The sequence below is a fragment of the Schistocerca nitens genome, chromosome 1 (assembly GCF_023898315.1).
Source record: "Schistocerca nitens isolate TAMUIC-IGC-003100 chromosome 1, iqSchNite1.1, whole genome shotgun sequence".
NCBI classification, from domain to species: Eukaryota; Metazoa; Arthropoda; class Insecta; order Orthoptera; family Acrididae; genus Schistocerca; species Schistocerca nitens.
The window spans coordinates 743,205,219-743,349,397 of record NC_064614.1 but is presented as its reverse complement, the minus strand read 5'-3'; the positions used below and the strand labels follow the sequence as shown (position 1 = coordinate 743,349,397).

Here is a 144,179-nt window from a genome sequence, read left to right as displayed (position 1 = left end):
TAAACAAATCATATACACATATATCAAAGGAATATAAACAAAGTAGGCCAGCAGCCTAATGTCTCTGTGCTTCCTAAAATACAGTAATTATTTGACCAATTTCTTCATGAATAGTATATACGGATATAAACAAAGACATAGATGAATAAATATATTTACAAGCATGCTGCTACCGTTTTTCGTGTAACTGTGGAGTACTTATGGCCTGACGCAATATCGGCCAGTTTGACCTCCAATAACTCATATACTGTTCAAGTTACATGCTTGTAATTCATACCAATTTTGGTTAACACTAATAGCTTTCTAAAGACATGTCTATTGACAAAATCGGATGAACCGTTTGGATTTTGGAAATTCGTTGCTGGGTGTTACTTGTATAATTTACAGTCAGGTACTAAACTTGAAACTAATAAAGATATTGAAAATCTGATTACACCATCAGACTCATCGTGCAAATAATGGTGATTTACATGTTTCTTTTTGAGGTATCATGATTTCTCTGGCTATTATTAATTTCTACATGAACTGTGAGATGTCTGCCACTATTGTTTCACAAAGTCCGCCATCTTTGGCACTCCCGGTATACAAATCTCCTTCATCGACACAACGCACAGTCCTCCACACAGCGTCAACATGGAATTCCCAGCCACGCGGTCGGCCTGGACCACGCGCTGGGGCTACCCCTGTTGCTCCGGCCAATGTCAGACACCACGCGGTTGTTGATGAGTCCTGGCCTGCCGAGCGGCCATGCCAAATCAGATTATTTTCAGGGTGCCACAACTCACCCGTTACCTGACAGCTTCAAGATGAAGAAATGCTTCAGGAATGTTCTGAGGCACAGTTTAATTGGACTCATATCTTCATTTGCAAGTTGTATTTCAGAATTCAGGTACAAATATTTCCTAAAGTTTATTAAGTATTGCTCTATTTTTTTCTGTAACTTGCGATAGTCCATACTTATGTAATGGACATAAGCTTTATTGCAGAATCAACTAAATTATAGAAAAAATAACATTTTTATTTATTAGGAAAAAATTATAATAAAGAAAATGTGATGTTTTTATCCTTGTAATATAAATAATAGGTGGAATAAAATTGGTCTAGTACCTCACCCAACATGTTATGCATATCTGGTAAAAATTTGGTCTTCAAATGTATAACATTGTGCTGCGCTAGTATTAGTCTTAGCCGTAGGAGAGGGCAATTTTGTTAAATTCAGTAAAGGCACGGCTGGGTAATGAAGTCTTGGGCTGCTGGCAGTGTGTGGTAATAGTCATCAGCCAGTAGGCCAGGAAGGGTAAACATGGTGCGGAGCTGCAGCGGCGTATCGCACGTACGATTTGTTTGGAGTGGAGCAACAGCGAGGCAGGAAACTGCAGCGTTGCTTTAAGTTATAGCGATGTATGAGGTGAGGAAGTACGCCAGAGCCGGGAGTGGTGATGTGTAAATGGCTGGTGTATGGGAATTTATCCCTACCATATTTTCTGTCTCTCTTTGATACTATGTCAGAAGCGAGGGGAAAAGCAGTATAAATAGTAAGGCACTTTTAGCTTGAGGGGCGTGCCAGGTCAGTCGAGGGTCGGGTCGGACCTGTGCTGGTCTACGCTTATAGGGTCCAGTCTGACAGCGACGTTGTAAATGTTCTGTTTAGACCTGTACTTTGTTTCTATGTACTTGTTTGTGCTGTATTCCGCCTCCGGGGACACAACACCGGGTTGGGGCGGAATGGCAGCCGGGTACTTCGAGATTGCATGGTCTGCCTGAAGGAGGGCAGTGACAGCGGCCTGTAGCAGGTCCAGGATGGATCACATTCGTTTCCCACCTGGCGTACCGGGGTCCGGGCGAGGTGTACGCTGTGGGAGGCATGGCAGCGCTGCAGCAGCGCGAAGATGGCAGCGGGTGTTGCCATCCGGCAAGCACCACTAGCAGCAAGTTGCAGCACAGCTTCCAGGAGGGCGCGGGTCCGAGTCCGATGGTCAGACAGAGCAGGCCAAATGGGGTGGAGGGCGGTGAGGACCAGGGTCTGCAGCAGTCTCTGGAATCGCGGGCACCTATGCAGCGCAAGACGCTACGCCTCGACAAGCAGCGACTGGGCGAGCGCGGCTGGCTTCCATCGAAGGGCGGTCTTGATGACCGCAGCAGCGGTGTCGGCAGTCAGGAGTGCTGAGATGGCTGGACTAGCAAACAGCACATGGGCGGCGCACCGACATTGCACTTTTGTAAACTAGCTGAATAAAGGAGTACTTCCGAATACCGCTGTAGCTGTATCACTCTGCACTGCCCCGTGACGCTACTGAACTTCTTCGCCTCCTGAGGAAATACGGTGCGGTGGATCCCAGCTTCAGCTCGGCCATCTGGTGTCCCGCATTCGACCACCGACGGTCCGCGACAGTGCTGTCAGAAGTGGTGCCGGTTACAATGGTGGTACCGGTTTTCCACTCCCACATCTTATGTCAAGTAAGTAGCGTTGAGGTGTGCCTGTGTAGAGAGGTAGTTGAGGTGTTTGGTTACGTTCATGATGGATGGTCGTACACTTCTTGTTACATCTTGTAGTTCGGGAAGTGTTCGTCCATACCAGTTTGGGGAGGAAAGCAGGACTGTCACCTGCACAAGAGCGCGATGGGCATGGGTGAGTGATGTTTGATTTATCGTTAATATGTCATTCTTCTGTGTTTTAACGGGTTAAGTGTCAATTAGAATGGACTTTTTCAAGGTGTCTTTTGTAAGGCTGCAGGAACCTGTAGATTTATCTGAATTCAGGAGAACTGGGGGACATGACGACATAGAGCCTAAGCGATGTAATTTTTGTAACCTGTCAGGTCACGGATTACCACGTACAAAGTGGGTGGCAAAGAGTTGTTTTATTTGTAACAGATTTGGACATTTGGCGTGCAATTGTTCATGATGTGAATGGGCGATGATTCGCCGCAAGAACTAAGTTTTAGGAATAGCAGAGTGGAATTAATACAAACAGTAAAGCAATAAGCAAGAATGGTGGAAACACGGCAAGCAGCGGAGGCTGCAGCAGTGACTACAATGGAAGCTGTAGCCGCTCTAACTGAGCAAATTCGGGTATTGTCGGAGGCAAGGATAAGGGATAAAGAAAAATATGAAGAATAAGCGGGCAGATTTGTGGCATTGCACGTAGGGGAAGGGACGTAGGGTGAAACTAAATTGCAGATCGGGGAGTGTCATAGACCGTTTGACCCGGCAATCGCGGCATGGATTAACCCCTTTTTGGGTAAAACAACGAAGGATGTGTCAGTATTCCTTAATGACATTATCACAATGGCTGAGACCAATGGGTGGTTGGATGTTGTAATGTTGAGAGTGGCGAAGTTACGCATGATAGGGGATGCCAAGTCGTATGCACTGTACCATGACACATTGAACAATGTGGGGACGTTTGCAGAGCTTGAGGCTGGGTTACGCCAGAGGTACCAAAAACAGAATAGTACCAGCTTTTTTCAGGAAAAATTAAGTGCGTTAGTCATGAGAAGAAATGAGACTATGGAGATTTTCTCAGACAGGATTCGAAAGCTGAATGCACAAACGTTCGAACTGTCACTGAATGGGGAGACGAATAGAATGCTGTTACAGGAGGCTGAGAACAGGGCGTTAGATGTGTTTTTGCATGGAGTACCGCCAGAGATGTCACGTCAGGTGAGAATGGAGAATCCCAGTGATCTTTCGGTGGCTCTAAGGATTGCCACATACTTAGAAGAGGTAGATTGTGTGAAGAAGCAAAGGGCAAAAGGGCAGAGCATGACGTTCTGGCAGCGGAAATTAAATGTTTTGGTTGTGGCCGGGTAGGGCATATTAGGAGACAGTGGCAGCGTCAGTTGCGGTGTTACTGATGTGCGAAAATGGGTCACGGGGAACCTCGACGACAGCAGCTGTTAAACAAGAACGGGACTGCTTCAACCGTCGGGGGGTGGTCCCAGTGAAATTAGGTAATGTGCTTGTAGGTGCACAGACTGAATGCTGCTTATTAGGCTTGATGAAAGGAAGGGAACAAAGGTTTCTGGTTGACACGGGGGCACACGTGTCTGTTATTAGTCTAGACACTGTTAGCAGGAGAAGGCTTGAGCCACCACGTTATAGGTTACTTGGGGTCGGGGATATTACAGTAGAGTCATTGGGTATGATAGTACTTCAGTTTGTGATCGCAGGAACTAAGTTTAGTGAGCAGGTAGAGGTGTTATTATGTGTGGGTGAGGGGTATTCGTGATTCTCGGACTCGACTTCCTAGTCAAACATTGTGCGAAGATAGATCTTTGGCAACAAACAGTGGAACTCAGTGAAACAATGTTATGCATGGGGGAAACGGTTGCAAATGGACGAATTTCACAAGGCGCATTTGACGTGAAGCTGACCCCAGTTAAACTGCGAACGGATTCATTAAAAGTCGATCAGCAGAATAACATACCAGCAGGTACAGGGAAGGTAGTCTGGGTTTTGATAAATATGGACTTACCAAAGGAGACGTTGTACATGGTGGAGCCTCTCCTGAGTAATGAGTTGGAAAATGCGCACTGATTTGTGCGGAGGAGTTTAGCTCATGCAAGTTATGTGGAAGGAGATTATAGAGTTCCTGTAAGTATAGATAACTTTCGCAGAGCGGATTTCAGCTTGTCGAAAGGGTTGTTCTACATCTACATCTACATTTATACTCCGCAAGCCACCCAACGGTGTGTGGCGGAGGGCACTTTACGTACCACTGTCATTACCTCCCTTTCCTGTTCCAGTCGCGTAGGGTTCGCGGGAAGAAAGACTGCCGGAAAGCCTCCGACCACGCTCGAATCTCTCTAGTTTTACATTCGTGATCTCCTCGGGAGGTATAACTAGGGGGAAGCAATATATTCGATACCTCATCCAGAAACGCACCCTCTCGAAACCTGGACAGCAAACTACACAGCGATGCAGAGCGCCTCTCTTGCAGAGTCTGCATCTTGAGTTTGCTAAACATCTCCGTAACGCTATCACGCTTACCAAATAACCCTGTGACGAAACGTGCCGCTCTTCTTTGGATCTTCTCTATCTCCTCCGGCAACCGGACCTGGAAAGGATCCCACACTGATGAGCAATACTCAAGTATAGGTTGAACGAGTGTTTTGTGGTGATCATTCCACTTCACGCATACTCCCAGATATTTTACAGAAGTAACTGCTACCAGTGTTTGTTCCGCTATCATATAATCATACAATAAAGGATCCTCCTTTCCATGTATTCGCAATACATTACATTTGTCTATGCTAAGGGTCAGTTGCCACTCCCTGCACCAAGTGCCTATCCGCTGCAGATCTTCCTGCATTTCGCTGCAATTTTCTAATGCTGCAACTTCTCTGTATACTACAGCATCATCCGCGAAAAGCCGCAAGGAACTTCCGACACTATCTACTAGGTCATTTATATACATTGTGAAAAGCAATGGTCCCATAACACTCCCTTGTGGCACGCCAGAGGTTACTTTAACGTCTGTAGACGTCTCTCCATTGAGAACAACATGCTGTATTCTGTTTGCTAAAAACTCTTCAATCCAGCCACACAGCTGGTCTGATATTCCTTAGGCTCTTACTTTGTTTATCAGGCGACAGTGCGGAACTGTATCGAACGCCTTCCGGAAGTCAAGGAAAATGGCATCTACCTGGGAGCCTGTATCTAATATTTTCTGGGTCTCATGAACAAATAAAGCGAGTTGGGTCTCACACGATCGCTGTTTCCGGAATCCATGTTGATTCCTACAGAGTAGATTCTGGGTTTCCAGAAATGACATGATACACGAGCAAAAAACATGTTCTAAAATTCTACAACAGATCGATGTCAGAGATCTACTAGGTCTATAGTTTTGCGCATCTGCTCGACGTCCCTTCTTGAAGACTGGGACTACCTGTGCTCTTTTCCAATCATCTGGAACCTTCCGTTCCTCTAGAGACTTGCGGTACACGGCTGTTAGAAGGTGGGGCAAGTTCTTTCGCGTACTCTGTGTAGAATCAAACTGGTATCCCGTCAGGTCCAGTGAACTTTCCACTGTTGAGTGATTTCAGTTGCTTTTCTATTCCTTGGACACTTATTTCGATGTCAGCCATTTTTTCGTTTGTGCGAGGATTTAGAGAAGGGTCTGCAGTGCGGTCTTCCTCTGTGCAACAGCTTTGGAAAAAGGTGTTTAGTATTTCAGTTTTACGCGTGTCATCCTCTGTTTCAATGCCATCATCATCATCCCAGAGTGTCTGGGTATGTTGTTTCGAGCCACTTACTGATTTAACGTAAGACCAGAACTTCCTAGGATTTTCTGTCAAGTCGGTACATATGAATTTTACTTTAGAATTCACTGAACGCTTCACGCATAGCCCTCCTTGCGCTAACTTTCACATTGTTTACCTTCTGTTTGTCTGAGAGGTTTGGGCTGTGTTTAAACTTGCACTGAAGCTCTCTTTGTTTTCGCAGTAGTTTGCTAACTTTTTTGTTGAACCATGGTGGGTTTTTCCCGTCCCTCACAGTTTTACTCGGCACGTACCTGTCTAGAACACATTTTATGATTGCCTTGAACTTTTTCCATAAACACTCAACATTGTCAGTGCCGGAACAGAAATTTTCGTTTTGATCTGTTAGGTAGTCTGAAATCTGCCTTCTATTACTCTTGCTAAACAGATAAACCTTCCTCCTTTTTTTTATATTCCTATGTACTTCCATATTCAGGGATGCTGCAACGGCCTTATGATCACTGATACCCTGTTCTGCGCTTACAGAGTCGAAAAGTTCGGGTCTGTTTGTTATCAGTAGGTCCAAGATGTTATCTCCACGAGTCGGTTCTCTGTTTAATTGCTCGAGGTAAATTTCGGATAGTGCATTCAGTATAATGTCACTCGATGCTCTGTCCCTACCACCCGACCTAAACATCTGAGTGTCCCAGTCTATATCTGGTAAATTGAAATCTCCACCTAAGACTATAACATACTGAGAAAATTTATGTGAAATGTATTCCAGATTTTCTCTCAGTTGTTCTGCCACTCGGTTGTTGAGTGTAACCTCCACCCATAATAATTCACAGGAACTATCCACTTCTACTTCACTACAGGATTAACTACTACTAACAGCGACAAACACGCCACCACCGGTTGCTTGCAATCTATCCTTTCTAAACACTGTCTGTGCCTTTGTAAAAATTTTGGCAGAGTTTATCTCTGGCTTCAGCCAGCTTTCCGTACCTATAACGATTTCAGCTTCGCTGCTTTCTATCAGCGCTTGAAGTTCCAGTACTTTACCAACGCAGCTTCGACAGTTTACAATTACAATACCGATTGCTACTTGGTCCCCACATGTCCTGACTTTGCCCCGCACCCTTTGAGGCTGTTGCCCTTTCTGTACTTGCCCGAGGCCATCTAACCTAAAAAACCGCTCAGTCCACGCCACACAACCCCTTCTACCCATGTAGTCGCCTGCTGTGTGTAGTGGACCCCTGACCTATCCAGCGGGACCCGAAACACCACCACCCTACGGCGCAAGTCGAGGAATCTGCAGCCCACATGGCCGCAGAACCGTCTCAGCCTCTGATTCAGACCCTCCACTCGGCTCTGTACCAAAGGTCCGCAGTCAGTCCTGTCGACGATGCTGCAGATGGTGAGCTCTGCTTTCATCCCACTAGCGAGACTGGCAGTCTTCACCAAGTCAGATAGCCGCTGGAAGCCAGAGAGGATTTCCTCCGATCCATAGCGACACACATCATTGGTGCCGACATGAGCGACCACCTGCAGATGGGTGCACCCTGTACCCTTCATGGCATCCGGAAGGACCCTTTCCACATCTGGAATGACTCCCCCCGGTATGCACACGGAGTGCACATTGGTTTTCTTCCCCTCTCTTGCTGCCACATCCCTAAGGCGCCCCATTACGCGCCTGACATTGGAGCTCCCAACTACCAGTAAGCCCACCCTCTGCGACCGCCTGGATCTTGCAGACTGAGGGGCAACCTCTGGAACAGGACAAGCAGCTATGTCCGGCTGAAGATCAGTATCAGCCGGAGACAGAGCCTGAAACCGGTTCGTCAGACAAACTGGAGAGACCTTCCGTTCAGCCCTCCGGAATGTCTTTCGCCCCCTTGCCACACCTCGAGACGACCTCCCACTCTACTCCAGGTGAGGGGTCAGCCTCAATGTGGGCAGTATCCCGGGCAGCCCCAGCCGTAGTCCGATCAGGGGATGCATGGGACGAGCTGGCCATCCCTGACAAACCCCCATCCGGACCCCCACATTGATGCGCATTGGCAACAACCTCAAGCTGTGTGACCGAAGCCAACATTGCCTGAAGCTGGGAGCGAAGGGATGCCAACTGAGCCCGCATCCGAACACACCAGTCACAGTCCCTATCCATGCTAAATACTGTTGTGCAAAGAACGTCTGAACTAATCTACAGAGAGCACAAAAAATTCGACTCAAAATTTAAACGGTTATTAAAATACAAGATTGCCTAGTAAATGCAGTAATGCTGCTACAGGGTGTTTCAAAAATGACCGGTATATTTGAAACGGCAATAAAAACTAAACGAGCAGCGATAGAAATACACCGTTTGTTGCAATATGCTTGGGACAACAGTACATTTTCAGGCAGACAAACTTTCGAAATTACAGTAGTTACAATTTTCAACAACAGATGGCGCTGCAAGTGATGTGAAAGATATAGAAGACAACGCAGTCTGTGGGTGCGCCATTCTGTATGTCGTCTTTCTGCTGTAAGCGTGTGCTGTTCACAACGTGCAAGTGTGCTGTAGACAACATGGTTTATTCCTTAGAACAGAGGATTTTTCTGGTGTTGGAATTCCACCGCCTAGAACACAGTGTTGTTGCAACAAGACGAAGTTTTCAACGGAGGTTTAATGTAACCAAAGGACCGAAAAGCGATACAATAAAGGATCTGTTTGGAAAATTTCAACGGACTGGGAACGTGACGGATGAACGTGCTGGAAAGGTAGGGCGACCGCGTACGGCAACCACAGAGGGCAACGCGCAGCTAGTGCAGCAGGTGATCCAACAGCGGCCTCGGGTTTCCGTTCGCCGTGTTGCAGCTGCGGTCCAAATGACGCCAACGTCCACGTATCGTCTCATGCGCCAGAGTTTACACCTCTATCCATACAAAATTCAAACGCGGCAACCCCTCAGCGCCGCTACCATTGCTGCACGAGACACATTCGCTAACGATATAGTGCACAGGATTGATGACGGCGATATGCATGTGGGCAGCATTTGGTTTACTGACGAAGCTTATTTTTACCTGGACGGCTTCGTCAATAAACAGAACTGGCGCATATGGGGAACCGAAAAGCCCCATGTTGCAGTCCCATCATCTCTGCATCCTCAAAAAGTACTGGTCTGGGCCGTCATTTCTTCCAAAGGAATCATTGGCCCATTTTTCAGATCTGAAACGATTACTGCATCACGCTATCTGGACATTCTTCGTGAATTTGTGGCGGTACAAACTGCCTTAGACGACACTGCGAACACCTCGTGGTTTATGCAGGATGGTGCCCGGCCACATCGCACGGCCGACGTCTTTAATTTCCTGAATGAATATTTCGATTATCGTGTGATTGCTTTGGGCTATCCGAAACATACAGGAGGCGGCGTGGATTGGCCTCCCTATTCGCCAGACATTAACCCCTGTGACTTCTTTCTGTGGGGACACTTGAAAGACCAGGTGTACCGCCAGAATCCAGAAACAACTGAACAGCTGAAGCAGTACATCTCATCTGCATGTGAAGCCATTCCTCCAGACACGTTGTCAAAGGTTTCGGGTAATTTCATTCAGAGACTACGCCATATTATTGCTATGCATGGTGGATATGTGGAAAATATCGTACTATAGAGTTTCCCAGACCGCAGCGCCATCTGTTGTTGAAAATTGTAACTACTGTAATTTCGAAAGTTTGTCTGCCTGAAAATGTACTGTTGTCCCAAGCATATTGCAACAAACGGTGTATTTCTATCGCTGCTCGTTTAGTTTTTATTGCCGTTTCAAATATACCGGTCATTTTTGAAACACCCTGTAGTTGCGCACTGCTGACACACTGTTCTGCGGCAGAAGGAGACTACGCGATTTTACACTATTCAGGTACTAAAACGCGATGCTACAACTCTCAGAAATTTATGAATTAAACAATGCAAGTACCCAAAAACTCGCAATTATTGGCCACATTGAGGGTTTTTGATGAAGATGACCTCGATAGGGAGGATTTAGAAGCGAGGCATAAGCAAACCGTCGATGCAGCGCAACTGAGGGGAAAATTGCAGCATTTACAGGGAGAAGACAGGGTCGCGTTGGAGGAATTGTTATTGACATTTTGTGATTTATTCGGAACAGACAGTAGGTTACCAGCAACACCGATTACGAAGCATCACATACCAACGGAGGATAATACACCAGTGTCTAGGAAACCATATGGGGTAACACGTCGTATGCAACTGCTACTAGAGGAGTTTATAGAACAACAGCTCTGGGATGGAATTATAGAGCATAGCGATAGTCCGTATTCAAGCAATGTAGCTCTCGTACCTAAGAAGTCGGTGGATGGTACAAGGAAATAGGTTTTGTTGTGACTATAGGTTTCTGAATGTGAAAACCATTTCAGACACATATCTGATTCCGAATATCACAGACACATTGGATAATCTGGGACAATTTAAGTATTTTTATTTATTAGGAAAAAATTATAATAAAGAAAATGTGATGTTTTTATCCTTGTAATATAAATAATAGGTGGAATAAAATTGGTCTAGTACCTCACCCAACATGTTATGCATATCTGGTAAAAATTTGGTCTTCAAATGTATAACATTGTGCTGCGCTAGTATTAGTCTTAGCCGTAGGAGAGGGCAATTTTGTTAAATTCAGTAAAGGCACGGCTGGGTAATGAAGTCTTGGGCTGCTGGCAGTGTGTGGTAATAGTCATCAGCCAGTAGGCCAGGAAGGGTAAACATGGTGCGGAGCTGCAGCGGCGTATCGCACGTACGATTTGTTTGGAGTGGAGCAACAGCGAGGCAGGAAACTGCAGCGTTGCTTTAAGTTATAGCGATGTATGAGGTGAGGAAGTACGCCAGAGCCGGGAGTGGTGATGTGTAAATGGCTGGTGTATGGGAATTTATCCCTACCATATTTTCTGTCTCTCTTTGATACTATGTCAGAAGCGAGGGGAAAAGCAGTATAAATAGTAAGGCACTTTTAGCTTGAGGGGCGTGCCAGGTCAGTCGAGGGTCGGGTCGGACCTGTGCTGGTCTACGCTTATAGGGTCCAGTCTGACAGCGACGTTGTAAATGTTCTGTTTAGACCTGTACTTTGTTTCTATGTACTTGTTTGTGCTGTATTCCGCCTCCGGGGACACAACACCGGGTTGGGGCGGAATGGCAGCCGGGTACTTCGAGATTGCATGGTCTGCCTGAAGGAGGGCAGTGACAGCGGCCTGTAGCAGGTCCAGGATGGATCACATTCGTTTCCCACCTGGCGTACCGGGGTCCGGGCGAGGTGTACGCTGTGGGAGGCATGGCAGCGCTGCAGCAGCGCGAAGATGGCAGCGGGTGTTGCCATCCGGCAAGCACCACTAGCAGCAAGTTGCAGCACAGCTTCCAGGAGGGCGCGGGTCCGAGTCCGATGGTCAGACAGAGCAGGCCAAATGGGGTGGAGGGCGGTGAGGACCAGGGTCTGCAGCAGTCTCTGGAATCGCGGGCACCTACGCAGCGCAAGACGCTACGCCTCGACAAGCAGCGACTGGGCGAGCGCGGCTGGCTTCCATCGAAGGGCGGTCTTGATGACCGCAGCAGCGGTGTCGGCAGTCAGGAGTGCTGAGATGGCTGGACTAGCAAACAGCACATGGGCGGCGCACCGACATTGCACTTTTGTAAACTAGCTGAATAAAGGAGTACTTCCGAATACCGCTGTAGCTGTATCACTCTGCACTGCCCCGTGACGCTACTGAACTTCTTCGCCTCCTGAGGAAATACGGTGCGGTGGATCCCAGCTTCAGCTCGGCCATCTGGTGTCCCGCATTCGACCACCGACGGTCCGCGACAGTGCTGTCAGAAGTGGTGCCGGTTACAATGGTGGTACCGGTTTTCCACTCCCACATCTTATGTCAAGTAAGTAGCGTTGAGGTGTGCCTGTGTAGAGAGGTAGTTGAGGTGTTTGGTTACGTTCATGATGGGTGGTCGTACACTTCTTGTTACATCTTGTAGTTCGGGAAGTGTTCGTCCATACCAGTTTGGGGAGGAAAGCAGGACTGTCACCTGCACAAGAGCGCGATGGGCATGGGTGAGTGATGTTTGATTTATCGTTAATATGTCATTCTTCTGTGTTTTAACGGGTTAAGTGTCAATTAGAATGGACTTTTTCAAGGTGTCTTTTGTAAGGCTGCAGGAACCTGTAGATTTATCTGAATTCAGGAGAACTGGGGGACATGACGACATAGAGCCTAAGCGATGTAATTTTTGTAACCTGTCAGGTCACGGATTACCACGTACAAAGTGGGTGGCAAAGAGTTGTTTTATTTGTAACAGATTTGGACATTTGGCGTGCAATTGTTCATGATGTGAATGGGCGATGATTCGCCGCAAGAACTAAGTTTTAGGAATAGCAGAGTGGAATTAATACAAACAGTAAAGCAATAAGCAAGAATGGTGGAAACACGGCAAGCAGCGGAGGCTGCAGCAGTGACTACAATGGAAGCTGTAGCCGCTCTAACTGAGCAAATTCGGGTATTGTCGGAGGCAAGGATAAGGGATAAAGAAAAATATGAAGAATAAGCGGGCAGATTTGTGGCATTGCACGTAGGGGAAGGGACGTAGGGTGAAACTAAATTGCAGATCGGGGAGTGTCATAGACCGTTTGACCCGGCAATCGCGGCATGGATTAACCCCTTTTTGGGTAAAACAACGAAGGATGTGTCAGTATTCCTTAATGACATTATCACAATGGCTGAGACCAATGGGTGGTTGGATGTTGTAATGTTGAGAGTGGCGAAGTTACGCATGATAGGGGATGCCAAGTCGTATGCACTGTACCATGACACATTGAACAATGTGGGGACGTTTGCAGAGCTTGAGGCTGGGTTACGCCAGAGGTACCAAAAACAGAATAGTACCAGCTTTTTTCAGGAAAAATTAAGTGCGTTAGTCATGAGAAGAAATGAGACTATGGAGATTTTCTCAGACAGGATTCGAAAGCTGAATGCACAAACGTTCGAACTGTCACTGAATGGGGAGACGAATAGAATGCTGTTACAGGAGGCTGAGAACAGGGCGTTAGATGTGTTTTTGCATGGAGTACCGCCAGAGATGTCACGTCAGGTGAGAATGGAGAATCCCAGTGATCTTTCGGTGGCTCTAAGGATTGCCACATACTTAGAAGAGGTAGATTGTGTGAAGAAGCAAAGGGCAAAAGGGCAGAGCATGACGTTCTGGCAGCGGAAATTAAATGTTTTGGTTGTGGCCGGGTAGGGCATATTAGGAGACAGTGGCAGCGTCAGTTGCGGTGTTACTGATGTGCGAAAATGGGTCACGGGGAACCTCGACGACAGCAGCTGTTAAACAAGAACGGGACTGCTTCAACCGTCGGGGGGTGGTCCCAGTGAAATTAGGTAATGTGCTTGTAGGTGCACAGACTGAATGCTGCTTATTAGGCTTGATGAAAGGAAGGGAACAAAGGTTTCTGGTTGACACGGGGGCACACGTGTCTGTTATTAGTCTAGACACTGTTAGCAGGAGAAGGCTTGAGCCACCACGTTATAGGTTACTTGGGGTCGGGGATATTACAGTAGAGTCATTGGGTATGATAGTACTTCAGTTTGTGATCGCAGGAACTAAGTTTAGTGAGCAGGTAGAGGTGTTATTATGTGTGGGTGAGGGGTATTCGTGATTCTCGGACTCGACTTCCTAGTCAAACATTGTGCGAAGATAGATCTTTGGCAACAAACAGTGGAACTCAGTGAAACAATGTTATGCATGGGGGAAACGGTTGCAAATGGACGAATTTCACAAGGCGCATTTGACGTGAAGCTGACCCCAGTTAAACTGCGAACGGATTCATTAAAAGTCGATCAGCAGAATAACATACCAGCAGGTACAGGGAAGGTAGTCTGGGTTTTGATAAATATGGACTTACCAAAGGAGACGTTGTACATGGTGGAGCCTCTCCTGAGTAATGAGTTGGAAAATGCGCACTGATTTGTGCGGAGGAGTTTAGCTCATGCAAGTTATGTGGAAGGAGATTATAGAGTTCCTGTAAGTATAGATAACTTTCGCAGAGCGGATTTCAGCTTGTCGAAAGGGTTGTTCTACATCTACATCTACATTTATACTCCGCAAGCCACCCAACGGTGTGTGGCGGAGGGCACTTTACGTACCACTGTCATTACCTCCCTTTCCTGTTCCAGTCGCGTAGGGTTCGCGGGAAGAAAGACTGCCGGAAAGCCTCCGACCACGCTCGAATCTCTCTAGTTTTACATTCGTGATCTCCTCGGGAGGTATAACTAGGGGGAAGCAATATATTCGATACCTCATCCAGAAACGCACCCTCTCGAAACCTGGACAGCAAACTACACAGCGATGCAGAGCGCCTCTCTTGCAGAGTCTGCATCTTGAGTTTGCTAAACATCTCCGTAACGCTATCACGCTTACCAAATAACCCTGTGACGAAACGTGCCGCTCTTCTTTGGATCTTCTCTATCTCCTCCGGCAACCGGACCTGGAAAGGATCCCACACTGATGAGCAATACTCAAGTATAGGTTGAACGAGTGTTTTGTGGTGATCATTCCACTTCACGCATACTCCCAGATATTTTACAGAAGTAACTGCTACCAGTGTTTGTTCCGCTATCATATAATCATACAATAAAGGATCCTCCTTTCCATGTATTCGCAATACATTACATTTGTCTATGCTAAGGGTCAGTTGCCACTCCCTGCACCAAGTGCCTATCCGCTGCAGATCTTCCTGCATTTCGCTGCAATTTTCTAATGCTGCAACTTCTCTGTATACTACAGCATCATCCGCGAAAAGCCGCAAGGAACTTCCGACACTATCTACTAGGTCATTTATATACATTGTGAAAAGCAATGGTCCCATAACACTCCCTTGTGGCACGCCAGAGGTTACTTTAACGTCTGTAGACGTCTCTCCATTGAGAACAACATGCTGTATTCTGTTTGCTAAAAACTCTTCAATCCAGCCACACAGCTGGTCTGATATTCCTTAGGCTCTTAATTTGTTTATCAGGCGACAGTGCGGAACTGTATCGAACGCCTTCCGGAAGTCAAGGAAAATGGCATCTACCTGGGAGCCTGTATCTAATATTTTCTGGGTCTCATGAACAAATAAAGCGAGTTGGGTCTCACACGATCGCTGTTTCCGGAATCCATGTTGATTCCTACAGAGTAGATTCTGGGTTTCCAGAAATGACATGATACACGAGCAAAAAACATGTTCTAAAATTCTACAACAGATCGATGTCAGAGATCTACTAGGTCTATAGTTTTGCGCATCTGCTCGACGTCCCTTCTTGAAGACTGGGACTACCTGTGCTCTTTTCCAATCATCTGGAACCTTCCGTTCCTCTAGAGACTTGCGGTACACGGCTGTTAGAAGGTGGGGCAAGTTCTTTCGCGTACTCTGTGTAGAATCAAACTGGTATCCCGTCAGGTCCAGTGAACTTTCCACTGTTGAGTGATTTCAGTTGCTTTTCTATTCCTTGGACACTTATTTCGATGTCAGCCATTTTTTCGTTTGTGCGAGGATTTAGAGAAGGGTCTGCAGTGCGGTCTTCCTCTGTGCAACAGCTTTGGAAAAAGGTGTTTAGTATTTCAGTTTTACGCGTGTCATCCTCTGTTTCAATGCCATCATCATCATCCCAGAGTGTCTGGGTATGTTGTTTCGAGCCACTTACTGATTTAACGTAAGACCAGAACTTCCTAGGATTTTCTGTCAAGTCGGTACATATGAATTTTACTTTAGAATTCACTGAACGCTTCACGCATAGCCCTCCTTGCGCTAACTTTCACATTGTTTACCTTCTGTTTGTCTGAGAGGTTTGGGCTGTGTTTAAACTTGCACTGAAGCTCTCTTTGTTTTCGCAGTAGTTTGCTAACTTTTTTGTTGAACCATGGTGGGTTTTTCCCGTCCCTCACAGTTTTACTCGGCACGTACCTGTCTAGAACACATTTTATGATTGCCTTGAACTTTTTCCATAAACACTCAACATTGTCAGTGCCGGAACAGAAATTTTCGTTTTGATCTGTTAGGTAGTCTGAAATCTGCCTTCTATTACTCTTGCTAAACAGATAAACCTTCCTCCTTTTTTTTATATTCCTATGTACTTCCATATTCAGGGATGCTGCAACGGCCTTATGATCACTGATACCCTGTTCTGCGCTTACAGAGTCGAAAAGTTCGGGTCTGTTTGTTATCAGTAGGTCCAAGATGTTATCTCCACGAGTCGGTTCTCTGTTTAATTGCTCGAGGTAAATTTCGGATAGTGCATTCAGTATAATGTCACTCGATGCTCTGTCCCTACCACCCGACCTAAACATCTGAGTGTCCCAGTCTATATCTGGTAAATTGAAATCTCCACCTAAGACTATAACATACTGAGAAAATTTATGTGAAATGTATTCCAGATTTTCTCTCAGTTGTTCTGCCACTCGGTTGTTGAGTGTAACCTCCACCCATAATAATTCACAGGAACTATCCACTTCTACTTCACTACAGGATTAACTACTACTAACAGCGACAAACACGCCACCACCGGTTGCTTGCAATCTATCCTTTCTAAACACTGTCTGTGCCTTTGTAAAAATTTTGGCAGAGTTTATCTCTGGCTTCAGCCAGCTTTCCGTACCTATAACGATTTCAGCTTCGCTGCTTTCTATCAGCGCTTGAAGTTCCAGTACTTTACCAACGCAGCTTCGACAGTTTACAATTACAATACCGATTGCTACTTGGTCCCCACATGTCCTGACTTTGCCCCGCACCCTTTGAGGCTGTTGCCCTTTCTGTACTTGCCCGAGGCCATCTAACCTAAAAAACCGCTCAGTCCACGCCACACAACCCCTTCTACCCATGTAGTCGCCTGCTGTGTGTAGTGGACCCCTGACCTATCCAGCGGGACCCGAAACACCACCACCCTACGGCGCAAGTCGAGGAATCTGCAGCCCACATGGCCGCAGAACCGTCTCAGCCTCTGATTCAGACCCTCCACTCGGCTCTGTACCAAAGGTCCGCAGTCAGTCCTGTCGACGATGCTGCAGATGGTGAGCTCTGCTTTCATCCCACTAGCGAGACTGGCAGTCTTCACCAAGTCAGATAGCCGCTGGAAGCCAGAGAGGATTTCCTCCGATCCATAGCGACACACATCATTGGTGCCGACATGAGCGACCACCTGCAGATGGGTGCACCCTGTACCCTTCATGGCATCCGGAAGGACCCTTTCCACATCTGGAATGACTCCCCCCGGTATGCACACGGAGTGCACATTGGTTTTCTTCCCCTCTCTTGCTGCCACATCCCTAAGGCGCCCCATTACGCGCCTGACATTGGAGCTCCCAACTACCAGTAAGCCCACCCTCTGCGACCGCCTGGATCTTGCAGACTGAGGGGCAACCTCTGGAACAGGACAAGCAGCTATGTCCGGCTGAAGATCAGTATCAGCCGGAGACAGAGCCTGAAACCGGTTCGTCAGACAAACTGGAGAGACCTTCCGTTCAGCCCTCCGGAATGTCTTTCGCCCCCTTGCCACACCTCGAGACGACCTCCCACTCTACTCCAGGTGAGGGGTCAGCCTCAATGTGGGCAGTATCCCGGGCAGCCCCAGCCGTAGTCCGATCAGGGGATGCATGGGACGAGCTGGCCATCCCTGACAAACCCCCATCCGGACCCCCACATTGATGCGCATTGGCAACAACCTCAAGCTGTGTGACCGAAGCCAACATTGCCTGAAGCTGGGAGCGAAGGGATGCCAACTGAGCCCGCATCCGAACACACCAGTCACAGTCCCTATCCATGCTAAATACTGTTGTGCAAAGAACGTCTGAACTAATCTACAGAGAGCACAAAAAATTCGACTCAAAATTTAAACGGTTATTAAAATACAAGATTGCCTAGTAAATGCAGTAATGCTGCTACAGGGTGTTTCAAAAATGACCGGTATATTTGAAACGGCAATAAAAACTAAACGAGCAGCGATAGAAATACACCGTTTGTTGCAATATGCTTGGGACAACAGTACATTTTCAGGCAGACAAACTTTCGAAATTACAGTAGTTACAATTTTCAACAACAGATGGCGCTGCAAGTGATGTGAAAGATATAGAAGACAACGCAGTCTGTGGGTGCGCCATTCTGTATGTCGTCTTTCTGCTGTAAGCGTGTGCTGTTCACAACGTGCAAGTGTGCTGTAGACAACATGGTTTATTCCTTAGAACAGAGGATTTTTCTGGTGTTGGAATTCCACCGCCTAGAACACAGTGTTGTTGCAACAAGACGAAGTTTTCAACGGAGGTTTAATGTAACCAAAGGACCGAAAAGCGATACAATAAAGGATCTGTTTGGAAAATTTCAACGGACTGGGAACGTGACGGATGAACGTGCTGGAAAGGTAGGGCGACCGCGTACGGCAACCACAGAGGGCAACGCGCAGCTAGTGCAGCAGGTGATCCAACAGCGGCCTCGGGTTTCCGTTCGCCGTGTTGCAGCTGCGGTCCAAATGACGCCAACGTCCACGTATCGTCTCATGCGCCAGAGTTTACACCTCTATCCATACAAAATTCAAACGCGGCAACCCCTCAGCGCCGCTACCATTGCTGCACGAGACACATTCGCTAACGATATAGTGCACAGGATTGATGACGGCGATATGCATGTGGGCAGCATTTGGTTTACTGACGAAGCTTATTTTTACCTGGACGGCTTCGTCAATAAACAGAACTGGCGCATATGGGGAACCGAAAAGCCCCATGTTGCAGTCCCATCATCTCTGCATCCTCAAAAAGTACTGGTCTGGGCCGTCATTTCTTCCAAAGGAATCATTGGCCCATTTTTCAGATCTGAAACGATTACTGCATCACGCTATCTGGACATTCTTCGTGAATTTGTGGCGGTACAAACTGCCTTAGACGACACTGCGAACACCTCGTGGTTTATGCAGGATGGTGCCCGGCCACATCGCACGGCCGACGTCTTTAATTTCCTGAATGAATATTTCGATTATCGTGTGATTGCTTTGGGCTATCCGAAACATACAGGAGGCGGCGTGGATTGGCCTCCCTATTCGCCAGACATTAACCCCTGTGACTTCTTTCTGTGGGGACACTTGAAAGACCAGGTGTACCGCCAGAATCCAGAAACAACTGAACAGCTGAAGCAGTACATCTCATCTGCATGTGAAGCCATTCCGCCAGACACGTTGTCAAAGGTTTCGGGTAATTTCATTCAGAGACTACGCCATATTATTGCTATGCATGGTGGATATGTGGAAAATATCGTACTATAGAGTTTCCCAGACCGCAGCGCCATCTGTTGTTGAAAATTGTAACTACTGTAATTTCGAAAGTTTGTCTGCCTGAAAATGTACTGTTGTCCCAAGCATATTGCAACAAACGGTGTATTTCTATCGCTGCTCGTTTAGTTTTTATTGCCGTTTCAAATATACCGGTCATTTTTGAAACACCCTGTAGTTGCGCACTGCTGACACACTGTTCTGCGGCAGAAGGAGACTACGCGATTTTACACTATTCAGGTACTAAAACGCGATGCTACAACTCTCAGAAATTTATGAATTAAACAATGCAAGTACCCAAAAACTCGCAATTATTGGCCACATTGAGGGTTTTTGATGAAGATGACCTCGATAGGGAGGATTTAGAAGCGAGGCATAAGCAAACCGTCGATGCAGCGCAACTGAGGGGAAAATTGCAGCATTTACAGGGAGAAGACAGGGTCGCGTTGGAGGAATTGTTATTGACATTTTGTGATTTATTCGGAACAGACAGTAGGTTACCAGCAACACCGATTACGAAGCATCACATACCAACGGAGGATAATACACCAGTGTCTAGGAAACCATATGGGGTAACACGTCGTATGCAACTGCTACTAGAGGAGTTTATAGAACAACAGCTCTGGGATGGAATTATAGAGCATAGCGATAGTCCGTATTCAAGCAATGTAGCTCTCGTACCTAAGAAGTCGGTGGATGGTACAAGGAAATAGGTTTTGTTGTGACTATAGGTTTCTGAATGTGAAAACCATTTCAGACACATATCTGATTCCGAATATCACAGACACATTGGATAATCTGGGACAATTTAAGTATTTTACGACGATGGATTTACGGAGTGGATACCACCAGTTGGAAGTAGCGCCAAAGGATAGGGCAAAGACAGCTTTTACTGCTCCCGGGGGCACTATCAGTATATATGTATGCCGTTTGGGTTGAAGAATGCACCGGCTACTTTTAAGCGATTATCAGATGGGATTTTAAGGGGATTGAAACCAAAGACATGTATGGTTTACCTAGATGACGTTATAGTATTTTGGAAGGACATACCAGAACATGTACTGCATTTAAGAGAAGTCCTTGAAAGATTGCGGTCGGCATGGTTAACATTAAGTTTGGAAAAATGTAATTTTGCGCAGACACAGGTCAACTATTTTGGTCATAAAATCAGTGAACAAGAGGTTCAAACCGATCCTCTGTTAACATAGGCAGTTCAAAATTTTCCGACACCATGTACAATGAAGCAGTTACAATTGTATTTTGGGTTATGTTCATATTATCGTAAATTTGTAAAGGATTTTGCTAAAATAGCCAAGCCGTTAACAAAGCTTTTAAAGAAAGGGGTTAAATTTCAATGGACAGAGGAATGCCAGCAAGCTTTCGATAAATTAAAAATTAGATTAGTTTCTGGTCCAATGTTGGTGTTTCCGAATTTTGAAGAAGACTTCATCTCATCGTGTGGCGCTTCAAATGGCGCAGTAGAATGTGTTCTGGGGCAAATGGTAAAGGGACAGGAGCATCCGGTGGCGTATGATTCCAGAATGTTAAATACGGCAGAGCAGAATTATTCCACAACGGAAATGGAGATGGAAGGAAGTTTAAGGTCGTGACAGATCATGCAGCGTTGAGATGGTTACTGGGACACAAGGAACCTTCTAGTCGGTTAACACATTAACACAGTGGGCTCTAAAATTAAGTACGTTTGACTTTGAAGTGATTCATAAGCCAGGGAAGAAACACGGGAATGCAGATGCATTAAGTGGCAAGTTAGACGCATTAGAAGAATGGGTAAGTGTGTTACGGAATGGCAAAGGGCACAAGCAGAGGATGAGGAGTGCCAGGGTTTTAGAACACAACCAAATTTCATTGTGGAGGGAAATTTGTTGTGTAGAGTTACCAGGTGTGGACCACGGGTAGTGGTACCAAAGAGTTTGAGAGACGAAGTCTTAAAGCAGGCCCATGATCATGTGCTTTCAGGGCATGGGGGTCGTCGAGCAACGGAAAGACGAGTAGCAGAACGATTTTGGTGGCGCACATTGAGAAGGGATTTGGAACAATACATAGCAAATTGTGTGCAGCGAGCGGCGCGCAAGAATTCCATTGCAACGGTTACCAGAGGCTTCGAAACCTTTCGAGTTTGTCAGGCTAAATGTCTGTGGGCCATATAACAAAACACCGCCAGAGAATCGTTACGTTTTAACTATAATTGATCACTTTTCGCGATTTCTAGTCATGGTCGCAATATCAGACCAACAGGCAAGTACGGTAGCACAAGCATTAGTCAGTAACTGGTTACTGAAGCTTGTAGTGCCTGATACCACAATTACGGATCAGGGAACGAACTTCATATCCGAATTAATGACAGTTGTGTCAGTTATTGAGAATTAAAAAATTACGGACCAGTCCATTTCATCCATAGGCGAATGGGAGAACAGAGCGAGTACACAAGACAATTTGAAAAATGCTAAGTTATTATGTGAATGGAAACCATGATAACTGGGACGTTTATCTTCGGTACGTGGTATCGAGTTGTAACACCAAAATGTCACCGTTCGAGGTGATCTATGGAAGAAAGATGCATCACCGTTTGACGTCCGAAATCGAGAGCTAAAGGGGACGCAGTGAGGAAATTTTCATGGACAAAACGGGAAGTCTGGAATAGGATACAGAAGGCCAATACGAAAACTCTGGAAGGGCAGGAAGACCATAATAAGCGGTTGGGACCTTTACCACAGTACAGGGTAGGTCAATGGGTACTGATCACGAATGCATATACAGCTACGGGAAAGACGAAAAATTGTTGACGAAGTACCACGGACCATATCAGGTCATGGAGATGGCTTCGCCTCTAAATGTTAAAGTGCAGCTGCCAACAAAAACATCCGTTATCCACGTAAGTAGAGTAAAGCCTTTTAAAGGAATGGTGGATAGATTACCTCAGTTACAAGGAAGTGACCCAATTGCACAGGCTAGGCAAAGCAAACAGGAGGAGGAGGTCGCAGTGGAGGGACAACAGCGGCCGCATAACGTTCCGTATGCATTACGGTCACGGAGGGAGTAAATTATCATATGTGTAATATTGTATGGCATGTTTACATTTTCTGCTTTTGTATCAAGGGATAATTCGGGTTTTTTTGTGTTTTGGTGGGTCAAGTTGCGTTTTTCTTATTTGTTGTTTTAGTTTTGTCATTGTATGGGTGAGACTATTTTCAGAGAATTCGATAGGGGCAGAGTGAACTATCGGAAATTTTTGAGGATGTCGTACGATGTTGTAGCAACTTGTAGTGGAAAGGGGTGGTACAGGCGTGTTTCGTTCCTTTTCTTCGCAGGGACGAGTGACGATTTGCCCTAAGCGACCAGTTTTTTCGGATAGTAGTACATGCGAAGTTGGATTGTTCCTGGGGGTTACGAATGGCTCAAATTGTGAGAAAGAGGTGTTATCAACACATTCCTACTTACAAAAGGTAGGGAGACATTGGTTATATTCGGTACTTACGCCGATATGGGTGATGGTCACTCTTTATACCAATCAGAGAGCGGATAAAATAAGGAGGTTGCAACTGCGGGAGAGTGGAATAATTATAAATGGTGCGGTTTGTGAAATTGTGGGGAAGGATTTCAGTCTTCCAGCCTCACGTACGGGTGAAACGGCTTGAACTTTGTCACAGGTAATGTTCTATCCGGAAGGGGTTCTGGAGATATTACCAATGCAGAATCTGGCATATTTAAACTCCACGTTAAATCCAGAGTTTTTGGAAACGTTGCATTCCTCTATTAACGCACAGGAAGGATCTATCACGTTTAATAAAGTATTGGAACACGTTCGAACGTTACAACAGCATCGCACCGACAGAATGATGACAGTGAGCATTTCTGTCAAGGGTGTGCCGTTTTTCTATTTTTCTTGAGTATAGCTTTGTGGAGAGAGTGGAAACGTGCACCAGTAGAGGAGGTGCCAACACATCAGTTGTCTATGGCATGGGTAACAAGTGTAAACAGTGTATAAGGGGGGGCGTTGATTTTTTATGTTCTGATTAATTTTAGTCTGTAGCATATAAGTTTTGTGAACAAAGTATGTTTACGCATCCACAGATAACAGCTGGTTATATTTCGATTCGGGACGAATCTTGTTGAGAGGAGGAAGGTGTGCTGCGCTACTATTAGTCTTAGTTGTTGGAAAGGGGAATTTTGTTAAAAATTAAGTAAAGGCGCGGCTGGGTGATGAAGTCTGGAGCTGCTGGCAGTGTGTGGTAATAGTCATCAGCCAGTAGGCCAGGAAGGGTAAACATGGTGCGGAGCTGCAGCGGCGTATCGCACGTACGATTTGTTTGGAGTGCAGCAACAGCGAGGCAGGAAACTGCAGCGTTGCTTTAAGTTATAGCGATGTATGAGGTGAGGAAGTACGCCAGAGCCGGGAGTGGTGATGTGTAAATGGCTGATGTATGGGAATTTATCCCTACCATAGTTTCTGTCTCTCTTTGATACTATGTCAGAAGCGAGGGGAAAAGCAGTATAAATAGTAAGGCACTTTTAGCTTGAGGGGTGTGCCAGGTCAGTCGAGGGTCGGGTCGGACCTGTGCTGGTCTACGCTTATAGGGTCCAGTCTGACAGCGATGTTGTAAATGTTCTGTTTAAACCTGTACTTTGTTTCTATGTACTTGTTTGTGCTGTATTCCGCCTCTGGGGATACAACACGGGGGTGGGGCGGAATGGCAGCCGGGTACTTGGAGATTGCATGGTCTGCCTGAAGGAGGGCAGTGACAGCGGTCAGCAGTGGGTCCAGGACGGGCCACATTTGCTTCCCACCTGGTGTACCGGGGTCCGGGAGAGGCATAGACTGCGGGAGGCGCGGCAGCGCTGCAGCAGCGCAGAGACGGCAGCGGGTGTTGCCATCCAGGAAGCACCACTAGCGGCACGTTGCGGCATGGAGTCCAGGAGGGCGCGGGTTCGAGTCCGGTGCTGTCCTGGGAGCAGCGACGGCCGAGGACCACGGGCGACCAGTACATCCACCTTTGTCCCATGGTCGGACAGAGCAGGCAAATGGGGCAGAGGGCAGTGAGGACCAGGGACTGTAGCAGTCTCCGGAATTGCGAGCAGCTACGCGGCACAAGACACTACGACTCGGCGAGCGGCAACCGGGCGAGTGCAGCTGACTTCTATCGTCGGGCGGCCTTGATGACCACAGCAGCGGTGTCGGCAGTCAGGAGCGCTGAGACGGCTGGACTAGTGGAACAGCACGCGGGCGGCGCACCGACATTAAGCTTCTGTAAACTAGCTGAATAAAGAAATACTTCCGAATACCTCTGTATCACTCTGCACTGCTCCTCGACACTATTGAACTTGCTTGGCCTCCTGTCGCGGTGGGTCCCGGCTTCAGCTCGGCCATCTGGAGTCCCGGGTTCGACCATCGACACCTCGCAACAATTGGATTTAATGGTACGTCAATTTGAGGAAGCATTTTGAAAAAAAAAATTCATCAATTTGTGTAATTTTTAATAACCCTAAGCAGGTTAAAAAATATTCAAAATACTAATTTGTTTAGAAAGTGTGCTGCATTACCTAGTATCAACAAAAAATCTGTAAAACATATACACTATAAACAGTGCCTGAAAGAAATAGGTGACTATTTTTAAATAATATTGAGCCGGGAAAGTATCCTGTATCCTTAAGCATACTATGGACACTGGTCGTGACTACTCCGAGTACAAGGCTGCTGTAGAAGAAAATAGGTGGTGAAAGATGAGACGCTGTCAGGGTACGGGTGATGCCAAAGCGTCATACTTCGGAAGACCCCATGTCCACTGGTGATTGTCAGTCTTACTTTCGCGAAAATATAAACTCTCATCAGGGTGTCCGCACGTCTTTACAACTAACTGCTCTCTCTGTAGAAACAGTAGAGCTCTACCGCCTGTACTCCGCGACGGACGAGAAGCAAGTCCTTCTCCCTCCCTTTTGTTCAAAACCTCCCGGAAAACAGCCGTTCCCCCCAATGTTCTCGAATAAACCTATCATGGCCCAACAGTGGTTAACTTGCCAATCATGTTTTCTAGCAAGGAGACCTGATCTTTCTCAACCAATCACCGCAGTGCAGTACACTTTCTGTTCTCCGAGAAAACAGCACACAGTGCCAGGAGATCCTGCAGCCAAACCCCCGGCGCATTTCACAAGGTGGGGGGAGTCTCCTAGTGAAAACAAGCGCCGTTTTGGCGGGATGCGGTCGCATCTAAGAAACGCGACATCCGGAGAAATTCGTCGTTTCCGTCTCACAAGGTACTCTATTCTTGTAATAAACAAATTAACTGGGCGCCAGCCCGACGCCACTTTACCTGGCGCCTCCAGTTTCTAAGGAAGTGTCATTTCGCGTTCAGCCACGGCGTTTCCACCCTCTTGGTTTGCTGCTAGGGGACCGAGGCCGGCCGCCAGAATGACAGACCATAAACCACTGCCCCGCCAGGCGCACGGCCCGTTTCAGTGGCTCCAAACGAATCCGCGAACTGGCTTGCTGCTCGGGGAAAGTTCTAAAGCTGCCCCTAATGCAATGCTCACGTCCAGCGTCCAAAAATCTGTCTCTAAAACCGAGTTTAATTCTAGTACTGCTACTCAAGTCATGTAGGTACTGTGAGATCAATCAGTGGTTTACACTAACCCTATTAGTCATCAGATTAATACCAATCAGGGAAAATTACGATATACAAAAGGCGAATAAAACTGTGTGATAAGACACCGAAACAAAATGAAAACGGACGTGCCTGACGGGTATTACCACAGTCGCTTCAAAATGGAGAAAATCAGAATGGAAAAGTGAATATATGAACAAAAAAAACTCATGGTGACTGCACTTTGACGCCAGGAGTTTGTTTTCATAAACTGATTACATTTAGACGGAATTCAATTCCAAGAGATTTACAAGCTTGTCCGGAAATCTAATTTTCTAAAGTCTGTAATTCCTAAAAACAAATTGCAAGTAAATAAAAGAACACTGTTCTTGAGGTAAGTTCTACTGACATTTCTTCGAAAATAAGGACGTAAGTAAGAGTTCCTTAGGGAAATTATTGTTACAGTGCATGAATTGAGCGTAAGATCCACCAACTGTATAGAAGACACATCCACTGAGTTCTGAAGAAGTGTCAAAGACGTACCGGTGGTTTTCGAAGAATACGATGGATATGTAGCACTTGTTGCGTCATAATAGCAATGTCGTTTGAGTTCCTGAGCTGGAGGAATGCGAGTTCCTAGGAGAGATGTCTCAGTTTGCAAAATCGCTTCAAACATTTTACCTCAGACGAAATATTGACTTGGTGGGATTCTTTTGCTGCTTTGTACATCGGCATGAAGAAATGGTAGAATGAGTCACTGGTAGATTTTGAATCTCCTAGCTTTTTCCTCTATTCGCTCTTTCAATTTGCCCTTTGTTCACGCTGCATAATAGAATGATGCATAAGCTTGGAAACAAAGTTTCTTCATTTTATTTGAGTGTTCCTTACAGCATGAGTGCTTGATTGATAAGGAAATGTCCAACTGTGCAAGACCCTCTGTTTGAGATATAGCCCATCTCGTAACCTCAGTATTTCCAATACCATCAACTTAGTTGTCTTTCTGAGACATCACCCAGCGGGAGCACGAGTGGCGCTCGCGTAATAACCTGTGTACCGGACTTAGCGCTGCGAAGGTGGAAGCAGGCACCATGCTGCCCTGGTGTCCTGTACACTGCACCCAGTGAAATCTACACCTAGAAAAGGTCGAGGAAGGGTCCACTAATCCCCCCATCCCAGCGGTGCAACTTGCGTGGCAGGTAGATGAGCCGAGGGCTCGCAAAGAGCACTAGAAATGCTCGAACAACAACTGTAAAGCCTGTATTTTCATAATCAGAAATTACAATATTTTTTGTTACACCCAGAAAACCGGATACCCTGGGCTGAAATTTTCAAGTTCCTCACTGATGTATGACACTACTGATTTTTATATAGTTTACTGAACATATATATCTTCCTGCTTAATTTAGTTGTACTTTAGTTGCCACACAGCACTGTGCTCACATACACCAGTTTTCGATGTAGACATCCTCAAACACGTCAGGTCTATTTGTTGCCACTGGATTCAATATATTTCCATTGTGACTGAGGTTCCGAACTATCTATGCTAGGTAGTTTTCAGAGAAGACATTTAGTAATGTTTCACAGGATGTCTTACCACACCCACCACTAACAAAACTAATTTTACCAATTGTTGGAGGATTAAAGTCACCACTTATTATTGCAGTATGATTGGGGAACTAACACAAGTGAAATAAGGTTTTTGGTTACATCAGGGGATGGATCTGGGAACAAATAGGAGGATCCAATTATTTTTAAGCCAAACCCCGATTTGAATCCACATCGGATTGGTTTCCCTTTTATGAATTGTTTGCACCCATGACTTCCAAAGTGTGGGCCATCAATTCATTGACACAATGGTGCTGCACATAAGGCACAACTTGTTCTATCACTCAACATACACAATAATGGGTGGATTTTTCCCAAAACTGTCTTATCTAAATTACCTTTTGTCACATACACGCACATTGAAAAAAATGCGAATTGACCTCTGGACATGACATTTGCTTTGAGGCCTTTGTCACAATCTTTATCTGATTGCCAGTCTATTTTTCTATAATCACAGTTACTTAACAAATTAGCAGAAGTACACAGGTGACCAAATTATTATGGTAAAGCTGCTTCAAAGTCTGTATTGAAAATTTAGGTAACTACATAAGAATGTAAGTTTACAAACATTTTGATACTTTGTTTGTATTCCTTTAGCTTTTAGCTGTATTTTTAGACATGCTTTCTACTAGGTTTTTTACAACTGTTTTAACTATCTGGGTCATAGAGTCATGTTTGTGTCAGCAATTCTATTAAACAATTCTTTGTTGTGTCCTGTGTTATCTCCTTAATTATTGCCCACAGATTTTTGATTGGGTTCATGTTAGGGCTATTCCCAGGCCATGCAAAAACAGTAACACTGTATTCATCCAAAAACTTTCGCACACTCTTCATCTTATGGCATGGTACTATATCTTGCAAGAGAACATGTTCTTCACTATTAATCCATAGCCTGTTCTGAGGCAAAAGTTTCTCTTTTAACAACAAGAATTGTCCTCGATTCAAAGAACCTTCAAAAATGTCCTCGATTCAAAAAACCTTCAAAAATGTCCTCGATTCAAAAAACCTTCAAAAATGTCCTCGATTCAAAAAACCTTCAAAAATGTCCTCGATTCAAAAAACCTTCAAAAATGTCCTCGATTCAAAAAACCTTCAAAAATGTCCTCGATTCAAAAAACCTTCAAAAATGTCCTCGATTCAAAAAACCTTCAAAAATGTCCTCGATTCAAAAAACCTTCAAAAATGTCCTCGATTCAAAGAACCTTCAAAAATGTCCTCGATTCAAAGAACCTTCAAAAATGTCCTCGATTCAAAGAACCTTCAAAAATGTACAGATTTCCTGTACCTTCCAGGAAAAACCACTCCAGAACTTAACTGAAGTGGAATGCTTTGTAGTACAGTACAGCACGAAGCTGTGTCGAAGAATGTATAATTAAGAGCAGATATAGATGCAGTTTTTATTGAGGTAAGAATTTTTGCTTGTTTTATTCAGAATACAGGGCCGAAGGTCAGCGCTGCTGTCCTTATAAAATTTACCAGATATCATTTCTGTTGGGAGTTTACATTTCGTTCATGGTTCATTATTTAATTAATATTATTGTGTGGGTTTATGGTCAATTTTCATCCCTTAATTTTTGTGTGGGGATTTTACACTTGGTTCCATTATCATTCCTTAATTTGTTGGGAGGTTACAAGGTGTAATGTTACATCCACACCTATATTTGGTATTACATCATTGTTTCTAAAAAGTCCAAAAGTTCCAACAATTTACATTTTTTTCTGTTGATATAAAATGACAACATATTACCCTGACATTCTTTCGGTGTAGAAAGATTCAAACCATCATTGAATTACAATCGACAAAAAACTTTCAACTTCAATATAATCCTATACATAATATCTTATATTCCTTTAAGATGTTATATTATCATTATCAGAATTATTGACAATATGGAAGAAAATATATACACCCATCAATAACAAGGTCAATTCATTCCTGGCAAAACTGGACTTCGTTTCAAAACAGTATCTCAATAACTGTAAACGACAGCATCAAAATGACTGTGGCAGTGTGTTCCTGACTTAGTAAACGTCATTTAAATATGCATCAAAGTCCTTTGCAACATTGCTTTATTCACAGAAATGAATTTCAACACTAATATTCTTCCAGAAGGACATCAGGGTTATCTGGGTTAGACAACAGTGTGGAATATCTTAAGTTTTTCTTACCGAAGGGTTCTTTTCCCCATAACATGTATCCTCTAATGCAAAATGTGATAATTTGAAACAAATGAAGTTGGACACTGCTGGATCCTTCGCTCAGACAGAAAAGGTACTGGAAGCCTCGTATCAGTTATTGCGACTTATTGCAAGATCAAGGAAAGTCATTATCGGAGAGACACTAGTCAAACCCTGTTTGTTGAAAGCTGCTGATAATATTCTTGGGTCAGAAAGTAAACAAAAACTTTCACAAATACCGCTTTCTGACAATACTGTGAAACGTTTGATTGATGATATGGCCGAAGATATACAAAATCAATTAGTTACGGCCGTCAAACAATCGCAGTTTTTCGTAATACAGTTACACGAGAGTACCGATGTTGCGAATTGTTGCCAACTGCTAGCTTTCGTTCGCTATATAGAAAATGAAGCAATTAAAGAAGAGTTGCTGTTTTCTACAGAGTTAAAGTCAACTTCAAAAGCAATTCATATAATGGCAGCCGTCTCTGAATTCTTTTGTAAAAATGAGTTATCATGGCAGAAACTGATAGACGTATGAACAGACGGCGCCCCATCAATGCTTGGATGTCGCTCAGGATTCGTGCAGATGGTCAGAGAAAAAACCCTGATGTTATTGCTATCCACTGTGTAATACACTGTCAAGCATTGGCAGCTAAGACACTTCCTAAGGAACTATGTCTCGAAACTGCGCATCAAAATCGTGAATCATATTAAAAAGAGTGGGTTGAATTCCAGGTTATTTACGGCTCTTTGTGAAGACTTGAGAGCAGAGTATAAAACACTTATTTCACACAAAAGTATGCTGGCTCTCAAAAGGAAATATGCTAGGAAGATTATTTGAACTTCGAGACAATTGATGCAGTTTTTGGAAAATAAACTGAATTGTATATGGAATTTAGAAAGCCCGGTGTTCATGTTGCATTGGCTTATCTGTCAGATATTTTCGAATCTTTAAAACACATTGAATTTGTAATTACAAGGTGGAGAGTCGAACAATTTTTCATCGGGATGTCATCAAAGCGTTTACTCTAAGTTGCAACTGTGGAAACGTAAAATTTTAGCCTGCAATTATTCCTGCTTTCCCAGATTGTTTGGAATGCTGAAGGAAGCCCGATTTCAAAACAATTTTAAGGATACTGATACTAAGAGTAAAATATCGAACCATTTGCAGCACCTCATTGATGAATTCGAACGATACTTCCATAACAGTTGTGATGATAAAATTTATTATAGGTTACCAACGGATCCATTTCACGTTGACGTGGATGTGTTGCCAGACAGACTACAAGAGGAAGTCTTAGAAATTAAAAATGATTCTGCAGCGAAGTATGACTGAGAAGATGGATAAGCCTTTATTTTGAGTGAAATATCTCACGGTGTATCCCAGCACAACAGAACAAGCACTGAAACTCTATTTACCATTTTCAAGCACTTATTTGTGCAAAAGAGCATTTTCAGAGATAGAGGCGATAAAAAATAAGCTTAGAAGCAAACTCAGTATTGCCAATGATTTACGTTTCGCAGTTTCTACTATTCAGCCCAGAATTCAAAATCTTGTAAAAACATATGCAAGCTCATCCTTCACATTGATTTATTTGTTTGTTTCTTGCCATGTGTGTGGAAATAATATTTTTATAATAAATACGTCACATAAGAACTTATTTTCCTCCTAACTATCCTTACATGTAGGTAATACTGTAAAATTACAAAAAAACTATTTCGAAGAAACAATATAAAATAAACATAGTGAATCTGATTTAAATATAAATACTGCGTGTGATCCTTGTGGATTCTGATGTTACGTGTGGTATGTTATTTCAACTAATAATAGTATTTCTTCTGGATGAAGACAAAGCGAAAGTTTGTCCTAAAATCGTATACTGGTGAAGAAATGGTGTGCAGCAAGGGAATGTAATCAAGGTAAGGAAGTTGTTGTATTCATATTTTTTAAAGTTCTGTGTAGTCTGCAAAATTATTTCGTAAAACTTTATTTTTTTGTCTGGTTCTTGGAACTGGGCCTTTGTCGCTGTTCGGTAACTGTCGTCGTTGACATAAATGCCAACCAATGCGCAATGGCAATGGGGAGCGCTATAGGCGTACAAATCAGTGATGTTCGTTAACACTGTGACTGAGTGACTATTTTTGATGAGTGAAAGTAATAAGTTACACTCAAAATAACGGTCCGCACCCACTAATCTGCAAAGGTCGCAACTATTTTTCCTTGTTTACCACGGACTTTCTTTGCTTTAGGAGTGGCTTATAATCACTAGACTAGACTCTTGACGTAATAACTGTGACTCGATACATTAACAGCCCACCATGTTACATGACGTCACCATCACAAATTTTTCAGTAGTTTCTTGATAATTAATAAAATCTCAATTTTTTTTTTGGGGGGGGGGGGGCACGGAAGTTTTCTTTTCGGCAGAAGGGGGGGCGTGACAAACAAAAGTTTGGGAACCTCTGCTCTAATGTGTATTGCATGTATTCTTTTGGTGAACTGATAAAGAGTGTGGCTAATACTGTTCACACTTAAGTATGGACTGTCATTCCCACAATGCCTAGCATTATTACGATTCATGTAGCATTCTGTAGTTCAGTGTTTGGTTGCAAAGTCTTCATTTCAAGACAATATCAAATCATATGGCCCTTAGAAAAGAAACAATAATATGTAGCTGCAAGGCAATTCCTACTTACCTGAATCCTCATGACCAAAAGATGTATATTCCAACCCTCGCCAAAACCAAGTGAAAAGTGTAATTTTTCTTACGGTGCTGTGCCAGTATACTAAGTCACAACACAGCTTTATTTTTTAATTTTACTAACAGACCCAGGGAAAAAGGTGACAGTGATTAACTACAAAGGACAGTTTCATCATCATTTAATTAAATCAACAACAATAAAAGAATGAACGTACAGTTAATGTTTGTGCACTAACACAACTAGCAACACGCTGGTTGGATCCAACAGTGGTTATGAACCTCTTAAAAATAGATTATCTGTCAGTGATCTCACCAGGAACTTAATTGGATCTGAAGTGATATTGCTGGACTGATGAAAACATTATGGAGAGAGGAAAAAAGACAAATGGCATTGTAAATAAATAATTGTGTCGGACTGGGTACAAATATATTCCTGCAATTATTTTGTAATAGTTTTAGTTACAACAAGTACCACTTTATGAAGAGTCATGGATATCCACATGTAACATTTATTAATCAATATTCAGTACCTGTAAGAGCTTTGCCCCAAAAATATTAGGGGTTCTAGATCCAAGACATTTCCCCGAAGGGAATTATAAGCTTGATCACTGACATTGTCATTCACACCTATAGATGTTTATTCATTGAGGCTCTTAATTTCAATTATTATTATTGCAAACCTTTCATTATCTACATATCTCAGCATTTACATAAGCATCCACTCAATTTCTTCTACTGGGACTGTGCCTCGCATCATGCATTTATAACGGAGACAATAATTCCAGATAAGGTATTACACACTATCCCATAAGAGGTGATGAGATATGGGAATTAAAGAAGAAATGAAGGACGACCATGTTTTATTGCCCCACCCATGATAAAGTTGTTAGAGATGGAGTAAATTCACTGATTTGGAGAAGGAAATCAGTTGCCTCCTTTTCAAAGGAACCATTAAGCAATTTATGGAAAGACAAAATACCTAAATGTCGAAGGCCAGACAGTGATTCGGAATGTTGGCCTTCTAAATGGTGCGCTGTTACTGTATCAACTAGGATGCAAAAATCTTTGGGGAGAAATATATGCACTAGGTGGTGTAGTGCTGACAATGAGTTTATTGAGATGTGCACATTTGCGTTTTCAAGTATGAATCAGAGGGTAGGTGCCAAAGGTCGAGCATGAAAGTGTAGGACGATGAGAAGTAGAAAGAATCTTAGTGAGACAATTTACACTGAATATTTTCACAAAGTAGTTTCTTTCTGTCCTCCCTACCCTAAAAAAAGGTTCTTTTCTGAACCCTATAACCACTGGTATTTTACCACTCACTCATGACAGTGCCTCCCCCTTTAACTTTCCTGCTATTTTCCCAGTCAATTTCCTCTTTCCCTTCCTGTTGAGGTGAAGGCCATGCCTAGTATAATCCCACCTATTGAGAGAATCAACAGGAACCACACCAATGTGTGACCCTGCACCCGACATAAGCAGCTGTTCCAGCTCCAAATTAACTCTTGACAGAAGAGTTCAAATGAGGTCAGTCATGGTGCCTCAGAACAGATACAAACTCAACACTAGTATGCTTCGATGCTGATGCAATCTCTGCCAAGTCACACTCTATACTGTACCCAGGATCTCCTTCAATACTGTTATCTGCCCCACCCACTATAACCACAGTGTCTTCCTTAGTGAAATCTTTGCAAAGTGATTCTAAATCCTCTGTCACCTGCTCCAGACGAGCACTAGGTTTAAAAAAATTGGTGACCTGGTATCCTGATCCTAGTTCATCCTGCAAAAGTTGGCGAACACCTCTTCCACAGGAACTACCTAACAACACTTTCTCTTTACTGATTTCCCTACATTCTTACTTTTCAATTTGCTGCTGAAAGTTTGTTGTGCCCTGTCTACACCTGCAACTGCTTGAGGCTCACCATCTTCTACTGAAGCAACAGGTCAAATCTATTTTCCACATTCACCACGAAGCTGTCAGGCAGTTCTAGGCCTGTTCCTCCTGTCGCCTGTTGCCACTTCCCACCTCTCTTTACTCTTCTCCCTCCTTAACCTGTCAAGATCTCCCCTGGCCGTGTCTAACTCAGCCTGAAGGGCGGCAATTTTCCCCTCCTGTTCTAGTATCTTCCTATCTCTACTACAAATCCAACAAAACCACTGATCAGTCTCATTTACTTGCCCTATTCCCACACCACTACAGTCGCCCATATGGAAACAAACTACAGCACCCATCACACCAAAGCCCCGACCTAACAATCCTACGGCAAGTCAAGCACTTTTCACTCATGATAAACGTAATAGTTTATTAAGAATAAGTTAGTTAAATTACAGATAAACATGAAAATATTGTTCCACAAATTTGGCCTACACGCAACTGTGTGTAAACAAAAACATCAGTACAAAGTTTCTGAAACAACAACTTAAACTTTACATTACTTTCCGGAAATGCTAGTTAAATATGTTCTCAGCTACACCCAGCCAGCGACTATGCACGACATCTGAGTAAACAAATCAATTTATCTATTAAAGACAAAACTACATATTTCCAGAGGTTTTTTTTTTCAAATTTCCCTGACATTTGAAATTCTCTGATTTCCAGAATTTGTGGCAACCCTGATATCAGAAGATTAACACTAATTCCACCTGGAGAGTGGAGAGAAAGACGATGTCTTCTCAAAGAGTCCAGCTTACTAGACAATGGTGTGAAAAAGCTATGACAGAGCACGTGTTCCACTGAGACTTTACGGACTCCCGAAGGTACACAAAGGAGTGCCTTTACACCCAATTCTCAGCAGCCAGACATACTCACACGCAAAATACCTGAAGGATATGCTTGCCCCTTACGTCAGAAAATGTGCACACCAGTAACTCAGTGGATTTTGTTAGGCATCTTGACAAGTTCAGACTTTGTGATTCAGACAGCCTTGAGAGTTTCGATGTTGTCTCTCTCTTCACGATGGTGCCTTTGCAGGAACCCTTTGAAGTTATTGGCCAGAAATTTGACAGAGACCAACCTTTTTGGCATATCCTGATGTCGACATACTTTCTCTTCTACAGTGGATACTACAATCAGACGGAAGGAGTAGCCATGGGGAGTCCATATTCACCAGTTGTCAGCAACTTGTACACAGAACATTTCGAGGAAGCAGCCATGGATTCAGCAAAGTGGAAACCTACCTGTTTCTTCCACTATGTTGACGACACCTTTGTCATATGGCCACATGGTTGAGACAAGCTGAACGGTATCCTCATACATCTCGATTCCATACACCAGAACATCAAGTTTACCATGGAAGTCAAAGTGGATGGAGTGCTCCAGTTTCTGGATGCCCTGGCTAAAAGAGCAGACGGCACATTGGGCCACAGCATGTACCCTAAGACGACACACTGACCTGTACTTACATACAAACAGTTGCCACCACCCAGCACAGAGGAACGGCATCCTCAAAACATTCGTTGACAGAGTCTGTACCCTGTCAGACAATGTGAACCTTAACCGAGAACTTTAACATCTGAGGTCGGTTTTCTGGAAAAACAGCTACACAAAGAAGCAAATTTGGGAAGCTCTACATACCACACCAACTGTACAACTGGAGGAAGCAGAAGAGGAACCTAATCAGGATGGGGCATAGCATTTATTCCATTCTGTGCCATTTTATCACGAAAGACAGGCTGAATTCTTCAAAAAATTCCTGTGAAGACTGTCTTTGCCCACCAATTAAGAGACAGGCACTGATTTGTAATTTCACAGTTGATGTAGGACTACAGAAATCTGGAGTCTACTAGATCCCCTGCAAATGTGACATGACTTAATGTAGGTCAAACATTGCACACTATCAAAGATCGTTGCCAAGAACATCAACGCACACTGGACTGCAGCAGCCTAATAAGTAGGTGATTGCTGAACGCTGCCTCTCAGAATTACACAGAATGACAACCAGACCTGGGTTCTGACACACATGTCCAAACAACAGGACTGTATCATTAAAGAATCTATCAAGATTAGAGTATGGGAACTGCTGATCAATCAAGATAGCAGTTACATCCTTAATAAGGCCTGGGAACCTGCTTTGAATCTGATTAAAGGGAGAAAGAAGACTTCCCACCATGAACTGACAGAGCAGGCAGAGAGATTAAGACGACGCCAGCAAGCGCCCCTAGCGTGGAACACAAACAGAACAGATGCTGGACGTTCCGCAACTGGGCACAGACCGCGTTCAGAACACCTGAAAAGGGGGGGGGGGAGGAGGAGATAAAAGCCTGGCACCAGTGCCTTGACAGTCAGTTCATCAGCCCACCTGATGGCGACTTAGTCACTTGCCGAAATATTGTGCCCGTTTGACAGTAACACCCGGCTGTTCATCCATGAACACTTTCCTCCTTGATACAGCTGCTTATCTTATCCCCAAAGGCCTCTAATTTTCTTGTTGGTGGTATCTACCCTTTCCCTGATGAAATAAGCTTTTAAATCCTTACATTTGTCCTCCAGCCATTTCTGCTTAGCCATTTTCACTGTCAAAGTATTGTTTAGATGTTTGTATTCCCTTTCTCCTGCTTCATTTTTATATTTTCTCCTTTCATCAAATTCAGCGTCTCCTGAGTTATCCTAGGCAGTGTCTTTTTACCCATTTCATACTCTGCTGCCTTCACTATTTCCTCTATATCTCCAAAGCCGAGTGATCATTACAGATTAATGCCATGTGAGGGGCCGAGGTTTGATTCCCAGCTGGGTCAGATTTTCTCTGCTTGGGGACTGGGTGTTAAGTTGTCTAGATCATAATTTCATCCCCACTGATACCCAAGTCACCAATGTGGTGTCAACTCTAAACACTTGCATCAGGCAACTGGACTTATCACAGGTCATGCTCCTGGCCTAGCTACTGACAATCATTTCTCTTCTCAAAGCTATCTGTTCATCTTCTGTATTCCTTTCCCCTGTTCTAATCAATCGCTGCCTAATGCTTCCTCTGAAACTCTCAAAAACCTATGGTTCTTTTAACTTAGCCAGATCCCATCTGCTAAATTTCATATCTTTTAGCAATTTCTTAAGTTTTAATCTGCAGTTCATAAACAACAAATTGTGGTCAGAGTCCACATCTGCCTCTGGAAATGTCTTGCAATTCAAAACCTGGTTCCAAAATATCTATTTTACCATTACATGATTAATCTGAAACCTCCCAGTGCCTCCATGCCGAATTACATATACTACCTTCTTCCATTATTCTTAAACCAAGTGTTATGGTCCATGCAAAATTCTACCATGCAGCTTCCTCTTTCAATCCTTCCCCAAACACACATCCACCTATTTTTCATTCTTTTACTTTTCCTAATACCTAACTCCAGCCACCCTTACAAATTTCCTCTCCCATAACTGGTGTAAATTCTTACATCTCATCAAATTTCTACAATCTCTTCTGTGGATCTATTTGGCACCAACTTTTACTACTGTGGCAGTTGCGGGCTTTATCTTTGCTACTATAATGTAGTCACTATGTTGTTTATAGTAGCTTACCCGCACTCCTATTTTCTTATTCATTATTAAACTTACTCCTGCATTATTCCTATCTGATTTTGTATTTATAACCTTGTACTCACCTGATCAAAAAACCTGTTAGTTCTACCACCAAACTCCAGTGAGTCCTATCTACTTCAACATGCATATTTCCATTTTTAAATTTTCTAAGCTGCCTGCTTGATTAAGGGATCGAACATTCCACACTGATCCACAGAACACCCATTTTGCTTCTCCAGATGACATCCTAAGTAGCCCCATCTGGCGATCCGAATGAGGGACTATTTTACCTCCAGAATATTTTACTCAAGAGGATGCAATCATTTAACTGTACAGTAGAGCTACAGCTGTAAGTTTTCCTGGTTATGTGAACTGTCATCCTATTGGCTACGTAAAACTGACGTATTGCCAACCTATGAGAAGCACAGAAACACCACGACTGCCGCTGGTCCTGATCTACACTTCAACTTATAGTTTCTAACATTATGCCACACCACGCAGTGCACTTCAGAGGATGCAGTTCACACACATTCACTGCATGCAAGTTTTTACTGCCTCAAAACTGACAATTTTGACTGTTAAAGTCATTAAGTGTAAAATGCACTTTGTCATTCAACAACTTGCAAACAAAATTTATTTCTGTAGCAAACTCTTGTTTTTAGAATTCATATGCATGTCTGACAGTAATCTGAGTTAATAGTTGCCCCAGTTGAATTTTGTAAAAGTACAGGTGCAGAGTTTCAGACTTCACCAGAGCCACGTCCTTCGTAACTAGTTTCCAAGAACATCTTTGTACTGAAGTTTCCACACACAAACAATCTTGCACACTTTGGATGTCATCCTCTGCACAGGTTGACCTTTATCTCCCACACCAAGGTAAAGGTAAACCTCACAATTAACCCTCTTGCTGGGTTGGGTTGACCTGGGGGAGAAGACTAAACAGCGAGGTCATCTGTCTCATCGTATTAGGGAGGAATGGCGTACGAAGTCTGCCATGCCCTGTCAAAGGAACCATCTGGCATTTGCCTGAAGTGATTTAGGGAAACCACAAAAACCTAAATCAGGATGGCTGTAACCCTCTTGTCTGCAGCACTGAAGAATCAAGCATCAGATCGTGGTTCCAATGGTTCAGCCCTGATGTTGAAATAGTGGCAATATCGTGTGTGTGTGTGTGTGTGTGTGTGTGTGTGTGTGTGTGTGTGTGTGTGTGTGTGTGTGTGTGTGTGTGTGTGTGTACGCATGCGCGGGCGCGCTTGGGAGGGGGGGGGTGCACTTGCGTGCGTGCGCACACACACCTCTGGTTTCTACAGTGAAGCTTCATAATTTTGATTTGTTAGGCAGTGCTGAATTTTTTCCATATTCGATCTCCTGCACTTCCATTGTCAGAATCTGAAACAAAAGAAAAGTGAAAAGAATAAAGTTATTCACAGCTGTAACAGCATTGTGACTTTTGCCCCCCCCCCCCCCCCCCAATATGTTGCATAAATTCACCATGAACAGAAGTTAACATCTTTTATTGGTCCAATTCAAAAGTCATTCAAGCCTGACAACATCAGAGTGGCAAAATATAATGTCATCAAAAGAATGCTTACATTCAAAAATATCCTGACGCATGTCTTACAAGTAATGCATTTGGAAATTCAAAACGCTTTCGCTTCTGTCTGACAAAGCAATAAATTTGCCACTATGTAAGTAAACTGTTGCAATTTTGGTGCTACCAGTATCATGCAGAGCTACTGCAGCCACTTCTGTTCCACTGCAATATAGAGCACATAATGTGCCACACGGCTACTGGAAAAATAAACAGTTGGTCCATACTTCTGTAATAGTAGCTGACAAAAAATACTTGAAATATAGTTCATGTGAATCCAAACTTCAATACATTTTAAGTCTGCCCAACTGGACACAAAATGACTTTAGTGGAATTCGGGGCAATATCACCCGTAACTCTGTATCATCACTTAAAAGAAAGTCAATCGGCTATATACACAAAGTAATAATTAATTCTAAAGTTCTACTGCAGGATTAAATGAGGTTCTGATTGTCAGCAAGAATATACATGTGTAGTTATCACTACTAACTACACACACCTGTTTTGCTGTCTTACTATTGGCCAGATACAAAACTGCATTATAACTAAACAGAATGAACTTCTGCCCAGTTACAAGTCTGGCCACACTTAAGAATTTTGTAAACAGTACCAAATTAAAAACAAACTATAGCTAAAATCTATACTTTAAATATCAGTGAGTTATTTTGGGTTTGGAAGGCTAATTTGACAATCTCTCTTTTACATACACCTGTTAAATACATGTTAAGAAGCTTTAAGTAATTAGTTCGTATCTTGTTTGAATAATAAACACTGAAAAAAAAACTGTACTACTGGGCTGCATAAGGATACTACTAAAAAATTTGAAGTGGAATTATGGAGAAAAAAAACTGCTACAGCTACATCTACATTTTACACACATGAATACCAGTATCTCAAGTGAAAACACTGAAGAATGGCGACCCCATTCAACTTACTTAAAATAACGGGAAACGCCCTAAATGCACACTGAAAGATAGTGAGTGCAAACTGAAACCATCTTGCAGATATAACCATTCTTGATGGTGCCATTTGGCAATCAAGAAGTCAATCTTTAGTCTAATGTGGGATTACTGAATGTTGTGATTTTGTAGTGCAGCTCTTCCTCATCCCTAAAACAAACTAACGGCCCCCGATAACCCTAGGTATTCACTGCAACCCCTGCTGAATAATCTTTAAACTATACACACTGATTTATCCTTAAATACTGAAAACCCCAACTACACAAATCTCTATCTGAAGAAAAACAACTAGGTAGCACAACCTGCACAACATATGCCTCTATTAAGCCAACCAAAAACTGTTCAGTATGTCTTCCCCACGCTAAAATTATCCTAGTACCCACACCCAGAAACAAGCCCACTCCATTGAGCCATGTTCCCACAGGAAGTAACTCCTCCCATTCTTAGCCTGATTCGTCAATTTCCACAACCACACCCATCTCCCAAGAAGCCATTATACAGGAACCACTCCTAATGGACCTCCCAACCTTGTTAAGACATCACCAAATGTAGAGGTCTGTGATTTGAGAAGTACGAACAATTAGATCCATACCTAGAAACAAATGGCAAGCAAAATTAAATTCAACAAACAAACATTTTATTCAAATTGTTAGACCGTGTCCCACATAAAAGTAACTCACTGGCAAGCCAACAACTTACAAAAAACAAGTACTGTGCAGCCAAAACTCCATTTCAAGATACCATCACTCACAATCTAATGAGAAAAATGTCCCACACCAGAGTGGGTCATTGCCATCCTCTATCAGGCCCTCTGCATACACAACCCATTGGGCCTAAATGTCTTCACCAAAGTTATGTCACAGGCACAACGGTAACAATAAGGAGAGCCCTCATGACATCAAAAACTAAACAGACATCCATCATCTTAGTTGCCCCAAAACACTTTCTTCATTTGTTTTGCTTGTTTAAAAAGTTGTTGGATCAAAAATGCCAGCTTTCGTCACAAGTTTACTATTTGTTCTGATCATAGTCCTTTGTTGGAACACATTTGATCATACGTATAAAACTAATTTCCATTCAGCCAGACTGCTTTCTTAATCAGATTTTTGGACTTCAAACATTCAAAACATTTCACCTGATGAAACTTGTCTGCTTTTCTCTTAGGTAGTTAATTTCAAGTCATATGTTGTTTTGCTTATCCAGTTTATATTAGAGTTGTATCTATCTTGTTTATCTGTAAATCAAGTTTAGAACAGTCTGCTCTATATTGTCACATACGGAACGTGTCATTCACAAGGTACTCAAAATTTGTGTTTTAGTCAATCACTAAAATCAGTTGTTACTTGTATAACACAGGATTTAAAAGATTTTTCCTCTTAATATAACTTTCAAATCTTATGTTGTTCTGTTAATTATGACCTTTTGCTATCGTGAATGCTCTAATGTGATTTGGGGCCTCTCATGACTACATGTTGATGCACTCCTGATACGGTTCCTTCTTTAGGTGTGTTTGGTATAGTTTTATGTTTTCCTCTGGTCTCCACATGTGCTTTCACTGTAGTAGCCAATGTCTTTTTAAGAGTAATGAAACATTTGTTGGTGATGCTATGCAATGCCAAAAATGCTGGTTGACATGATCAAAAGAACATCATGAATGTCATGCAGCTTCATCTAGACTTCTTTGGGCTTTTTCAGGTACTTACAATCATCACCTGTAACATGATATGCCCTATAATCTTTTAGAAGAATCAGAAATACAAGAACACTTTTCACTGAATTCTGCACAGGACTGGAATATTCACATCTGACATTTCTGGTGTCTTAATTCCACTTATGAAATAGCTTTGCATAATACCAGTAAACTTAAGGTGTTGTCCTGCTCAACTTACCAAGAAAAATGCCTTTTCCAGCCTACTATGGATGCACAATGTGGCACATTACTATATTAGTTTTTGATTTATTACTGAACATTGTAACAGCTCGAATTTCGTTTATAATGTAGGAGTGACTGGCAAGTATTGCTGATAAGCCAGTAACACGAAGCTACAGCATCATAAATTGAAACAAAAGGAGACTAAGTAGAAAATTAATCCTGGCCATTCTTCCTCAACATCACGTGGACCATCATTTGTTTCAAGCACAACAAATCATTAGCACAGATTTTCTACCACCTCTGCCATTTTTACGGAAAACAGACCCTGTTGTACGCCAGTTCCTCTATAAGATGACATTGTGAACTAAATTTTGATGGACCTTTATTACATGTACCCTTCATTTATACATAATGTTTCTTATTATCCACACTTATGTTCCTGACTATCTCTCAATACATTGTGCCAAATTTGATCTCCTGCATGATGAACAAATGAATAAACAAACAGTTTCAGGGCACCTTGATATTATTGGTTTATCATAAAGCTTGGTGTAACCTGATGTACTGTGAAAACCTCAAACAAAGTCAAAAGTAAAAATCAAGCACATTATTCCTGAAATATTAACAGAGGGGTCATGGCTAGAAATATTCTGGGAGATAAAGCAGATACACTTTTGTTAAAAAGATACACTAATTTAGTGTGAAAATGAAATACTTGCTATTAAGTCTTCATTAAAACCTGTTTACAAAGCATTTATTTGTTAGAGGTTGGGCTATCGAAAAATATCACGTACAGTGTTTGGGCTATTAAACCATTCCTTTTTTCACAATGCGGTCTTTTGCACTAACATAGGAGGTATCATTTTTAATGTTCATTATCAGAACTGCCATCTGGTGACATTTATTTGGCTTGCCAATTCCTGGAACACGCTTTCAAAAATTTCTTATCTTTTTTGTTATTGTATATACATTGAATGACCCATCGGTATGAGTTCAAAGAGAGAGGATGTGAAAACCACGATGATACTGATGCACTGACCTAATACAACTCAGTTCAGCATGGAGGTGTTCCTTCGACATTTCGGGTCAACAGAAAGGTCCGATCTTACTCGTCGGCTTTGACCCGTGACGTAAGCGTGTTGTGGTGTGTGACGTCATTACGGCGCGGAAAACCTAATACATGGTTTGATGTACTCTTGTTTCAAGAACATGTATACGTAATATGAAGCAATTTGATGAACATATTGATCTGTAGCGTAGCCCACTTGAGGTTAGGTTGGGAGTTTTTTTTTTTGGAATGCGGCCGCGGCCGCCTATGATTCGAAAATATTGATTTGACACTAATGAAGCCTGTGGGGGGATGGGGGGGCACTGCAGACTCCCCCCACCGCATAACGACATATTTAGTTTCTCCCCACCCAAAAACCCCCAATTTCGCACGCTTGTCCCGTTACAGTCATTAGGCTTTTTGTGAAACTTGTGTATTTCAGTGTTTACAATACGTATTCGATGTTTTTATATCCGCCATATTGGAATTGTTGTTTATGGTCGTTTCCGCGGTATTTGTGACGTCATGGGTCAAAGCCGACGGGTAAGATCGGACGCTTCTGTATTTCCGACATTTCCACAATCTTTCACTTGTTTACTTCCACAAGTTAAGCATGTCCTGCTTACTTTCACCATTTCACACATTTATGGGCTAAAGGACTGACATGGATTACGGAAGCATCCTTTCTACACCATACTTTTCTTGATCATTTTACATGTAGGCACCAAAACAACGTTACATTTACTAGGGTAAATGCGCAGCATTACTGGATCAAATAAGCATTTAACACCAGAAATAGGCTACTCTGAAAATGCCTTCCTCACACTTATTGGCGTAAACACTGTGATAATTACCATTTAAAATATCTGATGTGTGAACACGAGAGATTACGAAAAAAAAAAAAAAATACAATCTGAAAGTCTGCTAATGTATTGAGGTATCTAGCCTGATGGCACTGGCTCCAAAACAACAAACAGCCCGTAAGTCTGTAGCGCCCTCCCCGTTTATTCTTACGTTCATGGTCATGGTCAAGAGTCACAGCCGACCGTGGAATCTCCGCCATCAGCTGACCTGAAAGCCCTGCAAACAAAGCCACTGTGACGATACAATATCTGACTAGAAAATCTATGTAGCGGTAACCAATGAACTTTAAACACGAACACGTGCAGTTCCACTATGTCACATTTAATAATAAAAAATATTTCCAAAAACAACACCTTGCAAATGGTTAATCACAGGTACGAGTTCGATTTTACACATAGCACTGTTCACGCAATACCCTGTCCGGCAATGCGGTACAAAGGTGCTTTTTTCACTTCCATGATATAACACCTAACTCACCCACCTTTACTCAGTGGAGAAAAACGCAAAGATAACGGCAGAAGATAATCCTAAAAAAAGGGATATATATTTCTTATTTAGTAGTAAAAATAAACTATAATTCATTAAACTAAAAACATAAAAAGTTATCTCAATAAAACGGAAACTGTATGAATTAGCGTTGTGCGTATAGTCTCGTTGCATCGCAGGAGACTTCCATCATGTCAACAAGAACGCGCCACCCTCTTTCTATTATAGAAGAGGTAAAGAATTACGTGTTGAATTATGGAATAATGAAATTGGTTCCTCTTGCAAATTATGATCCTTGTGGATTATAATATTCAACTTACCTTCTACATAACACGCTAACAAACGTTCACCGGACAAGACACATTAATGCACCCCATACTTAGCATTCTACGTAGTACGAACGACAGCGCACAGACCAACAAGCAAGACACTGCGGAATACATATCACAGAACAAAAAGAACAGCTAAGGACTACTAAGTAGTGAGTACATACCTTCGAGTCTTCGACCATACTCATTAGTCATTACAGTGTAGCACACAAAGATCTTGCTATGCCAAAGATATGTACATATCATGCACACTTGCACAGTGAATTCAATAGATAGAGAAGCCTGTGGTATTGACGTCACAGACTGGTTACTGTGAAGTCTACTGTACATTTATAACAAATCGATTGCATGATTGCTTCTGTCATCCATATTATTACATTGTTCAAAATTCGTTACGACTTTACATCAAGTTTTAATTTTACAGCGTATTTTTTTATCTCTTTCCACGTTCGAACACTAAGTCATTTTAACTTCAACCATGATCTTTGAGACTTAATTGTTCAATGCATGGTGCATGTCGTGTGATATGTTTGGTAACGTAAAAGTTGTGTAAAATGAAGTTTAAAAAGCTGCAGTTAATAATTTTGGTTCAAAAACGAATGGTGATTTGATAACCGTCGCAATGGAGGTTCCCATTGTGCATGACACTCAAGTAAATGAAAATGACATAAATGATGTCTTCGAATCGCTGCTGCTAAGCGAAGAAAAATTAAGTGCAGAAGGTTTTCAGGAGGGTTTGAAGAAAGGTTCTGTAGATGGGTTATGCGAAGGTTTCCATTTGGGATATCACAGAGGTGCAGAAATAGGCGCAGAGATTGGTTTCTATAAAGGAGTTATTCAGGCCTGGCTTATCGGCAGAACGCCAGGAAATAATTTCAAGGGAGAGAAGGACTTACAAAAGTTTATGGAGTTGTGTCGATCTTTCCCAACGAGCAATTCAGAAAACGAGGACATCCAGGATCTCTTGAGTTCCATAAGAGCAAAGTATAGGAAACTGTGTGCTTTGTACAAATTTAATACTAGTATTACAACTTCGGCGAAACTATCATTCTGATAAACCTATATTTTTAAAATGGCGCTTCGAGCGAAATTAGGTGAAGTTATAGAGTTTTTTAATAGGTTCTCACAATTAGCAAACTGTCATTTGGTAAATTTCATCACTGAAGATCTTTGGGATACATGTGTACCAGAGGAATTAAAGAGTGAGATCGAGTATGTGGGTATGGACAGTGCATTGAGTTTGTTTTGGGACTCGAAAAGATACTCTGCATCAAACATGTTCCATCTCAGTAAATACTTGATGGAAGCCAACAAAATGTCCACTGATATTTTGGACGATATTTGCTTATCACCTTCTGATCTTAGGAGCAAGATTATATCTTGGGGAACTAGTTCTCATAGTATTCCACAGCTTAATCAGTTTATGTCCCCCAAAAAGGCACATGAAGTTGAAATAATGAGTGAACTGGTTGCTGCACTTTCAAAAGTGGCTGGTACAAGCCACATTGTTGATGTTGGTAGTGGGAAAGGCTACTTGACCTCTCTGCTTGCATTACACCACAGTCTGAAAGTGTTAGGAGTTGATTCTTCTTCAGTCAATACACATGGGGCAACTAAACGGACCCAGAAATTACAGGTATATCAATAACTGCCATTTGTGTGACAAAAAATTAAATGTGCATATCCCAATAATTGTGTTTGTATAAAAACTGTTTTATTTTAGGATGTACACAGATCTTTGATGTAGATATTGAGTGAAGTGAGACAATAGTTATCCTGTTATAAATAAATTTTGAAACTGCACTTCTCAAGTAATGTATTTGTCTAGTCACCCTGTTTTACTGGGAAAAATATTTTATATTAATTTAAATCAGTTCAGGCAAATGCCCAATACCAGTAACACCGAAAATGGTTCCTTACCAGTGTTCTTGTCCATCTTGGTATCAAGACAGTGTTATGATTTGACATAAACTTGCTAATTGCTTTTCTCATTGAGTATTGGAGAATTTTGTAGGGGGATATTATATACTGTTAAGTTGGTCTCCAGATCCATTTAAACACAGAGCACATCCTTGAAGATAAGTGTCTCGATCAACAGTATTTGCAATGTAAATGCTAGTGCACAAGCTCTAAAATAAATTTCCCATATAGCCAATTTCGCTAACTGAAACAGATTAAGCTGCTTTTGAATTGGCTGTTATGACATTTAATGCCATCGTATTATTATTTCCTTTTAGTTCTAGATCACACCTTTGGTAATGGATATTCTTATTTGTCTTGGTAAAATAGGGACGTGAAGGATTATCGTAGATGAATAGAATATGAAGCTATATAGTCTGCAATGATTTGCATTATACTGTGCTGAAAAATAACAATTTTCTCAACATACTGGGAACTACTCAGGTCTTTATTTATGTAATTACACAACTGCCCTCTGCCTCCATCTTTTCTTCTTGTGAAAAGTATTATTCGTAAAGTTTGCTGTGGCACCCTATGAACATCTGCTAAGTGGAATTGGAAGATACTTGCATTTGAAAGGAAGAAGAGAGAGGGGCGGGGCATCACTTATAGCCATCCTCAGAACAACTTAAAAAGGCAGATTTATGATGTTCTAAGGCTGCATTGCAAACAAACAAATGGGAAAAAAGTGATATCATGGCTTTTTTCCAATTTTTGTCATGAAAACTCACACTTGCAACTCCAAAAAGCAGAATCAGAAATTTCTCTAGACCTACTGGCAAACCACAAGTAAAAAAACCACAGGCTTCACACACCTATGTAATTCTATTAAAAGTGACCAAAACCCCAACAACTCAAACACAAAAGTAATAAAAAAAGGGAACAAACTAAACCAAAATCAATCATGCCATTAAAAAAACTGTTGATCCTCTCCAACAACCTCTAAACACTTCCTCAGACAAAACCTGCCCCATCATCAATCCTACAAATATCCACAACCTCTCCCCCCCCCCCTTCCAACACACTCAACTCACCACCCTCGGCCTACACATCCTCTCTACAGACCTCCCAAAAACAACCATACCACCCTCCTCAGGATATTCCTCAACAAGTCCACAGGTTCCCTCTTACTATAACTCTGAAAAATCACAATCGGAATACCCGCCGCACTGAAATAACAACCTCCACACCCGAGGACAACCTCTCCCATACTTGCTCTAACTGAAATGCAACTCTTCAGTTTCAGCGATGACCCCTGGCCCACCCAATTTCCTCCTATAGTTAACATAGTGTGAAAACACCTCGCAACAAAAAGAAAAACAGTTCCAGCACTCACATCAGAATCATGCACAAAAACTTAAAGATGACCTGTAACAAAAGTAATATGTTAGCAAAACATTCTCCCTAATGACCAATCTAGATTTCTCGAAAAAAGGTACTATGGCGTATCAAATGCTAGATGTCGTGCTGACAGTCATCACGTTTAGGTCCCGGGTCCGATACACTGGAACTATTGTCAACTTCACGCACAGTCCACAGGTATGGCACCTAACACATTCTGCTATTACTCCAAAACACCGCAGAAACATTATCGATAATGTATGATCATCCAAAGGAGCAAGTAATGAAAAGCTGGTAAACTTATCAGTCATATCCATACCTAACAAAAAAATTAAAAAGGTATTAAATTTCATTCCACATGAGAAACACAAAAACGCCCAAAGTGTAAACCACAAGGGAAAAAGAAATAAAACACTTCCTAATCCATGTTACAGCACTGACTACCCAGGCTCTAATAAACTTGTGTTATCACACTGATAACCAAGACTCAAATGAACCCAATACCACCCATTACACAGACAGCTCAACACGTTAACATCCACCACCAGAACATGACACCAAATACAACAACACGACATCTACAAACACAAACCAACTCAAAAACACTGTGCCACAGTGGCGTTGTACTCCACAACACTGTTATGTCAAGGGTCAAAGCTGACAAGTGAAATTGAGCACTTCCAGTGACCCCCTAACGATTTCTTTCACCAGTTTTGATCACAGTAACTCTAGCTGTGGCTAGTCATTTCTACACTTTTGGCCACAGCATTTTATAATAATTCTGGCGAGTTAAGTAATTGTAGAAGCAGTTTACTAGAAAGTAATTTGTTCATTATACAAGCACGTAAGGAAACAAATATCCTTGAAGTAGAGGAAAGTTACAGCAATTGAGTGGAGCAGAAAAAAATAACAAAAAGTGTTGTAATGACAGGCCTAGAAACAATCTACAATTAATTTCTCTTTGGGAGTGGGAAAAAAGATGTTTTATCCATGTTAACACCTCTATTAGGGTTACTAAACATATCATTTTCATACAAAATTGCAGCTACTTCCTGGAACCAATTAATGTTTGTCCCATGTAAAAGAACCTCTTACTCCCATTAACATTCAATATCTTTTTGTGACAAAAACTGGAAAAAACCATGATATCACTTTTTCCAGGTTGATTGTTTGCAATGCAGCCTCAGAACTTTACAAATCTGCCTTTTCTATAAATTTTTGCGTAGACACACAAAAATTTTCTTTATTAACTGAAAAGCTGATGATGGAACACTCCAGAACTAAGTTCATTCAACATCCCCCCCCCCCCCCCCCCAGTGCCGTCCCCAAGATGTAATGTGGACTACAGATCCCAATAGATTCTTGAGGGTTTAGACCAGAAATTTTGTTTCCTAATGTTCTTGGAGCATTGTACAACTTCCTTACAGTACCAACCTTCATTACCTCATCAGTAGCCTCCATTGCCTTTTCATCTTTACTGGGAGAATACTTAAATATACTTAAATTTATTATTTTTTGTTTGACTCAAAAACCTTGAATTAAATGATGATATGTTTTCTTAATTTCTATTGCATATTTTACTATGTTACAAGGATAGATTAATTAATATGAGATCCTTGGGCCAGACTATTAATTACATCTATTTGATATAAAAATACCAGAAATATTTCAAAGGAACTTACTTAAATAAAATTACCATAGCTACAATGCAAACCAAGCCTGTATAAAAGACATTATGACCACCCACCTAATAGCCGGTATATTCACCTGTGGCACAGATAACAGTGGTGATGCATTGTTGCATGGGGGCATAGAGGTTTTGGCAGCTTGCTGGAGAGAGTTGGTACCACATTTGACACAAATCACCTAATTCCCATAAATTCTGGGGAAGGGGCCGATGAGCTCTGATACCACATTCCAGATGTGTTCAATCGGGTTCATATCTGACAAGTTGGGGGGGGGGGGGGCAGAATGTGCATTGGAACTTTCGACTGTGTTCCTTGAACCACTCCATAACACTCCTGACCACATGACGTGGAGCATTATATTGCTGAAAAATTCCATTGCCAACAGGAAACACGATCATCGTGCACAATATTCCTTGGCCGCCATGGTGCTTTGTATGGACGCATGGATGCCCACATGAATGTTCCTCAGAGCATAATGTGGCCACCGCCAGCACTCTGCATCCCGCAGTACAGGTGTCAAGGAGACGGTCCCGAGGAAGTCACCGGATTTACACCCTCCCATTGGCATGCTGAAGAAGGTATCAGGATTCATCAGGCCATGCAAAGCTCTGCCAGTGTCAAGTGCTGATGGTCACGTGCCAATTTCAGTTGTAGTTGCCAATGTCATGGTCTTAACATTGGCACATGCGTGGGTCATCGACTGCGGAGACCCATTTTTAGGAGTGTTCGGTGCAGTGTGTGTTCAGACACGCTTGTACTCTGCCCAGCATTAAAGTCTGATGTTCATTCTGCCACAGCTCACCGCCTTTCCTGTTTTACCAGTCTGCCCAGCCTACAACGTCTTTAATGAGGACTGACCACCCAACCCAACAATGTCTAAACGTGGTTTCAGCATGTGTTGAAGATATTCACCACAGTACTCCTCGAACAGCCGACATGTCACGCAGTTTTCGAAATGCTTGTGCCAAGACTGCAGGCTATCAGAATCTACTCTCAGTCAAACTCAGATACATTGCATGCCTTCCCCTTTCTACACACGGACTGCATGCTCACTGATTCTACGTGCACCATGCTGTGTCTGGCTAGCAGTATTCCTCGCCAGGTGATGCTGCTTTCGCTTGGGAAGGTTTATATCGATAGTAGGTCAGTGATCATAATGTTCTGGCTGATGAGTGTATGTTCCAGCATATACCTGCAGGCATGGTGATAATAGGGAACAAACACTAAATATGGGTCTGTTAATGGTCACAGAAGTTTGATGGTATGTTTTTGGGTTGTACCATATTTAGCTTTTAAGAAATGAAACTGTAATGCTTAACCTTACCTCTTAGCAAATTAAGTTTCTTCTGATGTTTTATTAAAATGTGTAGAATATGAAAAAGCAACTTTTTCGGCACTGGCCTTTTGCACAAAATTATAACCCCTAACAAGAAGTAGTAAAAAATGCATCTGTATCTATTTGTTGTTTATAATAAGCTATTATAAGATTGGTTGGTATTCGAAAGAAGCTTAAAAATTTACTACTTACATGAAAGTGGCCATAAGTGGAGTAGTGGCTAAAAGAGGAGCTGTGAGCGTAATACATCATAATTGACCCTTATATTTTATACATCTAAAACTTATGATTTTAATATGCCAGTGCTCACTGCTTTGACTAATCTGGTGGGGTGTTATACCTATGCCTACTTGTCCAACAAATGTAAATAACTGGGAAATTTTCAAAAGTTAATATAAAAGATTTCTTACACATTTAAGAGGAGACAAATAATCATTTGCAGTGATGAAGAAAATAGGTCAAATACTACTTGGCACCTATAATTCGGTATGTTATAACTTTCTCAGTAGAATAAGTTAGTAACACATTGCCTCGGCAGTGCTGTATGGTGAGTCAGTGCAGAGCTAGAGATGTCGCTGTTGACTGCTGGCTGAGTACACACTGCACTGATGCAGGGGGGACTATCAAGAGGTGGACTACACTAGGCATGGTCTGCATCTCAAGAGAACTGTGAAAGGGAGGTTGGTGGAGTTGATTAGTGAGAGTAAAGCAGGTGGATGGCAGAGCCACACGTGGTCAAATACTTGTTGTAATGGGTAGGAAGACTAACTTTTTTTAAGGATAAATAACAGGCTCCCCTTTATTAAGGCCCAGCACACACTTTTCGCAGCAGAGACAGAGCTGATGGAGCCCAGTGTTTGTAAAGCATGCACTCTAATGAGGCACCACATAAGGATCCACGAGAGGCATACACAGGGTGATTGCGACTTTCATTCACCATAGAAATTTGCCCAGAATTATATATTCATCAGAATTTACAGCCTATTAAAAATAATGTACACCAGCTTGAAAGTTGAATTACAGTGTTTGAATAGCATGGTGATGTGCATTACAGAGCACTAGTGTGGAGACAATGAAATACAGCATATACTGCTGCTGTCATCTGTAAGTACAAGCTGCTACTGTAGAAGTAGCTTAAAGGGTTGGAATCCATACATTTATATGAGAAGTGGCACACATTTTAAAATTAGAGAAGATATGATCACAACTCATGTAGATAACCATTTTGATTTGGCAGCCATTGAACTAATAAAGCTCGACACCCATAAGAAGTTAATATTATTATGTGCATCTGCTGCTCACCTGGTAGTAATGTAAACATTTTCTTCAACAAATTAGTGAAGTCCTGGAAAGAATCTCAGTCCCCAAAACTAATATAATAATATGTGGACATGTGAATATTAATGCATGTTCACAGTGAAATTAATAGCAACTTCTCAGCCATTTTGAAGACTTATGGTGTGGCACAAATAGTAAATGCTGTTACGAGGGCATCAAAAAGTACAGATCAGTCTTGGACACTGTACTTCCAGGTATCAACAGGATGAAGTGGAAAGTGTTTATAAAAAATATTAATCTCTCTAATGATTACTGTCAGATAATAAAGCTAAAGACAAGCTTGGTAAAACCAACAACATTGCAGGTATACAGAAAGATCTGTTTGAAATGTAAAATACATACTTTTTCTAAGGCATTGTCAAATCCAACTTGGGACTAGTTGTACATGGAAAACAATGTAGATGCCAAGTTCTCTAAATTCTGCAGTATGTGTAAATAACCAACTTGGGACTAGTTGTACATGGAAAACAATGTAGGTGCCAAGTTCTGTAAATTCTGCAGTATGTGTAAATAAATTTTTTGAGGAGATACTGACAAAAGTAGCCACTTCAGCAGAAACTAAGAAAAATATATGGATTCCTGTGGGTATTAGAAAGTCTTTCATTTATTTACACTAATCTGTGGTTCCTGCATCACTGTCAAAGGTACAAAAAGATAAACAGGAGGATAGTGCTTGCTGCAAAAAAAGTCATTCAATAATAAAATAATATATAATGCAGAAAATAAAGCATTGTATAGGGCATCATGAATAACAGAAAAATCCTCAGGAACTGGCAAAGTTTGAAAACGACTATTTGTCAGGTACTGTGCAGAAGTTGCAACAAAATATGATAAATATGTAGCATCCACAGTGGCTTAAACTGCAAGCATATTTCCCACAACAGAGCTTTGAGTCATGAAGACAATACAGAAATTAAAAAAAAAAAATAGGAAATCAGCGGGCATAGATGAGGTTCCTGCCTGTGTTCTGAAAGTTGCAAAGAGAATGTACGAAGTTCATTTACAGATATAATGAATGAGTCCTTTGGTTTTCCAGAGTACCTTAAGCACACATTTAGTGGAGATTACTGAAAACTATAGGCCAGTTTCACTGCTGTGTGCCTTCTCAAAAATAAATGAATCAATAAGTATAACCTTTTTAACAGAGCTCAGTTTGGTCTCCTATGTGGTGAGGTTCAATATTGGCTATTACAGAGTTCGCAAAAGTGTTACTTGAAGCTCCGACAATGCTGACTGTGTTACAGACATTTTCTTAGACTATTTCACGGCTTCTGACCATCTTGATCATAAAATACTACAAAACAATCTACAAGCACTAGTTGTAAGACCCTTTGGTTAGCAGTCAACTATGCAGTTACCAAGATGGACATAGACATAGTACAGATGTCTACTGGCAATAAATTTTTAGTTAAACAATTGTTAGGCAAGAAACATGTAAACAAAGATTTGCCTCAGTGTAGTGTATTGGGTCCAGCTCTGCTCTTAATATGGGGTAGGCAAAATGGAACGGGCCGAGAAAATATTTTGTGGACCTTATCATAGGCAACCCAACTTACGGCCTCTGGGCGTAGTGGAGGTGTTGTAATTTGGGTTGCATATTTTAAGGTGTATGAAATATTTTCCAGACCAGTTTTATGTTGCCCATGCTGTTTATATCAACCAGGTTACAGTCAGTATAAAATTCCTCTTTGTTGATAACAGCAACAATGTAGTCACTGATGAAATACCAGAACTCCTATTAGAGAAAGCAAAGGAATCTGTCAGGGATGTTTACAATTGGGCAGTATGTAATAAATCAACACAGAACATAAAGGAAAAACAAACAGTATGCACTTCAACATAAACTGCACATCTCTTCTCGATGACAGATGATAAATCAATAGAGTGCCTAAAAAACACAAAGTTTTAGGGATGAATTTTGATTGTCACTTGATATGGAATGAACAAACAAAGATACTGGCAAAAAGAATGTCATCATTATGTTATACTCTCAAGAGTTCTGTCATCAGTTTTTAACCATGAATGACTTGTTGTGTCATACTATTCCTATATGCACCCAGTCCTTAGCTATAGGACTCTTCTGGGTATCAGAAGCATAAAACATGGTTACAATTTTAAACTGCAGAAAACTGCTCAAAGAATTACTATTACTACTACTACTACTATTAATAGTGGTAGGCGTAGTCAGGCTTAGTGTAGAGAATTATTCAAAAGCTGGGTATCCTTGCTGCGCCAAGTGAGTACCAATCTGTTGTGCAAATCAGGGGAAATATTACTATTTCACTAGTAGTTCCATGTATAATCATGGAAAAAGAGCCTATTGAGACATTCACTAAGGAAAAACAAAGACAAATCTAAAAACAGAATTTTCTGTCAGGGAATAAAATTGTATAATAAACTGCCAAAGGAGATGAAAAAGAACAGAAAACTGCATCTGTGTAAAAAAAAAAAAAGTAGCTGAAAATTCCTCCCAAGTAATGTATATTATATAGTTAAATGTGATAACAATGTAATTAATGATTTTACAAGAAAACCACATATCAACATCTGCAATGCGAAAAGTAATCTCTTGTCATTCTCTTGAGCACAACATCTCCCTAATTATGGAGGGATACAGATTTTGTTTTTCAGGCAGACAAATTGGAGGTTATGAACATGTGTAGAGTTCATACATATCAGGCCTGGAGTAAGTTTTCCAAACAGACTGAAGAGAGTGCAAGGGGCCTAGCAGCATGTTCATTGTCCAGGAATAATCAGCATGTGTCCTTAGTGTGTGCAGCAGTGCAGTGCAGAACGGTGTTTTATATTCTAAATTATATAGTGCATATTATGTATCACACAAAGAGCATTGTACAATAGGAACTGATGGAATGAAGCAGTACAGTTATCAAGACACTTATCTCATACTCAGGAGGATGGAGTTTGCCCTCTCCAATCATCCTGTTTTTAGTTTTCCGTGGTTTTCCTAAATCATGTCAGGCAAATACCAGGATGGTGTCTTCAGTAAGACCAGGGCTGACTACCCATTCTATCATCATATAAACATATTTTATATCTGTGTATCTATTTTGAGCTATTTATTTTAATTGTATTATGCCAAGTCCTGTACCATAGTGTGACAATCCCTGGATGGATAAATAAATCAACACCTTAATAGACAGCATCTTCGTATACCGGGTATCTGTCATAAGAGTCATCAGGCATATTTTCCCTGGTTTTTTGGCAGATGTCTGCAATTTTGTTTCCAGTTACTGCTTGGTGCATCTTTTATGTGACTCCCTGTGTCAACAGAAAGCATCAGCTTGTTTCCCATTACAAACAAAATTATTTTTGAATCGGAATCTTATGCGCCCATTCGATAAAGCGCCCTCAAATTAATCTAGTCCAATATTTGTTCTATCGGTATGTATTAACAGGGACAGTAAAACACGAAGAATAAAAGGAGTGAAGACAAGAAATGTTTCAGACAAGAAGAGAAGGAAGCTTTCAAAATGTGGTACTACAGAAGAATGCGGTAGATAAGGTTGGTAGATCAAATAGCTAATGAGGTGGTACTAAATTGAACTGGGGAGAAAAGGAGCTAGTGGCACAACTTGTCTAAAAGAAGGGTAGAGAGAGACCAAGAGATGAATACAGTAAGAGGGTTCAAATGGATGTAGGTTGCAGTAGTTATTCAGAGGCTTGCACAGGATAGTTAGTGTGGAGTGCTGCATCGGATCTGTCTTTGGACTGAAGACTACAGTGACAACACATCTATTCCATTCAACTGATGTTCCAAGTCCTCTGCTATCTTTGACAGAATTGCTTTGTCAGCGGCAAATTTCATTGTTTTTATTTCTTCTCCCTGAACTTTAATTCCTTTTCCAAATTTTTCCATCGTTTGCTTTGCTCTTTGCTCAGTTTATAGATTGAATAACATGAGGGATATGTTATAACTCTACCTCATTCCCTTTCAATTATTTTCTTTCATTCATGTCCTTTGATTCTTATACCTTCAGTCTGGTTTCTGTGCAAGTTGTAGATAACCTTACAAAATTACATTCAGCAACTTGTCATCTTTCAGTAGTCACTGTTTCTGCTGATAAGAGTGTCAGAAGTTGGTTTATTTCTAATATTTCTGTCCATTAGTGTTGCATGGAACAATATTGTGGTGCTATTATAAGTTTAGAAGTGAGGCATTCATTACACAATCAAAAGTAATAAGTATCATCTATGCATCTCTAAGCCTGCTGTAGATAACTGCTTAAGTAACAAGCATACTAATAGTATATTGTCGATAAATTTATTTCGTAAGAGACTTGTCATTAAGTAGCATGTGGAATTTGAAAAGAACATCATTGTTCATAAATACAGGTTGCCTGAAAACTCCCTAACCATTTCTGGAAGGGAGTACTTTAATTGAAATGAAATATTTACAACATGAATGTACTTTAATGTAAAGGGAGACACCATCATAATTCAATGAAATCACTGCCTTTCAAAATGATGCCTTCTGTATCCAATCAGAGTTTCCACCTGTCCTCAGTGCACCTGAACACATGCTGCAACATTGTTGGGGTCATAGTATGCGCCACTGCTGAAATGTGTTCAGGCAGGTGCTGCAGTCTCTAATCTTCACATTGTACATGTGATTCTTGATGTGACTGTATGCAAAGAAGTCAAAGGTTGTTAGATCAGGTGAGCGTACTGTCCAGAACCATTGTGAGCCATCTCCAATCCAGAGTTCTTGGAATGTCTCATTGAGATAATTATGCACAATGTATGCAAAGTGCCATGGGGCGCTGTCTTGTTGAAACGCCACTGAATCCAGAATGTTCTCAGGAGACAATTGGGGCTGCAGGAATTCTTCAAGCATGTCCAGGTATTATGTTGATGTGACTGTTGTTCCAGCAATAAAGAATTGACCATACTTGTGCTGTTGGATGAGGAACAGCCATGCATTTGCCGTTGTAGTGTTACATTATAATTCCATGGCATTGTGTGGTCACTCATTAGCCCATATCCTGCTGTTGTGGTGACCAATGAAGCCACAGGTATGAAAGGTGGCCTCATCCTGGAACAGGACATGCACCAACAAATGTTCGTCATTTACTACCCCAATGTAGGGCACATGACCATGCCTGCCGCATTGTACTATGTTCCAAGATCATGAGGCAGCTGGATGTGAAAGCCTCTTTTTTTTTCCAGTATGAAGCACAAGGTTTGCCACACAGTGGACTTCATATGGTGTCCACAGTTTCCTGTGATGTTGGCAACTCCCCTGAATTTCTCATCAGGAACATTCCTAGTTTGCTAACCAAACCTCTAATGGTTGTCCACATTGGCACTTCTGTACAGTAACACTGAAAAAACCATTCTTGAAGCTCAGCAAAGGACAGTCAATTAAGTTTCCAACTTATGACACTGATTCATTGTTCCGTGGTCAACATCTTTCTGATCACCTGCAATAAAGAGACCGTAAAATAGTGTTGTCCCAGAAATGATTGGGAGATCTGGAGCAGTCTGTATAATGGTAACAATAAAAATCACCTATACTCATCAAGACTTAATCCTTAAATGGTATTATACAATTTTGTAACGTAACTGGTATTTGGTGTCTGTCAGGCTCCAGAAGTTTACTATTGAATGATACCATATTGTTTTAACTTTTTTGTTGTTTATTGAGATGCAGCTAGATACAACATATGTTTACAGCCATATGATAAAAAGAAAAAGGGAAATGTGAAATGTTAGATGTTGTTGTAGTGGTCTTCAGTCCTGAGACTGGTTTGATGCAGCTCTCCATGCTAATCTGTCCTGTGCAAGCTCCTTCATCTCCCAGTACCTACTGCAACCTACATCCTTCTGAATCTGCTTAATGTATTCACCTCTTGGTCTCCCTCTACGATTTTTACCCTCCACGCTGCCCTCCAATGCTGAATTTGTGATCCCTTGATGCCTCAGGACATGTCCTACCAGCCGATCCCTTCTTCTAGTCAAGTTGTGCCACAAACTTCTCTTCTCCCCAATCCTATTCAATACCTCCTCATTAGTTACGTGATCTACCCACTTAATCTTCAACAATCTTCTGTAGCACCACATTTCGAAAGCTTCTATTCTCTTCTTGTCCAAACTATTTATTGTCCATGTTTCACTTCCATACATGGCTACACTCCATACAAATACTTTCAGAAACGACTTCCTGACACTTAAATCTATACTTGATGTTAACAAATTTCTCTTCTTCAGAAACACTTTCCTTGCCATTGCCAGTCTACATTTTATAACCTCTCTACTTCAACCATCATCAGTTATTTTGCTCCCCAAATAGCAAAACTCCTTTACTACTTTAAGTGTCTCATTTCCTAATTCCCTCAGCATCACCTGACTTAATTCGACTACATTCCCTTATCCTTGTTTTGCTTTTGTTGATGTTCATCTTATATCCTCCTTTCAAGACACTGTCCATTCCATTCAACTGTTCTTCCAAGTCCTTTGCTGTCTCCGACAGAATTACAGTGTCATCGGCGAACCTCAAAGTTTTTATTTCTTCTCCCTGGATTTTAATACTTACTCCAAATTTTTCTATTGTTTCCTTTACTGCTTGCTCAATATACAGATTGAATAACATCGGGGAGAGGCTACAACCCTGTCTCACTCCCTTCCCAACCACTGCTTCCCTTTCATGCCCCTTGACTCTTATAACTGCCATCTGGTTTCTGTACAAATTGTAAATAGCCTTTTGCTCCCTGTATTTTACCCCTGCCACCTTTAGAATTTGAAAGAGAGTATTCCAGTCAACATTGTCAAAAGCTTTCTCTAAGTCTACAAATGCAAGAAACGTAGGTTTGCCTTTCCTTAATCTTTCTTCTAAGATAAGTCTGAAGGTCAGTATTGCCTCACGTGTTCCAAAATTTCTACGGAATCCAAACTGATCTTCCCCGAGGTCGGCTTCTATCAGTTTTTCCATTTGCCTGTAAATAATTCGTGTTAGTATTTTGCAGCTGTGACTTATTAAACTGATAGATCGGTAATTTTCACATCTGTCAACACCTGCTTTCTTTGGGATTGGAATTGTTATATTCTTCTTGAAGTCTGAGGGTATTTCGCCTGTCTCGTACATCTTGCTCACCAGATGGAAGAGTTTTGTCAGGACTGGCTCTCCCAAGGCCGTCAGTAGTTCTAATGGAATGTTGTCTACTCCCGGGGCCTTGTTTCGGCTCAGGTCTTTCAGTGCTCTGTCAAACTCTTCACGCAGTATCGTATCTCCCATTTCATCTTCATCTACATCCTCTTCCATTTCCATAATATTGTCCGCAAGTACATCGCCCTTGTATAGACCCTCTATATACTCCTTCCACCTTTCTGCTTTCCCCTCTTTGCTTAGAACAGGGTTTCCATCCGAGCTCTTGATATTCATACAAGTGGCTCTCTTTTCTCCAAAGGTCTCTTTAATTTTCCTGTAGGCTGTATCTATCTTACCCTTAGTGAGATAAGCCTCCACATCCTTACATTTGTCCTCTAGCCATGCCTGCTTAGCCATTTTGCACTTCCTGTCGATCTTATTTTTGAGACGTTTGTATTCCTTTTTGCCTGCTTCATTTACTGCATTTTTATATTTTCTCCTTTCTTCAATTAAATTCAATATTTCTTCTGTTACCCATGGATTTCTACTAGCCCTCGTCTTTTTACCTACTTGTTCCTCTGCTGCCTTCACTACTTCATCCCTCAGAGCTACCCATTCGTCTTCTACTGTATTTCTTTCCCCCATTCCTGTCAATTGTTCCTTTATGCTCTCCCTGAAACTCTGTACAACCTCCTTAAATTCCCACCTTTTTGCAATTTCTTCAGTTTTAATCTACAGTTCATAACCAATAGGATTGTGGTCAGAATCCACATCTGCCCCTGGAAATGTCCTACAATTTAAAACCTGGTTCCTAAATCTCTGTCTTACCATTATATAATCTATCTGATACCTTTTAGTATCTCCAGGATGCTTCCATGTATACAACCTTCTTTTATGATTCCTGAACCAAGTGTTAGCTATGATTAAAATATGCTCTGTGCAAAATTCTAACAGACGGCTTCCTCTTTCATTTCTTAGCCCCAGCTGACTTAGATGATGATCCAAAAAAAGTGTGTTTTTTTGTACATTTCCTGACTGTGAGTCAAAATCATGAAGATACCGTCAGTGAAGCCAGACCAGACCAGGGATTTGGGGTTTTGAAAGGCTAGGTAGCTTTCCCTAGACAACGCATAAACAGGTTAGCATAAATATCTGCTACCCAGCCAAGGGCTCTTGCGCGGCGCTCTCCTATGCCAACCTGTTTATGGACTACCTAGAGGAAATCTTCCTAAAATCCGAAAACCACGAACACTTGGTCCATTGGATTCAGGGCCAGGATACCCTATCCCCATTCCTTCACAGTTTCAACACCTGCTTTCCCATCCACTTCACTTGATCCTCCTCAACACAGTGTGTAACCTTCCTGGACATTGACCTCTTCGTCTCTGAAGGCTCCATCCACACCTGTGTCCACATTAAACCACCAGCCACCAACAGTACTTGTATTTTGGCAGCTGTCACCCCTTATGCACCAAAAAATCCCTCCCAAATATGCTGGCCTCGTGGGGATGGTGTATCTGCAGTGACAGGAGCTCCCTTGCCCAGTATGCTGAAGATCTCATAAAGTCCTTCATAGACAGTCCCTATCCCCCCAGATCTGGTCTGCAAACAAATTTCTGATGCCATATTCCCACACACTCCCAATCCTACCACAACCCGCAGGAACCAGAACCAGAATCAGAATCATCACCAGATATCACACCAGACTGGAACAACTGAACCACATACTTCACCAGGGCTTTGATTATCTGTCATCATGCCTTGAAATGAGAGACATCCTACCTAAGATCCTTCACACCCCTCCTGTTGTCTGCCCAGCCCAGTCTATCCCTATACTACTCCCAATCCGAACCCCTTGCCACAGGGATTGTATCCCTCTGGAAGATCCGTGCGCAAGATCTGCCCAATCCCCCCCCCCCCCCCCCCCAACACTTCCTATTCCAGTTCTGTCACAGGCTTATCCTACCCCATCAGAGGCCGCATCACCCATGAAAGCAGCCACACCATATAAGAGCTCTGCTGCAATCATTGCTCAGCATTTTGTATAGGTATGACTACCAACCAGCTTGCCACCAGGATGAATTGCCACTGCCAAACAGTGGCCAAGGACAAAGTGGACCACCCTATGTTACAACATGCAGGTGTACATAACATGATTGATTTCAGTGGCTGCTTCACAACCTGGGTCATCTGGATCCCCACCCCTCCACCACCAGTTTTTCTTAACCCTTCAGATGGGAGTTATCCTTACAACACATTCTCTACCTCCAAAATCATCCCAACCTCAACCTATGGTAATCTGCTGTTCTCAAACCTTCCACCCAACTGTTTCACCGAGCGAGGTGGTGCAGTGGTTAGACACTGGACTCGCCTTCGGGAGGACGACGGTTCAATCCCGCGTCCGGCCATCCTGATTTAGGTTTTCTGTGATTTCCCTAAATCACTCCAGGCATGGTTCCTTTCAAAGGGCACGGCTGACTTCCTTCCCCATCCTTCCCTAATCCAATGAAACCGATGACCTCGCTGTCCGCTCTCCTTCCCCAAAAAACCCAACCCCAATCCCAACTGTTTCCACCTCCTCTGCCTTGTCGCCACCTCACAGACCACCTCCCCTCATCCTCATTGTGTGTTGTTCTTCACCGGTGCACCCACTGATCTTTTCCCCTTCTCTGCTTCTTTCCTTCCCACTCCCCATTTTAGCCCCTCTCTCCCACAGTCTCCCAACGTTGAGTCTGGTAATTCTATCCTACCACATCCAGTCCCTCCACGCTCTGCCAGGCAACACTGATTCCTCATCCTCCACATGTATCCTGCTCCTCCCTCCCCCCACCCCCCACCCCTTCCATGCCGTGCTCTGTATTGTTGCTCCTGCTGTTTGACACATGTCTGTTACATTTTGGTTGCAGCAGCCGGAGATAGCATTCGTGTGGTGAGGTGTGGTTGCTTGTGCAAATTGTGGTACTTTTTTCTTTTCTGAAGAGGGCTTTGACCAAAAGCTTATACGTAAAATTCTTTTCGTCATGTCTGTCTGCAGTTCAGCGGGTCATCTTTACAGTGTGTGTGTGTGTGTGTGTGTGTGTGTGTGTGTGTGTGTGTGTGTGTGTCTAGCACATTTCATAAATCCTCAAGCCGAAAACTGAGTCTTGCTTTTCTGAACATTAGAGTAGGATTGATGAAGAGTGAAAGCATTGACACCACACTCCACATCAACGTTGGTCAAAAATATTGCCATTAGACACTTATGAGTTGTTATATGTATAGTTTTCACTCTTCATATCAAGTCTGTCAGTACCATCTTAATTGAAATTAGAAAAAGAAATTATCTCTGGCTTACCAGTGTCTGAATTGAGTTGTGGAGTGCTACATGTAAGATGCCAAAATCACTACTTTTGACTTCGGCCGTATATAAGATAGTTAAGTTATGTTCTCTGTGACATCATAAACAGAAGACTTTCTGTGTGTGTCTTACTTGGTTGAAACTGTAGTGGGATCTCATTTCTATTTTTCTTCATAATTCCTATATAAGTGAGTTGTTTTTAGAAAGTCATTGGCAGTTTCGGTTGAGACGACCCATTTGTCTGCTGTGATATTTCAGCGTGTCTTGTGGACTGGTTTGTTAAGTATCAGTACAGCCTCTGTGAGGATACTCAGTTTCTGTTCTGTGGAGAGATTTTGACTCTGTTTTTCCCTGAATAAATATGGGCATTATATTAAGTTTTGTTTACTGGCATTGACATACATATAATCACTAATTTTCTTGGCATGTTCACCTGAAACATAAATCTCAACACACACAGTAAGGCCCTGAGAGTCAAACTGCTGATAGATCTTAATAAATCTGTTAAAATAGTCTTTCCATCTCATCCCATATGGTAAGTCTCCCCTAGTTCTGGGTGACTTTCCCAAAATCTACTCCTTATCCTAGGCCTATCTAACCCATTTCCGTCACCCTTCTTCCTTCCCCATCAACCCTTCTGCTGGAAAAACGAGCCACTGGCTCCGAAAGCTTGCCAATCACAACAGTCTTTTACGTGTGTGTCTTCTACCGTTGCATGGTAAGTAAATTTTATCAATGTAAAAAATGTTAGCATCTTCATTGTTGCTTTCCTCCCTGTGATTTAGATTGTCAAATCAAAGAGCTGTCAGTGTAAACATAAAACCCTTTCTTAGTGAGTGTGTTGTGAAAAATATTGCTTCCTGTGCTATCCATTGAGAAATGGTAATCTATGGATTCATTGCTGAATTTATATATTTCTATGCACACAAGTTAACCTATGAAAGCTTTCAGTTCAAGAACACCAGTGTCATTTACAAAAGATATGTTCTTCCAAGAGTACTTGAGTCTTGTTTTACTAATTTTATTGTTTGTCCACTGTGGAATCTCATCAAAAATTTCTGAAGTTAACAGTCTGTCATCCATTGTGCCATCATCATCATCAACATCCATTTTCTGTTCTATTCATATCATCATAACTTTCTGTCCCATGATTTGGATCAATATTACTATCATCAAAAATTAAATCAATAAGTCTTCCAAATGTATTTCAAAGTTTCATTAATTTACTTTCAGAAGTCAAGAATAACCTTTCTGTTCAGGTTGGTTTTGAATGGTAAGATGGATGTGGTAGTGGCTCGATGTTGTGCAAATTAATTATGAGACACTGTCAGTAATAGCTGTAATATACAATAATTATCACAATAAACACAACATGTTGCTAAATACATCTGATGAATGACAGTCACTTTGTTAGTATTATACATCTGTGAGATATTATTGTGACTTTACTATACAGTTACTGAAGATGAATTAGTGTGAATAGCACTCCACCTTCACTGCAGGAAGCCAGCACTCCAAAGAAATGATACATAGAGGGAAAAGACAAAATGATTCCAGAAGGAAAGGGGAGGAGATTGCTGCCAGGAAGTTCGACAGCCATCTCACAGACATATGACACCCATTAAAGTTTAATATAATTGAGGCACAGAAAAGGAGACATTTTGTAGCCCTATCATTGTTTGATTGTGTTTGCAATGAATTTAAAGATGATGACAGAGGAAACAGGTGGAGTGAGCTAGTAACCAGCTTTGAGACTGGCTTAATTTGCCACAAAGCAGTGATGCAAAGTAGTAGTAGTTGTTGTTGTTATTGTTGTTGTGTTATGGTCTTCAGTCCAGAGATTGTTTTTATGCAGCTCTCCATGCTACCCTATCTTGTGCAAGGTTCTTCATCTCTGAGTAACTACTGCAACCTACATCCTTCTGAATCTGCTTAGTTTATTCATCCCTTGATCTCCCTCTGCGCTTTTTATCTACCACGCTTCCCTACAATACTAAATTGGTGATCCCTTAATGCCTCAGAATGTGTCCTACCAACCAATCCCTTCTTCTAGTCAAGTTGTGCAACAAATTCATCTTCTGCCCACTTCTGTTCAGTACCACCTCATTAGTGACATGATCTACCCATCTAATCTTCAGCATTCTTCTGTAGCACCAGATTTCGAAAGCATCTAGTCTCTTCTTGTCTAAACTATTTATCATCCATGTTTCACTTCCATACATGGCTACACTCCATACAAACACTTTCAGAAAGGACTTCCTGAAACTCAAATCTATACTCAAAGTTAACAAATTTCTCTTCTTCAGAAACACTTTCCTTCCTGTTGCCAGTCTACATTTAATATTCTCTCTACTTCGACAATCATGAGTTATTTTGCTCCCCAAATAACAAACTCATCTATTACTTTAAGTGTCTCATTTCCTAATCTAATTCCCTCAGCATCACCTGATTTAATGTGATTACATTCCATTATCCTCATTTTGTTTTTGTTGATGTTCATCTTATATCCTCCTTTCAAGACACTGTCCATTCTGTTCAACTGCTGTTCCAGGTCCTTTGCTGCCTATGAAAGAATTACAATGTGATCGGCAAACCTCAAAGTTTTTATTTCTCCTTCATGGATTTTAATTCCTTATCCGAATTTTTCTTTTGTTTCCTTCACTGCTTGCTCAATATACAGATTGAATAACATCGGGGATAGGCTAGTACCCTGTCTTCTCACTGCCTTCCCAACCACTGCTTCCCTTTCATGCCCCTCGACTCTAATAAGAGTCATCTGGTTTCTGTACAAATTGTAAATTGACCCCTGCCACCTTCAGAATTTGAAAGAGAGTACTCCAGTCAACATTGTCAAAAGCTTTCTCTAAGTCTGCTAGAAAAGTGGGTTTGCCTTTCCTTAATCTATCTTCTAAGATAAGTCGAAGGGTCAGTATTGCCTCACGTGGTCCAACATTTCAACGGAATCCAAACCAATCTTCCCCGATGTTGGCTTCTATCAGTTTTTCCATTTGTATCTACAGAATTCATATCAGTATTTTGAAGCCGTGACTTATTAAACTGTTATTTCAGTAATTTTCACTCTTGTCAACACCTGCTTCCTTTGTAATTGGAATTATTATATTCTTCTTGAAGTCTGACGGTATTTCACCTGTCTCATACATCTTGCTCGCAAGATGGTAGAGTTTTGTCATGATTGGCTCTCCCTAGGCTATCAGTAGTTCTAATGGAATGTTGTCTACTCCCAGGGCCTTGTTTCGACTTACATCTTTCAGTGCTCTGTCAAATTCTTCACGCAGTATCATATCTCCCATTTCATCTTCATCTACATCCTCTTCCATTTCCATAATATTACCCTCAAGTACATCAACCTTGTATAGACTCTCTATATACTCCTTCCACACTTACCGAGCGAGGTGGCGCAGTGGTTAGTCACTGGACTCGCATTCGGGAGGATGATGGTTCAATCCCGCGTCCGGTCATCCTGATTTTGGTTTTCTGTGATTTCCTTAAATCACTCCAGGCAAATGCCGGAATGGTTCCTCTGAAAGGGCACGGCCGACTTCCTTCCCTATCCTTCCTTAATCCGATAAGACCGATGACCTCGCTGTCTAGTCTCATTCCCCAAAACAACCCAACCCAACCCTTCCACACTTCTGCTATCCCTTCTTTGCTTAGAACCAGTTCCCATCTGAGCTCTTGATATTAGTACTGGTCTCTTTAATTTTCCTGTAGGCTGTATCTATCTTACCGCCTAGTGAGATATGCCTCTATATCCTTACATTTGTCCTCTAGCCATCCCTGCTTAGCCGGCCGCTCAGTCCGGAACCGCGCGACTGCTACGCTCGCAGGTTCGAATCCTGCCTCAGGCATGGATGTGCGTGATGTCCTTAGGTTAGTTAGGTTTTTGAGATGTTTGTATTCCTTTTTGCCTGATTTGTTTACTGCATTTTTATATTTTCTCCCTTCATCAATTAAATTCAATATCTCTTCTGTTACCCAAGAATTTCTACTAGCCCTTATCTTTTTACCCACTTGATCCTCTGCTGCCTTCACTATTTCATCTCTCAAAGCTACCCATTCTTCTTGTGTTGTATTTCTTTCCTCCGTTCTTGTCAATCCTTTCCTATTGCTCTCTCTGAAATTCTCTACAACCTCTGGTTCTTTCAGTTTATCCATGTCCCATCGCCTTAAAATGCCACCTTTTTGCAGTTTCTTAAGTTTTAATCTACAGTTCGTAACCAATAAATTGTGGTCAGAGTCCATATCTTCCCCTGGATATGTCTTCCAATTTAAAACCTGGTTCCTAAATCTCTGTCTAAAAATTATATAATCTATCTGAAATTTTTCAGTGTCTTCAGGCCTCTTCCACGTATACAACCTTCTGTCATGATTCTTAAATCAAGTGTTAGCTATAATTAAGTTATGCTCTATGTAAAATTCTACCAGACAGCTTCCTCTTTCATTCCTTACCCTGTTCCATATTCACCTACAACTTTTCCTTCTCTTCCTTTCTGCTATTGAATTACAGTTCCCCATGACTACTAAATTTTCGTCTCCCTTCACTATCTGAATAAGTTCTTGTATCACATCATAGATTTATTTAATTTCTTCTTCATCTGTGGAGCTAGTTGGCATATAAACTTGTACTACTGCGATAGGTGTAGGCTTCTTATCTATCTTGGGTATAATAAGGTGTTCACTATGCTCTTCATAGTAGCTTACCCGCACTCCTATTTTTTTAAATTCATTATTAAACCAACTCCTGCATTACCCCTATTCAGTTTTGTATTTATAATCCTGTATTCACCTGACTAGAAGTCTTGTTCCTCCTGCCACCGAACTTCACTAATTCCCACTATATCTAACTTTAACCTATCCATTTCCCTTTTTAAATTTTCTAGCCTACCTGCTTGATGAAGGGATCTGACACTCCACGCTCCGATCCATAGAGCACCAGTTTTCTTTCTCCTGATAATGACATCCTCCTGAGTAGTCCCCACCCGAAGATCCGAATGGGGGACTATTTTACCCAAGAGGATGCCATAATCATTTAACCATACAATAAAGCTGCATGTCCTTGGGAAAAATTAAGGTTGTAGTTTCCTCTTGCTTTCAGCTGCTTGCAGTACCAGCACAACAAGGCCATTTTGGTTAATGTTACAAGGCCAGATCAGTCAAGCATCCAGACTGTTGCCCCTACAACTTCTGAAAAGGCTACTTTCCTCTCAGGGACCACACATTGTGTGGCCTCTCTACAGATACCCCTCCGTTGTGGTTGCACCTACTATCTGTATCGCTGAGGCACGCAAGCCTTTCCACCCACGTCAAGGCCTGTGGTTCACGGTCTGGGAGGGGGGGGGGGGGGTGGAGTGAGGAGTCGGAAGTAGTGCTTGCTTATTAGGGCCAGACGGGGAGGACTATGGATATTTGAATGCAGTTCATTCATGTAGTCAGTATTACAGGCTGTGAAGGTAACAAAACGGATAGAAGTTGTGCATTAGAATTCCATTAATTATCTCTTCATGCTCTTTTTCTGTTAGAGTGTGGAAAACAATCAAGATGCAAATATTGATGTCACATTTTAGCCACACAAAGAATGTGGAAGAAATGGAGCACCCAGACTCTGTTTATGTAAGAAATTACGTGAATGACAGTATTGACGTATTCTGCATTCATCTTGAGTTGCACACCAATGGCATCCAATCTAATCTGTTATAATTTTCAACAGTGTACTGAAAGAGCTTCAATTTTCTAGTTTCACACACCATTCAGTGGTTATCTCCATGAAGTTTTGATTATTTTCCAGAATGATTATATATATATTGATCAGTGTCTTTGGCTATTAGATTTGCTGTCTGACAGTTTCTGTCCTCATAACCAGAGTGCTATACTGGTCTAACAATTTCACCAAGCTGTACACAAATTTGATGGTGCAACATTGCTCATACTTGTGTCTGTCCATATTTATAATACTCTTGAAAACACTACTTCACTTCAGCCACACTCGACTTTCATTTAGCAACTGCAGCAAGTTGAAATTGGAACCGAATCAAGGGCAGAATTCAACCTAACTGCCATGTGGATGAGGAAGCAATAGAGTTAATTATCAGTTAATGCTGTGTTGCATCTGTGTTGAAGAACAATTATTGTTCAAAAGCCAGAAATTTATCATTACCTTTCATGTGCATTTACAGTGTGTCCCAGAAGAAACTGTCAATTTCAGGAATATGATAGGAACCATCATTTGAACCAAAAAGCCTAGTAAACATGGACCGTAAAATGCATACCTTAAGAGTTATAAGCACTTGTTCGATAGAAGAGATATATTTTCACAGTAGCGAAGATAGACAAGCGCTCGTATCTTTTAAGGTATGTAGTTTAGGGCCCAAGTTTTGTGGACTTTTTTCCTTGTTTTGACATATTACATCCTCCCAAAAGATGGAAAGCAAAGAGCTTGCAGTAGAAGAGGTTTGTTTCACAGTATCAAAGGCGAAGAAGTGCTCATAGCTCTTAAAGTATGCATTTTAGACCATTTACTTGACTTTTTTGCTGCTAATGGTCATTCCTGTCATATCCCTGAACACTGACCATTCCTGCAGGGGCACCCTGTATGTAGTGAAACATACCATCTCAAAAATAAGTGGTTATGTTCCATCATTATTATTTATCAAGTCAGTCTGCATATTTGCCTTTCAGATTTTAAATTTAAATTCTTCCTCATCTGTGACATGTTGTCTTTATTCTGTGCTATCCATTTCATTATTATTTTTTCCACTGTTCTTGTTCGGTGAAGAAACAACATGCTCATGTTTGTTTCCTAGCTTCACAGCTGATTTTCAACATTAATACTATGTTAGTTTTAGTGTTGACCACCATATTTTGAATTTATTCTCGATATAAAAGTAATTACTCTGAACTGATCTTTGCAGAAAGCTTGGAGACCAGCCTTAATAAAACTGGAGAAGCCTCAAACAGAGAAGACTCAAATTCGTCATGGAAAGCATTGGAAAGCTAAGATGCAAGCTGATGCCTCAACTTCTCAAAATCAGCAACTGAGTGAGACTGAAAATCTTGAGTCCAGTGAGGGTGTATTTGCTTTGTACAAGCAAGCAACAGCATATATCTCTGAAGAAACTGATTTAGCTGCCCTTGTGACAGAACATTTTGGTAGCTATGATTCTTGCAGTAATATTCTTTTAACAGGGCTGCACACTTGTGGCAATCTGGCACCTGCTTGCCTACAGTTGTTTGTAAGGGAGAATAATGTAAGTGCAGTGTGCAATGTTGGTTGCTGTTATCATCTTCTTGAGGAACACTTTTGTGAAAATCCATTTCCAAAAAGACTTTTGTGTGATAGCGAACACAAACTGTACCATGGGTTTCCATTGAGCCAGTATTTGATAAGAAAAAAATTTGTTCTGGGCCGCAATGCCAGGATGCTGTCAGCGCAGAGTGTGCAAAGGATCTCAGTAAAAAGAGAGGTATATTTGTATGTTCTGATTAATGACGGAATGCTATAATTTTAAACTTACAAAAGGGTGCAGAGGAAAGAAGATCAGTATACACACCATTTCATTGCCTAATAGGAAATACACAATTAAGCCTCGGTTTTCAAGAGTCAGTTTTTCACATGGACTAAGTGTCTCTGGTATATTTCAGAAGACATTATAAACAGAAGGCATGATATTGTAAGAATAAATTTTCTCCGGAAAACTATCTGTGCAGTAGTTGCCCATCAACACTTGTGGTTCTGAGGAGTTTTTCTGGTGCTAATAGATTTCTTTTTCCTTTGATCTTAATATCACATTTGTGTGTTTTACTTTTCCTTTGTTCTTTTGTCTCTCTCTTTTTTTCAAAAAAGGCCCAGTCCTACAGTACCAGTAAGGATTTTAGTGAAAGCACTTTGCCAGTCGGTTAGTCTGTTACTAAAAGCAGAAATTATGGTGGAAAGAACATTTTGGTCAGTAACTGAAATGCTAGAACCTTTTCAGTAGGGAACTGCAAGTGACATTTTGATGGACAAATTACAATAAGCACTTACAATTTCAGTGAGATATTCACAAAAATTACATAGGAGGGATGGCATGCCAACCAATGTATAATGTAATGTCTAACCAAAAGAATTCAGAAAGTTGTACTTAGTAATTCAACTAAGATAGTCCAGGGACATAATTCTGATGGGACAGAAATCACGTATGGGGTTCTCCAAGGCTCAGTCTTAGGCCCACTATTGTTCCTCATGCATGTAAATGATCTCCCGTCTAATACACAACATGCAAAATTAGTTCTTTTTGCATATGACACCAGTATTGTAATCAATCCAATCGTACATACAATAACAGAAGAAATGGTAACAAAGTTCTTGAAACTATCATTGTCTATTTTTCTGTGAATGGGCTCACTCTCAATTTTAAAAAGCCTCCGCATATTCAATTCTGCATATGTAGGAGTACTACACAATGATAAGTGTAACACATAATATGATGAGGAAATAATAAATAGGATGGAACTTCTAAAACAGCTTAGTTCGGCCACATTTGCACTTACAATCATCGCAGATCTTGGGGAGAGACAAATCAGTAAGTTGACATATTTTGCATATTTTCATTCAGTAATATCATATGGAATAATGTCCAGGGGTAACTCACTTTAAGAAAGAAAGTCTTCATTGCTAAAAACCTTGCTGTACGAATAATGTGTGGTTCTCAAATGTCCAAATGTGTGTGAAATCTTTTGGGAATTAACTACTAAGGTCATCAGTCCGTAAGCTTACACACTACTTAACCTAAATTATCCTAAGGACAAACACACACACCCGTGCCTGAGGGAGGACTCGAACCTCCGCCGGGACCAGCCGCACAGTCCATGACTGCAGCGCCTTAGACCGCTCGGCTAATCCCGCGTGGCGTGTGGTTCTCACCCACTATCATCTTATAGACATCTGTTTGCGGAGATGGACATTCTTACTACTGCATCACAGTATATTTATTCCATTGTTAAGCTTTTTGTAAATAATCCCCTACAGTTCAAAAGAAACAACAGTGTACATAGTTACAATACCAGAAGGAAAAAGATATTCATTATTCCACATTATGGTTGCCTTTACCACAGAAATGAGTGCACAGTGTTGCAGCTAAAGTTTTTAATCACTGTCGCTCTAGTATAAAATATCCACTAACTAACTGTCATTGTAGTATCCATATAATGATAAAGCATATAATGACAAATAATTCAAATCTGGATAATGTACAACATTCCAAGGTGAATAACAAAACTCACTGTGAACCAAATGAAAAAAAAAAAATTAGAAAAGATCCTTGCTCCATGCTAGAGACAAATAGTTAGTGAAGCACAGGATAGTGGAAGCGATCCAAGAAGCTGCTTAAATATCATCAGATCTTGATAAGATTTCAGAGTGGTGCAAATATTGGCAAATTGCTTAAAATGTCCAAAAATATAAAATTGTGAACTTCACAAAATGAAAAAATGTAGTATCCTACGACTACAATATCAATGCATCACTGTTGGAATTGGCCAACTCATACAAATACCTAGGTGTAACACTTTGTAGGGATATGAAATGGAATGATCACAAGGGCTCAGTCAGACTTTGGTTTATTGGTAGAATACTGGGGAAGTGCAATCAGTCTACAAAGGAGATCACTTACAAATCACTCATGAAACCTGTTCTAGAATATTGTTCTAGTGTGTGAGATCCATACCAAATAGGACTGTAAGAAGGCTGTCTTATGACTTTAAAAAAGGTTTTCATGAAAGAAGTTTGAATTTGTATTTCATTGCTATTTTAGGCAGTGTGTATTGAACTGGGGAGAAAAGAAATTTATTGCACTGTTTGACTAAAAGGAGAGATAAGCTGACATGTCATATTCTAGGGCACCAAAAAACTCATTTGATAATAGAAATGGAGGAGGAGAGAGGTGCAGTCAATCAAGGAGGTAGGGATAAAAATAGTAGGGTGGGGGAGCAGGCAAAGATTGCAAACAGGTCTATATCTATATTCTGCAAATCGCTGTGAATTTCGTGGCAGAGGCTACTTCCCATTGTACCACATCTTAGGCCGGTATTACACTATCAAATTTCTTTGTCAAAGATTTGATCAAAGATGTGATCCAATATTCCGTCCAATATATTTGACAAAGATCTTTGACGTAGCGCTACAAGGGGTATTACACTGTCATCAAATTTTTCGTCAAAGTTCAAGATGGCTGACAACAACTTGTTATTAACCGCAGCAGTTCTACGTACTGCAATTGCATTGTGTGCACATGTGGAAAAGAAGTGGGGGGGGGGGGGGGGAAATGGAACCATACATACGAGGTTGACAGTCTTAAAAGTCCTGGGATTACAACTAGATAATAAATTCAGTTGGGAGGAGCACACCACAGAACTGCAGAAACGCCTTAACAAATCTGTATTTGCAATTCGAGTGTTAGCAGACATAGGCAACATAAAAATGAAAAAGCTTGCATACTTTCATTCCATAATGCCATATGGGATAATATTTTGGGGTAAATCTTGAAGTCAAACAAACGTTTTCAAGGTCCAAAAGCGTGTAATACGTATTATTTGTGGAGTAAATTCACGGACCTCCTGCAGAAACCTCTTCAAAGAACTGGGTATGCTAACTACTGCCTCTCAGTATATTTACTTCTTAATAAAATTTGTCGTAAATAATATATCTATTTTCCAACAAACAACTCAGTTCATACATACAATACCAGGAACAAAAATGATCTGCACAAGGACTTAAAAGCACTTAGTTTAGTTCAAAAAGGGGTCCACTACTCAGGAACACTCATCTTCAATAATTTGCCAGGAAACATAAAAAATTTAGTTAGAAATAAAGATCAGTTTAAAAGGAGCCTGAAAGACTTACTACTGGCCAACTCCTTCTACTCCATTGGCGAAATTTTTAATAGAAACAAATGATGTATTGTATTTATTCATACTATTAGTATTTTTATTTCAGCTTAAAAAAAATCGTCATGTTCCACATCCACGAGTATCTCCTCAGCACGGATCTATGGAACGAAAAACTAATCTAATCTGGGTGAAGCCGTGGGTTTTACGACGACACGATAAAAGCATTCAACAAAACTTGTTACGTGAGCTTACAGTGGAAGACGTCAAGTCGTACATCAATTACTTAAGAATGGATGAGCATACATTTCTGTATGTGCTCAATGAAGTGTATCCTCATATCACAAAGCACAATTTTCTCTTAAGAACTGCTACATCTTCAGAAGACAGGCTCACTATAACACTCCGATTCCTTGCTACAGGAGAGGGTTATGTTAGGTTAGGTTAGGTCAGGTTAGGTCTCCAATCTTCTTAATCTATTTTTGTATTCAGGGTGCCTCACGTTGTAAAGCGCCTCATCAGCTTCAGACATCTCTATTAATTCTGTAGTTGTCGGCACACACCAATTGTATTTACCGGCAATGGTTATAAAAACACTACAGACGACAGAACGCTTCAGCGATGCTAGCGCTCCGCGTGGTAACATATCGCATTGCAGTGAACAGAAGACAAGCGATTTCTTTGATCAAATATACGGCCTCGGCCTAGATTTGATCAAATATTGGACGACATTTGTCAAAGATCCCTATTACACTATCAAATATCTTTGACAAAGATATTGGACAAAGATATTGGACAAAGAAATTTGATAGTGTAATACCGGCCTTAGGGTGTCTTCCTGTTCCATTTGTATATGTACCTGTAGCAGTTCCACCTTTTCTGTTTATCTCTTCATTGATTGCCCTCGGTGTCGATGTCCTGCATTGCTACACTGGCTGAAAAATGGGATTTGTAATTCCGACACTGACTAATGAAAATAATGTAGCCGACAGGTGCACAGTTGCATTTCACTCTCTTTTACTTTCACTGTTCACAACCCCCCAATAATACACAGTTATTTGGCCAGTACACAATTGTTTAACTTTTGATAGGCCTCATTAATAGTTCGCAGGTAAACCTCCACATACTGCTACAATAGTTTGCTATTGAACATCTACAAGCAGTAAAACCTATCCACAAAGTTCACAGTTCTTGAAGAATAGAAAAGTACGTATGGAGCAGACACTGTCAGTTTTAACACACAGTCTATTGGTGTAACACTTATTTCACCCTTAAGTTGAAGCATTGTTGTTGCTCTAACCAACACAGATTTCTCGTCTGAAACTCAGCCATGGACTGACTGTCTCGTGACCAAAAATCAGGCCCTTAGGTATTGTAGTAACACGGTTCACGTCTTCCGTCGCACTTCACCTAGCGTAGACCGGGAACTGTCTCCTAGGTATGCCCGATGTGAACTGACTGGGCATGGCCCGTGCAGCCTGAGTTGTTTCTTGTTGTTCCGCTGGAAGAGGTCGTGGCCGAATTCTCGCGTGCCCTCTGGTGGACGGGACTCTACTTGCGGCAACTACTGTCCGTGACGCGCCGTGCCAATGTGCTCCTCCCGCGCTCTTTCTGGTGGCTACTGTGCACTCCTCCTCCTTCGGGGGCTGAAGCCACTGTGATCCACTGCGTCGGAAAGTGGAACGTCGTGCAGGAGCGGTGACCTTCATGTCCATCGGAATGCTGGAGTCGAGGGGATCTGCCAACCCTCGAGCCGGAACCTTCGAATACGACTGGAAGTGACCCACACGAAGAGGCCCCCATCGTCCCACCACCAGAGCCCAGGACAGAACGGATCCTGGTCCACCTCAGGAGGGGTAAGACCCAGTGGCGGGGACGATGGGGAAGGGACGACCACAGGTCAACCAGCCTCCTGAGAAACTGGGCCGGCGAGGGGGGCCGGCTTTCGCCGGGGCATCTCTAACGATGGCAATGCCGGTGCTGGAGCTACTGAAGGCTGCCAAGCCTGAGAACCATCACAGTGTGGTGAAGTCACAGGGGGATGGGGCAGTAGCGTCCCCTGAGAAAACAACACTGGTGCCCAAGGGGTCGGAGGGTAGGTGCCCAAACGCGGACGTAGCTGATTTTGGTGATGACATACCTGCCGGTCCCCTGCCTGCAAGGTATAGAGCTGGCGGCCATTGCGGCGCAGGACCACCGCCGGTATCCAACGTGGATTGCGACCAAACCCATGTGCCCAGACCGACATACCCAGTGGAAAGCCGGGCACTCCGTTTTGCGAAGACTGGCAAGGATCAGGCCGGAGGAGGTGCAGCAGAGTTCTAGGTTGGCGCCCGTGCAGGAGCTCTGTGGGGCTGCATTCTCCCATCGGTGTGGTCCGGTATGCCGTCAGGAAAAACGTCAACGCTTCCTTCGCAGGAAATTTGTGCACATACTTTCTCATCTGTGTCTTAAATGTGCGCACCATGCGCTCGGCTTCCCCATTCGATTGTGGATGAAAGGGGGAAGAGCAAACGTTTCGAATACCGAAGTGCCTACAAAAATCCTGGAAGGTCTGTGAAATAAACTGAGGTCCATTGTCCGATACCAGGGTGACTGGCAGACCTTCCACAGAAAAGATTTTTGTTAGTGCCTGGATTGCAACTTCTGAAGTGGTTGAGGAGGAGCGAACCACATATGGGAATCGGGAATAAGCATCAATGACAACGAGCCAAAAGCCATTGAGAAACGGGACCGCAAAATCTGTGTGAACACGTTCCCATGCCTGGGTTGCAGGTGGCCATGAAGAAAACGCTGACCTGGGAGACACCTGTTGGCTCGCACACTGGGAACAGGCGGCCACCAAGTGCTCAATTTCTCTGTCAATACCGGGCCAGTACACATGTCTGCAAGCCAAGGTTTTAGTACAGGAAACACCCCAGTGCCTCTCATGTAATAACGTGAGGACCTCCCGTCGCAAACTTGCAGGAACAACCACGCGAGGAGCTGTATCATCGGTAGCCAGAAGGAGAACTCCTTCCAAGACAGAGAGGCGGTCTCGTAGAACAAAATAATTACGAAGAGGGTCCGAGGCCCGGCCTGGAGGTCGGGATGACCACTCCTGCTGAACGAGGCGAACTACTTGCCGGAGAACTGGGTCAGCAGCCGTTTCCTTGGCGACTCGAGAACTAGTGATCGGGAAGCCATCAACTGCTTGGCGGGACGCCACATCCAAATGAAAACACATAATCTCCTCTCGATCGAACTTAGGATCCGGGCCCACCGGAAGATGGGAAAGAGAGTCTGCGTTGGCATGCTGTCCGGTAGGGTGAAAATGAATGTCATAATGGTACTTAGAGAGGAACAAGGCCCAGCGCTGTAGTCTGTGGGCCGCCCTATCCGGAATCTGAGAGGCGGGGCCAAACAACGATATTAATGGCTTATGGTCAGTGATTAACTGAAACTTCGTGCCATACAAGAAGGGGTGAAACTTGGTAACAGCCTAGAGAATGGCCAAAGCCCCTTTTTCCACCTGGGAGTAATGGGCCTGTGCGAGTCTAAGTGTTTTAGATGCAAACGCCAGTGGCTGCTCGGAGCCATCCGTGTTGCGATGGGCCAGGACCACCCCACCCCATACTGCGAAACATCTGTAGCCAGGACCAACGGCTTATGGGGGTCAAAAGTAGCCAAACAAGGCACTGTCGTGAGGGGCCCTTCAACGAGGTGAACGCTCGCTCGCATGCAGGTGACCAATCAAAAGGAGCACTCTTGCGCAGAAGGCAGTACAGGGAGCGAGCTATGGTGGAAACCCTGGGAATGAACCGATGGTAATAGGCAATCTTACCTGAAAAAGCTTGTAACGCCTTCAGCGAAGCGGGCCGCGGAAGGTCGACGATACCTTGGACCAAACTTCCTAGTGGCTGGACGCCATGCCGAGAAATGGTGTAGCCCACATACTCAATGGGCGGTTGGAAGAAATTTGACTTACACAGGTTGCAACGCAAGCCCATGGACCTGAATTTGAGAAAGAGGGTGCGAAGGTTGTGCAAGTGTTCCTTCTTGCTGCAGCTTGTGACAATTATGTCGTCCAGGTAATTAATACAATGAGGGATTGTCGACGTGACGTGCTCAAGATAACGCTGGAATATCGCCGGGGCACTGGATATTCCGAAAGCCAACTGCTGGTATTGGTAAAGGCCAAACGGGGTGTTGACAACTGCCAGCCGTTTGGAGTCCTCGTCAAGTGGTATCTGACGATAAGCCTCCGAAAGATCGATGTTCGAAAAATATTGGCCTCCCGCCACAGCGGAGAACAATTCATCAGCACGAGGCATGGGATAGGCGTCCACCACCAATTGGGAATTAATGGTGGCCTTGAAATCGCCACACAGACATAATTTTCCCGAGGGTTTCCTGAAAATAACGAGGGGCGAAGCCCATTCACTAGAAAAAATGGGAAGAATGACCCCGAGGCCTGTCAGCCGGCCTAGCTCTTCTTTTACCTGAGGGCGGAGAGCCAAGGGGATCTGCCTCGTGCGTAGAAAATGCGGGCGAGCCGACGCCTTCAATGTTAAGTGAGCTTCAAAGTCTGAAACATGCCCCAGGCCCTCCTCAAAGATATCTGGAAAGTCAGAGATCAAAGATTCCAATGATTGATAGGGAACGTCTTCGGGGACCAACTGTATGGTGTCAGCGATAGAAAAACTGAAAGCTTGAAAGGCATCCAAGCCAAAAAGGTTAGCGGAGCTCGCATCACTGACAACAATAAAAGTAATAGGCCGAGTGACTGATTTGTAAGTAACGTCGGTAGCGAATTGACCCAGTAGGGGAATGAACTGTTTACCATAACCGCGTAGATACCGGTAAACTGGTGCCAACGGGGGCGACCCAAGGTCGGAGTAAGTTTGTGCATTCAACAAGGAAACTGCTGTGCCCATATCTACTTGTAGATGTAATCGGCGCGACCGAACCGACACCTCGATAAATAGTTTGTGTGCCGATGCGTCGGAAGCCTGGCCCAATGAAACTTCCTGAATGTCAACATCCATGTCCTCTGTACCTACTTCTTTCGATTCTTTTGAGGCTGAGCGGCAAACTTTAGCAATGTGTCCTTTTTTATTACATCTGTGACAAACGGCCCAACGCTGGGGGCACTCTGACCGATCATGATGTATATAGCATGACGCACAGGGCGGTAACAGGGGCCGGCAGCCAGAACTCTGTTTACGTGCCGTGCGGGAGCACGGCCGGATTGTACCGCTTGCACGTCGTCCACCCCGGACACAGTGGACGCGGCCGTGCCGCCCTGAACTGCCACGACGTCGCACCACGCTTCCAACTGTTAACCCGCGGCGTGAGAGACTTCGTACGATTGAGCAATGGACAGGACTTCCTCAAGGGAAGGGTCTTCTAACTGCAGGGCCCGTTGCCGGACCTCCCTATCAGGGGCCGAACGAACAATGGTGTCGTGCACCATAACATGGGCATATGACTCTCGCGACTGCTCCATGACAAAATTACACTTGCGACTAAGACCGTGCAGGGTAGCGACCTACGCCCGGTAAGACTGATGGGGCTGCTTCTTCCATTGATAGAACTCGACCCTAGCCGCCACAACATGCGTGCGGCGGCGATAATATGAAGACAGCAATGAACACAATGCGTCAAAAGACAAGGACGAGGGTTCCTGCAACGGCGCTAGCTGCCGCAAAACTTGATACAGCGAGGGAGATATCCAAGACAAGAAAAGAGCACGACATACCTCCGCATCGGCAACATGAAACACCTGGAAATGCTGCCAAAGGTGATGTTCATATGCGTCCCAATCCTCCGCCGTCTTGTCATACGGGGGAAAGGGAAGAGGGAACAGCACTGGAGCAGACTGTGTGGAGAGCAATGCCGGAAGCACTTGTTTCATGGTTGCCATGAGCTCCGTCTGCTGCTCAACCAAAACCCGCACTAAACCCTCCATGCCGTGGAGAAGCTGCGAAACCGGAACAACGACGCAACACGCGAAAGAACGACCCTACTCATCGCCAATTGTGTAGTAACACGGTTCACGTTTTCCGTCGCACTTCACCTAGCATAGACCGGGAACTGTCTCCTAATGTGAACTGACTGGGCATGGCCTGTGCTGCCTGAGTTGTTGTTGTTCCGCCGGCAGAGGTCGCGGCCGAATTCTCGCGTGCCCTCTGGTGGACGGGACCCTACTTGCGGCAACTACTGTCCGTGATGCGCCGTGCCGATGTGCGCCTCCCGCGATCTTTCTGGTCGCTACTGCAGGTATCCTCACAATAATAGGTACTGAAACTTCACATTGTTCGATGTTTAATTTACAGAAATAACAATTAAAACTTAACTCCTTAAATTAACTGAATACATTGAAACATTGATTCTTTTTAACAGTTTCTTCTACTGCAAGAGTTAGGCCGAATTATTTGTTTAAATCATGAAAGTAACAAATATAAGTATGCAAACAATACTTTGGACAAAACTGTTAATTACTTTGGAATTAATTTAGGGCTGACTTTGCTAACATGTTTTCAAATAGAGCCAAATAAATTGTTTAGTAATACTATTAGTTGTTCCTTCAAATGTTTGTAATTAGTACAGAATTTATATTTGTTTATACGTCAACAATAGGATTTAAGTTACGAAACAATTACTGATTTCACCCTATACTGAAAGATACTAACTAGGAATAGTCAAACTAAATTATAAAATCAGTTACATACCTAAAACTAAGCACAAAATTAGATCTGGTGTTATATTCTTTAAAACTAAGGGCCAGTCTTTCTCTTTTATGAAAATGCAGATTATATTTACGTATGTTAACGGTAAGTAGTTAAAAGTAACAAAACAAATTTAAGGAGGCAGATGGAAAAACAAGAAGGGAATTAAAATTATCCGAGCTTGCTTCGTCAGATACCACAGGAATAATGACTATTTAAATGCATCTGTATGCACAGTAATTATTCTAATCTCATCTTTGCAGTCCCTATGGAAGTGATAGGTTGCAGGCTGTAGTGTATTCCTAGATTCCTCACTTAGTACTGTTCTTGGAACATTGTAAATAGGCTTTTGCATTGTAGTTGGCATCTATCTTCAGGTTTTCCAGCATTTCCATGGTGCTCTCTCTTGAGTCAAACAAACCAATGACCATTTATACTGCCCTTCTTTGCATAAGTTCTGTATATCTGCTAGTCCCATGGGCATCAGTCCCACGCATTAGGCAAAAATTCTAGGATGGGTTGCACTAGTATTTTGTAGCAATCTCCTTTGTAGATTGACAGCATCTTCCCAGTATCCTACCAATGAATTGCTGCCTTTGACTGGTTCCAATTGTGAGTCATTGATGTTGTGGTCATGTTTTATGAAATTAACAATTTTATATTTCTGAACATTTATCGATATTATCTGGTTGGATATTTGCTCAGCTTGTTATCAGATATTACGTCATTAACATCATCTGCAAAATGTCTGCCTTGTAAGATATGTCCCTAGGCACAAGTGAAATTACTTTTACACCTTTTAGTGACTCCCCATCCAAGATTACATGCTGTGTTTCCCCTACCACATAATGCTCAATCCAGTCACAATTCTGTCTGATATGTGATGATACTTTCACCAAAGTAAAGTCACTGGGAGATCCCAGATCTCCCTAGACAAAAAAAGTTTTCTTCCACTGTGTACAATCATCCCCTTTCCTTGCATATGTGTGAGAGGTGAGTCTTATGTGTATATGTTAAGTGTAGGTGAGTGTAATATGTGTGTGTATAGTATGGTGCCATGTTTGTGTGGGATGGTGGTGGTGGTGGTGGTGATAATGAGAGAAAGGAGATGGTTTCACTAATTCCAATAATAAGGTACAAATGGCGCTAAGTTGCAGTAGTTATGAATAAAAGAAGAAACCTGCATGGATCAGGCTAATATGTGGATAGCTGCATCAAATCTGGGTATTTTCTTTCTTTCTTTCTTCCCCCCCCCCCCCCCCCCCCTCCTGAAGACCACAATAAAAGTGTGCAGTCTGTTTCTTTTTATAGCAATTTTTTTTATTTGTTTTACTTTTTTACCTGAGTGGGAGGTGTGCAGCCTGGACAGTGGCATATCATTGAGAGAGGGGCGAGTCGACTGCAAGAGGTGTGTTGTAGGCTGTTTCCTTCCGCATGGCTTCCCACCATCAAGGAAGTAACTGCCCAGCGATGGCATGGAAGAAATATAAACAACTCTCAGGTAGCCATCACAGTGGCATGACAACAATAGTGTTGTGCTAACATTCCCACTCTTTTTCTCTACTATCTGTCAGAACCTACTCTGTAGCAATGGCCCACTATTGAAAGAAGCCTGAATAATTTCACGCAATAACTCCACTTCTTCAGGAAAATTTTCAAATAACATCTTTTATAAGTAAATGCAACACTGGTTTTTGATTGTGTTCAGTCATCCAAGAAGACCAAAAGACTCCATAGAAAGAGTCCAACAGAAGGACTGAAATGTTGCGTTTTGGAAAATTCTAAAACGGAGTAATGTGTCTTAGCCACCCAGAAGATTTTGCCCAAAATAGTTCATATTCTTGGCTGATCAACCTAATTTATGTTTTCCATGAGTTCCCTACATAAGTTGATTGCCAGGTAGATCACGTTGATTAGGCCACATCATTATTCCTTCCTCATCCTTATTCAACTGTGGTGGAACTCTCAAATTTAATGTCCCCTCTATCAATGAAATGTAAAACTCGCAACTTTATTTCTTTGCAAATCATCCTAAGCATATACCTGTACAGGTGAATGACATAAATGCACTTCAGTACTTCAAAAGACATAAAAGGGTGCAATTTTTTTCACAATATGTGCTATTTGGTGAACAATGCTGTCCACAACTGAGAAGCAGAAATGTAGACACAGGTTGCAACCTACAGCAGAATAGTATGTGCTGTTATAAAAATGTCAGTAATATAATTGTATCAACATTCTGTGAGTGACATAGTTTACATACAAGCAATGTAAACATATTAAATCAACACATATTTTCAGAATACTGATACTTATGGAATAATAATGGTCAAATTCATTATTTGTGTGGCCAGGTGCTTGCTAACTGCTATGTAAGTAATTGTCTTCTTAATGTGTTGACAGATCACAGAAATTTGATTCTTTTCTTGTTTGCTGGACCACCAGGGCCTAAACTCATTTGTGAGTATATGTGTGGCATCCATGGGGGTCAAGCAACTGCAGTACTTCTTTCTTTCCTGTGCAGCTAGCTATTTTACACTCTGACAGTATCTTTTCTCCAACTTATTCTCTAGGGGATATTTCCTGCTTGCAACCTAGCTTATTTGTAGGATGTCAATTCTGACTTCTCACACTATGTTCCATTTTATACCACATATTTCGGTTAATTTATGTTCAGTCCTCACATCTGGGTTTGAACTCTTCCTTTTGCAAATTTTTGTTTAGCAGATTATACAGGAAATGGCCAAAGTTATCAGCCCATGGCCATGAGGCCCAGAGAGTCTCTTCAGACAGACCACAATTTAGTGCCAATTGTTATGACTCTAGGAATGTTCCCTCTTTAGCTACGCCATGAGAGGACAACAAAAGCAAACTTCTTGCAGACAGCTGTCCCCCTCAGTTTCTGGTTTGCACCTGAACAGATGGTGGGTCCTTTCCCTCTACTAAACTAATGTTTTTTATGGAGAACATTGAAAACGTATTTGAATAACTGGATCATTCCAACCCAAGTGACCACATTTTTCAGACGTTTCCCGCTCTTCCATTGCTGATTTTGTAACTTACCACGAGTTCAGATGTACCATGGAAATGAACTCTTGCAAAATTTGAGCTCGTAATACCCAATATGTTGGAAACTGTGGCCCTATATTTGAGAAGTTCTTCGACAAGGATGTGGTGAAACTGAGCAAACCCCGATGTTTGAACATTTCTTAATACAGGGGAACAACAACCAGTATCTCTTGTTTTCAGATCCTACACAACTTTTGACCCTGAATCGGAAGAAGACAGTGTATCAGTGTGTAAAACACTTTGTGAGCCAGTATAATGCATCTACGAGGGCTATCCTCAAAGTACATTATGTTTTGGAATTAAAAATAAATAAAGTATTGGAAACTTTTTTTTATTATATACAGATGAAAGCCACACTTAAATACTACTTTTCTACATAGTTGCCATTTAAATTAAGGCACTTATAGTAGCGATGGACAAGCTTGGAAATTCCTTCGTCGTAAAATTCAGCCGCCTGCGCCTTCAACCACGTGGTTACCTCTTCTTGAAGCTGTGCGTCGTCATCAAAACTCTGCATAGCCAACCACTTCTTCATTGCTGGGAATAAGTGGAAGTCGCTCGGTGCCAGGTCGGGACTGTACAGCGGATGAGGAAACAACTCCCACTTAAAAGATTCGAGAACTTCACGAGTGGCATTTGCCGTGTGGGCCCAGGCGTTGTCGTGAATCAGCAAGATCTTTGAGCTCAACTTTCCCCTGCGCTTGTTTTGTATTGCTCTTCTGAGGTTGTGCAGAGTTTGGCAATACCTTTGAGAGTTTATTTTAGTGCCTCTTTCCAGGAAATCCACAAAAATCACACCTTTTCTGTCCCAAAAGACAGTCGCCATCACCTTCCTTGCCGACATTGTCTGCATGCATTTCTTGGGTTTTGGGGGGGAATTTGTGTGCCCCCACTGCATTGACTGCAATTTTGTCTCGCAGTTCACATGCTTAACCCATGTTTCGTCACCAGTAACAATACGATCGAGTAATGAGTCGCCATCTTTCTCGTAAGCGTCCAAAAACGTTAACGCTGCAGCCATTCGCTGATTTTTGTGAATCTCAGTCAAGATTTTTGGTATCCATCTTGCACAAAACTTGTGGTAACCAAGCTTTTCAGTAATGATTTCGTGCAACAAACTTCGTGAAATTTGTGGAAAACTCATAGAGAGTTCCGTTATTGTGAAATTACGGTTTTCGCGGACCGTGGCATCGACTTTTTCGACAAGTTCGGTAGTCACTATGCTGGGTCTTCCACTTCGCTCTTCGTCGTGAATGTTAGCTCAGCCATTTTTAAATTTTATGACCCATTGACGCACTCCACCTTCAGTGATTATGTTGTCCCCATACACTTCACATAGATGCCAATAGATTTCTATCGGTGTACAGTTTTTTGCAGTCAGAAACCTTATTACAGCACGCACTTCACACTTTGCGGCATTTTCAATTAACGCTGACATTTCAAACTGTCACAGTAACTCAACAGAGTACAGCACGAACCTCTCACTAGCACGGCAGGATGCCGACTGACCGGCGGAATGCCATGACACCAAGATGGCCGCCCTAGCCCCACCCTTAATGGACACAAACGAAAACGTAATGTACTTTGTGGCTAGCCCTCGTAAAAACCCCAAAAAACCTGCAGAGAAAAATAATTTGATTTTTTTAGCCTTCTTTGAAGTCATATATCTCTGGAAGAAAAAAATGCGAAAGAACTACAACTTGGCATATATATTAACAGAACATGGGGAGGACTCTGTCAATACATCTTCCTGACTAAGCAATTTTTATGGATCATAGTAACATCGTGCCAAATATAAAACTGCAGAAAGTAAGCTAAGTTCAAGAACAAATACTGCAAAGAGATCACTTCAGAAGTTCTTCTTTCCAGCATCTCTGGAAAGAGCACACTTTTCTCCACTGGAAACGTCTTTTTGTACCTTAGCATTGATTCAGCAAAGGGATGAAAAGCAAGATTGAACTTCAACAAAAATCGTGCACAGTATGCTACCATCACAAGATGGTACAGCTTGCTATACGCACAGTGCCAGGTCAAGCAACAGTGGTGATTGGCAAACTGGTCTCAAGAAATAGATCACAATAGAAAGTTACAGGAAGAATAATTTGAAAATGGCCATAATTTAGCCGGAGCTTGTAAAAATTGCCAATTTTTACCAATGGATTTGAACCAATGTTCATGTTAGTCAGGTTTCAAGTGATACAAATTCTTTTTTGACCTCTATTTATCAATCAGCTGACACCAGTGTGGCTTTTGTGTGTTTTAAGCCTTATTTCTGGCCAATACAATGCCTGCATCTACGACAATCACTGGTGGATTGGTAACATGTGAAGGTGGTATTGAAGACGCGATGCTGTGGTCAAATTCATGCTCACTTTTGGTCCACCTTGGTCATTCTATTGGCTTGAAGGAGAAGATAAATGTTGGATTCCTGAACACTCCGTTATCATGAAAATTGCAGCACCTTCAGCAACTGGAGCAGGAGATCAGTATAATTTTCCAGAAACCATATTGAACAGCATTGAAGAAAAATTTAATTCCATGAAGCAGTAATTTTTAATAGCACAGGCTTGGGAACAAATGTGAAGGTACCCATGTATTGGCTTGGGAACTGTGACAAAAAACCCAACTGAAGCTTTGCAACCTTCATGAAGAAATCAACAAACACAGCTAGGGAACCAAGGTGAAAAGCCCAAATGAGGCTTTGGAACCTCGATGAAGAAACCAACAAACTTGGCTTGAGAATGAATGCTAGAAACCCAACTGAGGCTTTGGAACCTCAGTGAAGAAACCAGCAAACATGGCCATCTATATGTAACAGGATAAGCAAAGTTTGCCTTCGCAACCATAGATGCTCACTACTAGCATAGGAACAGAAACTGACTCAGCTAATGGTTTTGAACTGGTTGAGTCATCAAATTTCTATGGTTTTTATGGTTAGCTGGAACACCAACATTAACGTACCAGTTGTCATTCTTGCTTGTCTTGAAGTTAGGGGTTCAGCAACATGTACCATGTTAACACTCATAACATATTAAACATGACATTTGTTGGAGTCCCAGTTCGTATTTGGTCCATTTGGTGAAATGACTCTGAGATCCAACAGGATGTTGCTAGTGCAGGAAGTTGTGTTCTTTGCACTGGTGCTGGAAAGAAAAATTTCTGAAATGATACTTGTGTGTCATATTTATGTCTAAACTTTGCTCATTTATTGTAATTATAAATTCGATGCTATGTTTGTGATCAAGTATAATTGAAAATGATTGGCTAAGCACATAAATGTGCTAACAGAATCATGTCCCAGGCATTGTCAACAAATATGCCAAGCTATAGTTCCTTTGCATTTTTTCTTCCTTAGATATCTGACCCCAAAGAGGGTCAAAAAATCTGTGCATTTTTCTCTGCAGGTTTTTTGAGTCACTTTGAAGCATCATGCTGATTCACAAAATGCTTTATATTCTGTCACACAGTACTTTTCTGATTCATAGCCAAAAGTTACACAGGACCTGAAAGTAAGAGTTTCCTACTTGCTTTTGTCTTGTAATAAAAGAGCTTCACTGGACACTGGAGAGTAGCTACAAATGAAACAGTCTACAAGGAAATAGAACCGGTAATGAGTACAATCAAGGAGAAACACATTTCATTTTTTGGACATCTAATCAGAACACCAGAGAACAGGATCATCAGGCGAATAATAGGAAAATTCTGGAATAGTAAGTGCAACATTACATGGATTACAGAAATGAAGGAAGATATGGATGAGCTACAGATTACATTGGAAGACCTAAGAAACAAAACTGACAAAATCAGAAAACTCACAGACAAACAAACCAGACTGCAAATGAGAATCAACAAAAGACAATAGGAAGGGTCATTTCCGATGAAGAAAGAAGGATGAGATCTGAGAGAATGAAGAAGTACTGGGCTGACAGGAAACTGAAAAATTCTTTGTCTAAAGTTGGCTAGAGTGGTCCAATGGTGGCCATAAAATGTAAGAAAATAAAAAGAGCTTCAAACATCAGTTTTGTTCGTTTACAGGCACATTCATCAAAAAGCCAGCCAAATAGAAGGCCATTGTTTCTCATACACTTAAGCTCAAGATTTAAAATTTTGCACAGATTCATTTTTAGGATAACTCTTCACACACACAGCAAATTACAGGAAAATTGAAGCTCAAGGAGCAGGAGGCCCATGATCTCTTGAGATGGAATGAACGGCTCTCTTCTGCAAATCCTATCCAGTTCTGGCATTATTCTCTTGCAAACAATGTGGTGGTGTACATGTTACCATCACGACGCTTAAGAACCTTGATAACATGCAGGGATTAATTTTTCACCAGGGCCTAACCCAGCAGACAGACGAAGAACTACGCATATGCTTGGAAAGGTGAGGGGTCCTCTTGGTATGTCATATACATCGAGGCCTGCCAGACAACAAGAAGACACAGGTGCATTCATCCTCATTTTAGAGTGATATTTACTCCCAGAAGAGGTCAAAATCATTTGTTACTACTGCGATGTGAAGTTGTTTTCCTATCACCAATGCAGTGTTTTAAATACCATATTTTTGGGATATGTCTTCCCAGTGTACTTACAGCTCAATTTGGAGAGACTTTAGCCAGACACATCCTGAAAATCCACCATGTGTGTTACCGCTTGTTTATGTCAATTGCTGGAATGACCACCATCTCCAGTCCCACAATTGTGCTAACCAACTCTATTGGATGATTAAGTGAATGAAGATGCAGAACAATTAAACAATTAGAAGCAATAGTGACCCAGATGAAAACCTCCCTCGCTCCTCCTATAATATGAAAATTAAAAAAGGTAAAACAAAGATTGTAGTGGTAAGCAGACAAAACTCCGTTGCCCAATGCTCACTTGACAATGAATGACTGGAGACAGTTGAATGCTTTGCCTGCCAAGCAAGTAAAATTACATCAGACAGCAGGTCAAGGAAGAATATTGCAAGCTGATCCACCAGTAGAAAGCTACTTTGAATAGGAGAAGAAACCTTTTCACTGCCAGCAGCATAGACAAACACCTCAGGAAAAACCTCGTAAAGATGTTTGGAATGAGCTGCTGCACAGAAGTGAACATGAAGACTCAGAGAAGCAGAAAAATATAAAAGGACAGCCTTTGAGATTCGATACTACCCCAGAATGCTCAAGATGTACTGGGAAGACAAGCTATCAAACAAAGAGGTGCTCCCCAGAGTGGATGAAGGGTAGCCTTGTCTCCTGAAGGTAACTGAACACAGGAGGGACACATGGATGAGCCCTCCCTGCTGACACAATGTTGTTATAAAAGTATTATTAAAGGGACAGTAGAAGGGAAAAATACAAGAGGCAGATCAAGATTAGAATACATCAACCAGATACCGGAAGCTGCACCATCTATAACACTCAAGGGGAAGGCTGAAGTGAGAAATGCATAGTGAACTGCTGCTAACCAACCTTATGGTTGAAAACCTAAGAAGTAGAGGGCTGTTGGAACTGTACTCACCCCTACAGAGCACCTGAAGGGGACTGTACATTGGTTCACACAGATGTTGTCAGTGAGTGAGTTTCCCTCTTACCATGTTGGAAGCAGTAGCAGTGTGATGTTCATTTGTTACCATTTATTTGCCTTGAGGCGGGGCATTGACTCATCTTGAGATGACCCCTCTTAAGCCAACAACTCTCCCCCTTTTCTCCTTCTTTGGGATTTCAGTGTGCACCACACCTGTGAAGAAGAACCACTTCGTCTAGTAGAGGCCTTCTAATTGACTAGCTTCTTTCTGTTCTTAATACACGCCTCCTTTATGATGGTAGCCCTACCCACTTAACTGCTGTCCATGGCACCTTTTCGCCTATCAACCTGACGATCTCTTCCCCCCAATCTCATGGCTTCACTACATAATGATCTTTGTGACGGTGACAACTTTCCGGTGATCCTGTCACTTCCTCGTCACTGTCCGATGGCGCAAATATCACACTCGGCTCTTTGAAGAGTTAACTGTTAGTTGTATATCTTTGCTGTCAACCTCATCTGCTGTCAGATCTCATCACCGACGTGGGAGGCATCTCTGACACAATCACCAACACTGTAATCCTCTTTCTACAGTCCCCATCCACTGACAGACACTGCAATGATGGACCAAAGCCATTGAGAACATATTCTGGATGTCAAAATATTCTGCAGCATTTCAAGTGAAGACCATCCTTCTCACTTTCAAGCAGCTTCCTGCTAATTCTTGCTACCTAATTAAACACGGTGAGAAGGGCTGCTGGTAGTGCTATGTGTTCTTCTTGGAAACGTATGCTTCTTCATCCCAGATATGGGCCAAGCTCTATAGTCTTCTGGGCTACAAAGGGCAAAACTGTTCTTGGTCCCTTCATTGTGGTGGTATTTGCACCGATGCATCAGTTCTGTAGAACACCTTATGACCCACTTTTGCGAACACATCAGCATCCTCTTCTTACCCAGTAACCCTTCAGATTCATGAACGAGAATTGTAGACTTATGTCTATCCTTCAACCCCCCCCCCCCCCCTCCCTTCCTTGATGCCAAATTATATGTGGGGGTAATGCTCTTCATGTCCATGATATTTTCATTTCAGTAAATCATCCTCTGTAACAGGGAATGAGGATCTTGGCTTAACTGTCCATATTGTAAGGATGGTATAAACCTTAAGAAAAGTCTTGGAATGTGCTGCATGCCAATGAGACACAGGACTGTTCAGGTGCAATGGACCCTTATATCCCTAGCAGCTTGTGGGACCGAGATGAAATCCTCAAACTTACACAAACCATCTCCAACCTGAATGGGTGTACTTCTGGTGGATATCGGTGCCCAGCCCAACAAGAGGACTTGTGTTGCCAGTCGTCCTGATACAGGGATTATTCCCAGCAGTTCAATTTATAGTAATAGAACACTTTCTGTTACACAGTGTGTGTTTTTAGTAATTAAAAGGAAAGAAGGCAGCTTTGAGAATGTTTACTTTGTCACATAAAAAAGGGTTTACAGGGTACTGCTGCTGGCACTTTACAATCTGTGAAGTGACTGAGGAATGAGACGATGTTGGGAGAAATATCTGGTTTCCAATAATCAACAAACCTCCAGACAGCTAATGCCTGAGGCCTTGAACTATAGCAATGATGTGTCGTGCAGAGATATTATCAATATTCTCGAAGAAGAGTTTGAATGTGAGTGGGCCCAGAAAGGTGCGACTAATGTGCCAAATGGGATAGAAAGGGTGGGTGGAAATCTGGTTAAATCAGACTCCTTTATTCTTAGGTTCAGTAGCACAACATGCCCAGACCACATCAAGGCAAATTTCCTTCACTTAACTGTGAGGCGTTGTATGCCCAATCCAATGTGCTGTTTTAAATGCCAATGCTTTGGGCGCTTTGCTCTAGCATGTATAGGAGAAGCCACTTGCAGCCAGTGTGGTTGGTAAGGTCATTCATGAAGGACTTGTTTGCTCTTCCCCTCCTAAATGTTAATTTCTCTGGGGATTGCCGTCTCCGTCTTCCCTGCAGAAAAAACTGTGCAGGGACACAAAAAGCTATTCAGAAAGGTGATTCCTCTAAACAAATGGAGGTTAATAGTGTTAGCACTAATATCTGCATTTGTAAGTGTAATGGCAACAGTGGTGTTAGTATGCAGCCCTCCCCTCTCACCGAACATGAGAAAAGGTGACGGTTGCTGACATTGTAGAGCTTCCAGCACCGTGATAGGCAGATTCCAGTAATCAGGTCAGCATTCTCACTGCCACTGCCATGATCATTTCTTCAAGGTCTCCTCTACCAGCCAAGCCTAAAAGGAAGCATCAGTTCCAGAAAAAGACAGGTCGTAAACCATCAGACCATGTATATCTTATTCTATCTGATGGTTCTGCTAATTCTGATTTGGAGGCAATGGAGTATGAAGTCTAGCCCCCAGACTGAGCCTCTATGCAGGGCTGGCTGCATTAGGAGGGAAGTAGGATGTGAGCATCCTGTGTGCCACATTTGGAGTTTATTGGTCCAAGCCCTATTGCTAAGGGATACAACAAAAGAAATGCGAAATGTCATTTGAAGGCTACCACAGGCAGACTACGGACATTCAGGACACATTTTGAAAAACTGAAACTCCCAGCACAAGAGTGTCTCCTGTGTGTGTGCTTACAATAAACAAATTTTAAAGTTACCAGCTCTTGGACTATACCCTCCACTGCAAGGATGACCTGACTGGGGACAGGGACAAAGGAGGGGCAGCTGTGTTCGTCAGTAACACACACCGTTCATCTGCTCTATTTTTGCTTACTGATCCACAAGCAATTGAAGTTCATATGGGTCAGAAAATCACTGTATTTACTTCAACAAGATGCGACAGATTCTGAGCCTCTCACAGATCTTACTGACCAACTCCCCTGACCATTTCTCGTACTGAGAGACTTCAATACCCATAATGTATTATGGGGCTCCCACTCTACTTGTCCCAGGTGTTGAATTGTAGAGCACCTCATAATGTCTCAAGAGCTGTGCATCTTCAGTATGGGCACTCCCACTCATTTCAGTGTTGCTACTGGGTCATCCTCAGCCATAAACTCTCATTCTGTTCCACAGCCCTTGCAGATTTTGTTCAGTGGAATGTTACTGATGATGACTTTCAATCCAGTGACCACTTCCCACTCTGGATCCACTTACCAAATGGAACAACATTTGAAAGAAGGCCACCTAGTTGGATAAGCAGCAGAGCTAACTGGACACAGTTCAGCCAGATGGCTGTGTTTGAACCCTGTGGAAGTGTTCAGGAATTGATGGACATCATCATGTGAGTGATACCACCGTGTCACCAACTTATTTGTTCCAAAGTACTTAGGTCATCTTAGAAGACAACCTGTACCTTTGTGAAATGAGGAATGTCACTCAACAATCTGGGTCAGGCATGCAGCTCAGTGATGGTTTAAGTGCCACCCAACCTCACAGCCTCTCAAGTGGTGATAGCCAAGGCTTGACACATAATCAAGGAAAGCAGGAAAAGGTCATGGCACACGTTCCTGGACTCTATCAATTGCTCCATTTATTCTGTGTAAGTATGGGAAGCTGTCAGGAGGATTTCTGCTAAATTCAGTTGTTTACCTTTGCAACAGTGCTGAAGCAGAGGGGTCTGTCTCCAAACAGTGTTACTGATGCCTGGAGACATCACCCAGACAACAGCAGAGCATTTTGTGATGACTACTACCACTGCCAGCTAGGATCTGGCATTCTTCCACTGTTGTGCCAGTGTGGAGATGGTTGAGATGGACTTCCTTGTCAACAATTCTGAGTTCTGTAACTGTCATTTTTCCATGTGGGAGGTGGATCTGGCACTGTTGATGACTCTTGGTACTATGGCTGGGTGTGACCAAAACGGATGCATCATGCTGCAAAACTTGCAAATAATGTCAAAAGGAAATCCTCTTGTAGTATTTATAATGTAAATGGATAGATAAAAAAGTCTATTCACCAAGCAGTGGCAGGAGAACACACTACTGTTTGGGTAATTATATCCAGTGGAGCTGGTGACTCCATCATTACCGTCCCACCAGACAAAGGATCTAGCACTGTGGTACTTGACCGACAGGAGTATGTTAGTGAAAGTGTACACCAGCTGTTTGACACCTCTACTTTCATCATCTACCATCAAAATCCCATCCCTGTGATTATAACTGACCAGCAGTCCTTCCTAAAAACCTCAAGCCCCTCACAAGGCTTACACCTCAATCCACAGAATTTCTTACCCCACCCAAACCACGCACCCCCACCTTTTACCATCTTGCTAAGATCTACAAACGCAATCATCCTGGTTGTCCTGTAGCTGCTGGCTTAAAAGCAACCACCGAACATATACCTACCTTAGTTGATCGACACTGCAACCCTTAGTACAAAGACTTCCCTCCTACATTAAAGAGATCAACCATTGTCCTAGATCATCTGAAATCTGTTCCCATCCTGTTCCCACCACACACCTTGTTTGTCATCATTGATGCCATCTCCTTCTATACCTTTTAGACCCCCACCCAAACTTGAAATGAAAATTTTGAAATAAATGCATTTTTGTAACTAAAAAAATATAGAATTGTGGACCAATTGCTTAGAAAATTTTATTTTTTAATTTTGATACAAATTTTGAACCCACACGATTGTCTGGGTCGGGATTATCTTACATATTTATGTCATTTCTTGCAGTGATATTCACGAAAGCAATTACTGTCTTTTGACAAACACAAATAAATATTACACTTCAGACATCTAGTTCTCGTCCTCTTCTTGCAATTTTTTTTGCCTGCAGCAACTAGCTGAAGGCAAATCATCAACAGTTGGCCAGTGATGATATCCGTCTAGCCGCTTCTCATCACATGGTGTGTTTGCTGGTTTGTACATTTTATTTGGTGGCTCTTCATCGGATTCACTTTCATGTTCCTGTCCTGAAGAAGAAGAAATTAGCGCTTCCCCCATCACTTTTTGGAATCCAAGAAGATCTAAAGTGTTCTTCTTTTGTACTTTATTGGCTTCGCATTCAACTTTGTATTGTAACCAAGAATTGACGCAAGCCAAATCAAGTAAATGAATCAAAACTTTTAAAGTCCACTTTTTTGTCTTCAAGAAAGTCCTGTAGGTCTCCATCATTTGAGTGCAGAGGTCCACTCCTCCCATACATAGGTTGTACTTCACTACGACTGCAGGACATGGCACTAAGATGTACTTCTTTTCTGGTTTACTCCATCTCTCAACATTGCTTACAGGTTCACATCCTGTACAAGTAGAGGCAAGGGTCACAACTTTTGAATCTTTCCACTGGACAATGACTATTTTATCATCGTCCCTGCAGAATTCTTCCATATCTCCTCTCTTCAGTATTTTTACTTCTGTCAGGTGTACTGGTTTCACTCTGTTTTTCATTATGGTTCCTGTTCCTTCGAGCCCTAGGCCAAGTAACTGTTGCAATAATGGCAAAGCTTAAAATATGTCAAAATATAGTCTTGCACCTTGAGGTAATGTTTGACAAGGCGAAGTATTACAGATGGCCCAAGACCAAGGCCAACATCTGGCAGAGGAGTTGATTTACCTTGATAAAATTCAAAATCAAGTACTAAACCTTTCGTTGTTGCCAAAACAAAGTTTTTAACCCCCCCCTAAGGGCGCGGTTTGTTTGGAACATATTGAGACAATGTGCAGCGTCCAGTAAATGGTACCATTTGCTCATCAATGGAATAATCATTTTCAAAGGGGCGTGGAAGTCTCAAACAAGCACTGCGTACAACATTAATTGCAGGTTGTACTTTCCACAATCTATTAGTTTCTGATTCACGTGGAATGTTGTGTCCACAACATGCAGTACTGTTCTGAGAGTGAAGAACCTATCTCTAGGCATACAATCTGCAATAGTTGGCATATGCAATGACTTCTGCCAGTACATACGTGTACGAGGATATCTAATGCATTCCATAAGTACATGCATGCCATACAGCTTTTTTATCTCTTGAGGATTTGTATGAAGCAACTTCCCTTTTTCAAAAAGTAGTAACTGTTAGTGCAGTCAGATGCTAACTGAAAAAAATCTTCTGGGTAGTACTCGCTGAAATAGATCACTGGAGTTTTAATTTCCTGTCCTACCTCACTCTGAGTGTGCAAAAATTTTGGAGTTGAATGGTCTTTTTCTCCAAGTGGACAAACGACGATGTGTTTCCACTGTTCTTTTAGAATTCTTTCTACTGTATTGACTGGAAAAATTGTCCTGAACTTCTGGAGCAACTGGTAGTATTGTTGCAGAAGCATTGTTACAATTTTCCTCCTCATCAGAAGATTCAGAGCTTTCTCCAAGTCTAGGTTTGATTGTTGGAAGAGTCCAAGTTGTATCTAACAATTCGTCATCACTACTGAAGACTTCCACTTCAGAGTCATCTAATATGGCTAGAATTTCCTCGTCAGTAAGCCCTAAAATGAAACAAACAAACTAACTGTGAAAATAATGCGTAAATACAATAGTAAAATGACTTATCTGTTCCGTAATCTGTTCCGAATCGTAACCACAAACATCGACCGAAAACGACCATATGCCGGGAAAATAGTCCCAACAGGTACAATTGTGCGTGTGGATGTTACAGTCATTGTAGCTATGAAAGTATTCAAATAATTATGGCGGACATATTTTTATTTACTTCTGTACACCTTTTGTAATCTCAAACACATTTTTCCAAATGTCAAAACGCGATAAACAAAGCACAATAAACATTTACCTCGACAGACATGCTTCCGACCCGCCATCTTGAAAATTATCAAAGATTAAGACACAATATCTCGCGTCTGTAACGAGATATCGATATAAATTGAGCTGTATATGAAACAGCGATTCCTGCACACTCGTGTGACTTGGGACTCAACTGCATAGCGGAATAATATGAGCTGCAACGCAAATAAACCGCACCCACAAAATTGTGCGTATTGGGTCTGAAAGGGCTATACCAACATCCCCCACGTCATGGACTGTCTGCTGCGGGACATTTCCTCAGTCAATGTCCACCTGATTGCAAACCTATGTCATTCTTCTTGCTCACCTTAATCAATTTTATTTGTGCCAACAATTACTTCACCTTTGAGGGGCAGACACATAAGGGGCATTCAAAAAGAAACAAGGAGGAGGCTTAATCACAGAAACCAGTACCTATAAGTTAGAATTATTGACCTAGGCTGTTGAGACACTTGTCCCACTGTGACACAAGGCAGTGAATGGCTGTCTCATAAAATTAGGCGGGCTGTGATATTAACCAGTTCCACACATCCAGCTGGACGTCGTCGTCTGAGGTGAATCGTTTGCCCCTCAGAGCCTTTTTAAGGGGACCAAAAATGGCATAATCACAGGGAGAGAGGTCCAGACTGTATGGAGGGTGGCCAAGAACCTCCCATTTGAATTTCCGCAGGGGTGCTGCCACTGTGTTGGTCGTACGAGGCTTTGCATTGTCATGGAGCAGAATGACCCCATGGGTGAGATTGCTTGGTCGTTTTGATTTGATTGCTTGGTGAAGGTTGGTCAAGGTTTGTGAGTAACACTGGGTATCCACTGTTGTCCCATGCTACAGGAAGTGAATCAGAAGGGGGCCATCTTGGGCAAAGAAGAACATCAGCATAACCTTTCCTGCACTCATGTGGATGGCCTTGGCATTTTTTGGTAGTGGTGACCCTGGATGCTTCCAATGGAGACTGTCGTTTTTATTCTGGTTTGAAGTGATGACACCATGACTCATCTCCAGCCACCACTCATGCCAGGAATGCATTCCCTTCCTGAGTATAGTGCTGCAGATGAGCAAGACAGTGGGCCATTTGACATGCTTCCTGGTGTTGTTGAAGACTGTGGGGCACAAAAAATGGTTCAAATGGCTCTGAGCACTATGAGACTTAACAGCTACGGTCATCAGTCCCCTAGAACTTAGAACTACTTAAACCCAACTAACCTAAGGACAGCACACAACACCCAGTCATCACATGTGGGGCACACACTTTGTGCATGTGTAGTCTTTCCTTCACGATGGTGTGAACACTTCCGACACTCAATCCAACCATGGGGCTAAGGCTTTCACTGTCACTCGGCAGTCCTGGGTAACGAGTGCATCCACCAGCTGGGCGATGTTATCGGTAATGCAGTGTGGTGCTCCAGACCGTGCATCGTTGGCTAATGACACCCGTCCTTCCCTGAAGCACTTGTGCCATGCCTTGACCCTTGCAAGGGACATGTAGTGTTTGCCGTACACTTGTGACATTTGTCAATTAATGTTCGTTCCTCCTACTCGTTCTGCTGTCAGGAAACGAGCAGCACCTCTTTGCTCTTCTGTTGATGCCTCCATGTCACTGTTTGCAGTGCGACTGGCAGTGTTGGGCACTTGATGCATGCTGCTGCTAGCTCTGTGCAGTCACGTGACATGCACGCATGCCCTCTAGTGATGGGCTGTGAACTTCCACGCTCTGTTCGGAACCACACCTCGTTACACACGCCACGATATTACCCTCCTGTCACTGGTTTGCGCATTCCAAACTCCAACTCATTTCTTTTTGAATGCCCATTATACAAGCATATCATGGATATGGCCATGGGAACCAAGATGGCTCCTTCCTAATCTAACCTTTTCGTGGGTAGTTTGGAGGGAGCTTTCCTGGGATCCATAAGTGTTCAGCCCCTGGTTAGATACATTGATGACATCTTTGCCATATGGACTCATAGTGAGGGGGACATGTTAAAATTCCTGGAATCTCTAAATAACTTATTCCAGTTAAATTTCACATGGTCCTATTCTGAATCCCATTTCACTTTCCTCCATGTTGATCTCATCCTCACTGAAGGCCAGCTACACACTTCCGTTCACATTAACCCTACTAACAAACAATAGTAGTTACATTTCGACAGTTGCCATCCTTTCCACATCAAATATTCTCTCCCATACAGTCTTGGCATTCGAGGCAAATGTATTTGTTCAGATGCAGACTCTTTACAACAATACACCACCACTCTCACCTCAGCCTTCAATGGATGTAATTACCCACCAGCCTAGTTCAAAACAGATTTCCTAGGCCATCACATCCAATCCTGGTACTGTTGAACCCTCCAAAAAACATCTTTGGAGATCACCAATTGTCACCCAGTATTATCCTGATCTTGAATGCGTTAGTCAACTACTTCGACAAGACCTTGACTTCCTAAAATTGTGCCCTGAAATGAGATCCATTCTGTCTGAGATTTTGCCGACCACACCTAGAATAGCATTTCATCACCCTCCAAACCTCCACAACATCCTTGTCAGACCCTGTGCTCCTTCTGCACCCATCTTCCTGTCCTATGGCTCCCACCCCTGTGACTGTCCCTGCTTCAAGACTGGCCCTATGCATTCCTCTACCACCATCTATTCCAACCATGTAACTGGCAGAACATATACTGTCAAAGGGAGTGCCACCAATGAAACAGCACATCATAACCAACTGTTATATAACCACTGTTCAGCCTTTTACATCGGCATGTCTACCACCCAGTTACCAATCAGAATGAATGGGCATAGGCAGAGGGTGTATACTAGCAACAGACAATATCCTGCTGCAAAGCATGCTCTACTACAAGACACTTATGACCTTGGTGCCCGTTTCAGCACACACGCCGTCTGGATTCTTTCTCCAGACATCAATTTCTCAGAACTCTACAGGTATGAACTAGTGCTACAAAATGTCCTTGGTTCTCGCCACTCACCGGACCTTAATTTACATTAATCCCTTCAATCTCGGCATCTCTTCACAGTAAGTACTCCTTTCTTCACTCCATTTCAATTTTCTACATCTTTCATTTTCTGACCTGTCTATTTTTTTGCCATCTGCCCTCCCACCTCTCTTACATACAATGCACTTAGCTTTTCACTGTTATTAACTCATACACTATGTTTTAGTAGTAATCTCTGTCTTGTGTATTACCATCTTCCACCTTTAAGCTCTCAGGTGCATACCCCAACAATCAGTCTTTCCTTCTCATCCTGTCCAGTAAATCTCCCCTGACCTGGGATTCTGGGTGACTTTTCTGAACAGTTCGCCTTTCCTTTAATGTCTCTAGTCCTTTTCCTTCAGCCCTCTTCCTCCCTGTCAACTCCTTTGCCAGAAGAAGGGGCCACTGGCTCTGAAAGCTTGTAAAAGTTAAACCTTTTTGTGTGCTGTTCTCCTGCCGCCACTTGGTGAGTAGATTTTTTATCTATCTGTTTACATCAGGGCTTCACAACATACGTGCTCGCGGAGCAGCAAGGTGCGAGCATGGAGCAGCGCGAGCACGCTATCCCCACTACCGGACCAGAGCGGAGAGTGGGGAGAGTCACGTGGGGCACACAACAGCTGCCGCCAGTCAATGTAAATCCGCGGCCACCTGCAGGGATATCACTCACCAATTATTACTGCGACAAATGAAACAAATAAAGGAGAATGTACACGTGCCACATAATTTTATTAGCTTAGTGTATGCCTCTACATTCGTATTAATGTGTGAACTGTTACACACTAAAAGGTGTCACTGAAGTGTGGGATTCTCGGTTATCTTGTACTTTTTGCCCTTTACAATTGCATCTATGTTCGGAGTAAATGTTCTTGTGCATTGTAGGCGTATCGTGCAGTTTAAATTTCGATCAGACAATGCGTTTCTCAGGTGCGTCTTGTTACATTTCATTGCAGAGAACACTTGTTCACAATCATACGTGGAACCAAACACTGATATTATTGTAGCCGCCAGTTTGTGCAAACGAGGAAATCTATTCTGAGGGAAGTGTCTGTAGAATTCCAAAATGTTTTTCTTGTTCTGAAATTTGTCTCTGTATTCTCTGTCACACTACAGGTCAATAATTTCTAGTTGCAGCTCAGAATGAATCTCTTCAATATTCGCTGAATATGGAGAGGAGAACAGATCAAAATCACCGTCTAGTGCTGTCAGATCTTGAAAGCGTTGATCAAATTCTTCCTTAAGGGCAACTAAACTATGTGGATAACGTTCACAGTCTTTGTGAACATCTTTCATGGATGATAATTTAGGAAAATGAGCTAGATTTCCTGTTTTCGGCTGACTCACCCAAAGTGTCAATTTCATTTTAAAAGCTCATATTCGATCTATGAAATGAGTAATTAGCAGATCTTTACCTTGTTATGAAATGTTCAAAGCATTCAGATGGCTAGTTAAATCTGCTAAGAACGCGAGATCACATTTCCATGAAGGCTCTTTCAATTCAGGAACACACATGTTATTTATTTCCATGAACATATTTATCTCATCTAATAGGCAAAAAAATCGATTTAATAATTCACTACGACTAAGCCAGCGGACCTCGCTGTAATAAGGCAGGCTACCATACTGGCTTTCTACATCCTCAAGAAAGCTTTTAAATTGCCTGTGTTGTAGCCCATGCTTCCTTATATAATTGGTTGTACGAACAACAACACTCATCACATTTTTTAGAGTGATACCCTTTGCACATAAGTTTTCCTGGTGGATCACACAGTGAAAGCCCCTTATTTCATTCGGCACGGTCAGTTTTTGCATTTTCTCCTTCAACAGCGCAACGAAACCTGATTTTTCCCTGTCATCGCTGGTGCATCGTCTGTAGACACTGAAACTAAAGAATTCCACAACAGTCCTATATTTTCAACACTTTCTTCAACACTACTTAAAATATCACCTCCGGTTGTAGTGTTCTTCATGGCTACTACATCTAGGAGCTCCGCCCTCACCTGAAGATCTCTATTAACATCTCTAATAAATATGGCAAGCTGTGCTGTTCCAGCGATATCAACACTTTCGTCCAGAGCTAGAGAATACACCATAAAATCTTTACAGATATTTGCAAGCTGGCTCTGGACGTGGTCTGCCATGTCCTGTATGCGACGCATAATGGTCATGTTAGATAATGGCACAATCCGAAACTGTTCAACTTGAGATGGACACAAATGTTCCGCTGCAACTACCAAACATTCTTTTATTAAATCGCCATCAGTGAAGGGGTGCACGGATTTTGCTAAAAGCAAAGCAATTTTGTAACTCACTCTGAGAGCTGTCTCAGTCGATTTTTCTTCGTCGTCCAGATCTTCTTCGGATAGCTTCCTTTTAAGTTTAATAACTTCCTGTGCACGATCTGGTCCATCACATTTTCCACTTCCGAAGTCTTTGGCGTGGTACGACATATAATGTCGCTGCAAATTAAATTTCCTAAAAGAATTCAGCGTTTTGTGACATACTAAACATGTTGCAACACCATCTTTTTCTGTAAACAGATACAATTCCTCCCAATGGGGGCTGAACTGCGAAAGCATGATTGGGGTTACACAACGGCGACTTGACATGATTCTTAACCAGCGAAGTGACTGTTAGAGCTGATAGTAGTACTTTAAATGTTAACAGTTGGCGCGAATTCAATAGGCATGCTGCGGTCTATTCAAACGTGCGCGCGCATTTCCCCTCCCTCCCTCCTCTGCGACGTTGCACCTGCTTGCGAGCACATGCCTGAGCAGACGCGAGTACTCGCGCTCAAAACCGGCCAGTTGTTAAGCCCTGGTTTACATTGTATTGTCAGTAATTGGTTATTTTCATTCTTATAGTTTTTAATTAGATATGATGGACATGGCAATTTCCCAACTCATAGGGAATGCAGTTTTGATACCTATCCTCAAAGTAGGAAAGGACCGAATGTGCCCTAATGGTTACCAGTACATTGCCATTGTGTGGGAAAGATCTGTGAGTGAGTGGTCAATCGTCATCTGGTCTGAATGTTAGAGACCAGACAGCTTCGTAGCTGCTCTCCATGTGGCTTCTGAAGATATCGATCCACTTTCGACAACCTGACGCCACCAGAGGTGGCTATCGAGCAGACCTTTCTACATAAACAGCTATGTTTTGGGATATTCTTGACGTCAACCAGGCATTGATGTCATCAGACAGCTCCACAAATGGAACTTTCGTGACCACCTCCCCATATTCATTGGCTCCTTCTTACCAAAAGGCCTTTCTAGGTTTCGAGTTGGTGATGTGCTGTCAGATAGTGTTCAGTAGGAGAATGGTGTTCCTCAGGAAAGTGTTGTACTCTTTCTTCAGAGCCATTAACAGTATAATGTGTGTGGTAAGGAGTCCTGTGCAGTGCTGCTTATTTGTAGACAATTTTTATTTATCTGTTCCTCCTCCAATACTACAACAGTGATACATCTTCAAAACTTACAGTTAAAATGTTAGAGGAGTGGACAGTAAAGATGGGTTTTAGATTTTCTGCAGATATTTTTACGTGTGTTAATTGTAAGCATTCTTGTCATGTTTTTATTTTACCTGACTTGCATATCATATTCGACATTTTAAGGACTCATTTTTTATTCCTGTCTGTCATAGTTAACACATGTAAAGGACCTGCAGGCAAGGCCCCAGAAGGGACTTAATATTTTAAAATGCCTAAGCCACAAATCTTTGGGAGCAAACAGGGCAAATATTCTCCTGTTTTATAGGGCTTGTGTGAGATTGCACATTGTATATATAGATCAATAAGATGTCTGTACATGAAGATTATTGTTGCTATCCATCATGAGAGGATTAGACTATACCCAATCACTGCTGTGCTGAGACTCAGGAATGATGGCTCACCATCCACATCCAACGACAACTCCTCACAGTACGTCAAGCATGGAAGTTCCTCACTGCTCCAACAGATTCACAAGCATGCCATGCAGTTGCTCGCCCAACTATTGAATTCCTTTTCTCCCATCATCCTTGAGCAGTTGGGCCATTTGGGACCAGTTTGAAGCACGTGCTGGTGTTACTTGGTGTGGTCAAGTACAAACCAACTCCAGGGATTTAACCGACTGCCATCCTGGTTATTGCAGATGCCCAGAGTAATTTTAGGTTTATTACGATATGGGAGAGACTGCCTCTTGCATCTGTTTAAATACAATATTTTATGGCACTTTAAATGAGCATCACACTTGTATAGCTGCAGTCCCAAATTAATCTAAACAGGAGGATTCCAGTGATTGCCCCATTGTTTCCCTGATCATGTCATCAAGATCCGATTGCTGCAAGACTTCACTGACTTAGACACAGTGTCATACGTGATGTTTTGGGTGCTGAAGAAGATGAGATGAGATGGGTTGCAAATGTTAAAGTCCTTATCTGTTGCACACTGGACTTGCATTCAGGAGGACGACAGTTCAAACCCACAACTGACCATCCTGATTTAAGTTTCCCATAATGTCCCTAAATCGCTTCAGGTAAATGCCAGGATGGTTCCTGTGAAAGAGCATGGCCAGTTTCCTTCCCCATCCTTCCCTAATCTGATGGGAACGATGACCTTTCTGTTTCGTCTCCTCCCCCCAAATCAACCAACCAGCCAACCAACCTCATCTGTTACAACTCGCTGAGTGTCCTTTAATCACTACAATACTTACACGCACTAGATAGAGCAGTCAAGGTTTCTTGTTCCAGCATGTGGCACTTGTGGTGCGCAGATCATGGTGCATCACATTTTAGTAGACTGTATTTTATATTAAAACAAAAAGGCAGCAGCTCATTTGCTGACAGATTTGCTCTCTAATTTAACTGACAATGAGATGAATGTGGTATGTGTTTTAAGGTTTTGTAAAATGTCCAATTTGTTCCCTAAAATTTTAGGGAGAAGCATTTAATATGATGTCAGGGTGACTGGCTCATCCAATTTTTTGTAAATAATTTGTCAACTGCATGGTCCAGTCTATCTGTTGTAGTTTTCCTCATTTCTTACATTGGTTTTAATTGACAGAACATCTGACCTTTTAAACAGGATGTAAGTTAGCATGAGTCTGGTTGAGTTTAGGAGAGAATGCGTACAATTTTATATCAGATTGCTTCCTACACCTTTTTAACACATTTTTGATGGTCTTCCCACAACTGTTCCTACACTAATATTCATAAGGGCACTAATAAACATGCTGTTGAGTCGTCGTCTCCCCCCCCCCCCCCCCCCCCACACACACACACACTCACACACACTGAGTTCTATAATGAGCCTCCACTGACTGGAAACTACATCAGGCTTCTGACTTGTTTCACAATACAGCCCCAGGCCCTGATTAGATTCATAATTAGGTGTCCATCATCTGAATGTTGTTCAGACTCCATCTACTCAAGGCCTTCAACTGTATTTGGCTAGAACATATTTTCCGTATGCAATATCAAGTCAGTATCACCATCCCAATCCTTAAACTGGGTAAAACCCAATGTCCATCAAAAGCTAACAACATATTAGCTTCACCAATGTGCAGTGCAAACTGCTTGGAAGGATGATTGTCCAGTTGTTATGCTTGATTCTCAAAATATGAGTCCTTTTGTCCCCTATTAGTGTGTTTTGCAGGAGGGATAATCCATGACCAATGACCTAATTACGTTCTAAACAGCAATCTGACAGACTTTTCTAAATGCCAGTACCTCATTGCAGTAATTTTTTTACCTACATAAGGCATGAGACACTCTTCGCACTATCACATTTTACTTACCCTACACGATTCGGGCTTTTGAGGCTCCCTACTTATTTTGTCAGTTTTTATCCTACCAGATGTTTTGGGGTAGAGTTGTAACATTACTCAGCTCCCTATGGATCCAAGAGAATGGCATTGTGTAGGGCTCCATCCTGAGTGTCACAATAGCATGAGTGTTACAATTCAGTGCACCTATAACCCATACAGACACAGACTCTGATTCATTTACTTTACGACGATTCCTTGTCCTAAGAACCAATGGCATTGTAGACATATAGTAAGATGAATCACGATCTCTGTTATACATTTCACTTATCTGAAATGTACGATAAGCAATAACTTCAAAGCCGTTAAAAGTCTCCAGCCCTGACACAGTCTCCACTTTACCACTGCAAACGAGAGCCACAGTCACTCAACCATTACCAAGTGCACTAGTATCAGCATTAGTAAGTGTAAAATTCAGTATGCATCCACAAAACACTGAAGGACCATGAAGAATAACTTGCGCACCTACTCCGCACTTCGTAGTAATAGATACATTATCAACAGCTTTACACACCGTGAGGCGTGAATGCCTTCTCCTCCTAAAATAATGGCACAACTAGTCTGTGTCAATGCTGCTGCAAATGTGACTGCTCGACGACTCATGCTGTCTTACCAGAAACATCACTTATATAGCTGCCAGTTATCAGACCGCAACTTTCGGCCACCAGCAGCGAGCCAAGTCTCTTATCAACTACCGATCTTGGTATTTTAGCCTGGCCGGGGCCTAGTAAAACTAGAGGCCCTGCCCCTGAGACAGCCCAGCATGCGCATAGTACACTAGCATATCGAAGATATATATCATAGCAGCATCAAAGATGGGAGCACAGCTCCCCCCATTGCCATGGTCCCCTCCTCTGATATTTAAGTGTCTGTTGGTCTCATAGGGAACCTTAGCAAGCAGTCCTGTAGACTCAGTTATACTCCAAGTGTTCAAAGCCAAGATGTTTGCAACAGGGAAAGCTTCAAGGCCACCATAATCAGAATGATTGCCCCCATACAACAGCCAAGGTCAGCCACGTACTGCCCACCAAACACAGCAGAAACATCACACGTTAACTGCATTCAGAGTCCACGAAAAACATTTGGACCACCCATGAGCTGCAGCTTATTGAATTGACCAGCCAAGTCAATTCTATTGCTCTCAGTGACTTATACACAGGAGCACTGCGCACCATCGGCGACAAGAAACACGTCGCATGGGCATTGCAGTCACGCGCTCCTGGGTGGGAGTTATAGCGCAGCCAGGGCCTAGTAAAACTAGAGCCCCCGGCCCGCCAGGTGGCAAAGAAGGCGCGCCAGAGACTAAGTCCCGCTCAAGGTCACGCTGAGAAAGCGCGCCAGACACTAATTCCTGCTCAAGGTTACGCTACGCCTAGCGCATAACCATGCGCTAAAAGCATAAATAAGTGAATTTAAAAAAATAGAAAATTTAAAAAAAAACGTGGAGGAGATAATGCATTTTTACTGTTTGTAATAGAACATACAATCACCAGTAATCTTTATTTTACAATTATTGTAGACAAATGAATGTTTATATACGTATATAATCAAAGATGAGAGCACAGCTCCCCCCATTGCCATGGTTCCCCACTTGAGATGTCAGTGTCAGTTGGTGAATCAGTATCTGGATGACTTGGGATGGGTCATTTACACACAGACTAGTCAAGCTGCATTATTTTAGGAGGAGAAGGCGTTCGCGCCTTACAGTTTATAAAGCTATTGTGGATGTATCTATTACTATGAAGAGCGGAGTAGGTGCGCAAGTTATTCTTCATGGTCCTTCAGTGGTTTGTGGATGCATACTGAATTTTACACTTACTAATGCTGATACTAGAGCACATGGTAATGGTTGGGTAACTGTCTCTCTAGTTCATGGTGGTAAAGTGGAGACTGTATCGGGGCTGGAGACTTTTAACAGCCATGAAGTAATTGCTTATTGTACATTTCAGATATGTGAAGTGTATAACAGAGATTGTGGTTCATCTTACTATTTGTCTTAGTGTCTGGTGCGCTCTCTCAGCGTGACCTTGAGTGGGACTTAGTCTCTGGCGTGCGTTCTTGGCCGCCTGGGGGGCCGAACAGAGATCATGGTTCATCTTACTATATGTGTACGATGCCGTTGGTTCTTAGGGCAAGGAATCGTCGTAAAGTAAATGAATCAGAGTCTCTGTCCGTATGGGTTAAAGGTACACTGAATTGTGCCGAGATTAAAGTTTTAGGTGATGTAACACATTACTATAGAAACTGAAATAAAGTACCTGTCCTTTCGTTGAGAAAATAAAAAAATAATAATAAATATCACACAACAGCAAAAAAGAAACCTATTGGGTCATGGTAAATATATTATACTAGAACTGACATGTGATTACATTTTCACGCAGTTTGGGTGCATAGATCCTGAGAAATCAGTGCGCAGAACAAACACCTCTGGCCATAATAACGGCCTTGATACACCTGGGCATTGAGTCAAACAGAGCTTGGATGGTGTGTACAGGTACAGCTGTCCATGCAGTGCTCGGCAACCATTGACCAGACGTTTTCAATTGGTGACAGATCTGGAGAATGTGCTGGCCAGGGCAGCAGTCGAACAATTTCTGCATCCAGAAAGGCCCATCAGGACCTGCAACATGCGGTCATTCATTATCCTGCTGAAATATAGGGTTTCGCAGGGATCGAATGAAGGGTAGAGCCACGGGTCGTAACACATCTGAAATGTAACATCCACTGTTCAAAGTTCCGTCAATGCAAACAAGAGGTGACTGAGATGTGTAACCAGTGGTATCCCATACCATCACGCCGGGTGATACACAAGTATGGCGATGACGAAAACACGCTTCCAATGTACGTTCACCGTGATGTCGCCAGACACAGATGCGACCATCATGATGCTGTAAACAGAACCTGGATTCATCCGAAAAAATGACGTTTTGCCATTCGTGTACCCAGGTTCGTCATTGAGTACACCATCGCAGGCGCTCCTGTCTGTGATGCAGCATCAAGGGTAAGTGCAGCCATGGTCTCCGAGCTGATAGTCCATGCTGCTGCAAACGTCGTCGAACTGTTCGTGCAGATGGTTGTTGTCTTGCAAACGTCCCCATCTGTTGACTCAGGGATTGAGACGTGGCTGCACGATCCGTTACAGCCATGCAGATAAGAAGCCTGTCATCTCGACTGCTAGTGATACGAGGCCGTTAGGATGCAGTACGACGTTCCGTATTACCCTCCTAAGCCCACCGATTCCATATTTTGCTAACAGTCATTGGATCTCAACCAACGCGAGCAACAATGTTGTGATATGATAAACCACAATCGTGATACCATCCGACCTTTATAAAAGTCGGAAACGTGATGGTATGCATTCCTCCTCCTTACACGAGGCATCACAACAACGTTTCACCAGACAAAGCCAATCAGCTGCTGTTTGTGTATGAGAAATCGGTTGGAAACATTCCTCATGTCAGCACGTAATAGGTGTCGCCACCGGCGCCAACCTTGTGTGAATGCTCTGAAAAGCTAATCATTTGCATATCACAGCATCTTCTTCCTGTCGGTTAAATTTCGCATCTGTAGCACGTCATCTTCATGGTGTAGCAATTTTAATGGCCAGTAGTGTGTATATATATATATATATATATATATATATATATATATATATATATATATATATATATATATATATATAGAGAGAGAGAGAGAGAGAGAGAGAGAGAGAGAGAGAGAGAGGGGGGGAAACATTCCACGTGGGAAAAATATATCTAAAAACAAAGATGATGTGACTTACCAAACGAAAGTGCTGGCAGGTCGATAGACACACAAACAAACACAAACATACACACAAAATTCAAGCTTTCGCAACAAACTGTTCCGCTCCCGGGATTGGAATGACTCCTTACCCTCTCCCTTAAAACCCACATCCTTTCGTCTTTCCCTCTCCTTCCCTCTTTCCTGATGAGGCAACAGTTTGTTGCGAAAGCTTGAATTTTGTGTGTATGTTTGTGTTTGTTTGTGTGTCTATCGACCTGCCAGCGCTTTCGTTTGGTAAGTCACATCATCTTTGTTTTTAGATATATACATATATATACATTCATTTGCTGCCAGTTGCTACAATATATATCTTCGATATGCTAGCATACTATGCGTGTGCTTGTTCATCTCGTAGTGTTGATAGCTATCAATGTACCAGTACCGTCTGTTGGACCACTTGTCACCCCTGTGCTCTATGTTGATGACATTTGCATTTGGTATGCTCTCAGTCTCTAAACTTAGCTGAATGCCAGCTCTAAAGTGCCATCCAAAGAGCTACTACTTGAATCCTTTCTCACAGCTGCCAATTCTCTCCCACAAAAGCACAAGTCATGCATTTCCGTCACTGTACCATGGTCCATCCTGATCCAGAACTCTCCTTGGATTGGACTTCAGAGCATTGTCCCAAAATTTGGGATTCCTCATTGATAAAAAGCTGATGTCTGCCAAGTATTCATCAACTAAAGGCTCGCTGCATTTGAAAGCTTAATGCTGTCTGCTTCCGTGCCCATGCCTCTTGGAGTGTAGATTGCACACCTCTCCTCCATTTTTACTCGGCCCTTGTCCCGTCCCAGCTGGATTATGATTCCTAAGTTTAGGGTTCAGCTATACTATCAACTTTGAAGCTATTGGACCCAGTTCATTATCATGGAGTAAGACTGACCACTTGCACCTTCTGGACTAGTTACACAGACAATCTCCTTGCCAAAGTGGAGATCTTCTCTTCATTTCTGATGGTACCAACTCTTATTCACTGATGCAATCACCATTTGGCAAAATACTAATCATCCAACTTAATAAATGATTTTTGTATACAAGGGGCATCAACATCCTGACACCCATCCTTGGGTAGGATTACCAATTATAATGTGCCTGAGGCCCTCTACTGGGCCTACATAAACTCCCTAGAATGTGTTTCCCATGTTTTTCGCATCCCCACCTTCCCCCATTTCAGGGACCTAAAGTAAATTTCAGTTACTCCCATGACCTTTCGCTGTCTGTATTTACACTGATGGCTCTAAAACCATGGGCAGAACAGAATATGCTTTTACACCACCTGAGAGTCAGGAATAATATTTGTTGCTGGAACATTTAGTGTTTTTACAACAGAGCTGATAGACATTAACAGAGCCCCATATTTAATCCAACAGACCTCCCTCACTGCATTTTAATTTGTTGGAATTCAGTGAGCAGTCTCAAGGCTATTGATTGATGATACTGTTATCACCCTGTGATATCTGCTATTCATGGATGCCTCTCTAATGTTAGTTGTCCTGCCTGCTCAGTTGTCTTTCTCTGGGTCTCAGGCTATGTGAATATCATAGGGAATGAACTGCCAAAAGCAGAATAACAATTACTCACCCAGCATTTGCTTTGATGACCACAGATAGAGATTTGCAGGTGCTAAAAAAACCTCTCCTCATTCAGAGTTGGAACGTCTGGTGGACTACTTGCCTCTTGTAATAAACTCCGCACTATCAAGGAGAGGGTCAACCGGAACATAGGATTCCAGGCCTCTGCTTTGATGCGTGATGCAGTGATGTATTATGTGGTGTCATGGATGGGTACTGTATTTGAAGAGGGCATTTAGCAGTATGTGGTGGCATTCCGTAATGTTGAATTTCAATGTTTCGAAACTTGTTCATTATGTTGTTATTGGCGAGTAATTGCAATTGCAGGTAGGTAGTGGTAAGTACATTGTTTAGTGGTTTGGAATTGTTAATAATGGTCGTGAATATGCCAAAGAAATTCAACAGTTGATCATCAAATATCACAATGAGTTATGATATGACGAGCACCATTAAGTTTCTGCGAATGAATAGCTTACTGACTGAATTTATACAGTGCCACATGTGTGGCAAGTACATGTAGTTCACTAAAGTTGGTGCCTGATTTTGTTTTATTCTTCTTTATTTAAGACGAGTTTATGATTTAATTTGTGTTAATTCTATTTTATTGTTCTAGTTACATAGATCAGTTTAAGTTTTTGATGCATGAATCTGCAACGAGTAGTGACTTTTTCCATATCATGTTTTGTAGATATACTCATTCATTGATATCATAAAGTTCCATTTCTGTAAAAACGTTAATTGAAGGTGACAATATTGAATTGTGTCGTTTTTTGGGGGTTTTTATGTAATGTTGGCATGATTGATTTTTATATATTTTTTTGTTTTTCTGCACATGTTAGGTTAGAATATCATTAGTTTTGTTTTTCCTCTCCCAAAAGTCTGTAAGGCTATGATGTTACGGCGCCATATTTGATAGAAGTGATCTGACTTGTATGCCATCTTGATGATGTCACTGGTTGAAGCTGAGAGCCAGTATCAGATGTTTCTGTATTTCCCAAGGGGAAGGAATCCAGGAGAAATGGTATTGGTCATACCAGAATAACTCATTGTTTTATGTAATGAGCTACACCCATGTTGTGATTCCCCAGCTTTGCAGACAGTTGCTCACATCAGGATAGGATGAACCCTCCTTCTGACACTCCAGGCTAAGCTTGGTCTTCTAGATTATTTGCCTCAGTGCTGGTGGATGACTCATGGACAGTTGAACTGATTCTCTATTTTCTCTGTGAAAGTCATTGTTATTTCAGATATAACCCTTTAAATTGCTTTTCAGGCAGAGTAGGGTGGTTGGTGTTAGCGCATTTCCTGCCCTTGACCCTACCGCCTTTGCCAGCTGCCTCAGTCATCCCTCTTTCACTCTATTTTAATTGCTTTTAGGTAGCAGTTAGCCTCACCCTATTTTTTGTTTTATGGATAGCACTCCAATGAACCAGTGAATAAGGGGCGTTGTTCCCCTCTTTAACACTTTGACTATAATGAATCAGGGGTGGGACAACTATAGACAGGATATTCCTTGGTGCATGCAGCACTGTGCAGGACCTAATTATTTCTCTCATCTTGTTTTATTGTTGCTGGTCCAAAAGATTCCATTATATTTTTAGCCTTCTTACTTTTACTGATACCAGTCTCCCTGCTAGATGGCATTCTTTACTCAGTAACTGTCTTTGCCCATAATCGGACTGGTGGGGGGTCGGATGCAGGTGGAGGTTCTCTTCCACAGATGAGCCCTGGTATATCCCTTGTCTGCTCTGACCTCTGTACCAGCCTGACCCACATACTTTGACTTGTCCAGTTATCACTCAGCTCTGGCATCAATATTGCTTTCAGTGTCTTAGTTTTACCCGTCCTTCATACTTCCATAATCCAATCAAATTTTTGACAGTTGTCATGAGCTCCAGGCGAGTTACCTCTTGACTAAGGCCCATGGTTTACACTCCCTTAAACCAACCTGTTTGCTTTGGCGCAGTAGGACTCTCTTGTCCAGTAAGTAGAAATGTCTAATATAACATCCCCTGTTGAATAATATCGAGACAGACTGCTAAATCAGCAGTGACTCAATCAAGCAGTTTTCTTTGCAAATGAGGGATAGTTATGTAACAAAACAGCATAGCAACACAGAAATAAATAACTACAAAATATAATGAAAGAAAATTGGAGAACTTACATATCAAACAATGAAACGTGCCCCAGCAGGGCAAGCATTGAAGTCTACTGGTAGGACAGTACCCCTTTTTTCCCCGGACACACACTACCGCTGACCATGGGCAGCTGCACTCTTTACAGGCTGCATACTTTACTTTTTTATATATGTATATTTTGTCCCATTGTGTGCATTTCAGATAATAGGTATTTAAACTATTATTTACCAAATCTTTACTGGGGATAACAAAATTTAATTATTTATAATATGGACAGTACATTTAAATAGTAATGCCTACGTTGCTTTCAGGTACCAGTTGAGCCTTTGTGGTATCGCTCTCTCTTACAAGTACTGTTGGTGGAAAAATGCAGACACAATCTGCCAGAAGGGCAAGTGGGCCGTTTAGCAGCGAAATGTAATAGCTTTCCAGAGTATGTGTCCAAAGCATTGACAAAACTAGGAGTAGCATCTGAGGTTAGTATGTATTTTCATGTTTACACTATGCCTACTTTACTATGTCGACAAATGTTAAGTGAAATATAAATAATTTAAGGAGTAAAGGTAACAACATACCAAATAATTGAGGTGGCAAGTCACAGTAGGCACTTAGAAAAGTGTGAGAACATTAGTAGCTTTTGTATGAATTTTTCTTCAGAACCATACATTAAATACTGCAACAAAAAACCTCCCATGGCTGTATTGTCCCATCTGTCTAAAATCTGCCGGAACTGCAGCTAGACTAGAGTGAAGGATGAAATGGGCTAGGGGAGAAAGGAAGCAGGTAGCAGGAGGGAGGGTTGAAGTCTGGTTGTTGACTGGGCACGTGGGATAGGAATGTGTAGAACACATAATAGTGTGAAAGAGTGGATTGGGAAGCTGAGATAGAACTGAGGAAGGAGGAGACTGCAGAATGAATGATGGTAGTGCATGATGAGAGAAGTTAGGACCATGGTGTAGGGGCTAGTGGAGATTGAGACCAGGAGGAGTATGGGATAAAAGGATGAATTGCAGTGACAGTTCCAGCCTACATAATTAATAGAATTTGATGTTTGGAGAAAGAATCTTTATAGCACATATTTTGAAACAACCAATGAAATCGAGCATGGTTCCTCATTTCAAAAGTGTGTTATGTCACTTGTTGGTCAACTTTGCAGTAAGCCAAGTTTGATGGTGGGGTTGATAGTTATGACCACATAAAATGCTGTGCAGAAACTACAGCAGAGCTGGTATTTTTTATGGAGTAGGAATGTGCTGGGTGAGTCTACCAGACAGAATTTGCACCTGGGTCTTCCACAGGGTAAAGACACATGTGGCAAGGTTGCTTGCCAAAATAAAACAAACCATAGTGTAATGTATATGACAACTATTGCATACCAAATCTTAGAGCAGGGTTGTCACTGATAATGAACACTTAATACTGAAATTGTCTTTTATCACCCAAAAATAACCCATAATGTGAATGGAGCTTAACTGCATCATGAGTGGGGAACACTTATAATCGTAAACATAAAATGATCTTGAATATTACAAAATTTTACTTTTGAGAAGGTTGTGAAATTTTTCAATACTCTTAATACTAAATTACTATCACTGGCTGGAGGCTGTAATTCAACCTGGAACTTGGACATCTCCATGCATTACCCCTAACACCGCACCTTGTGGGCAACCCATTTGCTGTAGTAATGTCAAATCTTGAGCTTTGAAGACCTGCAAGCTATTTTTTCATTTGGTGTAAACATTCTGATTTTATTTATCTACGAGTTATGATTATTTTTGATGGAGTGAGTGAAGCAGTGTTTAAAATATTTGGATTGTAAGTGATCAGAGTAGGATTTAAATGCCTATAAAGATTTAGCTTTTTAGTTGTGCTCTTAAAACATATCAAAAGATGCTTTAACAGCACTAGGGTCAGTACTTTCCATAGTCCTTAATCATTTATCCCAGAACTCAATTTTAATCATATTGATCCAATGTACTAACTCTGATCCTCTCCTCATCTGGGTCTATTTTTTTTATTTTTTTTTATATTTTTTTCAGAAAATTAGTACTACAGAGAGGGTAACTACTTTACATTTAATCAAGCCATACATCTGATGTGAATATTTATTATAAAATAGTTTCACTAGGAATCTAAAAACAAAGAAATGCATTTTCTCATGTATCATATACAACAAGGATATTGTTCTGCAGGCCAGTGCTTTTTATTGGTTCTTCAAGAACATACTGTGGGATGCAAAACTCGCGAAGCAGTGTTGAAGCTTTCAGAAAGTAATTGTATATGTTACTTAAGTTCTACCAGTGAGTTAACACAGCCCATTCTTATGGCTGATTTTCACAGTGAAACCTAATGACTTGTTAAAGTAAAGACATAAGATTATGGCCTGAACAGGAAAGTGAATGAGATGGTATACATACTAACAACTAACAATAATATGGGATGGATAGATAGCTACTCTCCATATAGAGGAGACATTTAGTCGCAGACAGGCGCAATGAAGAAGATTGCTAAAATATAAAGTTTTTGGACAAAGTCTTTCTGAAATAGAAAACACACACACACATTCATAACTCATACACACATGGCCACTGTCTGGTTGCTGGAGCCTGACTGCAACTGAGTCTGACATGAGCAGCAAAAGGACAGTGGGAAGGATATCAGGCCGGGTCTGAAGGAAGATGCTGTGCTGGATGTGTTTGTAGAGAGAGTTCCCACCTGTGCAGTTCAGAAAAGCTAGTGTTGGTAGGAAGAATATAGATGGTGCAGGCTGTGAAGCAATCATTATAAGGAAGCATATTGTGCTGAGCAGCATGTTCTGCCACTGAGTGGTCCAGCTGTTTCTTGGCCACACACTGGCAGCAGCCATTTACATGGAGAGACAGTTTGTTAGCTGTCATGGCCATGTAGAAATTGGCGCATTGATTGCAGCAGAGTTTATAGATCACATGGGTGCTTTCACAGCTAGCCCTGCTTTGTTGAGGTAGGGGGTGCCTGTGACAGGACTGACGTAGGTGGCAGTGGGAGAATGTATGGGACAGGTTTTGCATCTAGGTCTGTTGCAGGGATATGAGCCTTGAGGAGAGCAGGTGCGGAGTACAGATGTATGAGGACATTATGTAGGTTTGGTGGGTGGCAAAGTACCACTGTGAGAGGGGTGTAGGGCGTAGAAGGGAGGATATTCCTCGTTTTAGGGTACGATGAGATGTAGTTGAAACCCGGACGGAAAATGTGATTCTGTTGCTCCAGTTTTGGGTGACACTGAGCCATGAGAAGAGTGCTGCTTTGTGGTCAGACAGTAGGTATGTGGGATGTGGTAGGTGACTGGAGACAAAAGGCATGGGATATCTGTTTCTGGACCAGGTTGGGAGGGTATTTTGACCTTGGAGGTGTCAGTGACACCCTTGGCATATTTGGAGAGGGACTGCTCACTGCTACAGAGGTACTGATGTAGCCATCCTTGAGGTGGAGGTCGACATCGGAGAAGGTGGCTTGTTGGGTTGAAGAGGACCAATTGAAATAGAAGGAGGAAGAAGATGTTAAGGTTCTGCAGTAAATTGGATACGGTGTCTGCACCCTTGGTCCATATCACAAAGATGTTATCAATAACTCAGGTGAAGGGTTTGGAATTCTGGGTGGATAGGAAGTATTCCTCCAAATGACAGATGAATGGGTTGCCATGCAGGTGCCCATTGCTATACCACGTATATGTTTGTAAGTGATGCCTTCAAAGGAGAAGTAATTGTAGGTGGGGATATAGTTGGTCATAGCAACTGGGAAAGAGTTTATAGGTTTGTAGTCAGTCAGGCTTTGGAACAGGTAGTGTTCAGTAGTGTCAAGCCCATGGGCAGAGGGGATGTTAGTGTAGATGTAAGTGGCAGTGCCAGTAATGAGCAGAGTGCTGGATAATAAAGGAACAGGAACTGTGGAGAGTTGGTGGAGGAAATGGTTGATGTCTTCCCATAGTATGATTTTGCCTAACGGCTCTCCCTTCATCCCAACCCATTGCCGTTTTTCCTTGTTACTATTCTCTAACACATTACTTTACTCAATGTCTGACCTTTCTGACCTTTGTTGTTGACTTCTGAGCCACCCTGTATCAACGGCCTCACCTGCATACAACACACAGTTATGTTACTTCATGGACTGTAGCTACAGCTTATCCCACATTCTTACCACCGATGTAATTATTTTATGGATTTCAAATTGATCCCACATTCTCCCTCACCGTCACATGGTTTTCTATACCTTCCTGTGCAACATATACTTCATTGAACCTGGTACCTAACAACCTGCCTACCCCTCCCTATCCTCTCTCTTCCATTATTCCAGCACACACATACTGACCTCACCTAATGAAGTTACACCTGTTGCCTCCTCCCTTCACACATATCCACCCGCCAATCTACATTCCACTGTATCATCTTTTTATTTATTTTCCTTATTGATCTCATTATGTTTTCACATTGATTTTAGTTTGTTTTCATCTTTTACTAAAGGTCATTTTCTCTTAGATTTCACCTTTTTTTCCTATTCTTCATCCATTTTTATTCTTTTTGTGATTTTTGTATTTCTATGTATTTTTTTATCTTTCACTGTGGATCCTTGCTCTTTTCATCTGTGCCAGTACACAGAAGTTGTCCTATCCATAGTGAGAATTTCCTAACTTCAAACTTTGCCTCACCATCATCCCCCCCAAATCCGACAACATGGAGGCCAACCTAACATCTACAGAAAGAGCAGCAATCCACCTGTTAAAAACTGATACCAATCTAATCTAGCAGGATCTCCAGTCCATCCTCAAATCCTTAAGTCCATTCCAGAACTTCTCCCCTGATCTCTCCCTCTCCCTCTCCCTCTCCCTCTCCCTCTCCCTCTCCCTCTCCCTCTCCCTCTCCCTCTCTCTCTCTCTCCCCCCTCTCTCTCACTCCCCCCTCTCTCTCACTCACTCCCCTCCCTCCCTCCCTCCCTCCCTCCCTCCCTCCCTCCCTCCCTCCCTCCCTCCCTCCCTCTCATCACCCCTTATGCCCACCACTCCCCACACTCCTACCCTCTGAATGCTTCCTAAAGTCTGTAAACCCAACCACCCAGGGCACCCCTTCGCAGTCAGTTACTTGCTGTCACACAGAGAGTATATGGTCTCATGGACCAACACCTTCAGCCTGTTACTCATATCCTACTCTCCTGACAGAAGACACCATTTCCTCCATTGACTGTCCACAGTTCCTGTTCCTTTACCAACCTTTCCCAATGCCTGACTAACTACAAACCTACAACCTTCTTCCTGGCACCTTGACCAGATATATTCTCACCCATAACAATTAATCCTTTGATGGTGTCACCTACAATGGGCATCCACATGACACCAGGCTTTGCCAACCTACACATGGGGTGTCTAGAGGAATACTTCCTAATGATGCAGAATCCCAAGCCCCTCACCTGGTTTACATTTATTGACGACGTCTTAATATCCGGATCAAGGGTGAGGACACTGTTCTCATTACTCCATAACCTCAACACCTTCTCTCTTATTCACTTCACCTGGTTTCCTCAACCCAAAAAGCCGCCTACCATGATGTTGACCTACACCTCAAGGATAGCTGCATCTGTCCATAACAAACCAACCGACCGACACCACCACCTCTACTTCAACAGCTGCCACACATTCCACACCAAGATGTTCTTTCCATACAGCCTAGCCACCCCAGGTTGTCACACCTGCAGCAATGAGTAGTCCCTTTCCAAATATGTCAAGGGTCTCATTGAGGCCTCACAGACCAAAATTACCCACCCAACCTTGTCCAGAAGCGCATCTCCCGTGCCTTGCCCCTTCAGTCACCTACCACCTCCCACATACCCACTGTCTGGCTGCAAAGGAGCACTCCTCTCATGACTCATCATCACCCTTGACTGGAGCAACAGAATTGCATTCTCTACCAGGCTTTCAACTATGTCTCGTTGTGCCTTAAAATGAGGAATGTCCTCCCTTTGATCCTCTTCACCCCTCTCACAGTGGTATTTTGCCACCCACCAAACCTACACAATATCCTTGTCCATCCCTACATCACCCTTGCTACCAACCTCTTGCCTCAAGGCTCATATCCCTGCAATAGACGTAAATGCAAAATCTGTCCCGTATATTCTCCCACTACCACCTACTCCAGTCCTGTAATAGGCATCTCCTAACCCACCAGAAGTGTGGCTACCTGTGAAAGTAGCCACATGATCTACAAACTAAGCTCTAACCAGGGCACCACTTTCTATGTAGGCTTGACAGTTAACAATCTATCTGTGCGCATGAATGGACATCAAACTGTGGCCAAGAAACAGCTGGACCACACAGCTGCATAACATGCTGCCCAACATGATGTGCTTCATAGTCTGTGTCATCTGGAGCATTCCCACCAACACCAGCTTTTCTGAATTGCACAGATGGAAACTCTCCTTACAACATATTCTTCATTCCTGTGACCCCTAGCCTCCACTTTCACTAGTTCATGTCCTCCACACAACTACTCTGTTCCCTGCTCCCACTCCAGCACTACACACTCCTTTTATCCCCCACCACTCCTACTAGCCTTTACCCCATTTTCTACTTCTCCTCCTTCCCCCCCACCCCCACCCCCACCCCGCACTGGCTCCTGACATTACAGCTAGTGGCCCTGTCCCATCCTACAGCCAGCACGGCATCATCTCTAAATCCCTGCCTGCTATCCCTCCCATTCTCTGTCCCATGCTCCTTGTTACCCCCACCACCCAATTCAGTAGATTGTTGCTCGCATCAGATGCAGTTGCAAATGGGCTGCAGTGTGCAGACAGTGGCCGTATCTGTGTGAGTTGTGAATTTATGTGTGTGTTTTCTATTTCGGAAGAAGGACTTTATCCGATAGCTTAAATTTTAGTAGTCATTTTCATTGTGCCTGTCTGGGATTCAAAGCCTCTTCTATGTGGTGAGTAGCAGTCTATCATGTCCATATTGTTCTTATTGTCCCAAAAATTTTCAGGCTAAACACTTGTAGAATAATATTCAGGAAACTGATTATGATGTAAAATTTCATTCCAATCAGAACAGATCCACTTGGTAAAGTATCTCACTATACATTTCAGTGATTATCATTAAAAGAAACTAAATATATATGAGGGATCTTCGGAAATTATGTTACACTTTATTAAACAGGGCAAGTAACTGTTATTGAATACCGCACCACACTTCAAAGTGACACAGATACACAACTCTATTTTTCAGAAGAGTCACCAAGTCTCTATTAACAATGGTCTGAACATTCTGCCACGCTGTATCCTGCTTGTAGTGTGTGTGTGTGAATGAGTGCACTGAGTGCGGTGTCACCTCACATATGTGTTTGAGTCAGTTGCCAACTGTAATAGCAGGGGCCGGCCTCCAGAGGCTACCTGTGGGAAGCATGCATGTGGTATCTACTGTGCCGTCCACCGGTGACTCACACATATGTACATGTGATGCAGTACTGACTAAGCATCTCTATGGTCACTGACTTGTACCATTCACACCAGCTGTTTTGTGTCTCATAATGGTGGATTCACAAGTGGCTTATTTCTGTTATTGTTCAGAGGTTTATGAACAAAGCCATATTTTGTTACTTGGATCAGTTTTGTATATTACTTGTTTACTACATACCAACTGTTCAGTTCATCAACATTACAAATCTGCTCCTTCATCAGGAGCCATTCCAGAATTGCTGAGTGAATGTCCTCATTAGATGCTCCTTCATTGTGCCAAAAAGATTGCCTGACATTGTCATCTGTGGTTGATGTTGATGACATTCCTTCCCAATCAATATCACCTAACTTTGTGGCAACCTCGGTCAAATTGTTGGCACCATACCACTAAGGTTGGTCGCCATGTTTCATATGGTCCACATACCACCAGAATTTGGTGGTGAATCTGTGTGCATTGTAGACATTTTGCCCACAAGAATCCTACTGTGCTGCACAGTTCCTCTTTGGAGTATGCTTCCATTCACTACGCAGTTTCACTTGCACACTTTGATGTACTTGTTATCCATACCATAAAAGAACTGTCTGTGCTGGACGTCCAGAACATGTACACTCCTCTGACTATGATCCACATTTGCACAATGGTCTCAATGTGGAATGATGAGTGTACATCTACATCTACATACATACTCCGCAATCCACCATACGGTGCGTGGTGGAGGGTACCTCATACCACAACTAGCATCTTCTCTCCCTGTTCCACTCCCAAACAGAAAGAGGGAAAAATGACTGCCTATATGCCTCTGTATGAGCCCTAATCTCTCGCATCTTATCTTCGTGGTCTTTCCGCGAAATGTAAGTTGGCGGCAGTAAAATTGTACTGCAGTCAGCCTCAAATGCTGGTTCTCTAAATTTCCTCAGCAGCGATTCACGAAAAGAACGCCTCTTTTCCTCTAGAGACTCCCACCTGAGTTCCTGAAGCATTTCTGTAACACTCGCGTGATGATCAAACCTACCAGTAACAAATCTAGCAGCCCGCCTCTGAATTGCTTCTATGTCCTCCCTCAATCCGACCTGATAGGGATCCCAAACGCTCAAGCAGAACTCAAGAATAGGTCGTATTAGTGTTTTATAAGTGGTCTCCTTTACAGATGAACCACATCTTCCCAAAATTCTACCAATGAACCGAAGACAACTATCCGCCTTCCCCACAACTGCCATTACATGCTTGTCCCACTTCATATCACTCTGCAATGTTTCGCCCAAATATTTAATTGACGTGACTGTGTCAAGCGCTACACTACTAATGGAGTATTCAAACATTACAGGATTCTTTTTCCTATTCATCTGCATTAATTTACATTTATCTATATTTATCTATATTTAGAGTTAGCTGCCATTCTTTACACCAATCACAAATCCTGTCCAAGTCATCTTGTATCCTCCTACAGTCACTCAACGACGACACCTTCCCGTACACCACAGCATCATCAGCAAACAGCCGCACATTGCTATCCACCCTATCCAAAAAATCATTTATGTAGATAGAAAACAACAGCGGACCTGCCACACTTACCTGGGGCACTCCAGATGATACCCTCACCTCCGATGAACACTCACCATCGAGGACAACGTACTGGGTTCTATTACTTAAGAAGTCTTCAAGCTACTCACATATTTGGGAACCAATCCCATATGCTCGTACCTTAGTTAGGAGTCTGCAGTGGGGCACCGAGTCAAACGATTTCTGGAAGTCGAGGAATATGGCATCCGTCTGATACCCTTCATCCATGGTTCGCAAGATATCATGTGAAAAAAGGGCGAGTTGCGTTTTGCAGGAGCGAAGCTTTCTAAAGCCGTGCTGATGCATGGACAGCAACTTCTCTGTCTCAAGGAAATTCATTATATTCGAACTGAGAATATGTTCGAGAATCCTGCAACAAACTGATGTTAAGGATATTGGTCTGTAATTTTGAGGATCCGTCCTTCTACCCTTCTTATATACAGGCTTCACCTGCACTTTTTTCCAGCTGCTCGGGAATTTACATTGGGCAAGAGATTCGCGATAAATGCAAGCTAAGTAAGGAGCCAATGCAGTAGAGTACTCTCTGTAAAACCGAATTCGAATCCCATCTGGACCTGGACCTGGAAGTGTAACTTACTTTCAAGTCCCTACTCGTGAAAAAGCAAATTTGAAATATTCATCATATCTTCCCTCAAGTGCTTTATAATTTTAGAGTTTTAGGTATGAAAACTTTAAATTTCTGGGCTGAGAGACTGTTGACACTTCAAACTATTCACTAACATTTTGTCCACATTTGTGAGGGACGTCTCCAGAGCTGAGACTCTAGCGACTGCATGGGAAGCTCAAGAGCCCCGAATTCACATGGTAATTATGAGCTGTACATAGAGCATCACAAATCATAATGAGATGCTGAGTGTGTGTGTGTGTGTGTGTGTGTGTGTGTGAGAGAGAGAGAGAGAGAGAGAGAGAGAGAGAGAGTGAGAGAGGTTACATCATTCTCGATTGCAAGTAATGAATCATTACAACTCTCTTTTGCCCAAAATCAGTATCAGTATTTTATTTTGCTTAACTTGTCCTTCCTTTCTAATAAAATTATTATTTTTATTGCCTCTTTATACAAGCCCATTTTGTGTAAAGCAGCAGTTCCTTTTGCATCCAACTTGAATGGGTATTAATACTTCCTTCTGGGCTATTGATATTTGCTTGGTTACGACTGCATTGAATTATATACACATCAGCTATCACAAATGCAATATACATCTTTTACATATATAAGGATTCAGCTGTTTTCTCAGCTTTAAAATGTTTTAATCCCTTGTTTTTCTGAAGTTTTTCCAATGCAAACAGTTAACTTGTTCTTCATTAGTCATGTGTGATTGTAAATGGCTCTCTCCTGACCCTCCCTCCCCCCCCCCCTTCCACAGCCCTTCCAATACCGTTTACACTGACGCACTGATCAAGGGTATGTTTTCTCTCTAGCACACTGGACTCGCATTCGGGAGGACGACGGTTCAATCCCGCGTCCAGCCATCCTGATTTAGGTTTTCTGTGATTTCCCTAAATAGCTCCAGACAAATGCCGGGATGGTTCCTCTGAAAGGGCACGGCCGACTTCCTTCCCCGTCCTTCCCTAATCCGATGACCTCGCTGTCTGGTCTCTTCCCCCAAACAACTCATATGTTTTCTCTTCACGTTAATTATTTTTAATCGTTACAAAATGGTTTGAATATAATGACTGTAGGCACAATATTAGATTTCATAAAGCCAAATCACAAAGTAATATTACTCAGTATAAATTGTTTGTTTTGTACACAGACAATTGTATTGTTTTTATCAAACATCTGATATCTCCACAATATTCATGTAGTTGCCCATTTACGCATTGAACAGTACGAAAGGGCTAAAGAATTCATATGTCAAATATTACGTCAGTACTCATAACTGGTGGCTTTTTTAATGAATTGACATGAATATTTTTTTAAATGAAGATGCAATTTACTACCAACATTTAATGTAACAATAGAAACAGGAAAGCATGTTTATAATTGCCACTGTTTTATATTTTTCCAGTGTACTTTAGATAACTTTTTAATTCTTTACAGTTGCTAGGATAGTTTTGACTTACTTTGCACCCATTCACTTAATAACATATTGTATACAAAAATGTACTTATAACAGTTTTCTTTTTAGGTTTCATTGAATGAAATAGAAAGTCTTTATAAGAGTCATCAGTCACACCAACAGAAGCTCTCAGTATTCTTCATGCTCCGTGCAGTATTAGCTCCTGTGATTGAAACAATAATTTTGCTGGATCGTCTCCTTTACCTCCATGAACAGGTAACTTAAAAAAATAATATGATGATGGAAAACCTTGGGTGGAATACAAACAATAGTTTGCATAAACACTGAAACTCACCGAACAGAGAAAGTGTTTGGCAGTTAGCTGATGCACAAAGTGAAAGTCAAACAGCTTTCAAACTTATGTTTATATATGAGAGAGTTGGTGATATACAAACATTCTTTCACCACTGAGAATCAGATCACTGTGTTTGTGTGTCTGCCAAGCAAAGTGGCACTGTAAATAAGACACTGGACTCACATTCCCTGCTCAGCCATAGAGAATTAGGTTTCCCATGATTTCCCTAAATGAAGTAAGGAAAACGATGACTTATTTTCATTGTAAAAAATGGCTAATTTCCTTCCTCATCTTTCTCCAGTCTGAACCTGTGTCCTAGACTATGAGTTTGTTTGCTGGGCTACAATACACTTCTTGTTTTTGTATCTGTTAGGTTCACATTGAGTGCTGTACAGAATGAGTGAATGTCTTTCCCACACTATTGTGAAGAGACTGCAGTCACCATAAAAAATGTGTCAAACACTGCCTGTTTTGACAAGTGTATGTGTATTCATTCCTTCTGTTCTTTTGTTCTGTTTTGTATGTATTAGTTTTGTGTACAAGAGTAAAAGCATGTGGAATAATCATGATAACTAAGTTTCAAAATATGGAAACTATGTCCTTAAATGTCAAACAGTCCATTAACTTTTGTGTACAGATTATGAAGATTTGTCATCAGCAGGATGAAACAACAAACTATTAAATAAAGCTTCAGAATTACGAGTTCTCTTGTACACGTGAAAAGAAAGACAGGAGAAATCAAATGCAGAAATCTGACGTGTGAGATAAGAAAAAAAGAAGACTCATAAATGCTGGAGAAATGTTGCCATCCACTTGTTAAATGATTGTATTCACTTTGCCCTTGGTTCCCCCCTTCTTTCCACCCGTTTTCCTTCTGATTATTGTATAATCATTCTCTTTGTGACTCCTCTTTTACTTTAAAAAAAAAAAAAGTTTTTGTGTACCTTCCTCCCACAGTCTATCTTCTCCCCACAGATTTTTGTATTTACTTAGTTTTCATTTCCATTTGCAGCCTGGTGTTTATTTTGAGTTTAGCTCTCATCTTTAGCTGTCACTTAGAAGCAACCAAGTGTTGGCCCTGAGCTTTTACACCATTATAACTTTCTAGTTATTTCTTGTACCTTCTGCATCTCACTCCAAGGTAGGATTGATTCTTTTTTTTCTTTTCACCACTTGTCTGCCATACTGTTTTATTTTTATTTTTTTTATTGTGTTTTAAGCTGTAAGGGAATCACTATATATAAAATTTAATCTTATGTGTTTCTTTTCGTAACTCAGGTAAGAAGCTGGCATATTGTTTTCAGTGTACTATTTTGACCTCCTACATTCTCTCTCTCTCTCTCTCTCTCTCTCTCTCTCTCTCTCTCTCTCTCTGATGCCTCAGTTTTTTTGCCTCCTGTTGATGTCATGACAAGCTGGATCCCTTTCATCCTGAGGTCTCAGCGACCTGCCCTTTCTTTCAACCTTTCTTTCAATGAATGACCCATCCATCTTCTTCAGGTGCTTTAGTCTTTGTTCTCGCATCTGTCAGGTTGTTTGCATCTAACATTTTCTCTCTGTCTCCTCAAAACATCGCAGTAGAATTTTCCTGTGACCACACAGAAGAAATTCTTTATTAATAGTAGAAAAATTAATTAGCATTTACTTTATGTTGTTGCAGATTTGATGCACCTTTTTTGAGGCATGGGAAGGTTGGTGTCTTCTTCTGCAGATATTGCTGTTTTATTTCAGGGTCACAAGTGCACACCCATGATATATCAGCAGTTATGACCCTGGACAGGAAATCTGGATCATCTCTTAACTGTTTCACAGATTGTTTGCCTTCTCTCATTGTGGATCAAGTAACGCACTTTCTTGATAGTTTTGGAGTTGTGTGTGATTGCAGTTGACCTTAGTGTTCGTCATCTGCCACAGATTCCAGCCATCTTTAGATCATATAAACCACTCAATTATTCTGGCTTGGCTCAAAGATTGATCACCAGAAGGCTTCCATACCATGTGGTACATTTCAGCTGCAGTTTTGCAGAACTGAAAACAAACATTCATGCAAATCGTTGCTGTTTCAGAATTTGCACAGTATAAAGAAATCAGCATACTGCACTCACAATGATAGCACATGTCAGACTGACACATGAAAGACACAACTAGAGGCATCATGTGGCAGAACTTTGTACTGCTGATTACTGAGACACAATATTCATATTCATGGAAATTCTGGGCAGCACCTCAAAATTTGTTTTCAACTCCTGCTCAGGTTCCCTTGTGCACATGGCTCCACCAACAGTCTATAGCTGCACCCATCAATTGCATTCTTATGTTCTGGGCCAGTTCAAGGCTCAAGCGACACAAGTGGCCCCTTGGGGCACCAAGCTGAGAGGAGCGTCAGAGGTGCCCAGAGGTGACATTTGTACATAGGGTGAAAAATAATTAGCAGTGAAAGCTGACATGGGTGAAAGTATAATATAGTAATCTTAAAAACAAAATATTCCAGTAAGCTTGGGGCCACAAATGAACCATTAACAAGATAATTTTGAATTTATGACTACGAACTGCTACTAATTTGAGTGTGAAATATTGTCCTAGTGAGTACTGGGTGGTTATAATTACAGTGCAGCTACACGCTGAAGTCCAGTGAGGGCCGTAATTATCATATGGCAGCAAAACTTGGTAGATATGATAATGCATTAATTCCGACCTAATTTACACTCACTTACACAATTCATTCAGTATGAGCACGGGAGACATTGACAAGATGCTACATCCATAAAATGACATGATCAACAGTTACTCACAGCAGTTCTGGTGGAACATAAGCAATGTTTCCTGTATACTGGCCTTCAGATCAGGTAGATACCAAGGTGTCCCTGGTAAGTGCATTTCTTTAGATATCCCCAGAGCCAAAAGTCACATGGATTCAGATCAGGTGATCTTGCAGGCCATGCATGTGGAAAATCTCTGGAGATAACAAATTCATATGAGGTTGCATTAAGCAGGTTTTTCACTGGCAACCAACGTGAGGTGTTGCTCCACCTTGCATGAAAATAGGGTTTTCCACACAGTTGTGCTCTTCCAAATGAGTAATCATATAATGTACAGCGAGGTCACGATATACCTGACAGGCCCTGTGGGTGTATTCTCTTCAAAGAAGACTGGACCAAGAATACAGGAGCTTGCGAATCCACACCACGCAGTCACATAGATCTAGTGCACTGGCTCTTCATCCACAACATGTGGTCTAACAATACCCCAACTCCCTCACTTCTGCGTATTCACTGCACCCTGTAGTGTAAAATGTGCCCCCACAGAATATTTCCTGGCCACATGTCATCAGCTTCAATCCACGCCAGAAACCAATGGGCAAATTCAGAACATTGCTGCAGATCATGAGGTTTCAGCTGCTGCACCATCTATATCTTGTGTGGCTTATCTTGTATGGCTAACAGTGTAAACTAAACTGCAAAACTTTCCACACTGTTGAACATAGGATGGACAATTCTTATGACACTGCATGAGTACTAGCACTACCCAGGCATGTGCTGCATGGTCAGTTACAGCAACAGCAACCAGGTGTCACACTAGGCTCCTGCCACTCTTCCAAACTTCAGTATCATCTTCTGTAAACCATTTAATAACATTGGGCCTCTCTTCGGTCAGTAACACTCTCTCACTGTAGCACCGTAATTGCTGCTGTTTACATAAATAGTTTCACTAACTGCACACAGTCCCTCTTCTCGATAGCCATACTGTTCATTGACACTATGCTTTGTCAAATGACAGATTGGATGTCATACTATTCTACAAACAGTGTATAGTGCCAGATTTGCTCCTGACTGCCAAAATTGGAACTATTTTTTCCAGTGATAATCGATTCTACATTAATGCATTAGCCTGTCTAACAAGTTTCACTACCATACAATAATTACTACTCACACTGGACCTCAGTGAATAACTGCACTTTAATTATGACCTCTTGCTACAAATTAATCTCCCTCTAACTGTGCTCAGATTTCACCCAAGGCCTACCGTAACAAGAAATACAATACTACTTCAGCATATTACACGTTACAAATTACTGTTCACTTGAACTCATTAAAGAAGTTTTTACATGTCTTCCTCACATTTGGAAACATTCTTCTCTACAGTGAGTTACGAATCATTTTAGACATCCCTGTATCATCTTGTATGTATTGATAAGAGTCTACAATTTGCTGCTCCAATTCTTCAGCCATATCAGTAGGAGTGCTGCACATGTCACCTAAGAGATGGCCCCAGACATAAAAATCCAAAGGATTGAGTTCAGGTGACCATAGTACAGGCTGTGTTTGGCCTATCCATCTTGGAACATATTGACTTGTTAGATGTTACATCAGCAGCAAAATGTGCCGTATCATGCAGGTACAACATTCCCGTTGTTGCACAAGATAAGGTAGGCCAGGGATTTGAGCTCAATTAGATGGCGACTTAATCAGAAAGTGCTAACTAGAACAATATTTCATAGAAAGCAACCAAAAACTGTTACGTGGGTTGTAGAAAAGTAAAAGATCTGACAGAGAAGGTATAAAAGTGAAACAAGTGATGGTAATATTATCAAGGATGTGGAACACATCAGGGAAGTGATGAAGAATTATTTTGAAGTCTCAATGAATGCTGAAAATGAACAAGAAAGTGACTCTGTAGTTACTGAGGTAGAGGAAAAACAGCATCCAATTTCTGCGGCAGAAAATGAAAATGCTGTGAAACAGATGAAATTTGGGGAGGTGGTCAGAGTAGGTGAGCTGACAGCAGGTATGATTAAGGCAGCTGGAATCCAAAGAATACAGTGGATATGGAAAGAGAACAGTCGTGAATGATTGGAAAAAGAGAATTATAATACCATCATTTAAGAAACGAAGTACAAAGAAGTGCACTGACTACTGAGGAATCACACTGCTATCACATTGCCTGAAGATTATGGAAAACATAATAGAACAGAAACTGAGAAAAATCTTAGAACATCAATTTGAGGAACAACAACATGGATTCAGAAGTAATATGGAATGATAGACCTCATTCTTCCCCTCCATCAGTTAAAGGGGAAGTATTGGGAAAAAGGAAAACATCTGATAATTGTGTTCCTGGATTTGGAAAAAGCGTATGACTGCACACCAAGTGTTAAAATATGGGAATGCTCAAGAAAACATAATGTCCCTAATTCACTAATTAAAAAAGTTCACATGCTATATGGAGGTTGTGAAAGCAGTGTACAGGTAGGAGGTGAAAGATAAAAATGGTTTAAGACTAGGAGAGGTGTTCAGCAAGGCAGTTCACTTTCTCTATTACTCTTCATTACACTTAATGGATACAGTCATGAAAGAAATGAAGAAAGTAGAAAATGAAAATATCAGTGCTTATGCTTTTGCTATTGACATCACCATTTGGGGAGAGATGGAAATGGAGATTCAGAGGAGGCTGGATTACTGGAATAAAAAAATTAAAGAATTCAAGTTAAGACACCCACACCTTGTAAGATCATACTGGAAGGAGAGAGGGTGGAATGTGTGAAAAGTTTCAATTACGTCACTAGTGTCATTTCAAGTGACAGAAGTGCCAAACGATAAATTTTAGAGTAGCAAAATGATCCAGCATCTTCCACCAAGTACAAAATCTAATCTAGAACAAAGTAGTACCTTTCAGAGCTACACAGACCATGTATAAAACATATCTCCTGCCAATCATGTCTTATAGTCTGGAGGTCTGTATCATAAATGTGGGAGAAGACAGTCAGATACAGGCTTGTGAAATGAAGTTCCTTAGATCAGCCCTACAAAAAGCCAGGAGAGACAGAACCAGGAACGAATATGTAAGGAGGGACCTGCAGGTAAACCACGGAGGAAAGAATGAGTGCTGCAAGATTCAGATGGTTAGGTAATGTGAAGTGAATGCACATGACTCTAACTCTACGTCAGTGTTTGTAGATGGAAGTACCAGGAAAAAGACCGACTGAGCAGCCTAGGAAGAGATGGACAGATAAAGATCTTGAGAGTAGTAACATGGGATTCAGTGGAGAGAGAAAAGCTGTACGAGGACAGAAATCAATGGAGACATATTGTTCACAAAGGTCCTACCTGGTTTTCTGGAAGGAAATGATGATGATGATGATAATACTTCACACAGATTCAATGGTAGGTTGTAACCACACATTGGTAATTGTCTTTCAAATGGCTCATTTGTAAATCCATGTTTAGTAGATGTTTTTGTTTCTATTGTCATATACTTTTACAGGTCAGTTTTCACTATTAATTGTGAAACACGCTATGTATATGAATAAAAAAAATCCTGAAAGCTTTTAAAGATATCAGAAATTTTCTAAAATGGAAATGAATTGTTTCTTCTCTTAATATTAAGCACTGAAATAAGATTTAGAAATTTATTTATGTTTCTGAAGAAATTCTGTGTATTATTTATTTTAAAATAAAAAACAGCCCACTTCCATGATTGCTAGATTTTTCATTTATTTTTAAAGTTTTTATTAAGAGCACAAGGAAAGGCAACTGATGTGGGGGCTAATAATATGTTACTTGTCCGGTAAAATTTTCTTGAACTGGACCAGCTTACGTTTCACTCTTGACAATACATTTCAGCAGTTTACTTAACGAACTGCAGGATTGTTTATTTTCATACTTAATTCAGTAATAGAAAAGAAAATTATAGACTGATAACAACAGAAGTTGTATGCACAATATACCAGGTGATAAAGGATGGACTAATCAGCATTACCAATTGTTCCTTAGTCATCAGGCCCTTGCTTGTAGAAGGCAGGTCATATATATTTGTTTAGCATATTATCTTGATGAATCACTGAACAACATTTCTTTCTAATATTGCTTGCATTCTTTGAATATCATTGTTGCTCCATGTCTAATGAGAAAAACATTGTACAATTGCAGGGAATTGCAGATGCTCATCTAGTGCAACTGTTTGATCCGGTCACATCACCAAGGTGTTATGCAGTTCTAGCCATAAAACAGAGCAAACTGGAAGTTAATACTTCATAAACAATGGGTTTACTGTTAAACCTTATTTATGCGAAACATGTCTTCTCGTGTTCTGATTGTGCATTGTGGACTCAATTTTCTGGATGGATTCAGAAAAATTCTTTTTGTTACCATATTTCCAAATGATGTAGTTATATAACTGTTCAAGATCAATTTTGTCTTTTAAGTAAAATGATTTCAGTGAGAAAGAGTGAGCCATGAGAGAGTTAACAGCTGTGGTATTCTTGAAGGTTCACATTTTATCACTTAGTGAAAAAAGAGAGAAAGGGGAAGCAAGATGTGATTCATAATAAAATGCTCATTCCACGTGAAGAACAGATATGGACAGAAATTTTTTTGTCTTTGCAGCAGTCCTCTTGAGACTGACTAAATTTCAGTTTAATCACACTGAAGAGAACCATTCTAAAATATCTCAGATGTCAGATTTATAGTCATTCTGCTGTTCCATAATGATGAGGCAAAACAACCAAAGGAGTTTTATTCAAACTGACACTGGCTGTGGAAGCCTGTGTTCTTGCGTTAAACATATTTTTGAAAATGCAGGATGATCTAGCCTGGAACCCTTTTATTTTCTGTACTGTATTTTAAGTATTCTTTCACACACTGCATCATAAGACTTTATTTTAATCTTCATTGGGTTCCATGGAGAAATATTGTATTAATTGTATCTGTAGGAACTAAAACACCAGAAGTGTATTAATGTGGTAGTCTATTCTGTGTTCATCTATTATTGGAGTAAGAATATAGGAAAGTGTTTTCAATCTTTCTTTTTTCACTTTAGTTATATGTTACTTTTAAATAGTATATATTGACACTCCACAAACTGAAATGCACAATGTCTTCTGCAACTATAAGTTTTAAATCTATTTGCTGGCTGTATTATTTCAGGTGATTTTCATATTCCTCTTCAAACAGCAAGTTCTAATAAAGGTGCTGAAGAGAGCTGCCATGTACACATTACACAGTAACACAAGGTCTTAAGTAATATTAATTTATGCCCTGTGAATTTATTTATTGGACTATTTGGTCATAGCTGTAAGACATTGTAATACGTTTTGAAAACATTATCTTGCAGTTGCTTGAAGTGACACTGTGAATCCTGTGAGTCAGTTCATTGCAAAATTAATAAGGATACTTATGTGGGCCACACCATCTGATCAAAAGTATGTGGACACTTACTAGTGGACATTTATGTAGGTTGTGTCGTTCACCCTTATGATGGCTTGAACGCTGATGGGGTCACTTTCAACGAAGTGTCTGAATGTCTGTGGAGGAATGATAGTCCATTCTTTCACCAGAGCCAAAACCGGAGAAGGTAGTGAGTTTATTTATTTATTATTCTTTACAATTACAGCCTATTATCTGAGAAGCTAATTTAGGCCATAAAACTCCAATTTTCATGGACAATAATAATAATTTATCAAATTAATTTTTTAAATTAATTACTTATTCCTGGTACTTAATGAAAAAGATAATACTAAAACTACATGTACCATTACACAATTGCAATAAAATCCTTAACCAATTACCCAGTTGCTAATACTGTTTGTAGTAATACAGAAGCTGTTCTGTTTTTGTTCCTTTGTTTCAGCGCATTTAAACTGTGGGTGGATTTTTTTGTGCTACTGGATCCACCTTCATACTACCCTGGTCAACAGCCATTGTCTGTTGGATTCCTTGGGCATAGGATAGCACATCAGCAGCATTTCCACTATAACAAGCAATTTTATGATTCACTGTTATATCTTAGAATTAATACTTCTGTGATCACTTGCACCAATGCAATGTAAACAGTTGAGAAAGCATTTCATTCAGTGGTCACCAACCTCAGTAATCTTCTGTCCACCTGCATGTGTGTTTTCTAATGAGGATGGCAGTGTGATGATGTGTGGTTGACTGCCTCATGAAGTTTTCCTTGGCGTTCATGGACACTGTGGTTGCAGTATTGTCCAAGATGCGACAGGTTGTTACCTGCTTTTCAGTGCTAGTATGAGATCCAACATCCTTAATGCCAGACTGCCATTACCCACGACATCGTTGTAGAGCACATAGTCCCACAGTATGTGTTCCAGAGTGCCCACACTGCCACAGGTGTAACTATCATTCATCTGTCTTATGATTTTGTATAGATATGTAGCATACAGGCCATGACCAATCAGGTAATGTGTCAGTCAACTCATTAGGCTGAGGTATCTCATTTTTAGCCTCTCCCTGATGGTAGGCATAAATTCATATGTTCTCTTGCCTGTGCCTGTGCCTGTGCCTGTGCCTAAATTGAATCAGTCACTGCTGGGATTGCACTATTAATTGTCATTAGTTGACTTGCCTCTTCTAAACACATACGAACATGTAGCAGTCTGTGAGCTTTTATCTCATGCATAATAATTTTTCAAATATCTTGCCAAGAATTTTCAAAATACGAAGTGGTCTGTAGGATTTTGGTATCATCAGATACTTTTCTTTTTCTTTACTAATTATCACCAACTCAGCATTCTTCCACTATGCATGGACCCTTTCTTGAAAGAGACACTCAATGCAGTACTGGTAGTGATGTTGGACACTGAGGTCTGGAGCAACTGTTTTAACTCATTCCTAAGGTGTGTGAGTGGGTTCAGATTGGGACTGTGGTCAAGCCAATTCATTTCAGGAATCTTATTGTCCACAAACCACTGATGCTGCCATATGAAAGGGTGCATTGTCGTGCTGATGCATACAATCAGTAATAGTCTCCAAACTGTTCCTCCACTGTAACACAGTACACAGTTCTCTAAAATGTCCTCATATCCTTCTGTGTTTAGCATTTTCTCGAGCATAATAAGGGGGCGACAAAAACACCCCCATTCCTAAAACCATACCTTCTATATTTCATTCATGTCACTACATGTGATTGCAGATAATGTTCTCCAGGAATTAGCCGAACCCAAATCCTTCCATCGGGTTGCCACAGCACATACCACAATTCATCATTCCAAATTACTTGTTTCCTAGCAACATCACACTTTGCACCACCTGAAGCATTGCTCAATATTGACTACATAAATATGTGGCTTATGAGAAGCTGCTCGGCCATTATACCCCATTCTTCTTAACTTCCTGTGCACATCGTGGTAGCTGGACTGCAAATAGCAGTTTAGAACTCAAGAATGATTCCTCTGCAATGCTCAACAGTCACAGCTCTCAAGTACATGAGATGTGCATGGTTTTGGTTTAGCTGCGGTTGTTCACATCACTAACAGTTGACCTGCTCTGCTTTATAAGTGCTGAAATGTCTCTGATTGACTTGTTATGGAGGTGACATTCAATGAGTAATCTGCATTCAGAGTCACTGTGCTATTCTGACAGACCTATTCTGTTGTTACTACTTGTCTACTAACAATATAATAGTCCCTACCTATTTTGTATTGGCAGGTCTGCGTCTCATGACTCCTGGTATCTAGTGGTCAATCCTGCATTAAGTAGGGGTATTTGGATATGTTTGATCAAGTAGTGTACATACAAATTTTATATGTGAAACAATATCTAAAACCATCTTCATACAATCATGCTGTAATATGCACTGGTGTTTGCTGCAATACCCAGAAAGAATGGCTCAGATGAAACTAAACTCTGATAGTATACACAGCAGTGATAAATGATTACAATGCTAACAGATGGTGGATATGTAGCCCCTTGTGTGATCAGAAGGATTGTATCACACCAAGCTCAGCCAGTAGAGAGCTATTGTACAAAGTGAAAATGCGAAAGCAAGTACCAGTATGTCCTATCGGTGTCAAAGAGCAATATTTCGGCAAGTGATTAAGGTCAGTTTGGGGTAGAACAGTCAGTCTCTGAGAAAGATTTTTTTATTATTATTAAGTACTGTACTGTAACAATTTGGTTTTTACAAGATGTGCTGCTACAATGTGTGCACATGTGCGATCGTGTGTGTGTGTGTGTGTGTGTGTGTGTGTGTGTGTGTGTGTGTGTGTGTGTGTATGTGTGTGTGTGTGTGGATGAGTCATACACAACAGTGGATTGAAGCTGAGCTATGGAATGCTAAACAACTCGGGATGACCGCCATCTTGTCTGCACGCCAGTACTGGAATATACAGCTATATCCACAGTGTTAGCTCAACACTGCATTGGGTGTGGACCTTCTTGTCTCAATGGTTTAGCACTGTCTACTGTGAACAGTATTGATCATATGCTATCACATCAGATTCCATTGTCCAGAAAACACAAACAGCTCAGACATCAATGATCTTACACATGCTATCATTGGCCTGCTCGTGGGAAAGTGTAATCTTTCTAGTAGTACCCATTTCAGTGTGTCCTATGGTGATTGTCACAGCCATGGGGTAGTCTTGAAGTTTTCACTATCATCTTAAAAAAATAAAGTTATGTATGTAAATTTTGGTTTGCAGCTGCATGTCCGCAATTCTAGTAAACATTGGAATTCCAGCACCACAGAAGAGTAGCATGATAAAATGAGGCAACCCATTGATAAAGTGGAATTATGTAATTTTATTTTTTATGAGTTGATAATTAAAACTCTTATTACCCCTTGTATGTGTTAAAGACACACTGTGGACCGCAATCATGTAACCTGCATCGTTGGGTGGCAAAAACATATGTGAAAGGTGTGATGGCGAAGGCCATTCTTCAATTGAAGATGTGTAGGATATGATTGGTCAATAAATTTTCTAAATAAAATCATACAGCATGCTGTCAGTCCTTAATGACCTGGCGTAAATATACGGAGGGAGATTCCCCAACAACATAAAAGTTTGTTTGGTCATACATACTGTCTTGGTGTTTCACAAGTGCCAGTATTTGTAACAATGTGGGCCTAATGACAATTAATAATTAGAAAATTAACACTCTTTGTATATACAGTTTTCAGCAAAACTTTTATTTAGATTACTGCCACAATTTTAATTTTGTATGTGCATAGTGAGAGTAGAGTTACTAAGTTCAAACTGTGCTCTACACTTATTTATGCTTAGTGACAGATGGAGAATTCAAAACAGAGGCCTTTTCAGAAAATTCAGAACAATGAATTATATGCTTATCAATCATCCAGTTTTAGTGTCTAGAACTACCTGATCCACAACAGCCAACTATAAAGCTCCTACAGTGCCATCAGCACACCAAGAATCATTAAAATGAACTCTTCTCCATTGCATAACAATTACCTCAGCAGCCAGGGTGATTGCTGTCCCACTGCTGGTTGTGAATGGTTCTACAGTTAGAAGTTTCAGATATCCATTATGTATTGTCTACTTATGACTACTCTGTCTTATATTTTGAATTAATGAATGGCTGTTAACACTGAATTTGACTATCACTTTCCTAGAGATTTACATTAGGTATCCAGGGTGTCACTCTATGAAATGTGTCCAATAATTGATGTCTTTTGAAACTTAGGAATGTTAATGACAAGTGTTTCTATCTCCAGATTTGGATCTCAAATAATGCATGAGGGCAATACAGAAAGTACAAAATTTACAATGATATCATTTCAGACTTCGCCTGAAGATGATGGAGACACATTCCATCGAAACATTGCTACGAGACGACAACGCTACTTGGCTGACACCCCGTGAAGCCTTCATATATCATTTCTCAAAATAGCCAGTCTGCTTTTTTGGTCCCATGTTGCACAAGCCAAGTATGCACGATTACCTTTACCTTCTCATCAGAGATGAATCAGTAGCCTCTTAAACTATCTTTAGGTGCACAATAAAAATGTAAATCCAACAGGGCAAGGCAGGACTGTATGCAGGATTCTCCAACACCTCGAAATACATATTCTGAAGAGTTTGAACATATGTAGATGTGCATCATCATGCAAAAAACAAAAAAAGAAATAAATACATATATATTGTAAGTGTGTATGTGTGTGTGTGTGTGTGTGTGTGTGTGTGTTTTGTTTGTTTGTTTTCCACCATTTCCTCTTAAACCACTGGACTGATTTCAACCAAACTTGGTACTCATATAACTTACTGTCTAGTGACCATTACTGTGTGGGTGAGAACCAACGACCTATCAAAGGGGTGGGGATGGAGGTGAAAAAGAAGCATAGCCAGTGACATCTTAATTGTGACTTCATTTGTTCAGTATTTGAGAATGAGAGGACTTTGCAACTTGCAAGAATGTTTATACATAATTTTAAACCTGTAGAAAAATTTTTCTTGCTGACAAACCCTACAAAATGATGAGAAGGAACTTTTCTGCTGTTAATGTGGTAAAAGTACCGCATGAGGCATGACTTTATAATTTATTACTTTTTTAGTACTAACTGTATTTGTGACACATTTTATGAACAACATGCACATACACAACTGAATGTAGGTGCACAATTATATCGTTGTATGTCACATAGTTCAGGAGATACGACATCATTAACAGTGAGATGGGCAAAAAACTGTCACATTGTGCAAGATGTTTACATTGTTAGTAAAAAAAGACCACTGCTTTTCAATAGGCCTTTTCACAATTTACTTCAAATAGGCCTCAACTTGTTGCAAAGCAAATCACTCTTAACAGTGGTTAATATGGGATTGTGGATTTGCCTTGATGCAAACTAGTGTCAGAGAAATCCAATAATATTCAGGGGGTTTCTTTAGTTTGAAACATGAAAAATTAACAGTGGCAATTAAATTATAAAATAAATGTTACTGGATGTGGTGCACTGTTTGGTTCCAGATATATGTATGAATAAGTAAACTTATTCCATTAAAGTCACTGCATAATTTCTATGTTTGTTTCCATTTTTCACAGATGTGAAAATGTGAACTTAAAAACGTATTTTTTATTACAAAAGGAATTTGCAGCTGTATTTTGATACAGTTTTTGTGGGTACTAAGTTGTAATGAATTCTGTCGTGTACTCATGTCCCGTATTGTTTCGTACAGACATGGACAAAGAAAAGAAGAGTTAGCGTTTCAGTGATTGTAACATTTGTTTGGCTATGAAGTATTTTTATGTATATATCTAAAAACAAAGATGATGTGACTTACCAAACGAAAGCGCTGGCAGGTCGATAGACACACAAACAAACACAAACATACACACAAAATTCGAGCTTTCGCAACAAACTGTTGCCTCATCAGGAAAGAGGGAAGGAGAGGGAAAGACGAAAGGATGTGGGTTTTAAGGGAGAGGGTAAGGAGTCATTCCAATCCCGGGAGTGGAAAGACTTACCTTAGGGGGAAAAAAGGACGGGTATACACTCGCGCACACACACACACATATCCATCCACACATATACAGACACAAGCAGACATCTCACAAGCAGACATATTTAAAGTCTTTCCGCTCCCGGGTTGGAATGACTCATTACCCTCTCCCTTAAAACCCACATCCACTTTAAATATGTCTGCTTGTGAGATGTCTGCTTGTGTCTGTATATGTGTGGATGGATATGTGTGTGTGTGCGAGTGTATACCCGTCCTTTTTTCCCCCTAAGGTAAGTCTTTCCGCTCCCGGGATTGGAATGACTCCTTACCTTCTCCCTTAAAACCCACATCCTTTCGTCTTTCCCTCTCCTTCCCTCTTTTCCCGAGGCAACAGTTTGTTGCGAAAGCTTGAATTTTGTGTGTATGTTTGTGTTTGTTTGTGTGTCTGTCGACCTGCCAGCACTTTCATTTGGTAAGTCACATCATCTTTGTTTTTAGATATATTTTTCCTACGTGGAATGTTTCCCTCTATATATATATATATATATATATATATATATATATATATATGTGTGTGTGTGTGTGTGTGTGTGTGTGTGTGTGTGTGTGTGTGTGTGTGTGTGTGTGTGTTACACACACATACACCTAATTAGGATAGATTACTACACATAGAGGAGGTATGGAGTAGTGGAAAGGTACATTTAAAAGTAGACTGATGGATGTTTTTTAGCTATGTGCCCAGCTGCTGCTCAAGGCCTCCTCCATGCAGTGAGTAGCAGTCTGTCCTAATTGAAACATGTGTATTTATGATTTATACACATCACTTCTGTACATATTGTAAAAATGTATTCTTTCATACTGTTGAGCTGCATTTCATGAACAGCCAGAGACCTTTATCTGAGGTATTTCCATTAATCATCCTGTGATCATATTTCCTGTTTTAACTGAGTCTTATGGACATAGATGACCAAAGGTGATTTTACTATATATACACTCCTGGAAATGGAAAAAAGAACACATTGACACCGGTGTGTCAGACCCACCATACTTGCTCCGGACACTACGAGAGGGCTGTACAAGCAATGATCACACGCACGGCACAGCGGACACACCAGGACCCGTGGTGTTGGCCGTCGAATGGCGCTAGCTGCGCAGCATTTGTGCACCGCCGCCGTCAGTGTCAGCCAGTTTGCCGTGGCATACGGAGCTCCATCGCAGTCTTTAACACTGGTAGCATGCCGCGACAGCGTGGACGTGAACCGTATGTGCAGTTGACGGACTTTGAGCGAGGGCGTATAGTGGGCATGCGGGAGGCCGGGTGGACGTACCGCCGAATTGCTCAACACGTGGGGCGTGAGGTCTCCACAGTACATCGATGTTGTCGCCAGTGGTCGGCGGAAGGTGCACGTGCCCGTCGACCTGGGACCGGACCGCAGCGACGCACGGATGCACGCCAAGACCGTAGGATCCTACGCAGTGCCGTAGGGGACCGCACCGCCACTTCCCAGCAAATTAGGGACACTGTTGCTCCTGGGGTATCGGCGAGGACCATTCGCAACCGTCTCCATGAAGCTGGGCTACGGTCCCGCACACCGTTAGGCCGTCTTCCGCTCACGCCCCAACATCGTGCAGCCCGCCTCCAGTGGTGTCGCGACAGGCGTGAATGGAGGGACAAATGGAGACGTGTCGTCTTCAGCGATGAGAGTCGCTTCTGCCTTGGTGCCAATGATGGTCGTATGCGTATTTGGCGCCGTGCAGGTGAGCGCCACAATCAGGACTGCATACGACCGAGGCACACAGGGCCAACACCCGGCATCATGGTGTGGGGAGCGATCTCCTACACTGGCCGTACACCACTGGTGATCGTCGAGGGGACACTGAATAGTGCACGGTACATCCAAACCGTCATCGAACCCATTGTTCTACCATTCCTAGACCGGCAAGGGAACTTGCTGTTCCAACAGGACAATGCACGTCCGCATGTATCCCGTGCCACCCAACGTGCTCTAGAAGGTGTAAGTCAACTACCCTGGCCAGCAAGATCTCCGGATCTGTCCCCCATTGAGCATGTTTGGGACTGGATGAAGCGTCGTCTCACGCGGTCTGCACGTCCAGCACGAACGCTGGTCCAACTGAGGCGCCAGGTGGAAATGGCATGGCAAGCCGTTCCACAGGACTACATCCAGCATCTCTACGATCGTATCCATGGGAGAATAGCAGCCTGCATTGCTACGAAAGGTGGATATACACTGTACTAGTGCCGACATTGTGCATGCTCTGTTGCCTGTGTCTATGTGCCTGTGGTTCTGTCAGTGTGATCATGTGATGTATCTGACCCCAGGAATGTGTCAATAAAGTTTCCCCTTCCTGGGACAATGAATTCACGGTGTTCTTATTTCAATTTCCAGGAGTGTATTATGGAGAAAAGGGGTGATGTAACTCATTTTTGGGAACATTGTAGCACACAAATGTAAATGTATGCTACTGTTAAAGTTACTGTTAAACATATGACCTACACACTTGTCCCTACGGTTTGTTTGGTCAGCGTATCTTATATTGCAAAGACACTCAGAAATATTTGTATTCAAGGTGTTCAGATAGGAAGAAATTTGCTTTCATGTCACACAGGATATGTGGGACACTGGTACATAGTGTTATTTTATTTGAAAACAATCATTTAAATTATCTATAGTTTATCTCTATGACCCCAGATGTAAAGCATATTGGATTATAGTAGAGGCTTGTGCCAGCACAGATGATTGGGCAGGGAGTAGTGGTACTAATAGGTGTTCTATCTGTAGTGGCTACAACACAATAGGGGGGCACAAATATTCCTGTGACATGAATTTAACCATATTGCACATAATCTCACGTGCTTAAATAAAAAACTCTCCCTGCTCATTCAGTTCGGGTACTGCAGTGTCACACTATGAACACTTGAACAGCGGCTGACAAGCAGCTGAGGTGGCCTTGCACAATACAACATTGACTTTTGTACAAACTTTATCAAAATCATGGTCTGCAATTCCCTTACCATTCATTGATACTACATGATATAAGGGATTTTGTTCACAATGTGTGGTGGTGGGGTCATGAAGGGTGGAAAGGTGATCGATACTAACAGCCGTAGCCCTGTTAATTGCACATGAATTTATTCTCACTATGGAACATACATAGACACACACACACACACACACACTCTCTCTCTGTCAATGGACTGCTTGACTGCTGATTCAAACCCAAGTGGACATCCTAACAGTGATGACAGAACATCAGAAAACTGATAGACTGTAGATTCCACATGGACAGCTTTTATTCCCTGCCAGCGGCCTCGTGTGGAGTCAGTGAACTGGAAATGTGTGAACTGAGTGCCGTAAGGTGAACATTTTTGCACCCTACTTCCATGGTCCTTAAACCACCACTTACCACAGTGGCTCATCTAAAGTCAGTTGTCAACCATACTAATTCCAACATTGTGGTGAAAGTGTGGTGCACTTGTACACCTGACTTGTTACATGTCATTTGTAATAGGTGACAAATCAAACACTATTTCACTGTCAGTAATGGTTTGAAGTTCGGTATGCATTGAGAGCTTTGACAAATTCAACTTTAACTCAAAGAAGCCAAAAGTGATCAAACATAACAAAATAATTAAGAAATTTGTTGATAACACAATTGAAAGCTTAAAAGTAATAGTACTCAGAATAACTTGCTGATTTTGGTCAGTACTGTTAAAACCATGACCTAAATTCAAAACTTTACCACTAGTGCTTATCACTTGTACTATCTGGTTGTGCAGGTTGTGTGTTCCATTTTAACTGAAATACAGCAGAAATGGAGTGAGAGATCATTTGTGTACTGCATATAAGGTGGAGCGTGATATTTGAGGTATGTGGAAAAAGTCACTTGACAATTCACGGTTTTCTGCATCAACAGAAGTCCACTACCTTGTATTTCTTTGGTAAAGGGGGAATTACATTGACTGTTCATTAAAATTAGGCCAGATTTTAAGTTGAAAAGTAGATTATGCAATCTGCAGTCCATTGCAGGGAGTGTTTTCTGTTTTGTGGGATATTAGTTCAAGGTTGGTCATTCATGAAAAGATCTCTCTCACAGCTGTATATTCAGCTGTCAGATACTATATTCAAAGGACACTCAACTTTCTTTTGTATTCTCACATTCACTTAAAGCCATATGTGACAAAGTTAAGAAGTATCTTCCATCCTGAGTAAGAGAGCTCCTGTAGATGCTACTAACTAAAGGCATGGAATGGCACTCAAAATACTGGATAAGCATACACACAGAAAATTTGAAAGTGATATTGGCAGTCAGCTATGAGGTTGGTGACAATTGAAGTTAATTCATTGTTCATCATGATATCATCACCACTCAATTTGTAAGGTGCCTACAGATTTTGCATATCGATAGGTAAGACCATAGTTATTAGGAATAGTTACTTTCCTTTCTATAGCCAACTGAATGTTAAAGTCTTTAGGCTGTAACAAAACACTACTCATATGATTACTTACATTAGTTTCAGTATCATACTTCAAATTACAAGCATCCCTTCACACATTGGACAGACTATTGGTTTTTAATTCTACATGTGCATTGATTTCATTTTGAAATTTATTGGTTCATTGTGGTCCAGTTGTAGATATTACTGAAATGAACATGAACTATGTAACAACCTTACCAATCAAGATTGTGTTATTGGTAAGTGTCTCTTGAATATTGTGTAATATTACTAAACATTCCCAAGATTTTATAGCATTATTGTGTACTTCTTTTCATAGCTGCTCCAACTAGTTACCTACATCAACCAATTTCTTGTTAGTTAAGGTTCCAAAGACAACTTTTAACCATATTGCCACAAAAATCAAATCACACCCATTTACATCTAATAAGACTGTTTTGGGGTAAAGGATCTACAGGGTCTTTCATATATTACACAGTTTTGAAACTGAGTGATAAAATTTTGTTTTCAGTATTACAGTACTGTATTTAATAACAATTGTCATTCTGATTACGGCCTAACTCTTGCTTATTTTAGAATCTCAGTTGCCATAGAGCAGTTAACAAGTGAGGAACATGTTATCATTGCGAACACCCATTACAGAACAGACAAAACATTGCATTGGTGCAGGATAGTATGGCAGTGAGTCCTCACAAGACGCTCCAGACTCATTCTCAACAATTGGGAATTTCAACAGCCTCTTTGCAAAGAATTTTGAAAAATGATCTTATGGACCCATACAGGATTCAGTTGATTCAATATCTTAAACTCACAGATCATTTGAAACGGAGAAATTTTGCCGAGTGGATTCTCACAAAACAAGAAGAGAGCAGCAAAAAGAATAATCTTCAGTGACGAGACACATTTTCATCTGTGTGGGTTCATTACCCAACAGAAATGCTGTATTTGGGGCCAAGAAAACCCAAGGGTGATCCAAGAGTGCCACATGCATCCACTGCGAACCACAGTTTGGTGTGGCTCGTGGGCAGGTGGTGTGACTGGCCCCTTATTTTTTGAAGATTTTGACAGTAATGCTGTAACTGTTAACAGTGAGCGTTATCATGAAATGCTCAGAAACAACTGCTGGCCTGCTCCGAATGAGGCGGATACAGTCAGTATGTGGTTTCAACAGGTTGGGGCTACATGTCATTCATCCCACAAGTCAGTAAGCCCACTCCACGAAAAACTCCCTTAGCCTGTGATCTCACTTTGTGGTGACACAGCATAGCTTCCCAGATCTTATGACCTTACCCCATGTGACTTCTTTTTATGGGGTTATGTGATCCCAAGCTTTATGAGAACAAACCATAAACAGTTCTCCAACTTTAGGAAGAAATTCACTGTGTCAACAGAGATGTATGTGAAAGGGTCATCACGAACTTCATAGATTGAGTAACTCCCTGGATGAGACAATGAAGGCGGACATATGTCTGATATAATTTTGTGCACTTAAATGGGAGTGTGTGTAG

General features: G+C 41.8%; 1 protein-coding gene across 1 annotated transcript; it reads left to right on the top strand.

The window, feature by feature from the left end:
• Positions 1-46,206: 46,206 nt before the first annotated feature.
• On the top strand, positions 46,207-131,795 carry LOC126260399 (probable methyltransferase-like protein 25). Its single transcript, XM_049957728.1, has 5 exons — positions 46,207-46,909; positions 70,307-70,858; positions 112,902-113,066; positions 123,775-123,921; positions 130,927-131,795. The coding sequence occupies exons 1-5, from the start codon at positions 46,346-46,348 to the stop codon at positions 131,032-131,034; spliced, it is 1,536 nt and encodes a 511-aa protein (XP_049813685.1). The 5' UTR covers positions 46,207-46,345; the 3' UTR covers positions 131,035-131,795.
• Positions 131,796-144,179: the final 12,384 nt, after the last annotated feature.

What these genes read in the sequence shown, in the direction of transcription:
- LOC126260399 (XM_049957728.1), top strand. Translation starts at nt 46,346, where the DNA reads ATGGCGCTTCGAGCGAAATTAGGTGAAGTTATAGAGTTTTTTAATAGG. An exon ending in GGATCTCAGTAAAAAGAGAG is followed by an intron (nt 70,859 to 112,901) that starts GTATATTTGTAT and finishes CGTTGCTTTCAG; the next exon opens with GTACCAGTTGAGCCTTTGTG. An exon ending in AACTAGGAGTAGCATCTGAG is followed by an intron (nt 113,067 to 123,774) that starts GTTAGTATGTAT and finishes TTTTCTTTTTAG; the next exon opens with GTTTCATTGAATGAAATAGA.